Source organism: Bufo gargarizans, chromosome 4 (assembly GCF_014858855.1).
Source record: "Bufo gargarizans isolate SCDJY-AF-19 chromosome 4, ASM1485885v1, whole genome shotgun sequence".
Lineage (NCBI taxonomy): Eukaryota > Metazoa > Chordata > Amphibia > Anura > Bufonidae > Bufo > Bufo gargarizans.
In genome coordinates, this window is record NC_058083.1 from 414,155,015 (window position 1) to 414,299,193 (window position 144,179).

Consider the following 144,179-nt stretch of genomic DNA (forward strand, 5'->3'; position numbering starts at 1 on the left):
CCCATATGTCCATGTTTATGCTAATTAGTTTTTTACATGACAAAACTGTATAGAAAGGTTATTGAATATTATGTTAGGACAATCAGAAAACTTTTTGTCGCCTAATGATATTGATCTAGGTGTGCAGGTCCACCCAAGCCATGCAACAGATGCAAAATAGCTTTGAGGTTTAATGGTTCTCAGTCAGATGAGAGCTGGTTTGGAATATCTCATAGTTCACAAGGCTGCCATTGTAAGGTATGCTGGCTGTTATCTGTTTCAAGGATAGATGGGTGGCTTGTACATACCTGGCTTTTGTCATATAGCCTCTGTGTGGTTGTCTATTGTATGTTGTACATAATAGGAGTCTAAGAGCATCCAGCTATCCTCTTAATGCTGTTTCCAAACAATTTTGATGGGGTTTCCATCAATTTCTAATCTTTTTTTTATGAACCAGACACCCTTTTCTCTTCCGAGCAGGGGGTGCCTGGTTCTCCCCTTGACTTCCATTGTATTAAATTGTATTCGAACACCCAAATTATTTGGCCGAGCACTCGGATCTGCCGAGCATAGCGATTCTCGAGCCGAACAGCAGTTCGGCCAAGCATGCTCGCTCATCACTACCCATAATGAGTATAATACAATGGGAAACAAATTACCCCCAAATGTGTTGATATAGCCTTTAAACGTGAAGCAACATTTCATTTCAACTTCAACTTCATTTTACTATGATTTTCAATATAGGCCAAACCTTGAGTAATTTTTGAATGCACCTATTATGACATCTGTTCATGTGTTCCATTGTACGTGTGCCATGTGAGCTGATTGCCATATACTGGTTGTGTGTATCTAGGGCCATGTGTCAGTGTGGCAATGCACCCCTACCTCCTTCTTGTGTGTCCTGGCTGTGGATATGCCCCATTGTTTCCATGTGGGCTTGTTCTAGGTTTTATGTATCTGGGGCCATGTGTCGTGGCAGTGCATATTAACCTCTGTGTTGTGCGTACTGGCAGTGGATACTTTGTGCTGTGAACATGTCTATTGTGTAGGTATGTCTCTACTCTTAGTTCTGGTCAGCAGGACAGGGGTTAATTGCCCTTGCTTGCTGTGCGTTCTCTGTTTCATGTAGAGTTTAATCCCTCATTCTGTTCTTGTGCACCTGTGGGACTTTGGGTTAATGAGCTCAGCAATATGTTTTGTTTTTGTATCCCTGTCCTTTGCTGAACAACAGCAATAGTTTCTGTATCCGAGTCTGTCCAGTCTTTGCCAGTCTCACCTGTGCCCATTTTCATGTGTGCATTTCCCCGTTTGTTTGATCACAGTACAGTTCTGTTCATGTTTTGTCATCCAGTCTGGTGTTCTGTTATTGTTCCAATATGTTTGTTGTAAAGTTCCAGAGACCTTTGTTTTAGTCTTTGTTGATGTTCAAACTGTGCCTGTGGTTTTGTGCGATTCCTGATCCTGCCTGTGTTCCTGAGGCCTCCTGTACACGACCGTAGGTGTCCTGTTGCCGTATTGTGGACTGTATTTGCGGATCCACAGTACATGGGCACCGTTCCGTGTGCATTCCGCATCATGGATGGTGTGGAACAGAAGCACAGAACGGAACCCTACGGCGTGCTTCCATAGGGTTTTGTCCCGTACTATGTCCTTTCTTTTTGCAGAACGGGCAGATCGCGGACCCATTAAAGTGAATAGGTCCGTGATCTGCTGCGGCTGCCCCACGGTCGGTGTTTGTGCATTGTGGCCCACAATTTACGGGCCGCCGCATGGCCACGGGAATCACAAGTTTGTGGGCAGGAGGCCTGAGTCTGAGGGTCAGCTGCCAAGGACATACATCGGGACTATTCCAGTAGCTAGAGATCTGGTTGCTAAACCGCAGCAAAGTCCACATATCTCTATATAGGTTAAAGAGTGAACACCGAGGAATTTCCAGAATAACACCCTTGGGTTTGGCCCAATGTGAAACCAGTAACTTGGCACAGTGGTTCCGATGTGCTCTGCAATCAGTGGATCACCAGCACCTCTGTTTCTTGCCCAGCTTCACTAGTAATTATGCTCAGTGGGGCAGAAGTGCTAATCCTACAGTGTAAAACTAGTCTGTCTAGACATGCACCAAATGTATCACAGTCGCTCATGCAGGATACATGTGGTGCATTACTAGACACTTTTAACTATATATCAACTATTGCTTGGCTTAATTTTCAACATACTTTCATGCCACAATTTTGGTACAGTTTTGCACAAAACATCACATCTTAGGCTATGGCCCCAGATCCCTCTTTCAAGGAAGTCACCCCTCTTTTTGGGCTAGGTGCAGGTATTTTCTATAAAGCTAAATGCGCAAAATGATTCCACATTGCTCCACCTTTTGGCAAATTGATGGTTTACAATTGGATCATTTTAAATCTGTAGAACATTTTTATACAGTTCCCATATTTTTCATTTATTATACAGTTACCTAGAATGCACACTTTTTTTCCTCCAAAACTGTGGGGGGCTATGACAGTGGGTCCAAAAGTGCAAATACTAATGAGCGCTTCCATTATAGAAGCACTAGTTAGTACAGTAGGACCTGGGAGTGGTGAATTCAAAGCCTCTGTGCTGGCTGAGTTCTGACTGGGGCTCTGATTAACATTGGGGGTCTGATCTGAGGTCTTTTTGGGGGTCTGATCTAAGGCCTAATTAACATTGGGGGTCAGAGCTGAAGTCTAATTAACATTGAGGGTCTGAGATGGGGTCAGATTAACACTGGGGGTCTGAGTTGAGATCTGAGTAACCAATTCCTGACCGCCCAAAGACTATAAAAGTCAGCTGCATCCTGAGGGGTTAGGTCATGTGATATTTTTTATAGAGCAGGTAATTACAGAAGCGGCAATACCTAATATGTATACTTTTTAAAATTTACTTAAGTTTTACACAATAACAGCTTTTTTAAAACAAAAAACATGATGTTTTAGTGTTTCCATATTCTGAGCCATAGCTTTTTAATTTTGTGGGCGATTATCTTAGGTAGGGGCTCATTTTTTGCGGGATGAGGTGCCGGTTACATTGGTACTATTTTGGTGGGCATACGCCTTTTTGATCGCTTACTGTTGTACTTTTTGTAAAAAAAAAGGTTTATTTAGCACAGTTTTTATTTTTTATTTTTTACGGTATTCATCTGAGGGGTTAGGTCATGCGATATGTTTATAGATCCGGTTGATATGGACATGGCGATACCTAATATGTCTACTTATACTCATACAGCTTCCGGCCTGTGAGATCCAGGGGGCTGGATCTCACAGGCTCATCACAGGAAGGCAGTGCCGATGCCCCAGGAAGGCATCATGCTGCCTTCTATGCCATCGGGTCCCCTCTACAGCCCCACAGGGACGCGATGGCACCGCCGATCGCCGCTGCAACATTGAAAAGCCGCAAACCGCAGATCTGAAATGACCTGCGGTTTGCGGCGATCGCCGACATGGGGGGGGGGGGGGTCCCACACACATTTAGCCAAGGTGCCTGCTAAACGATTTGAGCAGGAACCGGGTTCCGATCACCGCCCGCTGAGCGGCGGTGATTGGAAATACACATGGCATACCGGTACATCATGTGTCCTTAAGTACCAGGACAACATGCCGTACCGGTACGTCACGTGTCCAGAAGAGGTCAAATGAGTGCTTATGAGCTATCAGGAGTTCAGAGATAAGTGCTACAGATATAGCAAATAATGGATCTGTGTGAAGATGGAATCAGTGTGAAGCAAGGAGCGTGCTAGTGAAAATGAATAGGGTTGCGTGAAAATTGCAAGCATCTGCAAGTGCGGATGAGGTGCGATTTTCACGCACGGTTGCTAGGAGACGATCGGGATGGAGACCCGATCATTATTATTTTCCTTTATAACATGGTTATAAGGGAAAATAATAGCATTCTGACTATAGAATGCATAGTAAAATAGTGCTGGAGGGGTTAAAAAATAATAATAATAATTTAACTCACCTTAATCCACTTGCTCGCGCAGCCCGGCATCTCCTTCTGTCTTGATCTTAGCTCTGTGTAGCAACAAGGACCTTTGGTGATGTCACAGTCATCACATGATCCATCACATGATCTTTTACCATGGTGATGGATCATGTGATGACTGGAGTGACGTCATCACAGGTCCTGTTGCTGCACAGAGCTAAGATGAAGACAGAAGGAGATGCCGGGCTACGCGAGCAAGTGGACTAAGCTGAGTTAAATTATTATTATTATTTTTTAACCCCTCCAGCACTATTTTACTATGCATTCTATAGTCAGAATGCTATTATTTTCCCTTATAACCATGTTATAAAGGAAAATAATAATGATCGGGTCTCCATCCCGATCGTCTCCTAGCAACCGTGTGTGAAAATCGCACCTCATCCGCACTTGCAGATGCTTGCGATTTTCACGCAACCCTATTCACTTCTATGGGGCCTACGTGAAAAACGCACAAAGAGGAGCAGACTATTTTTTTAGATAGGAAATTTGGGTTTTCATGAGCTGTATGCCAAAATCATCAATATTAAAACAATAAAAGACTTGAACAACTTCAGTTGGTGTGTAATGAATCTAAAATATATGAAAGTCTAATGTTTATCAGTACATTACAGAAAATAATGAACTTTATCACAATATGCTAATTTTTTTTGAAGGACCTGTATGTTATAAGGAAAAATAATACAATCTACAGAACACCGATCCCAAGCCTGAACTTCTGTGAAGAAGTTCGGGTTTGGGTACCAAACAGGCGCGATTTTTCTCACGCGAGTGCAAAACGCATTACAATGTTTTGCACTCGCGCTGAAAAATCGCGGGTGTTCCCGCAACGCACCCGCACATTTTCCCGCAACGCCCGTCTGAAAGAGGCCTTAGAATTGCGTCCCATCTCACTAGAGAAATGAAGTGGAATGTATTCCCTAGACAGAAAAATTGTGTAGATATAGAAGAAGCCTGCAACATGACTCCCCTCAGCTATACTTTATAGAGGACTACAATTAATAAATACTCATTTCGGGGGGGCGGAGCTAGCGCCGGACCGACATGGACGTCTGTGTCTGAGCTCTCCGAGAAAGACACCACTTTACTGCAGCTCACTTAAGCCTCCGGTCTAAATTATGGGCAAGATCGGTCAGCAAAGGACCGGGGATTCGTCCCAGCACCTGAAAACCCCGGCAACTAGCGGTGATATGGATCGCTTCGTCAAGAAAGCTGCCGCTGCATATGTGGCAAAGGAGCCTAAGATGGCGCCGGCTCCCTGCAAAGACCCGGCTGAGTTAGACCCGGACGCGCAAGAAGACACAAGCGATACCGACGGTGCCAGGAGCCGCAAACTCCTACCTATCTCTAGAAAGTACCTGGATCTGGCTCTCCAGAAGGCCATGAGCCCCCTGGTAGGTGAAATTTCATCACTAAGGGAGGACATTAAACACGTGGGCGGGAGAGTGGAAGCGCTTGAAGAGACGCAAGCCGCTATGCTAGATTTCCACGCCGCCTCTGCCTCAAGTCTACAGAAATGCCAGTCACATCTGAACGCGGTCTATAATGCCCTGGAAGACCAGGAAAACCGCGGCAGGAGAAACAACCTCAGGTTCAGAGGTGTCCCGGAATCAGACTCCGCAGGCGAAGCCCTAGACAGTGTCAGGTCTATTTGCGCGGACTTATTGGGCCCGGATTGCCCAGACCCTCTAATCATTGAAAGGGCCCACCGTGCCCTTCGTCCAAAACCGGACGCTAACAACCCTCCTAGGGACATCATTTGCCGCTTTTTATAATTTCCGGACAAGGAAGCAGTCTTAAGCAAGGCCCGTAGGCCTGAAGGGGTTAAGTTTAAGGATGCAACCGTTTCAGTCTTTCAAGACCTTGCGCCTGTCACCCTTCAGAAAAGAAAAGCATTAAAACCATTAACGGAATGGCTTAGACAACGCAAGATTCTGTATAGATGGAATTTCCCGTTCAGTCTCTCCTTTGCGGTCAATGGCAGAAGGATTACTATCAGGACCCATGCGGACTTAGAACCGATCTATGATCTCCTGGACATTTCTCCATTGGATATTGATGACTGGGACCTGGTTCGGGACTTAACCCTTTTGCCGGAGCTACCCAGGTACATCCCCTTTGAACCCAAAGACACTCCTAAATCGCGTCGCCAAAAGAAAAGGAATCAATCTCTCACCCCCAGACGCATCGCCTCAGAAGATCATTGAACTCTTTTCGCAACGTCTGGATTCCCTTTCAACGTCTGCTCTCAGCAGAATTGTTCTTACGTTCACGTGAAGCACCCACGAACACATCAATTATCCTCTGAATCACTCTCACCTACACCTCGGTTCTACTCCTGCTCCCGGGACTTCATTCCAGAGACTTGCGCAACTTCTCCTCAATAACTGCACACGCAGTTCAAAATTGCCTCCTTTGTTTCAATGAGACGGTTCTAGTGCTTTGTTATTACCCCTCCTTTGCTCCTTATTTCGATATTACTCTAGAAGGAATCTACCCATAGATTGATTATCCCCTACCCTCCCTGTCTTTCCCAATACCCCCTCCCTTTGCTTTCCTCTTTCCTCTCCTACTTCCCCCCCACCTTTCTCCTCTTCTCCCCCCCCCCTCATGTGTGCTATATCACCGCCCTTCCTTCTGTATATGTGCTCATTGACCCATCTTTTAGGTCCATGACCCTTAATTCCAACATTCCCCAATTATTATTTTTCTTAGATATGGGTCTAAGAATCTTCTACAAGTAAAGTGGTTGTCCATTAGTGGTAATTAACCCATTCCCCCCCACGAGACCTTGTTTGGCAACAAGATGCTGCCTTTTCACTCTTATTGTCATGTTATATCTGTTTTTACTGTTTATCTTATGTTTTCTTTTTTATGGTCATTCAACAGATTATTTGAGATCCATCTGAGGCGGAAACTCGCTTCCTTACGCGGACGCACTGAAAAAGATAAGTTCCTGCTAATTTTTTCCTTGCACACTCTTGTCATACAGAGGTGGATTCAGCTCCCCAGGTCCTTTACTTACCCTGACGATGGCAATTAAACTAGCTTCGTTTAATGTAAAGGGATGTAACTCTCCTTCTAAGAGGAGCCACATCTTTGGGATTTTGAAGAGGATACATGTAAACATGGTCTTTCTCCAAGAGACCCACTTTAAACTGGGACACTTCCCTAACCTTTCCTTCTCCATATTCCCCCTGTGGTTTCATTGTGGATCTCCCTCATCCAACTCAAAGGGGGTTAGCATAGGGTTCCACAAAAAAGTCCCTTTCCTTGTAAAGGATCAATTATGTGATCCTATTTACTTTTATTAATATATATGTACCCAACTCTAACCAAATTAATTGGCTTACTGATATCTTGAGGAGATCAGAAGAATTCAGGGAAGGTATCACATTTCTAGGGGGGGACTTTAATTTAGTTTTTAATCCGTTTTTGGACTCCTCATCTAATAAATTAGCTCAATCCCGAAAAGCCCTAAGATCTATCCAAAAATTTTTAGCTGGAAATCATCTTGTAGATGTCTGGCGCAATCTTCACCCGGATGTAAGGGACTATACCTTCTTTTCCCAGGTTCATGGTTCATACCAGCGGTTGGACCATCTATTTATTTCCAGAGAACACCTCCAGCACTGTTCTGAGGCAGAAATTGGTTCAATCACCATCTCTGACCACGCCCCTATCTCACTTACTTTTATGTCCCCACCAGACAGACATACCTTTAGTAACTGGCGCCTTAACGAAAAACTTCTAAGCCTTCCGGACACTAAAATACGCCTGCAGACCCTACTAAAGGACTACTTTATCACTAATTGCACCCCCGACGTAACACCACATACAATTTGGGATGCCCATAAAGCCTTCATTAGAGGGCACTGCATAAGCAAAGGAGCTCACATTAAAAAAGTCAGATCGAAACAGATAGACGACTTGCTTGAGAAAATTAGTGCTCTTGAAACCTCCCATAAAAATTCCCTACTTCAGGCCCATCTAGATGAGCTTTCAACTTGTAGAGCTTCTCTCAAAAATCTTTTGAACGAATCGTCTGCAAAATATTATCTGCATTCACAACAAAAGATCTTTGCTCATGGCAATAAAGCTTCTAGGTTTATGATGCAAAGACTTAAACGTAGGAGACTTAACAACTTTGTTCATAAGATGAAAACCCCAGATGGCCCAGATACTTTTGATCCAGGCAAGATAGCCTCTCTTTTCAGGAACTTTTATGAATCGCTCTATAACCTACACCCCTTGTCCCAGACTAAGAATCTCCCGGAGGCTGTTCCAGAGCATCTGACCTTCCTAAAAAGCCTCGGGCTTCCACAGCTCTCGGCCTCAGAAGGACTCCTTCTCTCTGCCCCTTTCACTCCAGAGGAACTATTGAAAGTCATCAGAGAAGCCCCTAAAGGGAAATGCCCTGGCCCAGACGGGCTACCCATCCCCTACTACAATGCTTTCCATGATATATTAATCCCTCACTTATTACCTATTTTCAATGCCTCTCTGCAGGGGGTTCCTTTAACCGGCGATATGTCCAGAGCAGTTATCACAGTGATCCCTAAAGAGGGTAAAGACCACACTGTTTGTCCCAATTTTAGGCCCATCTCCTTACTCAATATAGACATGAAGCTTTTGGCTAAACTCCTCGCCAACAGGTTAGCTAAACTCCTCCCAAACTTGATCCACAGAGATCAAGTTGGCTTTATCAAATACAGAGAAGGTAAGGACAACACAGCTAGGGTGCTCAACATCCTTCACCATGTCAAGAAACGGGCTCTGCCCCTGGTCCTTCTCAGCACAGACGCTGAGAAGGCCTTTGATAGGGTTAGTTGGCCATTTATGTATTCTGTTCTCCACTCCTTTAACTTCCCTCCTTACTTCATTAAAGCCGTACATGCCATGTACTTTAATGCGTCGGCCTCCGTTACCGTTAACGACACCTTGTCAACTCCCTTCCGGATAAGCAATGGCACACGCCAAGGGTGCCCCCTGTCACCCCTCCTATTTTTTTTGACTTTAGAGCCTTTATTGCAATCTATTAGGTTAGATGAAGACATCCGAGGAATAGCCCTTGGAGACCAGCAACATAAAATAGCCGCATTTGCGGATGACATGCTAATTATGATCCATAATCCCTCCAAGGCCCTTCCTAAGGTCTATAAGCACCTAGAATTCTTTGGCTCTTTATCTAACCTAAAGATCAACCACAACAAATCATTTATTATTTCTACAGGCATTTCCAGTGCCTTAAAGAAGGAGCTATCCCAATCTTCGCCATTTAACTGGTCCTCCCCTCACTTAACGTTTTTAGGAGTCAAACTTGGTACAGATCCTGGCCAATTTTTCAACCTAAACTATCTTCCCCTGCTCCAGAAAATTAAATCAGAATTGGGAACCTTGGATATTCCTATCCTCTCCTGGTTCGGGAGAAGGAATATACTAATGTCCCTAGTCATACCAAAACTGACTTACCTCCAACAGGCCCTACCGATACCTGTTCCATCTGCCTACTACGCGTCCCTCCGTTCTCTTTTTAGGTCCTTCATTTGGTCCGGTAAAAAGGCTAGGATAGCATATAAGGCTTTATCTTACTCTAAAGAGCGAGGGGGTATCGCACTACCGGATTCAGAACTATATGGTAGAGCTGTCCTGTTGGCGAGGATCGTGGATTGGGTGCGATGCCCTCCGCACAAATCGTGGGTTGCAATGGAGCAAGCCCTCCTTGGCCTAAATTTTTCAGCTTATCTGCTGGGCAAAATCTCCCCTACACCTCTCAGCTCGGGCATATCTCCGGTTATAAAAGCTACTCTTCAGGCTTGGAACGCTTTGCAGAGATCCCCCTATAGTATACCCCTTCCCTCTCCTATCCTGACAGTGGGAGATGTATTTAACTTAGCTCCTCCAGCACTAAGAGACAGTATACCACCCAAGATTAGACTTTCTAACATAAAAATTATTGATTTATATCACGAAGGTTCCCTAATCTCCACAAATGAGATGCTCAAACTACTGGACGTCTGCCCCTCACAATTTAACTTGATAGGTTATCTTAAATCTTATATGACCGTTCATGGGAGCTTGCAAAATCTCTTTAGACCTCTTACGTGGTTCGAGAGCTTCATTTCGCAGACAAGACCCCCACTTAAAATTATTTCCCAACTATATAAAAAATTAAGAGACCCCCCTGCCTCACTGGTCCTTGCCTATATCCGATTATGGGAGAAAGATCTACATAGGACATTTCAGGAGGATGAAATTCAGAAAATCTATATTTCTCCTCATACTGTTTCCAGATGCGTGAGGATACAAGAGAATAGTTTTAAAATTATCTCCAGGTGGTACAAAACCCCTGATAAAACGTGTTTGTTCTCTACCTCTGCTTTGGACATGTGCTGGAGGTGTTCGACAGAAAGGGGCACATACCTCCATATTTGGTGGTACTGCCCTAAAGTACTCTCTTGGTGGGAATATATCTTCAGGCAAAGCAATCTGATCTGCGGAACCAACTACCCTGCCTCTCCAGAAATTGCCCTTCTGAACCTCTTTCCCAAAGCCCCTCACACTCCCCAGATAAAGCTCTTTAGATACCTATTATGTGCGGCCAAGCTTCTTATCCCAACTATGTGGCTATCTCAGGATCTTCCTTCCTGGGAACAATGGCTTCTCAGGATTGACCAGATCTATAGATTCGAGGAAATATCTTCCTGGGAGGACCGTTCCCACCACAAGTTTGAGAAAGTGTGGAAGGACTGGAAACACTTCAGAGGTTATACCCCCTGATTCCTCTCATGTATCTCTCTTCCCACACGGGAAATCAGTGTTAGATCTGCTATGTCGATGCTGGATCAGCTTGTCTTCCTGCTCCAGGGTTGGATCTCATCCTCAATACTATACAGACTATCCGTATTGATATAGATTGTCCATTACTTGTCCATTACTTCTGTTCTCTGCCTCATATACAGACGTGGACAAAATTGTTGGTACCCTTTGGTCAATGAAAGAAAAAGTCACAATGGTCACAGAAATAACTTTAATCTGACAAAAGTAATAATAAATTAAAATTCTATAAATGTTAACCAATGAAAGTCAGACATTGTTTTTCAACCATGCTTCAACAGAATTATGTAAAAAAATAAACTCATGAAACAGGCATGGACAAAAATGATGGTACCCCTAGAAAACACAGAACATAATGTGACCAAAGGGACATGTTAATTCAAGGTGTGTCCACTAATTAGCATCACAGGTGTCTACAACCTTGTAATCAGCCATTGGGCCTATATATATGGCTCCAGGTAATCACTGTGTTGTTTGGTGATATGGTGTGTACCACACTCGACATGGACCAGAGGAAGCAAAGGAAAGAGCTGTCTCAAGAGATCAGAAAGAAAATTATAGACAAGCATGTTAAAGGTAAAGGCTATAAGACCATCTCCAAGCAACTAGATGTTCCTGTGAGTACAGTTGCACATATTATTCATAAGTTTAAGATCCATGGGACTGTAGCCAACCTCCCTGGACGTGGCCGCAGGAGGAAAATTGATGACAAATCTAAGAGACGGATAATCCGAATGGTAACAAAAGAGCCTAGAAAGACTTCTAAAGAGATTCAAGGTGAACTTCATGCTCAAGGAACATCAGTGTCAGATCGCACCATCCGTCGTTGTTTGAGCCAAAGTGGACTACATGGGAGACGACCAAGGAGGACACCATTGTTGAAAACGAATCATAAAAAAGCAAGACTGGAATATGCCAAACTACATGTTGACAAGCCACAAAGCTTCTGGGAGAATGTCCTGTGGACAGATGAGACAAAAATCGAAGTTTTTGCCAAGGCACATCAGCTGTATGTTCACAGACGAAAAAATGAAGCATATCAAGAAAAGAACACTGTCCCTACTGTGAAACATGGAGGAGGCTCTGTTATGTTCTGGGGCTGCTTTGCTGCGTCTGGCACAGGGTGTCTTGAATCTGTGCAGGGTACAATGAAATCTCAAGACTATCAAGGAATTCTAGAGAGAAATGTACTAGCCAGTGTCAGAAAGCTTGGTCTCAGTCGCAGGTCATGGGTCTTGCAACAGGACAATGACCCAAAACACACCGCTAAAAACACCCAAGAATGGCTAAGAGGAAAAAATTGGACTATTCTAAAGTGGCCTTCTATGAGCCCTGACCTCAATCCTATTGAGCATCTTTGGAAGGAGCTGAAACATGCAGTCTGGAAAAGGCACCCTTCAAACCGGACACAACTGGAGCAGTTTGCTCATGAGGAGTGGGCCAAAATACCTGCTGAGAGGTGCAGATGTCTCATTGACAGTTACAGGAAGCGTTTGATTGCAGTGATTGCCTCAAAAGGTTGCGCAACAAAATATTAAGTTAGGGGTACCATCATTTTTGTCCATGCCTGTTTCATGAGTTTATTTTTTTACATAATTCTGTTGAAGCATGGTTGAAAAACAATGTCTGACTTTCATTGGTTAACATTTATAGAATTTTAATTTATTATTACTTTTGTCAGATTAAAGTTATTTCTGTGACCATTGTGACTTTTTCTTTCATTGACCAAAGGGTACCAACAATTTTGTCCACGTCTGTAGCTGTCATAGCTGTCAAAAAAATGACCATACGTTATTTTGTTCTCCCTCCCCCAACTCCTCTCCTTTATTGATGTAAAGCCTTCTGATAATAGTATTGTACTATATCTGATGATCCTACTTTGAAGGCTACTGGTAGCTGTTGACTTTTCTTATTTGCTGATCGTATGTAACGATAATTTTACTCAATAAAGAGTTGAACTTTAAAAAAAAAAATAAAAAAAATACTAATTTCAAGGTATTCAAAATCCCTACACCAAACTTATACTCAAATTATGGATATAATTAGGGAACTTCCTCTATATATAATTATCCCTGATAAGTATAAGATTAGGGGGAAAAAATACATGGAGATTTTTCTTCACGCTTTATTACACTTAGGGATATTCTCATTGAAAATAAACTGCCCCTATAAGATAATTTTAAAGCGGAAGCTAAGACACCTAAACTTACTCAGGAAGAATATAATATCCTACAGACACATCTGAATACATTAGATATACCTACCACAACATACCGGATCCACAATTAATTACTTGGCATTGTTCTGAATAAAAGACCACTAGATCATGGGATATCAGACTATATTCAGAACTTAACAATCAATCCTCTTCTCCTCCTTATATAGAGAAATGGGCGATAGAACTAAATAAGACCCTTAACAACAATGAGATACTCACTATAGTCCAAATGTCTATTCCAAAGGTGACTTCTACAAGGCTGCAGAAGACGCATTATAAGTTAGTTGCACGCTGGTATAAGACACCTGTTATGTTGAGCAGAATAAATTCCGATATCGCCTCTAAATGCTGGCGATGTGATAAATTAGAGGGCACTTTTACTCATATTTGGGTGGAGTGCGAGAAAATAATTTGGAGTAAATTCGCTAAGATAATTTCCGAAATATACAATTTCAAAGTAGAGATTAATGAGTTGATTCTGTTCAACATCTATAAAATACACAATCTGGTCTTGAAAGGCAGATTATTCCCATTTCTGATATGTGCATTAAAGGCGATTATCCCTAAGTATTGGCTCAGTGTAGAAACCCCCACCATTAGAGAATGGCTTAATGATATGTGCCAAATAAATAAAATTGAAAAAAAACAAGTGGTCTACTCTCAGCAAATATAATTCTTACTTGAGAACGTGGCAAAAATGGATCAATTTCATTAGCACACACAATGGAAAAATATCTTGAATAGGTATATTCCTTCTCCTCCTTTCTCTAATCCTGTATGACTAAGATATCATCAAGACGTGACAATGTTATTACCTGATCAGTTTCATTTTTTTCTCTTTTCTTTTCTTCCCTTTTACTTTGCATTCCTTCCCCCCTTTTTTCTGTATTTATGCACCTCTTCTTTGATTGGTTGGAAGGTGGACCCCTATCTGATTTTCGATATATAAGTACTTATTTCAAAGATGGAGGGATCCATTTAATTATATAATAACAATTTCTTGTCTTATATAAAATAAAATGATTAAGAGATCTCTCACCTATATGGATGAGTGTATAATTCACCCTTGAAGAAGCGGATAAATAAAGATTAAAATCACATTTACGCAGAGAGGGGAATTCCCCGCTCTAATATTACCAATTTAATAAATACTCTTTTAATGAGAGTCTGGATAGAGAAATTCAACATTTTTCGAAATGCCCCGTGGGTTCCACTTTTCATATCTTTCAATTTATTGTTATTTTCAATATTGACATTTTTTTATCTTCACATACTCTAGCTTATCAATGTTATTATTATTTTTGATGGATGTAGCATACAGGGATTATTTTGTATGCTTTTATCCATAAAAACCCAATAAAACTAAATTTACAAGAAATCTAGGACAGCTAGGAGGCTACTATAGATTTTACACTGTCAAACCGAAGGATGAAATAAATCTTTAAGAGGTCTAGGCCTCGCCTCTACAAAATATTTGGCACATTCTTTGGATACGCAGGGGGAATCGAGACCTGTGTGGATAGTGATAGAGAATAGTGTTTTTTTTTTTTCTTTTCACTTCTAGGCAGTAAGGGGGGGGGGGGGGGAGACAGGTGGGGCAAGCAGGCGCACTTGCCGGGCAGTTTATTTAGATGATGAAACAAGGAGTAAAAAAATCTGGTGCAGCACACACCTTTTTATGTACACTTGGGTGGAAAAAGCGAAGGGTTTGGCACAATGCTAAATCCATGCCACGAGTGCTGGAAAGCCTAGCTACACGTCTACTTAAAGGGATTTTCTGAGTTTTTAATACTGATGATTGGTAGGGTCTGACACACAGGATGCCCGCTGATCAGCTGTTTGAGAAAGCACTGGTGCTCCTGTGCCTCTTCTCTCTGCTTTTCCGAGGCCAGTAACGACACATTCATTGGTCACATGTCCTAGATGCATCTGAGCCCCATTCAAGTGAATAGGGCTGAGCTTCGATACCAAGCACAGCCGCTATACAATGTACAATGCTGTACTTGGTGAACAGAGAAAAGGCAGTGGAGCTCACAGGAGCATTGGTGCCTCCTCAAAACATTTAATTGGCAGGGGTCCCAGGTGTCGGACTCCCATTGATCAGATACTGATGACCTATCCAGAGGAAAACCCTTTTAACCTTTAGGCTAATTCCTCAGAATTTGCTTGATAATAATTCAGTCCCTCTGGAGAAGGCCCCTATACAGTTTCTTGCCACTCAGTGACAAATGGGATTAGTCCAAACAGGGCTGGGCCCCCATACATCAAGGTCCCATAGCTACCATATGGTCTGGCACTATGGTACATACTGTATATCTTCACTGATAAATCCACTGACTAATGTGCTTCTTCATTGGTCAGGCCACCCAGTAGTCCCTGTTAGTTGCTTGACTAATTAACATACTTTATAAATGTATATTAAAAGGTCTAAAATGCACAAATAATGTCTGAAAATATCAGATCTAAGAGTAACACGGAAATCCATGAAATTTGTGATACTACTATATAACAATATTCCATTGCTGAGGAGAGGTCAGCGCTGAGTTTGTGTTTAACATGTGCTAAACTGACAGGATATGAGAAATCTATGGCATAATGATTAATGGGACCTGGTTACAAATCATTGCATATTGCAAATAAGTGAAGAAATGTAATTAGATTTATGGATATAAGGCACAATGCAAGTGGTAAAATGTGCACGAGAACCATAAATCCAATTATAATGTGAGCTTAAATTTATGAGGACACAGGATTAGTTTGTTTTATAAAATGTCTGATTCTGTTCCATCCTTAACCCTTCCGCTGCCAGGGGTGTTTTTGCACCTCTGGTAGCCAGAACGATTGTTCTCAATTTTTACATGTACAAATAAAATCTAAATTGCGAAAGAAAATAATCATAGTAGCACCCCCTCATACTCTTATGTTTTTCTGAAGTAGACACCCAGCACATTGCCAAAATGCCACTGAGCACTTTAAAAACACAGACACCTTTAGTGCATTTTGCATCAAAATGTAATTTTAAACAAAAAAATCATAGAAAAAACTTGCACGGTATCATCCTGCACGGTATGATATATATAGGTCCTTCTAAAAAATTACCATATTGTGATAAAGTTCATTATTTTCTGTAATTGAGAGACGCAAGACCCAACACTCTGGATGAGCTTAAGGCCGCTATCGAAGCATCCTGGGCCTCCATAACACCTCAGCAGTGCCACAGGCTGATTGCCTCCATGCCACGCCGCATTGAAGCAGTCATTTCTGCAAAAGGATTCCCGACCAAGTATTGAGTGCACAACTGAACATAATTATTTGAAGGTTGACTTTTTTTGTATTAAAAACACTTTTCTTTTATTGGTCGGATGAAATATGCTAATTTTTTTTTATAGGAATTTTGGGTTTTCATGAGCTGTATGCCAAAATCATCAATATTAAAACAATAAAAGGCTTGAACTACTTCAGTTGGTGTGTAATGAATCTAACATATATGAAAGTCTAATGTTTATCAGTACATTACAGAAAATAATGAACTTTATCACAATATGCTAATTTTTTGAGAAGGACCTGTAAATGTGCGACTGTCCCTGGCCATATTATTGAAGAAAATCACAGTAATAAGGTAATAATGCACTTAGTAAAGTAGATGCAAGCACTATATATGGACAAAGTCCTCACTCTGATATGATAAAATCTGAGACACTTAGCCAATATATTTTGATCAAAACACATCTGTGCCCGCCTACCAAGTGCCAAGGTGGTCTCAGGTCAGGCGGGTTCTAATCTAAAACTACCCAAGCCTTTGGGCTTCTATGTTCAGGAGCGCAGACGCCGCACATATGGTGTACTGCTCCTAGTCACCTCCATGTGCATCAAGCAACCAATGGGAGGAGGAGCAAGCACAGCTATATGTACCACCTAATCAAGGCGCTCTATTGGATAGGGGAGGGGGGCAAAAGTGCAAAGGAAAGCTACTCCCAAGATAAAGTAGGAGTGCATTCACACTTGAAGGTGCCACTCCCTCAAGCATATACTACGTAGACAAAAAAATCACTGAAAAAAACTAAGATAAAAACATTCTGCACGGTATGATATACAAATCTGCGGATGTCACTGGCCATATTATTGAAGAAAATCACAGAAATAAGGTAATAATGCACTTAGTAAAGTAGATGCAAGCATTATATATGGACAGAGTCCTCACTCTGATATGATAAAATCTGAGACACTTAGCCAATATATATATTTTTTATCTTAGTTTGAAGATCTGGGCTGAAATCCCATGTGTGGCGATGTATGACATCACCACTCCAGCCACCCTGATAAAGTCATCGCAGGACATGCAAGATTTTGCGCCAGACCTTCAAGCAAGATGGTGGCGGCTGGCCCGTAGCGAGCAAATTGATCCAGCAAGTTTTTTTAAATATTTTTTTTATTTTACACTCTTTTATGTATATCAGATGCCGCGATCATGTATGAATGTGGCATCTCAGGGGTACAATGATGGGGATCAGTGCAATCGCAGCTGCCTGTCATTGCACCTACTACTTACAAAGAAATTTGCTTTGTGACAAAGTAATTTGAATAGAAGTAATGACGAAATAAAACTCAGCAAAGCAGCCGAATAAAATTTTACCAAACTTCGCTCATCTCTAGTCATCATGCACTGCGCAAGATTTCACATGGGAATTTCAATCAAGATGGCCACGATGGCTTCTTCGCTCTCAAATGGAGTATTTTATTAATCGATTAACCACTGAAAGCCCTAATTTTTTTACCTCAAATGCCACAATCAGCGATGAACGTGGCATCTGAGGGTTCAATGAAGGGGATGGCGCAATCACAGTGCCCTGTCATAGTGCCCACTGCGCATCATAACTCAGATTTTTATAAAACTTGGGAGGTCTGAGTTTTGCATCCATAAAATGTTTTTTATGGGATTACACATCTGAAAAGCACCTGAATATTTTTTTAATTTTTTTTTTAAACCTAGCGTAATTGAAAATGGTTTATAGCATAAGGCTACTTTCACACTTGTGGAAGTGTGATCCGGCGGGCAGTTCCGTCGCCGGAACTGCCCGCCGGATCCGCCAATCTGCCGCTGACTTGAAAGCATTTGTGAGACGAATACGGATACAGATCCGTCTCACAAATGCATTGCAAGGACGGATCCATCTCTCCGCTTGTCATGCAGACAGACGGATCCGTCTTGTATATTTTTTCACATTTTTACCGGTATGCGCATGCGCAGGCCGGAATACATTCCTATGGGAAGTCTTCAGGCAAGTCTTCAGTATTTTTCGTCGGAGATAAAACCATAGCATGCTACGGTTTTATCTTTTGCCTGATCAGTCAAAACGACTGAACTGAAGACATCCTGATGCAAACTGAATGGATTACTCTCCATTCAGAATGCATGGGGATATGACGGATCAGTTCTTTTCCGATATAGAGCCCCTGTGAGGGAACTCTATGCCGGAAAAAAAAAAACGCAAGTGTGAAAGTACCCTCATTCAGTGAGCAAAAATGTCTTTCCTGACTGATGGAAATCTTTTCCATCTGTCAGAAGTATGTTAGAGTCCACTCTAGTGATAATCGTTATTGCTATTACTGCAGTATGTAATCAGTATCACTAGAGAAGTACTCTGTATACTTTATTCCACAGATTGGGTATGGACAGGGTAGGGACAGTGTAAAATGAAACTTTACTGATGTTTATGTGTTTGTGGTGTGTTTGATGGAACTTGTTTGGTGCTGTGAACTGGCCACTGAACTTAAGACATCCTGATGCATCCTGAACTGATTGTTCTACATTCAGAATGCATTAGGATAAAACTGATCAGTTCTTACCCTAAGGCCTCTTTCACACGGGTGTCATGTTTTTTGCCCGGATAAGAGGCGGGTGCGTTGCGGGAAAATGTGCGATTTTTCCGCGCGAGTGCAAAACATTGTCAGGCGTTTTGCACTCGCGTGAGAAAAATCGCGCATGTTTGGTACCCAAACTTCTTCACAGAAATTCGGGCTTGGGATTGATGTTCTGAAGATTGTATTATTTTCCCTTATAACATGGTTATAAGGGAAAATAATAGCATTCAGACTACAGAATGCATAGTATGATAGTGCTGGAAGGGTTAAAAATAAATAAATAATTAACTCACCTTATCCTCTTAATCGCGTAGTTCCCGGTCGGTCTCGTCTTTAGCTGTGGGCTAAAGGACCTGTGGTAATGTCAGATCACATGCTCCATCACCATGGTGATGGACCATGTGATTGGAGCATGTGATCTGACATCACCACAGGTCATTTAGCCCACAGCTAAAGAAGAGACCGACCCGGAACTACGCGATTAAGAGGAGAAGGTGAGTTAACTTTTTTTTTTTTAACCCTTCCAGCACTATTGTACTAAGCATTCTGTATTAAGAATGCTATTATTTTCCCTTATAACCATATTGGAAGGGAAAATAATACAGTGAATATACTGTCACCTAGAACCCATGCGTGAAAATCGCACCGAATCCGCACTTGCTTGCAGATGCATGCGATTTTCACGCAACCCCATTCATTTCTAGGGGGCCTGCGTTACGTGAAAAACGCACAAAGAGGAGCATGCTGCGATTTTCCCGCAACGCACAAGTGATGCGTGAAAATCACCGCTCGTGTGCACAGCCCCATAGAAATGAATGGGTCAGGATTCAGTGCGGGTGCAATGCGTTCACCGCACGCATCGCACCAGCACGGAAAACTCGCCCGTGTGAAAGGGGCCTAAGGCCTCATGCACACGACAGTATTTTTTCACGGTCCGCAAAAACGGGGTCCGTAGGTCCGTGATCCGTGACCGTTTTTTCGTCCGTGGGTCTTACTTGATTTTTGGAGGATCCACGGACATGAAAAAAAAGTTGTTACAATGCAAGTCAATGGGGACGGATCCGTTTGACGTTGACACAATATGGTGCCATTTCAAACGGATCCGTCCCCATTGACTTTCAATGTAAAGTCTGGAGTCCCTTTTATACCATCGGATCGGAGTTTTCTCCAATCCGATGGTATATTTTAACTTGAAGCGTCCCCATCACCATGGGAACGCCTCTATGTTAGAATATACTGTCGGATATGAGTTAGATCGTGCACACTGTGCCACCAACAAATTATTACAATAGAGGGAGGGAGGGGGGGGCCTCACTGGCCACCAATGATATTCAAACTGGGGAGGGGGGGTCTTCCCCCTGCTGCCTGGCAGCCCTGATCTCTTACAGGGGGATATGATAGTACAATTAACCCCTTCAGGTGCCGCACCTGAAGGGGTTAATTGTGCTGATCATGGCCCCCTGTAAGAGATCGGGTGCTGCCAGGCAGCAGGGGACAGTCTTGTACACAGTTTGTAGTGTATTCTAACTAGAAGCGTCCCCATCACCATGGGAATGCCTCTGTGTTAGAATATACTGTCGGATATGAGTTTTCACGAAGTGAAAACTTAGATCTAAAAAAGCTTTTATGCAGACGGATCTTCGGATCCGTCTGTATGAAAGTAACCTACGGACACGGATCACGGACACGGATGCCAATCTTGTGTGCATCCGTGTTCTTTCACGGACCCATTGACTTGAATGGGTCCGTGAACCATTGTCCATCCAAAAAATAGGACAGGTCATATTTTTTTGACGGACAGGATACACGGATCACTGTCTCGGCTGCAAAACGGTGCATTTTCCGATTTTTCCACGGACCCATTGAAAGTCAATGGGTCCGCGAAAAAAACCGGAAAATTGCACAACGGCCACGGATGCACACAACGGTCGTGTGCATGAGGCCTAACACTGTGAACGTACGCTCTGTATGCGCGATTGTACGGGCGTTTGCAATCGCGCATACAGAGACAAGCGAACGCCCATTGTCGCGCGTTCCCGCTGAAGTCTATGTACGGGAACGCGCGACAAGACACCCCAAAGAAGCTCATGTACTTCTTGGGGCGTCGGGCGTTTTACAGCGTGATCGTAAGCGCTGTAAAACGCTCAGGTGAGAACCATTCCCATAGGGAATCATTGGTTCTTGCCTGTTGAGCGTTTTATAGCGCGTAGGAACGTGCTGTAAAACGCTCAGGTCTGAACCCAGCCTTAGGCTACTTTCACACTAGCGTTATTTAAATCCGGCGTTCAATTCCGACCCGGGAACTGCCCGCCGGATCTGGAAAAACGTGTGAAAACGGATTACATTTGAATCTTGATCAGGATTTTGATCACAATGAAAAAATGCATTGGAAAAAACGGATCCGCCATTTATGGACTTTTTCGGGTTTAACATGCAAAAGCCGGATCCGGTTTGACTGAACACACGGCGCCGGATCAGGCGTTAATGCAAGTCAATGGGAAAAAAGCCTGATCAGGCGTTCAGTCAAAGTGTTCAGGATTTTTGGCCGGAGGTAAAAATACAACATGCTACGGTTTTCTGAAAAGCCAAATTAGTCAAAAAGACTGAACTGAAGACATCCTGATGCATCCTGAACGGATTACTCTCCATTCAGAATGCATGGGGATAAAACTGATCAGTTCTTTTCCGGATTTGAGCCCCTAGGACGGAACTCAGCGCCTGAAAAGAAAAACGCTTGTGTGAAGTACCCTTAGGGTACTTTCACACTAGCGTTATTCTTTTCCGGCATTGAGTTCTGTCCTAGGGGCTCAATACCGGAAAATAACTGATCGGTTTTATCCTAATGCACTCTGAATGGAGAGCAATCCGAGCAGTATGTATCAGGATGTCTTTAGTTCAGTCTTTTTGCCATTTCAGGATGGAGAAAATACTGCAGCATGCTGCAGTTTTCTCCCCAGCCAAAAAGACTGAACATATCATTGGTGGCACAGTGTGCCACCAATAAAACTAATACAATAGAGGGAGGAGAGGGGAGGCCGCACACTGGCCACCAATGATAGTACAATAAAGGGAGGGAGGGGGGGGGCCGGGGGGGCCACACACTGACTACCAATAATAATAATACAATAGAGGGAGGGAGGGGGCCGGGGGGGCCGCACACTGGCCACCAATGATAATACAATAGAGGGAGGGAGGGGAGGCCTGGTGGGGGGGCCGCACTGGCCATCAATGATATTAATACAATGGAGGGAGGGGGGGCCGGGGGGGCGCACTGGCCACCAATGAAATTAAAACTGGGGAGGGAGGGAGGTCTGCCCCCTGCTGCCTGGCAGCCCCTGATCTCTTACAGGGGGCTATGATATGCACAATTAACCCCTTCAGGTGCAGCACCTGAGGGGTTAATTGTGCGGATCACAGCCCCCTGTAAGAGATCGGGTGCTGTCAGGCAGCAGGGGGCAGTCATGTACACAGTTCGTAGTATATTCTAACTAGAAGCGTCCCCATCACCATGGGAACGCTTCTCTGTTACAATATACTGTCGGATCTGAGTTTTCACAAAGTGAAAACTCAGCTCTGAAAAAGCTTTTATGCAGACGGATCTTCGGATCCGTCTGTATGAAAGTAACCTACGGCCACGGATCACGGACGCGGATGCCAATCTTGTGTGCATCTGTGTTCTTTCACAGACCCATTTTAAATTATATTTAAAAAATTTCTGTGATATAATCACATTCGCAAGCCCGTGTGTATGCACGATTTAGTACCACTTCACATAAAAAAAAAAAAATGACAGGCAGAGGCAGGCCACCCCGCAGTGGCCGTCGTGGTTGTAGTGCTGTGATTTCCATTGGCCCTGGAATAATGCCCAGTGTTCAGAGGCCACGTACCCTGAACCCAAAAATTTGGAGAAAATAGTTGACTGGCTTACACAGGACACCCAATCTTCGACAGCTTTCGCTAAGAACCTTGACGCACCATCCTCCTCCAGCTCAGCTTTGGTCACCTGCTCTCAAGTTACCACTCTCCCACCCGCCGCCACCACCACTACAGCCACCACAGCTGCTTCACTTGATCCCTCAGAGGAGTTATTTACACATCAGTTGTATGAAATTAGTGATGCGCAACCATTATTGCCAGGGGATGTAGATAACAGGGATATGTCTCAGTCAGGCAGCATTACACACATGGACGTACAGTGTAAAGATGATGATGATGTTGTACCCGCTGCTGCTTCCTTTGCTGAGGTGTCAGATACAAGTGAAGTGGTTGATGATGACGATGTGTCTGTGGATGCCACGTGGGTGCCTGCTCGAAGAGAAGAAGAGGGGGAAAGTTCAGAAGGGGAGACAGAGAGAAGGGGGAGACGAGTTGGAAGCAGGGGGAGGTCGTCGCAAGGAGCTAGTGGCACAGTCAGACAGCATTTATCCGCACCCGAGGTCAGCCAGACAGCACGCCAATCAACGCATGCTGTTGCCACCACCAGAATGCCGTCATTGCAAAGCTCAGCAGTGTGGCATTTTTTTTGTGTGTCTGCCTCTGACAACAGCGATGCCATTTGGAACCTGTGCCAAAAGAAACTGAGTCGTGGGAAATCCAACACCCACCTAGGTACAACTGCTTTGCGAAGGCACATGATCGCACATCACAAACGCCTATGGGGGATCAACACATGATGACGAGTTGAAGCAGCACACAAGCTTAAAACCACCATCCTCCTCCTGGTCCAGCATCTTCAGACACGTCAACCACTGCTGTCCTCCTTGCCCCCTTTCTACCACCCGGCACTCTGCCTCTCACCTTCAGCAGTTCCATCTCATCTGCCCACAGTCAGGTGTCTGTAAAGGAAATGTTTGAGCGTAAGAAGCCAAAGTCACAGAGTCACCCCCTTGCCCGGCGTCTGACAGCTGGCTTGACTGAACTCTTAGCCTGCCAGCTTTTACTATACCAGCTGGTAGAGTCTGAGGCCTTCAAAAAATTTGTCGCTATTGGAACACCACAGTGGAAGGTAGCCGGACAAATTTTTTTTTCTAATAAGGCAATCCCAAACCTCTACTCAGTGATTGAAAAGGAAGTCATGGCATCTCTGGCATACAGTGTTGGGGCAAGGGTCCATCTGACCACTGAGACCTTGTCTGCAAAGCACGGTCAGGGCAGGTATATCACCTACACTGAGCATTGGGTCAACCTGCTGACGGCTGCCAAGCATGGAATGCGTGGCTCTGCAGCGGAGTTGGTGACACCGCCACGACTTGCAGGCAGGCCTACTGCCACCTCCTCTACTCCTCCTACTCCATCCTCTTCCATAACCTCCTCGGCTGAGTCCTGTTCTGCTGCGGCGTCTGGCTGCACATTAACTGAATCCCCCCAGCTCCCCAGGGGCTATTCCACATCCCGGATACAACAGCGTCACGCTGTCTTGGGGTTGACTTTCCTGAAAGCAGAGAGCCACACCGGACTAGCACTCCTGTCCGCCCTGAACGCACAGGTGGATCAGTGGCTGACCCCACACCAACTGGAGATCGGCAAAGCGGTGTGCGACAATGGAAGCAATTTGTTGGGGCAAGTTGTCACATGTGCCGTGCATGGCACATGTGTTGAATCTCATCGTACAGCGCTTTGTGTCTAAGTACCTAGGCTTACAGGACGTCCTTAAAGGGAACCTGTCACCAGGATTTTGTGTATAGAGCTGAGGACATGGGTTGCTAGATGGCCGCTAGCACATCCACAATACCCAGTCCCCATAGCTCTGTGTGCTTTTATTGTGCCAAAAAAACGATTTGATACATATGCAAATTAACTCGAGATGAGTCATGTCCCTGACTCATCTCACCTACAGGACTCATCTCAGGTAATTTGCATATGTATCAAATAGTTTTTTTTACACAATAAAAGCACATAGAGCTATGGGGACTGGGTATTGCGGATCTGCTAGCGGCCATCTAGCAGCCCATGTCCTCAGCGCTATACACAAAATCCAGGTGACAGGTTCCCTTTAAGCAGGCCAGGAAGGTGTGTGGCCATTTCAGGCGTTCCTACACGGCCATGGTGCACTATTCAGACATTCAGCGCTGAAACAACCTGCCAGTGAGGCCCTTGATTTGCGACAGCCCGACACGTTGGAATTCAACACTCCTAATGTTCGACCGCCTGCTCCAACAAGAAAAAGCCGTCAACGAGTATTTGTATGACTGGGGTGCTAGGACAGCCTCTGCGAAGCTGGGAATGCACAATGCCTGTAGGCTCATGCGTCCTTTTGAGGAGGTGACAAACCTAGTCAGTCGTACCGAAGGCACCATCAGCGACCGCATCCCATTTGTTTTCTTCCTGGAGAGTGTCCTGCGAAGAGTGCTGGATCAGGCTGTAGATGAGCGTGAAGAGGAAGAGGAAGAGTTGTGGTCACCATCACCACCAGAAACAGCCTTATCATCGCTTGCCGGACCTACGGCAATGCTGCAAGAGGAGTATGAGGAAGAGGAGTCAGAGGAGGAATGTGGCTTTGAGGAGGAGGAAGACCAACAACAGCAGGCATCCTAGGGTGCTCGTTGTTGTCACCTATCTGGGACCCGTGGTGTTGTACGTGGCTGGGGGGAAGAACAGACCGTCAATGACATCAGTGAGGAGGAGGAATGGGAAATGAGTAGCTCGGCATCCAACCTTGTGCAAATGGGGTCCTTCATGCTGTCGTGTCTGTTGAGGGACCCTCGTATAAAAAGGATGAAGGAGAACTGCCTGTACTGGGTGGCCTTGCTACTAGACCCCCGGTATAAGCAGAAAGTGGCGGAAATGTTACCAAATTACCGGAAGGATGCAGCAGTTCAAAACCAAACAAAGAAATATGCTTTACACAGCTTATAAGGGGGATGTCACAGCACAATGGGAATCTAACAGGGGAAGAGGTGAAAGTAATCCTCCTCCTACCACAACCACGGCGGCAAGGACAGGACGCTTTACAGATGTGTTGTTGATGGAGGACACGCAGAGCTTTTTCAGTCCTACACATCGCCACAGCCCTTCGGGATCCAGCCTTAGAGAACGACTCGACCGACAGGTAGCAGACTACCTCGCCTTAACTGCAGATATCGACACTCTGAGGAGCGATGAACCCCTTGACTACTTGGTGTGCAGGCTTGACCTGTGGCCTGAACTATCAACGTTTGCGATAGAACTTCTGGCCTGCCCCGCTTCAAGTGTCCTGTCAGAAAGGACCTTCAGTGCAGCAGGAGGCATTGTCACTGACAAAAGAAGTTGCCTCGGTCAAAAAAGTGTTGATTACCTCACCTTCATTAAGATGAATGAGGCATGGATCCCGAAGGTACTGACAGTAGGGGATACGTTTAACTAACAAAAGGCCTGATGACATGGCCTCAAAATGGTCCCCACGCTGCTGTATTTAATGTCTGCATACCGGTTGACTTTCGTGAATTCTCCGCCACCAACTAGGGTTCAAGTCTCAATGTTTTAGTCACCTTTCTGCCTTGAAAACATCAAATTTTCCGGCTGCTGCTACAACAGCGGCTGCAACAATAACATTATTTTTCAGGCATGTGTACATGCCTAATTTTTATGGTGCTGCGCTGTGGCTGCAAAAACAAAACAAAACAAAAAAAGGCACATACAAGTGTCAATTCCCCTTTCGTGATCGTTACCTTGTTGTGGTGAAGGGGCTTGCGTATCACAATGAAGCAAACATCACTTCTATGAGTGTGTTGGCAATGTTGCCACACCCCCGATGATAAGGCCGTTGCTTCAGTATGATGAGACCAAAAGCGATCAGCTGGATGTTTTTTCATATAAATAACTTTTTTTATTTTTTTTAGTTGTATGGGTGGGTTTTTAATACATAAAATAAAAAAAATCATAATAAAGTATCTTAATAGTTTATTAGAAATAATGCAGACAATTAAAAAAATCCCCATCAATTCCAATACAAAGCAAGTACAAAGCTCAGAACTAAATTATTCCAGGATGTTGTAATGGTTTGTTAATTCGACAATGGTTAATCAATTCGACACACGTCCCCGGATAGGGGACGTAACAGAGATTAAACTGATAGGAATAGTACTAGTTAAGACACTAGTTTAATCTCCCGGTTCCTAAAATCAATTCAGTTTGGTGTATCAGAGTTTGGTCTGTCACTGTGAAGGCAGTCAAAGGTACCCGGCCTAAATTTTTTTTCACAAAAGGCAATCCCACCCTGATATGGGACGTAACAGGGATTAAACTGATGAGAATAGTACTACAGAAAATACCACTCATATCGGGTGTGACAGTAAATTGCACGGCGCAGACGCAGTGACCGTGGCGTGGATTCAAACAAAGGGGAAGGAGCCAGCAATTTTTTAACCATCTCCCCGTTCGAAAAATCTATTTAATAAATGGACCCCAGATTGGGGATTTAACAGGGATTAAACTGATGAGAAGAGAGAACTATAGAAAATAGCACTCATATCGGGTGGGACAGTAAATTGCACGGCACAGACGCAGTGACCATGGATTCAAACAAAGGGGAGGGAGCCAGCGTTTTTTTAACCATCTCCCCGTTCGAAAAATCTATTCAATTCACCTTTCCGGGACCCTTTGTGTTGTACGTGGCTGGGTGGAGGAGGAAACCTTAAATGACATCAACGGGACATGGCTAGCTTGGTATCCAAGCTCGTACAAATGGGGAGTTTGCGGTTGGGCAAATAGACTGTTTGAGGTTGTTTGTGGTGCCTTAAAAGGGGAGTTTGGTCTGTCAATGTCTGTGAAGCGGGCGTAACCCTTACACTACCTGATCGATACAACATCATACCTGATCGTATACACACACTGGATGTTTTAAACCACATTGTTCAAAAAAAATATTGGATTGTTAGGTGATTTATGCCCTTTATGGATTCAAATCCAACTCTGCGTCAACTATGTAATTTTCCATGGGAGTTTTGCCATGGATCCCCCTCCGGCATGCCACAGTTCAGGTGTTAGTCCCCTTGAATCAACTTTTCCATCACTATTGTGGCCAGAAAAAGTCCCTGTGTGTTTTAAAATTCGCCTGCCTATAGAAGTCTATGGCGGTTCGCCCGGTTCGCCCGTTCGCGAACATTTGTAGAAATTTGCGTTCGCCGTTCGCGAGCAGAAAATTTTATGTTCGCGACATCTCTACCAATCAATACTGCAGCAGACAAAGAGATGCCTAGCATAGCAGGTAGAACCTCATTCTGCACTGGGCTATGAATGAGGGTGGTTGGGTCTTACATTGTCTACCATAAAAACAATCTTAGGGAGTCAGAGACAGTCAGAAATCAATCAAGCTTGTATCATAGTGCCAAGAAGAGTGAAGGGAAAGGCTAGGATTACAAAGAAGGATTAGAATTGTGTGTGTAGAATTGGTAGGCAGAGAGGATAAAAGCCAGAGCAGAAGGAGTGAGGAGCTGTTGCCACTATGCCTCCTAGCAGAACTGCAGCAGCTGTAGTGCAGACCTCAAAAGCAGCTACTTGCAAATAATTTCCTTTTTCTTCCCTCATTTTCGCAGACATCCCCTCTTTTTCTTTTTCTTTTTTTTGGTGGGGGTGGTCAGTTTAATTAAACAGCATATATACAGCAAGGCAGAAAGTAGAGCAACAATCTACTTGTAAGTGTTAACGTGGGATTGAGCGTCAAACCACAATAGTCCATTTATATTCAGTTTCCATGCATTTGCAATTGTCAGAACTAATGGATCTATTAGGAATCAATCTTATGAAGGCTTATACAGATTATAATAGGGACTGATATATGTGCTGTATGGGAGCCATCTTGTCTGGTTTTTAACCCCTTTGGGACCGGGCTCATTTTCACCTTAAGGACCAGGACATTTTTTGCAAATCTGACCAGTGTCACTTTAAGTGGTGATAACTTTAAAACGCTTTGACGTATCCAGACCATTCCGAGATCATTTTTTCATCACATATTGTACTTCATGACACTGGTAATATAGAGAAAAAAAAAAAAACATTTTTATTTATAAAAAAAATGCCAAATTTGGAAACATTTTGGAAAATTAGCAAATTTTTAAGTTTCAATTTCTCTACTTCTATCATAGATAGTAATACCTCCACAAATAGTTATTATTTTACATTCCCCATATATCTACTTGTTTGGATCATTTTATTTTTTGGGGATGTTACAAGGCTTTACAAATTTTCAAAAACCCACTTTTTAAGGACCAGTTCAGGTCTGAAGTCACTTTGTGAGGCTTACATAATAGAAACCACCCAAAAATGGTCCCATTCTAGAAACTACACACCTCAAGGTATTCAAAACTAATTTTACAAACGCTGTTAACCCTTTAGGTGTACTACAAGAGTTATTGGCAAATGGAGATGAAATTTAAGAATTTAAATTTTTTGGCAAATTTTCCATTTTCATCCATTTTTTCCAGTAACAAAGTAAGGATTAACAGCCCAACAAAACTCAATATTTATTTCGCAGATTCTGCAGTTTGCAGAAACACCCCATATGTGGCCATAAACTACTGTACGGTCATGGGGTATTTTTATAGAGCAGATTCTTAAGCATGCGGTGATACCTAATATGTCTACTTTTTTAAAATGTATTTAGGTTTTACACTATATTATCCTTTAATAAACAAAAAAGAGTCTCTGTGGAAATCTGTATTCCTTGTTGGCCTACAAAATCAGGAATCACAGGCTCAAAATGCTCTGGTGTACACCATGCAAGTTCACCGGTAGGGGGCTCCCGGGAATTAACTGGTGGGCTGGAAAACTAGTACAAGCCCCAGAGCTGCTCGTACTAGTGTGGGCCACATAGTCCCTAGTATGGCGGTTCCCTTGCTCCACCTGGCGGCATCTCCGCCACATTGGGGGCTCATCATCATTGCTAGATGATAAGGAGGACACGGATGACAAAAGGAAAGTGGGGTCATCCTCGTCCTCACTGGGGCTCTCGGTCTCGGAGGCAAGCTGGGCATATGCCTCCTCGGGCGAGAACATAGGGAAGTGTGTGTGTGTGCGTGGAAATCTGGGGTCACGGGTGTTTGCGAACTCACCCTAAACCTGACACTAGGACACTTACAAAAAAAAAAAGGCCCAAAAATTTGAATTAAAACTAAAATTCAAACTCGCTGATCAACCGTCCGAAGTTGATCAGCAGTGGGGTGTGAGATGCTCTAACAGTGACCGGACGCTAAGAGTGCCGGCCACAGTCAGCGTACGAAGAAAAAAAATAAAATGCTTTGAGCAGGCACCCAGTTCTGGTCATCGCCTGTGGCGGTGATCAGAACTACACATTAAGTATCAGGACGTCATGTGTCCCAAACAGGTAAAAAGGGCAAGATGAGTTCAAACTTTTTGAGACTAAAAATCACTAACTCCGAGATTAAGGATCTGTGCAGAATTGTTTGTATAAGTATTCTATTGAGAGAAGGGGGTTTAACACGTATCATGAAAGTTTTCATGCCTTTACAGAGACATATCATAAAATGTTGTCTGTAGATAGGTAACCAAGTAGAAATGTGCAGAGTTTTAGTTTATTCTCAGTGAATAGAAAGAGGATCAAATTTTACTATTCTTTGTAATTTCATATTAATCATGTTAATGAAATGGTGTAGAGTTAATTAGGTACACATTCTTAGAAGATCTCTTGAAGGGGGATTTTGGACATAGGTGTTATAAGCATATAAGGTATCTTCACAGAGACAATTAGTAAAATGTCACATAAATCAGTTTTTATCACAATGAATAGAGTAGGAGTTTTATGGTGTGTGTCTTGATTAAATAGGTTAGTTTTGTATTTAGAAATAGACTGAATGTCTGGTGGTGTTTATACATAAATTAGGATTAGGAGTCTAGTCATTGATACACATAGATGTTTGCGTTCCATTGTTAAGAATTGTTATTCAAGGTTTTGGTTAAAAACTATCTTGTTGGATAAATTAAAAGGATCAAGTCAAGGATCTTGACTGAATTGGGGTGATTGTACCTGCAGTGTCAATCTTTAGTCTAGGGAGATAGATATATACTGTTGATATATATTTACATATCACTGTATCATCTCCGAAGAACTGATTTTAGTTCTAGTCATTTATATGGTTGAACATATATATATATGGAAATGAAATATAGTGAAAACCTAACTCAGTTTTAATCTGAAACATCTGTTGGCTGGGAGAAATCAGGTGTAATTTTAGTTTTTTTTTATTCATGTATTAATTATTTTTATATTCTCTAGGTTATTGGTTTTTTCTTAATTGCATATCATTGTTTATTACCATTTTATTGTCACTGATTTAATATTTTATTCTATTTGCACTGAATTATTATTAAGTATATATATATATATATATATATATATATATATATATATAATTTTATTTTTTTGTATACCTGTTTCCTTTTGTCTTCAACTGCAGATAAAAGAGCTCTACTTAGCTCTTGTTTATGAAAATAAGTTAGAATCTCCTTGACTTGTTTACATAAATAAAATACAGTTTTTCAGAAGCAGTATAAATACCGACGCAATAAAAAAAAATTCTTTGAAGGTGTGGGTTTCAATTGAAATAACCAGCATATATGTGATTACTGCAGCAATTTACCTGTGAGTGTTAACGTTTTTAATGTGAAATTGAGCGCCAAGCCACAATTGTATGTTTACGTTTATTCAGTTTCCACACGGTTGAAATACATTTTTTGGTCAAAGGGTTAAGTTTAATTAAACAGTGTATATACATGATTAATGCTGAAAAACACATGGTATATCAGCAATCTACCTGTGAGTGATAATGGGAAATTGAGCTTAAGGTCTCAATTGTCGGTTTCCATGAATTTATTTTGTACACGGTTGCAATGTAAGTTTTTTTGAGGGGTTAAATTTAATTAACATCATACATATGTGATTACTACAGCAAAATACAAGGTATAGTATCAATCTACCTGAGTGTTAATGCAAAATTGAGCGCCAAGCCTCAATCGCCCATTTCCATGAATTCCATTTGCACATGGTTGCAATTAAGTTTTTTGGGGATGGGATTCAATTTAATTAACCAGTATATATATATATATATATATATATATATATAAATATATATATATATATATATATATATATATGCGATTACTGCAGCAAAACACATGGTATAGTGGCAATCTAACTGTGAATGTTAACATGATATTGAGCATCAAGCCTCAATTGTCCGTTTTCATGAATTCCATTTGCATATGGTTGCAATTTCATTTTTTATTTTTATTTTTATTTTGAGGGGGGTCAATTTAATTAACCAACATATATAAATAATTATTGCAGCAAAACATATGGTATAGCAGCAATCTACCTGTGAGTGTAGTGTAATTGAGCATCAAGCCTCAGTCATCTGTTTCTGTCCATTAGCACTTGGTTGCTATTTACCTGGGAGTGCTAACACAATATTAAGATTTAGGCCTCAATTGTCTGTTTCCGTATATTCAGCTTCCACATGGTTGGAATAGTTTATTTTTTGGGACTTGTTTAATTTAATTAAACCAGCATATACAGGTGAAACTCGAAAAATTACGATATTGTGCAAAAGTCCATTTACACTCACCTAAAGAATTATTAGGTACACCATACTAATAAGGTGTTGGACCCCCTTTTGCCTTCAGAACTGCCTTAATTCTACGTGGCATTGATTCAACAAGGTGCTGATAGCATTCTTTAGAAATGTTGGCCCATATTGATAGGATAGCATCTTGCAGTTAATGGAGATTTGAGGGATGCACATCCAGGGCACGAAGCTCCCGTTCCACCACATCCCAAAGATGCTCTATTGGGTTGAGATCTGGTGACTGTGGGGGCCATTTTAGTACAGTGAACTCATTGTCATGTTCAAGAAACCAATTTGAAATGATTCGAGCTTTGTGACATGGTGCATTATCCTGCAGGAAGTAGCCATCAGAGGATGGGTACATGGTGGTCATGAAGGGATGGACATGGTCAGAAACAATGCTCAGGTAGCCCGTGGTATTTAAACAATGGCCAATTGGCACTAAGGGGCCTAAAGTGTGCACAGAAAACATCCCCCACACCATTACACCACCACCACCAGCCTGCACAGTGGTAACAAGGCATGATGGATACATGTTCTCATTCTGTTTACGCCAAATTCAGACTCTACCATTTGAATGTCTCAACAGAAATCGAGACTCATCAGACCAGGCAACATTTTTCCAGTCTTCAACAGTCCAATTTTGGTGAGCTCGTGCAAATTGTAGCCTCTTTTTTCCTATTTGTAGTGGAGATGAGTGGTACCCGGTGGGGTCTTCTGCTGTTGTAGCCCATCCGCCTCAAGGTTGTGCGTGTTGTGGCTTCACAAATGCTTTGCTGCATACTTCGGTTGTAACGAGTGGTTATTTCAGTCAACGTTGCTCTTCTATCAGCTTGAATCAGTTGGCCCATTCTCCTCTGACCTCTAGCATCAACAAGGCATTTTCGCCCACAGGACTGCCGCATACTGGATGTTTTTCCCTTTTCACACCATTCTTTGTAAACCCTAGAAATGGTTGTGCTTGAAAATCCCAGTAACTGAGCAGATTGTGAAATACTCTGACCGGCCCGTCTGGCACCAACAACCATGCCACGCTCAAAATTGCTTAAATCACCTTTCTTTCCCATTCTGACATTCAGTTTGGAGTTCAGGAGATTGTCTTGACCAGGACCACAACCCTACATGCATTGAAACAACTGCCATGTGATTGGTTGACTAGACAATCGCATTAATGAGAAATAGAACAGATGTTCCTAATAATTCTTTAGGTGAGTGTATTTCAGTAATACAAATTAAAAGGAACTGCATAAATGCAGCTCAAAATTAGAATTTTGTGAAAAGGTTCAATATTCTAGTTTCAAAGTGTCACACTCTAGTCAGCTAATTAATCCATATCCCCTGAGCAAAGGGTACCTCAAAATTGTGACTTTGGGGTTTCATAAGCTGTAAGTCATAATCATCCAAATTATAACAAATGAAGGCTTGAAATATCTCGCTTTACATGTAATGAGTCTATCTTATATATTAGTTTCACCTTTTAAGTGATTATTGCAGCTAAACACAAGGTATAGCAGCAATCTACTTGAGAGTTATTAACGGGAAATTGAGTTGTGAGAGATCTCCATTAATAATCATTTATTTCTACACACAATTGAAATTTTATTTTTTGGGAACTTTCCCTTTATTTCTGTGTTCACAAACACATTTATATATATATATATGTATATATATATATATATATATATTTTTTTTTTTTTTATTGGGGTTGTTGATTATATTTAAACTAACTAGTAGCAAATACACGTGATTACTACACCAATACACAGGGTAGCACACAAAGGTAGGAGTGATACATTTAGGACTAAATCTTTTTCCCTTTTTTCATGTTTTAAAAAAAATATTTTGGGGGGGGGGATTAAATTCAAACTAGCAGCATATATATGTGATAACTACACAGGGTAGTGTATAACATTGTCTGTGCTCGCTCCCCAAATATTATATTTCTGAAAATTATGGCAACATACAGATAGTCCCCATAAAGTAATGTAAAAGTCAAACCAATAGAAATAGTTTTCTCTCAGAGTGACCTCATTAGTATTAATACTCCCTACAATGACCACAATATTGATAAAGCTCCCTAAGAGTCCTATTTTAGTAGTGGCTCCCTCCATATTTTACCAAATTAATGCCCACCATAGTGCACCAATAAGGTCTGTCTATGGTGCCCCTAGTATTAATAAGGTCTCCTTGTAGTGCCCCTTTATAGTACCACAGTAGTTATAATAACCCATACAGTTCCTCCAGTATTTTCTATATAATGCCTCTCTATAGTGCCCCAGTAGTTATAATGCCCCCTCTACTTCCCCACTATTTATAATGATACACTATAGTACAACAGTGGCTAAAACGCCCCCCAATAGTGACCCAGTAGTTTAAATTCCTCTTGTAGTGCCCCAGTGGTGATAATACCCATCGCATTGAAGTCATCACAAAGCCTGTGCCATTGATACATCCTCTAATAGGCATCTCGCCTATTAGAGTGCTTTTTCACCATCTTGAGGACAGAAATACAATTGAATATCAGGTTTGGAATATTTGGCTTTAGCCCCTAGCAACTCCTCTGCTGATGTGATATACAGAACTGCCTCATTGCCAGTGTGTATTCAGAGCATGCAGAAAGCAATAGAGATTGCTGGGAGATTGAGAGACAGCTGACTACTGCATAATGGGTAGCTAGCCCCAGTGGAGAGGGTATCCTGTTGCAAAAAAGTAGCCATTGTACTTCCTTGTTCCCATACTCTAGAGTAACAGAGGACCCGTGGAAGAGCCAGTTCAGATAGAAAGGCCATTCAGCTTATGACAATTAGCTTCTGTGTAAGTTGTGGCTTGTGGGCTGTGTGCACAAGGTACATCACAAGGAGAGAAATCACAACCCGAAGAAACACCGGTACAGATGTACATTAGTTTGTCACAAGGAGAGATACTGACACCCCGGTAGGCGTCTGTGTACAATGTGCAAAATGTAAAACACGATGAGAGTGCTGTGGTCATCAAAGCAGCAAAATTCCATCTTTATTGCTGTCAACCAGAAGGAGACTTCAAGTGTTTTCATCTAGGTAAGTTGGGTGCAATGCCTGCTGACAGAGAAGATATGTTGCATCTGTGTCCACTATGAGTAATCATTTTATCTTGTTGCCCCATGTAAGACTGCAGCCAATAAGCTTGTCAAAACTCTTTAAGCGTGAAGCTTGTTTCCCCATGTGAGTTCAATAAAGGCCCTTGTTCCACTTGATTCCTTCTGCCATCCTTTGGTCAGGAGACATGTATACTGCTCAGGAGCTAAAAATGTCCCCTGAAAGATTTGACCCCCTTACAAATATACAGTTTATAGATGACAGTTTGATACATACAGTTCAAACAGAGTTCAGTATATTTCATACAAGGAGGAACACAAGACATGGAAGAAAGCAGTACAAGACCATATACAACTGTTCAATATTAAAAGGCACCTGTCAGCAGATTTGTACCTATTAAACTGGCTGACCTGCTGCATGGGCGCTTGGCTGCTGAAGGCCTCTGTGTTGGTCCCATCTTAATATGTACCCACATTGCTAAGAAATATGATGTTTAAATATATGCAAATGAGCCTCTATGAGCAACGGGGGCATTGCCATTACACCTAGAGGCTCTGCTCTCTCTGCAACTGCTGTGCCCTCTCCACTTTGATTAACAGGGTCAGTTGTGAGGATATTTTCACTGCCTGGCCCTGTCAATCAATGTGGAGAGGTGAGCGTTGCAGAGAGAGAAGAGCCTCTAGGTGTAACAGCAACAGACCCCATTGCTCCTAGATGACCATTTGCATATATTAAAACATCATTTTTTTTCAGCAATGCGGTCGCATATGAACATTAGACCAACACAGATGTCTTCAGCTGCCAAGTGCACATGAAACAGGTCAGCCAATTTCATTTACAAATCTGCTGACAGATGCCCTTTAAAGAGGTTGTCCAAGTTATATGAAAACTTCCAAAGTGCCCCCAAATGTAATAAAACAACAAAAGAATGCTGCATATACTTGCCAATCATTCCCTGGCCTTTCTAGTGCTATAGCCCCAATCCTTTTTTGGTTTCAAACAGCAGTGGTGATTAGTGATGTCCCGAACTATTCGCCGGCAAAAATAGCTTGTTCGCGTTCGCCGCGGCGGGCGAACATATGCGATGTTCGGTCCGCCCCCTATACATCATCATTGAGTAAACTTTGACCCTGTACCTCACAGTCGGCAGACACATTCCAGCCAATCAGCAGCAGACCCTCCCTCCCAGACCCTCCCACCTCCTGGACAGCATCCATTTTAGATTAATTCGGAAGCTGCATTCTCAGTGAGAGGAGGGACAGTGCAGCAGCTGCTGATTCAATAGGGAAAGCGTTAGCTATGGCAGTGTTTTGTGTCCACAGACTCATCTGCTGTAAGGACAGCTTCCTGACAGCACCCCAAAAAGCTCTTTTCAGGGCTGGTACATCAGTCTGCTTTTTTTTATATATATATATATATATATATATATATATTGCAGTTGCCTGGCTGCCGGTGTGTGAGAGGCTGCAGGCTCAGTCACAGACAGCACTGTGTGCACACCATTCATACAGGGTGTGACAGAAAATACCTTGCAGACAAAAAAAATAATAATATATTTAATATTTTTCTGTGATATAATCGCATTTGCAAGCCTGTGTGTGTCAGGCCAACACAGACTGTATTGTGGCCACTGGCTAGTGGCTAGGCCTCCACTCATACCGTTACAGGGTGTCACTCACTCAAATACCTTGCAGATAAAAAAATATATATTTAATATTTTTCTGTGATATAATCATATTTGCAAGCCAGTGTGTGTCAGGCCCACACAGACTGTATTGTGGCCACTGGCTAGTGGCTAGGCCTCCACTCATACCGTTACAGGGTGTCACTCACTCAAATACTTTGCAGATAAAAAAAAAATTTATTTAATATTTTTCTGTGATATAATCACATTTGCAAGCCCATGTGTGTCAGGCCCACACAGACTGTATTGTGGCCACTGGCTAGTGGCTAGGCCTCCACTCATACCGTTACAGGGTGTCACTCACTCAAATACCTTGCAGATAAAAAAAAATATATTTAATATTTTTCTTTGATATAATCACAGTTGCAAGCCCGTGTGTGTCAGGCCCATAAAGACTGTACTGTGCCCACTGCCCACCACTTATATAGGGTGGCACAGTACCTTGCACGCAGGCAGGGGCAGGCCACCCCACAGGGGCCGTCATGGTCGTGGTGCTGTGATTTCCACTCGCCCTGGAATAATGCCCATTGTTCAGAGGCCACGTATCCTGAACCCAAAAAATTCTGAGAAAATAGTTGACTGGCTTACACAGGACACCCAATCTTCAACAGCTTCCTCTAAGAACCTTGACGCACCATCCTCCTCCAGCTCAGCTTTGGTCACCCGCTCTCAAGTTACCACTCTCCCGCCCGCCGCTAACACCACCACTACCACCACAGCCACCACAGCCGCTTCACTTGATCCCTCAGAGGAGTTATTTACACATCAGTTGGATGAAATTAGTGATGCGCAACCATTATTGCCAGAGGATGTAGATAACAGGGATATGTCTCAGTCAGGCAGTATTACACACATGGACGTACAGTGTGATGATGATGATGTTGTTGTACCCGCTGCTGCTTCCTTTGCTGAGGTGTCAGATACAAGTGAAGTGGTTGATGATGACGATGTGTCCGTGGATGCCATGTGGGTGCCTGCTCGAAGAGAAGAAGAGGGGGAAAGTTCAGAAGGGGATACAGAGAGAAGGAGGAGACGAGTTGGAAGCAGGGGGAGGTCGTCGCATTGAGCTAGTGGCACAGTCAGACAGCATGTATTGGCACCCGGGGTCAGCCAGACAGCACGCCAATCAATGCATGCTGTTGCCACCACCAGAATGCCGTCATTGCAAAGCTCAGCAGTGTGGCATTTTTTTATGTGCCTCTGATAACAGCGATGCCATTTGCAACCTGCACCAAAAGAAACTGAGTCGTGAGGAGTCCAACACCCACCTCGGTACAACTGCTTTGCGAAGGCACATGATCTCACATCACAAATGCCAATGGGCTCAACACATGAATACAAGCAGCACACAAACTCAAAGCCACCATCCTACTCCTGGTCCAGCATCTTCAGCCATGTCAACCACTGCTGTCCTCCTTGCCCCCTCAACCACCCACCACTCCGCCACTCACCTTCAGCAGTTCCATCTCATCTGCCCACAGTCAGGTGTCTGTCAAGGAAATGTTTGAGCGTAAGAAGCCAATGTCACAGAGTCACCCCCTTGCCCGGCGTCTGACAGCTGGCTTGACGGAACTCTTAGCCCACCAGCTTTTACCATACCAGCTGGTGGAGTCTGAGGCCTTCAAAAAAAAATTCACTATTGGGACACCACAGTGGAAGGTACCTGAACATTTTTTTTTTTTCAAAAAAGGCAATCCCAAACCTCTACTCAGTGATTGAAAAGGAAGTAATGGCATCTCTGGCATACAGTGTTGGGACAAGGGTCCATCTGACCACTGATACCTGGTCTGCAAAGCACGGTCAGGGCAGGTATATCACCTACACTTGCTGATGGCTGCCAAGCATGGAATGCGTGGCTCTGCAGCGGAGTTGGTGACACCGCCACGACTTGCAGGCAGGCCTACACCCACCTCCTCTACTCCTCCTACTCCATCCTCTTCCATAACCTCCTCGGCTGAGTCCTCTTCTGCTGCGGCGTCTGGCTGCACATCAACTAAATCCCCCCAGCTCCCCAGGGGCTATTCCACATCCCAGATACAACAGTGTCACGCTGTCTTGGGGTTGACTTGCCTGAAAGCAGAGAGTCACACCAGACCAGCACTCCTGTCCGCTCTGAACGCACAGGTGGATCAGTAGCTGACCCCGCACCAACTGGAGATCGGCAAAGTGGTGTGTGACAATGGAAGCAATTTGTAAGCGGCATTGAATTTGGGCAAGTTGTCACATGTGCCGTGCATGGCACATGTGTTGAATCTCATCGTACAATGCTTTGTGTCTAAGTACCCAGGCTTACAGGACGTCCTCAAGCAGGCCAGGAAGGTGTGTGGCCATTTCAGGCGTTCCTACATGGCCATGGCGCACTTTTCAGACATTCAGCGCCGAAACAACATGCCAGTGAGGCGCTTGATTTGCGACAGCCCGACACGTTGGAATTCAACACTCCTTATGTTCGACCGCCTGCTCCAACAAGAAAAAGCCGTCAACGAGTATTTGTATGACCGGGGTGCTAGGACAGCCTCTGCGGAGCTGGGAATTTTTTTGCCACGTTACTGGACGCTCATGCGCAATGCCTGTAGGCTCATGCGTCCTTTTGAGGAGGTGACAAACCTAGTCAGTCGCACCGAAGGCACCATCAGCGACCTCATCCCATTTGTTTTCTTCCTGGAGCGTGCCCTGCGAAGAGTGCTGGATCAGGCTGTAGATGAGCGTGAAGAGGAAGAGTTGTGGTCACCATCACCACCAGAAACAGCCTTGTCATCATCGCTTGCCGAGCCTGCGGCAACGCTGGAAGAGGAGTATGAGGAAGAGGAGTCAGAGGAGGAATGTGGCTTTGAGGAGGAGGAACACCAACCACAGCAGGCATCCCAGAGTGCTCGTTGTTGTCACCTATCTGGGACCCGTGGTGTTGTACGTGGCTGGGGGGTAGAACAGACCGTCAATGAAATCAGTGAGGACGAGGAACGGGAAATGAGTAACTCGGCATCCAACTTTGTGCAAATGGGGTCTTTCATGCTGTCATGTCTGTTGAGGGACCCTTGTACAAAAAGGATGAAGGAGAACGACCTAGAGCAGAAAGTGGCGGAAATGTTACCAAATCACTGGAAGTCAGAAAGGATGCAGCAGTTCAAAACCAAACTAAAAAATATGCTTTACACAGCTTATAAGGGGGATGTCACAGCACAACGGGAATCTAACAGGGGAAGAGGAGAAAGTAATCCTCCTCCTACCATGACCACGGCGGCAAGGACAGGACGCTTTACAGATGTGTTGTTGATGGAGGACATGCAGAGCTTTTTCAGTCCTACACATCGCCACAGCCCTTCGGGATCCAGCCTTAGAGAACGACTCGACTGACAGGTAGCAGACTACCTCGCCTTAACTGCAGATATCGACACTCTGAGGAGCGATGAACCCCTTGACTACTGGATGTGCAGGCTTGTCCTGTGGCCTGAACTATCTCAGTTTGCGATAGAACTTCTGGCCTGCCCTGCTTCAAGTGTCCTGTCAGAAAGGACCTTCAGTGCAGCAGGAAGCATTGTCACTGACAAAAGAAGTCGCCTCGGTCAAAAAAGTGTTGATTACCTCACCTTCATTAAGATGAATGAGGCATGGATCCTGAAGGGACTGACAGTAGGGGATACGTTTAACTAACAAAAGGCCTGATGACATGCTTTGGCCTCAAAATGTTCCCCACACTGCTGTATTTAATGTCTGCATACCGGATGACTTTTGTGAATTCTCCGCCACCAACTAGGGTTCAAGCCGCAATGTTTTAGTCACCTTTCTGCCTTGAAAACATCAATTTTTCCGGCCGCTGCTACAACAGCGGCTGCAACAATAACATTATTTTTCAGGCATGTGTACATGCCTAATTTTTCTGGCCTCTGGTGCTGCACTGTGGCTGCAAAACAAAACAACAAAAAAAGGCACATACAAGTGTCAATTCCCCTTCGTGATCGTTATCTTGTTGTGGTGAAGGGGCTTGCGTATCACAATGAAGCGATCATCACCTCTATTAATGTGTCGGCAATGTTGCTTCATTATGATGAGCCCAAAAGCGATCGGCTGGATGTTTTTTCATAGAAAAAAAATCATTTTTTTTAATTTATTTATTTTAAGTTGTATGGGTGGGTTTTAATACATAAAATAAAAAAAAATCATAATAAAGTATCTTAATAGTTTATTAGAAATAATGCAGACAATTTAAAAAATCCCCATCAATTCCAATACAAAGCAAGTACAAAGCTCAGAACTAAATTATTCCAGGATGTCATAATGGTTCGTTAATTCGACAATGGTTAATCAATTCGACACACGTCCCCGGATAGGGGACGTAACAGGGATTAAACTGATAAGAATAGTACTAGTTAAGACACCACTCATATAGGGTGTCACAGCACATTGCTTCGTGCACGCGCAGTGCCCCAACTTGGGAGTAAGAGGACCGACCAAGCTGCTTTTTCCATCTCCCGGTTCCTAAAATCAATTCAGTTTGGTGTATAAGAGTTTGGTCTGTCACTGTGAACGCAGTCGAAGGTACCCGGCCTAATTTTTTTTTCACAAAAGGCAATCCCACCCTGATATGGGACGTAACAGTGATTAAACTGATGAGAATAGTACTACAGAAAATACCACTCATATCGGGTGTGACAGTAAATTCCCCAGTGCAGACGCAGTGACCGTGGCGTGGATTCAAACAAAGGGGATGGAGCCAGCAATTTTTTAACCATCTCCCCATTCGAAAAATCTATTTAATAAATGGACCCCAGATTGGGGACATAACAGGGATTAAACTGATGAGAAGAGAGAACTATAGAAAATAGCACTCATATCGGGTGGGACAGTAAATTGCACGGCACAGACGCAGTGACCGTGGATTCAAACAAAGGGGAGGGAGCCAGCGTTTTTTTAACCATCTCCCCGTTCAAAAAATCAATTCAATTCCGGGACCCTTGCTGTTGTACGTGGCTGGGTGGAGGAAGAAACCTTAAATGACATCAACGGGACATGGCTAGCTTGGTATCCAACCTTGTACAAATGGGGAGTTTGCGGTTGGGCAAATAGACTGTTTATGGTGCATTAAAAGGGGAGTTTGGTCTGTCAATGTCTGTGAAGCAGGCGTAACCCTTACACTACCTGATCGATACAACATCATACCTGATATACACACACTGGATGCTTTAAACCACGTTGTTCCAAAAAAAATTGGTTTGTTAGGTGATTTATGCCCTTTAGGGATTAAAATCCAACTCTGCGTCAACTATGTAATTTTCCATGGGAGTTTTGCCATGGATCCCCCTCCGGCATGCCACAGTCCAGGTGTTAGTCCCCTTGAATCAACTTTTCCATCACTATTGTGAACAGAAAGAGTCCCTGTGGGTTTTAAAATTCGCCTGCCTATAGAAGTCTATGGTGGTTCGCCCAGTTCACCCGTTCGCGAACATTTGTATAAATTCGTGTTCGCCGTTCGCGAACAGAAAATTTTATGTTTGCGACATCTCTATTTATTTGTAATATCTCTACACTAAGAGGGTCATTCAAGAGAAGTGGTAAGGAATTAATTAACTTAGTGGCTAGTACTACGGAGCAGTTCATAATTCAAATAATGGAACAAAATAGAGAAAAAATGCAGAAAGCTAGTCAGGACCTTAAAAACTTTCTCTTGGAGGGGGCGGAGTCAAGCAGCCGAGTCGGATGCAGCACATGTGAAGAGCTCTGCTCCTGACCGTCCCTTCTGAGCCTTCCACAGCTAATATTGTTCGCTAAAAATGGGCAAAACGGGCAAGGATAAGCCAAAAGACACTCCAGGCAGACTTAATGCTTCTGCTAGCCAGAGTGACCTGGATAAATTTGTCAAAAGAGCCGATCCCAGAGGCAAATCCAAGATGGCGCCCGTGCGCCGCACCGGCCTCGTGGAGGACAGAGATCCCGACTCAGAGAGAGAAGGCGACAGTGATCAGGAGGAGATCGTGCAATCTGAGAACTTACCTCTCTCACAGGACTTCATGAGAGATCTCCTGCAAGACGCTCTAGAACCGCTGCACCGCGATCTGTCTGAAATAAAAAAAAGACATGCATCAGCTGAATTCCAAAATGGAGGCGCTAGAGTCGACGCAGCAAACCATCATCACCTTGAATGAACAAGTCTCCCATAGCCTGGATGACGCACAGGCACATGTCAACTATTTATATTCACTGGTGGAAGACCAGGATAACAGGGGACGAAGAAACAACATTCGTTTAAAAGTTGTCTCCGAATTGGTGTCACAAGAGATCCTGAAACAGGAGGTGGTTCAGCTGTTCGCCCGCCTGGTGCCAGATCGCCAACCAGAGGACTTTGAGTTAGATAGAGTCCACAGGGCCCTGCGTCCAGCACCAAGACCACAAGATCCCCCGAGGGATGTTATATGCCGGCTCAAAAAATTTGCTTTAAAAGATGACATTTTGACAGCAGCACGTAACAACAGAAATGTAGAGATTGAAGGATCCACAGTGTCTCTATACCACGATCTGTCGCCAATGACCCTCAGGAAAAGGTGACACTTTTCTGGACATTCTCCTTCAGAAAAAACTGTCATATCGCTGGCTCCATCCGTTTGGATTATTTATAAATACGTTGCTGCACAAACAAGTAATAAGAAGCCATGCTGATCTTTTACGAGTCTGTGAAGTCATGGACATACAGGGGCTAGACATACCTGACTGGTGCCCAGCGCAAAACCTGGCGAATTTACCTGAATCGCTGGTGCAGGAATCCTGGCAAACTGTTGTGCCGAAGAAACAACGTCCCCAGAGGTCCAGGAAATTTCCCACCTGAAGGAAAATATAAAAGTCAAGGACTCTGAAAAATCTGACTTAGATCAGAGTACTATGCGATATATATTTTTTTTTTGTATGTGTATAATGCTCACTATTTCTACTGCTTTTTTTTATTCTGATCTCGATTTTATTCTCTATTTCTACCCTCTTTTCAATCAGTTACTCTCACTATGCGCCATAACATACTATGTTTAAACAATGTATGCTTTTTTGTTCTCCAGGAAAATCTATACTAGCTAGTCTCTTTGTCTTACCCATTCAGGGTATTTCATAAGCTTATGGCATTAAGAGAGACACTGGTATGCTATATAGGGTTATGTGCTGTAATCTCTTTAGTAGGTTTGAGGTTGTAGTGCACTATCTAGTGGATATATATTTTACTGAGGCAGTTCTCACTAATTCCATAAGATTAGAATGCAATAATACACTGACTTCTTTGTGGCGCACAGTACAGTCCTGCTATGAAGTAAACTTCCTCTAATAAGGGTTTTCTCTCTACAGACATCTTTCTGGTCCCTATGCTGATATTTCCTTTCCATCCTTTCCTCTTCCTTCTTTATTTACCGTATTATCTTTTTGCTCCTTCTAATGATCTTACAGCCCAAGAAGCGGGCTCAGGGGGTTTGATGGTTGTATATGGTAGACCCTCCTCCTTTGGTCTATGCTTGTTAACTCTTTGGATTTTATCCACTGTATTTACATGGATACTTATCCTGAGATGGTGTTCAATTGCTTTCTATTTTTTTCCCCCTACAGTTTTCTATCCTACCCACCCCTCTTATCCTGATCTTTCCTTTCCCCATCCACGAGGAAAACAGCCTAACTCGTCGGGACAGGTACCTCCCTAGATGTAATGGTAAGTCTCATCTATTATGACTAATTTACAGCTGTGCTCATACAATGTAAGAGGCTTGAATGCTCCTAATAAGAGAAGTCAAATATGTCACTATCTGCACAAGTTGAAGGTACACATAGCGTTACTGCAAGAAACTCATTTCTGTAAACAGCATGTGCCAAGATTGACACGTATGCTGTTCAATCAATGGTTTCATGGTCCATCTATGTCCTCGGCATCTAGGGGGGTCAGTATAGCAGTACATAAAAGTATAACCTTTATTTGTCAGGATACCTTGGGAGATGATGACGACAGATATATTTTTATTAAGGGACTGATCTCAATCATTTACATTTGGGAACATTTGTGCTCCTAACTCAGCTCAAACAGATTGGTTGGTGGAGACCATTGCAAAATTTGGAAATTATGCAGATAGTATTTCTAGGAGGTGACTTCAACGTTGCATTAACTCCTACCTTGGATTCCTCCTCTGGTCTGTCTGCTCTCACTAGGACGTCTTTGGCCAAAATTAAATCAGCACTTTCCTCACTGGGATTGACTGATTCTTGGAGGATGATGCATGCTGTTGAAAAAGATTACACATATTACTCAGCAGCTCATAAATCTTATCAGCGTTTAGACTATATCTTCCTCGATATCCGATCATTGCAAAATTGTGTGTCATCAAAAATTTGAAGTATCCTTCTATCAGATCACTCACATCTCTTCCTCACTTACAGAATAACGACTCTCCCTAAAGGAGAGTTTAGGTGGAGATTGAATAAAACGCTGTTGAACAGCACTTATACTCCTAAAATAGTAGAAAAATTAGAGGAATACTTCAAATTGAACGATAAAGACAACATATCCCCAGTACTTCTATGGGATGCTCACAAGTCAGTGATACAGGGACAATTAATAGCGTTGGGTTCTCATGTTAAAAAACAAAAGCAGGCTAAGATTGAAGAACTCACAGCAGAAATCACCAAGCTTGAAAAACAACATAAGTCTCACCTAAGAGTCTTCGCACATCTGGACACCTTACGCTCAGAGTGGAGAAATATATTAAATGCCAATACGGCTAAACTATTTTTAAACACCCAATGCAAATACAGCGCCCATGGGAATAAAGCGTCAAAACTACTACTCTCTCAGGTGAAAAAGAGGAAAGCAGTTTATTTTATATCCCACATTAAATCCCCGAATGCACAGACTGTTAGTAAGACAGAACTGATTGCTGAATTTAAGAGAGGCACAATCCTCGGCACAATCCTCGGCACAATCCTCGGCACAATACACAGAACGAAATCGTCTGATTGACGAATGGTTAAAAACCATAAATTTACCGTCCCTCAGCTATGACCAAGTTGCAATTTTGAACTCCACTTTTACACTTGGCGAATTACAAAAGGCATTAAAGGACTGCCCTCTTCACAAAAGCCCTGGACCAGATGGTTACCAGTGGCCTACTAAATGACCTTTAAAGACACCCTGCTTCCATATTTATTGAAAGTTTGCAAGGGATATGCTATCAGCCCAGGTGACTATCATACCCAAACCTGGGAAAGATCACTCACTATGTGCCAAAAAAAAACGAACACCCCCCTAGCGATTCTCAGTATGGATGCGTAAAAGGCGTTCAATAGGGTGGACTGGTTTTTCATGACCAAAGCAATGGCAAAATATGGCATCCCGGATTCCTTTATCATCACTGTCTTGGCAATGTATAACTCACCTACTGAAAGGATCCTGGTGAATGGCATGCTGTCTCCCATGTTCAAAATATCAAATGGCACGAGACAGGGTTGCCCTCTCTCTCTCCATTGTTGTTTGTACTAGTGATTGAAACCCTTTTGCAATCATTTCCATAACATGAAGAGATAGCGGGACTATTAGTAGGATCCTCAGTATATCAGACAGCAGCATTCGCTGATGATGTTCTATTGTTGATCTCTAACCCTATAATTGCCTTTCCAGCCATCATGTTGACACTCAAAATTTTCTCCAACATGTCCAACTTTTCGGTGAATCTGACTAAATCTGTAGTGTTATGTATGTCTATAGAGTCAAGTGATCTAGAAGCTCTGAAAAAAAATTCACCCTTTCTATGGACTATAAACCATGTTACATTTTTAGGGATAAAACTTACCCCGGATTTCTCCCGCTTATACCAGGAAAACTTTGTACCCCTCCTAAAACGCTTAGAAGATACTATTAGCTCATGGGACTTCCCGTATGTCTCATGGTTTGGACGTAGGACTTTAATTAAAACCATCCATCTGCCTACTACCCTGTACTATATTCAGACTCTCCCGATACCCATTCCCAAAGCATTCTTTAAAAGAATACAGGATGTTATGTTGAGATTTCTTTGGGGTGGGAAGAGAGCGTGTCTACCTTTCAAACAAATAACTCAGCATCCCACTAATAGTGGATTGGGTATCCCAGATTTGCACCACTACCACAAGGCAGTGATGAGTCTCAGGTGTCTAGAGTGGCTAAGACCACATTCCGATCGATTAGATCTAATAGTAGAACAAGAAATGTCGACCATCCCATTACGCACATTCCTATTTATGGACAACTCTCAAACCTCTAAAAGTATCCAAACTCATAGTTCAATTACCAAATATACATTAGGTATGTGGGCGAAGTCTAACTGGAGATCTATCTTGATACCGAATTACCCTATTTTAATGCAAATTAGAGATGTCTTTTTTCAAAGGTGAAACAGTGTGTCTCTCCGTTGTTAGCCATTTGCCCAGACAATGATATTCCCTCAGCAGTAGACCTTTATAAACATCCATTGATGACGAACTGTTCCCCATTCCATATTAACTATTGTATTCAACATCTATGGAAATACTTGACCCATTTACCCACCACGGTAATTCATTCCCCATTTGAAAAACTAGCCATATAAATTAAAGACCCATAAGGGAAAATTTCCAAATTGTATGAGATTTTAATGTCTCTATCTATTATAACCAACCCAACCTTTTTACAGCAATGGGAGTCAGATGTACATATTACATTTTCCCCAATGGAGAGGAGACATGCTTTGTTTTCTCCAATTAAGGTGTCCAGATGCGTCAAGTTACAAGAGAACAGTCATAAAGTTCTGGCCAGGTGGTATTTTACTCCTCAAAGGCTCCACCGTATGTTCCCTACTACTACTAGCCCCTTGTGCTGGAGATGCAACAAGGAATTGGGCACTCATGCACATATTTGGTGGTACTGTGATAAAGTAACCCCCTTTTGGCAAGCATTATGTGGGGTTTTGTCGAAAGTGAGAGGAATACACATTCCTGCTACTCCAAAACTTTGCCTTTTTGGACTACACAATGATATACAAGGTTCCAAACACATACAAATCGTGTGTGCTGCTCTGCTGGCCTCAGCTAGACTCATCATTGCGACCCATTAGAAGCAACAAATAACCCCTACGATACAGAAATGGATTATCAAATGTGATCAGATATGTCGGCTTGAGCAGATAGTACATTGGGACTTTGGTTCCCTACTTCAATTTGAAGCCATATGGAACCCATGGAGATCCTATTGACGATTCATACTGACTTAGTTGTACTACATTCCGCAAAACATTTTAAGCAAGTGCTTAGAGTATTAGAGTAACAACCTCTTGTGTGGTAATGAGCGGGTCTGTGTATATATGGATGAGACTTGCAGACAGCAATTCCCTAGAACCTAACTGTCCTTAGAAACGTAGAAATGTTGATGGTATATGAATAGAAATTGGGAAATATGTGTCGTTTATTTGCCTTCCCCCTTTCTTATTTACCCTCAGACTCCCCCCCCCCCCTATTTTCATGTTTTGAGTTTAGTTTAAGGTTTAACACGTGGAGATTAGTGCTACATGACTGAATGTTTCCGTATAGATCTGCTTTATCTGGAATGTTTGACTATAAGAATGATTACACCGTCATATAGTTGATCCTGATGCTCACTCTGTCATCTCTTTTCTATCTCCTATTTGAATGGATTTGTATCCCTTGTATCAAACGGTCATTATATTTGTCTCATTGGCTGAAAAAATAATAAAAAGAGTTTTAAAACAAACAAAAACTTTCTCTTGGATAAGGCCCACCACAGTTTGTTTTTTAAGGGACAGAAATATTTTTCGGAGTCAGGACGACCAGGCAGGCTCTTAGCTAGGATAGTTAAGCAACAAGAGAACAGGAGGAAGGAAATAACTGGCATTCATGGGCCTGATGGTAGGATTGTACGAGACTTTGAGGGTATAGCTGAGGTTTTTCGGGAATACTTTGCAGCGGTCTAAAGGGCGGCTCCTCCTGTGCTGGACAGCCTCGTGGACGCCTATCTGAATAGTCTCTCTTTTCCAGTTCTTTCAGAAGGCCAGAGGGCCTCGCTGGAGAGGGAGATAACCGTCCAGGAGATCTATTTGGCCCTTGGGTCAATATCGGTTAGTTCGTCCCTGGGGCTGGATGGCCCTCTGTATGAATTCTATAGGAAATATGGGGATACAGTCCTCCCGTATCTTTAAGAAGTATTTACAAAGGGGCTGCAGGGAGAAGGCTTTCCGACCTCCATGTATGAGGCACTCATAGTTTAAATTCCAAAAAAAAGATAAGGATATTTTGGAGATGGGTGCTTATAGACCTATTTGTTTACTTAACACTGATATTAATTCCAAGGTCCCGGCTAACAGACTTTCCAAGGTGATCACATCACTAATTCACCCAGACTAAAATGGGTTTATGCCCGGGAGGGGTAACCACTATGATATACATCGCTTGTTTGCTAACATTCAATCCCCCGGGGGGACCATCCGCTCGATCCTGTCGTTAGATGCCACAAAGGCCTTCGACAGGGTTGAGTGGAGTTTCCTCTGGAGGGTGATGGGAAGAATGGGATTAGGTCCAAGGTTTATAGCCATGGTGCATTTGCTTTACAAATCCCCCTCCCGTTGATCCCAAACTTAGGATCAACGGGATCCTGACCAGGTCTTTGATGTTGGAGAGAGGCACCCGTCAAGGATGTCCCCTCTCGCCACTCCTATTTAATATTTATATTGAGCCTTTGGCCATAAAAATCAGACAAGATCCGGTGGTTCTTGGATTTGGGATCCCGGGAGATCATAATCGAATTTCTTTGTATGCAGACAATATTCTGTTCTTTATGCAACAGACCAATATTACCCTGCCAAAAGTCATGGAGATTGTAGAATCGTACTCCAGGTTCTCGGTCCTGGAGGTAAATTGGTCCAAAACTACCCTCCTCCCTATAGATAAGCCACAATTGTTTGTGGAGAATCTATCTCTGGATCTGGGGGTTGAGGATTCCATGAAGTACTTGGGGATAAACGTCTCTGCTAATATTTAGGAATACGTTCAACTTAATTTACTTCCGGCCATTATGAAGATTCAATCTAAAATTAAAATATGGCATCGGTTCACCCTTTCGAGAGGAGATAGGGTCTCCTTAGTGAAAATTATAGTTCTTCCCCAAACTGCTTTATGTTCTCTGAAACTCCCCGGTTTGGATAGAGGATAAATTCTTTAAATTGATAGAGAAGATGATTTGTCATGGAGGAGAAAGCGGGTAAGGCTGAAACTGGATTATTTTTCAATGCCACTGGAACGGGGGGGGTTTGAACCTTCCGAGCTTCAGGGGATACTTTATTGCGTCTCAGCAATGTTTTTCTTCATGAGTGGGAGGCCAGCCCCTTATGTAAAAAATTTGTGGATCAATTTGGTTTTCTTGACTTCTTTACTTTATTAGAGTCCGGATGCCTAATGAGTCGGAGTTTGGAGGTTTCGTTAAGCTTGTCACCAGGGCCTGGAAATTGATCAGGAGCTGGCTTTCTATCACATCCTCATTGATTTTCACCCCACTATGGCAAAATCAAAGACTTCCGGTGCCAGAAGTACTGGAGATCTAAGAATATTCACTACATAGTGCAAGTAGTTAGTGATGGACGGATCCTCTCTCTTGAGGAGATCCAGCAGAAGGAAAACACAGGAGAAATACTTTGGCTTAGATATTTTCAGTTACGAGTGGCACTTTGCAGTATCTTGTATAGAACTTCACTAACTATAGACATGTCAAGTTTTTTGCACAGCTTAATAAGGAGAAAGAATTATGTTAAGGCTAAGATAGCTTACTGTTTCAAACACTTAATTAGGACACGTTTTTTGGATTGTCTCTCGCCTGGACAAAAGTCCTGGAGACTCACTTACCCTAACCCATCTTTTGAGGCTTTGGAAAGTGTATTGAAAAATATGGGTTTGGTTTCTTTTAGCTTTAACCACATAGTTGTTCAGTTTAATATTATGCACAGGATATATGTAATGCCGCTCTGGCTTCAGAGGCGTGGATTACGTGATAGCTCCAACTGTATGCGTTGTGGGAGCCCGAATCCAGACTATCTTCATCTGTTTTGGAATTGCACCCTTTTAGATGGTTATTGGGGAGCAATACAAGAATTTATTGTGCGGCGCCTGAAGCTGGAGCTCCCTCACCAGCCTCAGCTATGGATCCTTGGGGATCTTTCTGCTTTAAATTTCCAGAAGCCAAAGCAGTGCCTTTTGATTAGGGTGATGTTTGTGGCCCGTCTCCTGATCTCCAGGTCCTGGTTTGCAGCTACCCCTCCTCATGTTAACCAGTGGCTGAAATTAGTCAATAAAATCGGAGTTTATGAGGCCATTCTGTATAGGCAGAGAGGTTTATATGACAAATGGCTCAGGATTGGGCAGCATGGAATGGGTGAGCACATATGTGTGTATGTATGTGTATGTATATATATATATATATATATATATATATATGTAGAAAACGGGACAGCACTCCAAGACTTGAAAAGGATAGAAATCTTTATTCACCCATGTGAAAAATAATTGCAACATTTCAGCTCACAACTGAGCCTTTCTCAAGCAAAGAAACACAAGCCTGTGCGTGTCTTATACAGCATTCTCAAAAATCAGGTAACCAATGAATTTTACAGATCAAGAACATGTGACTATTCGTCATGTGAAAATAATTAACCTCATTAGGTCATGTGAACAATTACATATGCAAAGTATCCTACTACTGAATACATGGAGCTGTGTCCAATGGTATTGCATCCAAACTCTTAACATTTGAATAGTGCATTTAACAAAGTGCATATGTGCATGAATAAAGTGCATAAAAGTACAGAAAAGATAAATCATATATTAATGTTTAAAATCATACACCACGGAGACTGAGGAAAACAGTAAAAGTTTGACCATGTCTGACAAAATCGCATGTCCATGTGAATACTGGCCAAGAACAGCACTGCTAACTAATACTGCCAATACCACACAATGTCAAAGACAGTCTTCTGCCTCCACTATGCGCCCGCAACTCAGCTCCATTATATCACCAGCAACCAGATTTCATGATGTTACTGTGTAGGGGCTATTGCACGCGCATAATGTGGCATTATTTCAAGAAATCGTCTCAGTTTGGAACCAGGCACTTATCATTGTGTCACCCTCACTGTCTGGGCCAATCGGAAAGGGATCCAACCTCCCGGGTGGATCAACCCCTCCAAAATTATGGTCAGGTAAGAGGGACACCACACGTGAGTGTAGTGTACCCCGAACCGACTCACTGTTTCGGTCCATAGACAGTGTAATGGGGATCTCCCATATAGACCACTTAGTAGCAGAGATTAATTTTGACACAGCGTGGATACAGTAACAGAGGAAAATCTATCCAGTTAATTTTATACACATAGAACATCGCGAGCTGTCACATGTGTCCAAACTTCTATGTTCACTATTTCCGCATCAGTCTGCATGGTGTCTAAAAGACAAAAAGAGAAAATTACTCGTATGCTTGTGAATCTTATCTAAATACCACCTTCACAACAGGGATCATGTCAGAGAACATAGGTTATGGAATATCAGGCAAACAGTCATCTAAATACATCCAGGATTATATTCCACATTTAACCCTTTAGGTTTTAAGCTATCAAGAGTGTAAATCCACTACATTTCTTTATTTTTCAATATTTTTAATCGATTACCCCCTCTCCTGGGGGGAGGTACATGGTCTACAATCCAGCATATTAATTCACGTTCTGTATGTTTCTGCTCAGAAAAATGCTTCGGTACTGGTAGATCACGCCGTTTTTGACGTATTGAGAATCTATGATTATTCAGCCTGGTTTTCAAATCAGTTGAGGTTTCTCCAACATATATAATATTACATGGGCAGGTTAACACATAAATTACAAAATTTGAATTACACGTCAAATGAAAGTTGATGGGGTAAGTTCTACCAGTGGCAGGATGTGTGAAGCTGCGTCCCTTGCCAATATATTTGCAATTTACGCAGCTTAAACACGGAAAGCTGCCCAATCCATATTTTGTCAATTTCATTTGACGAGTTCGCTGCTTTGTACCACAATCTGCTCTTACCAATTGATCCTTCAGACTGCTAGCTCTCCGGTATGAAAACAGGGGAGGCAGTCTGAATTCTTGAATATCACTAAAAGTATTTCCCAGTATACTCCAATGCTTTTTAATAATCTTACTGATAACCGCACTTTCCTCCGTGTGTATGGAAATAAAGGGAATCCGACGTTGGAGATTTTCCTTGTCTTTCCTCACTAAAGTCAACCCTCTATCCATCTCCGAGGCCTTCTGCTTATGTGTACGTAGCAACATTGGCGGATAGCCCCTATCTTCAAACTTCCTTGACATTTCTTCAAGGGCCTCCGTCAAATTGCTATCATCTGACGTTATCCTCCGTACCCGCAAAAATTGCGAGTACGGTAAATGCCTGACCATATTTTTCGGATGATTACTATCATATCTTAATATGGTGTTCTTATCAGTGGGCTTGGTGTATAATTTAGTAAGGAATTTTTCCCCAGACCACACGACCGTGGTATCAAGGAACTGTACCTCCGTATGTGAAAAAATCAGTGTGAATTGAAGATCACTATTTTTACTGTTTAAAAACATATGAAAGTCAACCAGTTCCCTCTCCGTGCCGGTCCAAATGAGGAAGACGTCATCGATATAACGCCACCACCTCAGCACATGTCTGAAGTGGTGCGAAACATAGACGACGTCTTCCTCAAATATAATGGAGATGAGTTGCGGGCGCATAGTGGAGGCAGAGGTCTGTCTTTGACATTGTGTGGTATTGGCAGTATTAGTTAGCAGTGCTGTTCTTGGCCAGTATTCACATGGACATGCGATTTTGTCAGACATGGTCAAACTTTTACTGTTTTCCTCAGTCTCCGTGGTGTATGATTTTAAACATTAATATATGATTTATCTTTTCTGTACTTTTATGCACTTTATTCATGCACATATGCACTTTGTTAAATGCACTATTCAAATGTTAAGAGTTTGGATGCAATACCATTGGACACAGCTCCATGTATTCAGTAGTAGGATACTTTGCATATGTAATTGTTCACATGACCTAATGAGGTTAATTATTTTCACATGACGAATAGTCACATGTTCTTGATCTGTAAAATTCATTGTTTACCTGATTTTTGAGAATGCTGTATAAGATAGGCACAGGCTTGTGTTTCTTTGCTTGAGAAAGGCTCAGTTGTGAGCTGAAACGTTGCAATTATTTTTCACATGGGTGAATAAAGATTTCTATCCTTTTCAAGTCTTGGAGTGCTGTCCCGTTTTCTACATATATAAGAAGGTTCAAGCTCATTCCTTTGGACATAATAGCACCTGAGCCAGCAGACTGGTGCCACCGAATCCTTTTTCTGTTATATATATATATATATATATATATATATATATGTATTTTTCCCTTTATTTATTTTTTTCTCTTCTCCCGGATATGGCGGCAATTTGGGGGGAGGGAAGTGGGTGGCTGGGAATGCATGTATTTTTTTGTTCTTTTGTTTTTAATTTTGTAAGTGTTGCTTAAGATGAATAAAGAAAAAATATTATAAAAAAGTACTGTATTGAATATATATATATATATATATATATATATAGAAGAAAGATGGCAGCACTGGCTTTAGTCAAGAAAAATGGGTGCACGTTCCTGGGGAATCGACTTCTTACCCCACCAATGTATCCAGAAAATGGACGGCACTCCGGTAAAATGAAATAGTGATTCCTTTATTCAACCATCCGGTGCAATGTTTCAGCTCTAGAATGAGCCTTTTTCAAGCAGGAAAAAGCCTCATTCTAGAGCCGAAACGTTGCACCGGATGGTTGAATAAAGGAATTACTATTTCATTTTACCGGAGTGCCGTCCATTTTCTGTATATATATATATATATATATATATATGAGATAATGCTAAGTGACTGTTCACAGGCTTGGTGAAACACGCTTGATGAAGTTTTTGAGAAAATTACTGTTGCATTTTGCATTGTAAGGGCTCTTTCACACCTGCGTTCTTTTCTTCCGGCATAGAGTTCCGTCGTCGGGGCTCTATGCCGGAAGAATCCTGATCAGTTTTATCCTAATGCATTCTGAATGGAGTGAAATCCATTCAGGATGCATCAGGATGTCTTCAGTTCCGGACCGGAATGTTTTTGGCCGGAGAAAATACAGCAGCATGCTGCGCTTTTTGCTCCGGCCAAAAATCCTAAAGAAATGCAGCAAGGCCGGATCCAGAATTAATGCCCATTGAAAGGCATTGATCCGGATCCGGCCTTAAGCTAAACGTCGTTTCGGCGCATTGCCGGATACAACGTTTAGCTTTTTCTGAATGGTTACCATGGCTGCCGGGATGCTAAAGTCCTGGCAGCCATGGTAAAGTGTAGTGGGGAGCGGTGGAGCAGCATACTTACCGTCCGTGCGGCTCCCGGGGCGCTCCAGAGTGACGTCAGGGCGCCCCAAGTGCATGGATCACGTGATCGCATGGCACGTCATCCATGCACATGGGGCGCTCTGACGTCATTCTGGAGCGCCCCGGGAGCCGCACGGACTGTAAGTATACCGCTCCCCCACTCCCCGCTCCTACTATGGCAACCAGGACTTTAATAGCGCCCTGGGTGCCATAGTAACAGTGAAAGCATTTTGAAGACGGATCCGTCTTCAAATGCTTTCAGTACACTTGCGTTTTTCCGGATCCGGCGTGTAATTCCGGCAAGTGGAGTACACGCCGGATCCGGTCAACGCAAGTGTGAAAGAGGCCTAAATTGTATGTGGTTTTAGGTACCAATGACCTTAGAGAGGCTGTTTTAAGTTAAAAGTATTGTAACTTGAAGTCACTTAAATTTGAGGGACGACTAAACTGTTTCTTAAATGCATAGTAATATGTATTCAGTAGTCTAATATGCATTGTCAAAACGGTGCAGTATTAAAATAAATAATGTTACATTCTGTATCAACACGCCATATAAAAATCATTATGTAATATTTTTTTTTAGTATTGTTCAATATGTTCTAATTAGTTTTTCTGTTTCTTTGGTTTAGTTTTGGCATTTAAAATTAAGTGGATGGCAGAAAAGCAAATAATTACATTTGAAACAAAGCTTGCTGCTTCTATTCTGGTTAAAACCCTGCCAAAAACATATCCCCGTGGAGTAAATATTTTATCAAAATGAATAGAACAAACAAGCATGTAACATTGAATATCAAAAGGAAAATGTGAAAGGGCTGTGAACAGCATAGTGATAAACAACCAGGGTATGCTGCTAGCAGGCCACCAGCACTGTGCCTGCATACTAATCTCAAAGTATTTTACAAGCATGGACAATTATAAAAAAAAATTATATATATATATATATATATATATATATATACAAATGGAAAAATCGGACAGCACTCCAGACGGTTTCTTCGGTAAAGCAAGTAAATTTAATCACCCATGTGGTGGCAGCAAAAAAGCAACGTTTCGGCTCTACATGAGCCTTTCTCAAGCAATGACAAAGAGTGCAGAGCAAACATATATAAGTGGACCAATTAAATCAATTATACAATTGTGTAATCAATACTTGATAAATAACAGTACAAAAAGTTATAAATAGTGTTACAGAATGAACATCATGGCAATCATTATTAAAGTGACAAGTGCTAGCAGTGTATAAAGTGCATGATATAGCTGGCAATCATATGTTACAGTCTAAAAACCATAGGTATTGACAGCTGTTCATGATTAGTCCATAATTATTCATGTAACATTAATTGTGCACAGGGGTGTGTTAATGAACAAATACCTAGAAAAGTGATGTAGCCCACGTATACTAACACGCCGTTCAGCGCGTCTCCTCTGTGTCAGTGCGCATGTCCCGGTCGCATATGTTGCGTCGGAGCGGCACCATATCAGCTGGAGATGACGCTCTGGAGTGGCGTCACAAGCGCATAGCAGTAACTTACATCGCGTCATGTGTTCCGCCGCTAGGGTGAGGGAGCGCATGCGCAGTGCCATCATATTGTCTCTAGCCACCATGTTACTTCAGGGAATGTGGCCAGTATCTCTCTTAATTACTATATTTAATGCTGGCCATACGCAGGGTTACATAGTTGGTCATAGTGGATATTTTCCACCTATAAGCAGCCAAGGGAGGGTCCCCACTTTTCCAAGATCCGGAACCAACCTCTATGTATGACCGCGATGCTGACAGCACGTTAATGCGATCAGCACCATCGGTCACAAACTTGCTGCACCGCGTGACCTAGAGGGTTCTCCTCTAATGATAACCCAGGGCAAAAACAGTTGACATTAGGGCAATCAGCACTCTATTTGCGCATTACAACTTGTTCCTTTTATTATGCAATCGGGACAACCGCACCACTCCACAGGGACAAAATTATAAGCTTGTACAAACAAACAGATACTTAGTGGGCTCTTCATCCACCTTCTAGGTTGATCATTATTCCTTCGTGTCTTCCGAAATTCCAGTGCATCTGAAATGATATACAGTATTAGTGATACAAGTGACTCCCAAAATGTTATAATAACCTTGTTTTACACATTTCTATTATATTTTTATTATTGGTTTTTATGAAATTTACATTTTTTATAGAATATTTTTGTCAATGAACATGTCCTCAGCAGGAGGAAATATTTGTGTACATCTCTGGCAGCACATAAGAGGGCACCCTTCCCACCTCAAACTCCCCCTCCATACCTGTAATCGATATTCAGGCCATTAGGTTGTAGACCCCCACATATGCCAACATCTATATGCGCCGATTTGAGGAAGATGTCGTCTATGGCTCCCACCACGCCCAATATATCAAGGGGTGGTGGAGATACATAGACGACATCTTCCTCATTTGGACTGGAACCATACAACAGTTACATGACTTCCATCGTCACCTTAACAGTGTAGATGATGAATTGCAATTTACCGTTACCTACTCGGATGTTTCTGTCCAATTCTTGGACACTAATGTTTTTGTGTCCAATGGCTCATTAAGCACACAATTGTATATAAAACCTACGGACAGAAACATGATGTTAAGGTACGAAAGTTGCCACCCTCGCAGTATGGTGAAGCACTTGCCATACTCCCAGTTTTTGAGGGCCAAAAGGATAGTCACAGACAGAACCTCCTTAGACAAAACCATCCAAGATATGACTCTAAAATTCAAACAACGGGGGTATCCCAGCAAATTACTTGAGATGCAGAAGGATAGGGTGTCAGCTCTAGATAGAGATTCCCTACTACAGACCAGTGGTAAAAACAAAAAGTCAGATAACAGGGTTACTTTTGTATCCACTTACTCGGAATACAGTAATGATATTAACAAAATTTTGAAACGACATTGGTCGGTGTTAAGTGGATGCAAAAAAGACGTACCTGAATTTAAGTCACTACCATTATGTGCGTACCGGAGATGTAAAAACATCAGAGACCAACTAGTGAGGGCAGATGTTGGACCCAAGAAGGTTACCAGACAAACTACATTGACACCATCTGGCACTGGGTGTTTCCCGTGCCTTCATTGTGTCAATTGTCGCTTCATTTGCAGATCCAGGGTCTTCACACATCCTACTACAGGTGTTACGTATCCCATTAAATTTCATCTATCTTGCGACTCTTCTTTTGTGGTGTATGTGCTTTCTTGCCCCTGCCATACATTGTATGTAGGTGAAACCTCCACTGATTTAAAAACTAGACTCAACAACCATAGGTTTACCATTAGGAAGGGTCGTACTGATCTTCCGGTGCCTAGGCATTTTTCACTTAAAAAACACAATGAAAAGGACTTGAGATGCTGGATCATTGATCAAGTACCAATGTCTCGTAGGGGCGGTGACCGTATTTCGTTACTTAAAAAGAGAGAATTGTTTTGGATTCGAACGCTAAATAGTTTACAACCTAATGGCCTGAATATCGATTACAGGTATGGAGGGGGAGTTTGAGGTGGGAAGGGTGCCCTCTTATGTGCTGCCAGAGATGTACACAAATATTTCCTCCTGCTGAGGACATGTTCATTGACAAAAATATTCTATAAAAAATGTAAATTTCATAAAAACCAATAATAAAAATATAATAGAAATGTGTAAAACAAGGTTATTATAACATTTTGGGAGTCACTTGTATCACTAATACTGTATATCATTTCAGATGCACTGGAATTTCGGAAGACACGAAGGAATAATGATCAACCTAGAAGGTGGATGAAGAGCCCACTAAGTATCTGTTTGTTTGTACAAGCTTATAATTTTGTCCCTGTGGAGTGGTGCGGTTGTCCCGATTGCATAATAAAAGGAACAAGTTGTAATGCGCAAATAGAGTGCTGATTGCCCTAATATCAACTGTTTTTGCCCTGGGTTATCATTAGAGGAGAACCCTCTAGGTCACGCGGTGCAGCAAGTTTGTGACCGATGGTGCTGATCGCATTAACGTGCTGTCAGCATCGCGGTCGCGGTTGGTTCCGGATCTTGGAAAAGTGGGGACCCTCCCTTGGCTGCTTATAGGTGGAAAATATCCACTATGACCAACTATGTAACCCTGCGTATGGCCAGCATTAAATATAGTAATTAAGAGAGATACTGGCCACATTCCCTGAAGTAACATGGTGGCTAGAGACAATATGATGGCACTGCGCATGCGCTCCCTCACCCTAGCGGCGGAACACATGACGCGATGTAAGGTACTGCTATGCGCTTGTGACGCCACTCCAGAGCGACATCTCCAGCTGATATGGTGCCGCTCCGACGCAACATATGCGACCGGGACATGCGCACTGACACAGAGGAGACGAGACAGAGGCATCAGAGTGGGAAAAACGGTAATTGAAGATAATGACAATGACACTGTACTTCATATGGATGCAGCCTAGCTACTGCAAAGGAGACCAGGACAAGGAGAACACTCTTGTTCCCATTGCTCGTGAGCAGTTCTATTTTCCCACTGATTCGGGTGATGCTGCTTCTTGTGCTGCAATAGAGCCATGGTGCCTACAGCTTTTTCAATCCTGCATATCTTACACACAGTAATGCTTTCTGGCACTGTAGAGAAAAACTGTCAGATGGGAGATTCTTGCACAGAGCTAGCGGCAGCCGAGTTTAACTTAGGTCTGGCACATTTTGAGCCTCCATCCACAGTATCAGTGGCATCACTGGTCGTGAGATGACCATAGGAGAAGCATATATGGCCCTGGCAGTTGTTTGGGAGGTTCTAGCCATACGTTGCCTTGGCTCTTTATTGCCGCTGCTGCCATGGCCACTCTCCTCTTCTAATGTCACCTCATCAGCACCCTGATCCAGCTCCCTGATCCAGCTCACAGGTCCTATCCAACACATAGTCATTGCCATCATGATCCTCACCCTCTCCACCACTTTTATCATACTGTGGTATGTAATTGTGGGCTCTTTGGCCCACTCTTGATTCGTTATTTTTAGGGATGAGCGAACTCGAACTGTATAGTTCGGGTTCGTACCGAATTTTGGGGTGTCCGTGACACGGACCCGAACCCGGACATTTTCGTAAAAGTCCGGGTTCGGTGTTCGTCGCTTTCTTGGCGCTTTTTGACGCTTTCTTGGCGCTTTTTGAAAGGCTGCAAAGCAGCCAATCAACAAGCGTCATACTACTTGCCCCAAGAGGCCGTCACAGCCATGCCTACTATTGGCATGGCTGTGATTGGCCAGAGCACCATGTGACCCAGCCTCTATTTAAGCTGGAGTCACATAGCGCCGCCCGTCACTCTGCTCTGATCAGCATAGGGAGAAGTTGCGGCTGCGACAGTAGGGCGAGATTAGGCAGATTAACTCCTCCAAAGGACTTGATTAATTGATCGATCTGCAGCTGTGGATCATTGAGCTGCTGATACTCAATTGCTCACTGTTTTTAGGCTGCCCAGACCGTTTGTCAGTCACTTTTTTCTGGGGTGATCGGCGGCCATTTTGTGTCTTGTGGTGCGCCAGCACAAGCTGCGACCAAGTGCATTTAACCCTCAATGGTGTGGTTGTTTTTTGGCTAAAGCCTACATCAGGGTGAAGCTGTCACACCAAGTGCATTTAACCAGCAATAGTCTGTTCATTTTTTGGCCATATACTACATCAGGGGCAAGCTGCGCCCGTCACCAAGTGCATTTAACCCTCAGTAGTGTGGTTGGTCAAGCTGTCACACCAAGTGCATTTAACCAGCAATAGTCTGTTCATTTTTTGGCCATATACTACATCAGGGGCAAGCTGCGCCTGTCACCAAGTGCATTTAACCCTCAGTAGTGTGGTTGGTCAAGCTGTCACACCAAGTGCATTTAACCAGCAATAGTGTGGTTATTTTTTGGCCATATCCCAGTCTAATTCTGTCAGTAAATCCATACCGGTCACCCAGCGCCTAAATACTAGGCCTCAAATTTATATCCCGCTAAATCTGTCGTTACCGCTGTACTGTTCTGGCTAGGCAAGTTATTTAGTGTCCGTCAAAGCACATTTTTTGTTCTGGGTTGAAATACAATTCCCAATTTAGCAATTTCATAATTAAGTGGTTTCTGCTATATCAGAGCTATTTGAAACCTATCCCTAAAAGGGTATATAATATTCAAGGTGCACATAGGGTCATTCAGAATAACTTCACACACACGCTACTGTGCATTTCCAAGTCTAATTCTGTCAGTAAATCCATACCGGTCACCCAGCGCCTAAATACTAGGCCTCAAATTTATATCCCGCTAAATCTGTCGTTACCGCTGTACTGTTCTGGCTAGGCAAGTTATTTAGTGTCCGTCAAAGCACATTTTTTGTTCTGGGTTGAAATACAATTCCCAATTTAGCAATTTCCTAATTTAGTGGTTTCTGCTATATCAGAGCTATTTGAAATCTATCCCTAAAAGGGTATATAATTGTCACGACCGCTATCCCAGCAGCAGTCGTGTCGTACCAGACGGAGGGGAAGGGGGACCCTTATCTATGGATGGGAGATAGAACGGCCACCCCTGACTAACCCTAAGCTGGCACCTGTCTGCCCTGATACCCTAGACGGGGTGTGAACCCGTGCGGCGAGCAGGATGCCTAAACCCTCAGTCACCCTAGCAAGACTAGACTGGGGAAAGGCAGATGGGAGCACTAGTCACCATCACTCATGTCTAGGAGAGCAACAGGGGAAGACAGCAACAAACAAACAATCTATAACAGAGAATAGACTTATCCAGTCACGAGCAGAGAAGGTGATCCCAATAACGACAGTCCACGCCAGACAAGAGCTCCACAGCAATATCATCAAACGATCTCCTTCAAAGGTCAGCATAACACTGGAAGTAAGGACTATATCTGGCAATGACTGCAAGTGAAACTGAAACTAATATAGTAGCTGGGAGTGGCAGACAGGACTCACCTGAGAAGGATGCCTACAAACTCCCAGTCAGGACAAAAAGGTTCACAAGGCAAAACCCTGATGACATACCCTGAACCACAGAGCAAACTCACAAGCTATTGTGAGTAGCAAGTCTCTGCGACCTTCTCCTCCCAGACCTGTCTGGATCAGTCACAGTCGTGACAGTACCCCCCTTTCTACGAGGGGCCACCGGACCCTCAAGACCAGGCCTCTCCGGATGGGACCTATGAAAAGCCCGAATGAGTCTGTCCGCCTTTATCTCTGATGCTGGCACCCACATTCTCTTTTCGGAACCATAACCTTTCCAGTGCACCAGGTACTGAAGAGAGCGGCGAACATATCGTGAATCAACAATCTTTTCTACCTGAAACTCCAGACTGCCATCAACAACCACCGGTGGAGGCGGTAATGGCAATGGTTCAGGAGGTTCTACATATCTTTTAAGCAGAGATCTGTGGAAGACATTATGGATCCTTAGAGTCTGAGGTAGCTCCAGACGAAAAGCCACCGGGTTAATGATCTTAATTACCCTATAAGGACCAATAAATCTCGGACCTAATTTCCACGAGGGAACCTTCAACTTGATATTTCTGGTAGACAACCATACCAAGTCATTCACCCCAAGGTCCGGACCTTCAGAGCGCTTCTTATCAGCCACACGTTTGTATCTACCACCAATTCTCTTCAAACTTTCTTGCACAGTCTGCCACACTGATGAAAGTGAAGACGCAAATCGTTCCTCCTCGGGAATCCCAGACGGCCCCCCCTCACTAAACGTACAAAACTGAGGATGGAAACCATACACACCAAAAAATGGTGACTTATCGGTGGATTCTTGACGACGATTATTAATGGCAAACTCGGCTAATGGTAAATAAGATGACCACTCCTCCTGATTTTCGGAAACAAAGCATCTCAAATATGTCTCTAGGTTTTGATTGGTACGTTCAGTCTGACCGTTGGACTGTGGATGGAAAGATGAAGAAAACGACAGATGAACCCCTAAACGAGAACAAAAAGCTTTCCAAAACTTAGAAACAAATTGGGTACCACGATCCGAAACAATATCGGAAGGGACCCCGTGAAGCTTCACGATGTGGTCAATAAAAACCTGAGCCAGTGTGTTAGCATTGGGCAATGCGGAAAGAGCAATAAAGTGCACCATTTTACTGAACCTGTCAACAACTACAAGAATAACAGTCTTCCCCGCTGATACTGGTAGATCCGTAATGAAATCCAAGGCCTGTTGGGAATGGCCAGAGGTAAAAGACGCCCTGCTGGATGAGTATGATGTACCTTAGAACGAGCACAGGTAGCACATGCAGACACAAAATTCAACACCTCCTGGCGCCACTTAGGCCACCAGAACCGACGAGACACTAATTCAGAGGTTGCCCTACTACCTGGGTGTCCTGCCAGTGTGGAGTTATGGTGTTCTTTTAGTATCTCCAGGTGTAAATTTTCTGGCACAAACAGTTTACCCGAGGGGCAGGAGGCCGGGGCGTCCCCCTGAGCTTCCAACACCCTCCCCTCTAAACCTGAGTGTAATGCAGAGACCACCACCCCCTTTTGCAAAATAGGCTCTGGTACATCAACATCACCCCCTCCAGGAAAACTTCGAGACAATGCATCCGCCTTAGTATTTTTTGCCCCCGGGCGATAGGTTATTACAAAATTAAACCTAGTAAAAAATAACGACCACCGAGCCTGTCTAGGGGTGAGACGTTTAGCAGACTCCAGATATAATAAGTTTTTGTGATCAGTAATCACCGTGACGGGATGAACCGCCCCCTCCAAAAAATGACGCCACTCCTCAAAAGCCAACTTAATAGCCAAAAGTTCCCTGTTGCCAATATCATAGTTCCTTTCTGCAGTAGACAATTTCTTCGAAAAGAAAGCACACGGACGCCATTCACCAGGGGACGGGCCCTGAGATAGTACCGCTCCCACCCCCACCTCTGATGCGTCAACCTCTACAATAAAAGGAAGCGAGACATCTGGCTGTACGAGAATAGGGGCTGAGGTGAATCTCTCCTTCAGAGATGTAAAGGCAGTTTTGGCTGCATGTGACCATTTGGAAAAATTGGATCCCTTTCGGGTCATGTCCGTCAGTGGTTTGACCACCAAAGAATAGTTCTTTATAAACTTTCTATAAAAATTGGCAAACCCCAGGAAGCGTTGCAATGCCTTCAGGTTCTCAGGCAGATCCCAGTCCATAATCGCCCGGACTTTCTCTGGATCCATGCGGAAACCTGAATCTGACAACACATACCCCAGAAATGGCGGTTCTTTTACGGCGAACACACATTTCTCTAATTTAGCAAACAATTTGTTGGCCCTTAATATCTGCAGCACTTGTCTCACATGGATCTTATGTGTATCCAGATCTGGAGAATAGACCAGGATGTCATCAAGATATATCACAACAAACCTCCCCATATGGTGACTAAAAATATCGTTGACAAAGTGTTGGAACACCGCAGGCGCATTAGTAAGACCAAAAGGCATAACCAGATTTTCATAATGCCCTTCTGGAGTATTAAAAGCCGTCTTCCACTCATCCCCCTCTTTGATGCGAACCAGGTTATAGGCTCCTCTGAGATCCATCTTGGAGAACCATTTAGCACCAGCAACCTGATTAAAGAGGTCGGGAATGAGAGGAAGAGGATAGGGATCTCGGATAGTTATCCGGTTTAACTCCCGGAAATCCAGGCAAGGACGCAGGGCCCCATCTTTCTTTTTAACGAAAAAGAACCCTGCAGCCACAGGTGAAGAAGAGGGTCTGATGTGTCCCTTAGCCAAACTCTCCGAGATATAATCTTGCATAGCCTTCCTCTCCGGGCCGGAAAGATTATATAACCAGGTTTTAGGTAATTTTGCCCCAGGTACTAGGTTAATTGGGCAATCATATGGACGATGAGGTGGTAACCCCTGACAACCCTTCTCAGAGAACACATCCATAAAATCTGACAGAAAGGCAGGCAGAGATGTTACAGAGAGTGTAGAGCACCTACTACTCAAGCAGTTGTCCTTACAATGATCACTCCACTCCACAATCTCCCCGGTCTGCCAATCTACCACTGGATTGTGAGTCACCAGCCAGGGAAGCCCCAATACCATAGGAGCCGGAAGACCATCCAGGACATAACAAGAGATATGCTCTTTATGGAGGTCCCCTACCTGCAGATGGATGTTATGGATGATCTGAGTTAACTCTCTCTGAGTAAGAGGGGAGGAGTCGATGGCAAAAACAGGAATAGTTCTGCGTACCGGTTCTGGAGTAAAACCCAGAGCCTGAGCAAACTGTGAATCCACCAAGTTGACCCCCGCCCCACTGTCCAAAAAGACGGAACAGATCTCAGTCTTATTGCCAGCCTTAACGGTAGCGGACAACAAAAACTGAGACATGCGTATGGAGGAAACGAATACGCCCAGACTGTTATCCTCCGCACAATCTGGGGACTCTAGTTTTCCCGCGGCTCCTTTGTTTGTTCCCTTGGGTTCTGAGGGACATACCTTTACAAAATGACCCCTCCTCCCACAACGAAAACAAACCTCTGACCTATGGCGGACCTTCGGAGGATTCACCCGTCTAGTGATGCCCCCTATTTGCATTGGTTCGACTGGATCATAACAAACCGATCCCTGCCCTATAGAGGCCTCTGTAGAGTTTAATAGTCTTTCTTTGAGTCGTCTGTCGACTCTTATAGACAGAGACATAGCAGCCCAAGAGACCCAGGGACCTCGTATACCGCCAGCGCGTCTTTTAATTTTTCAGACAACCCCTGGCAGAACTGACTCCTAAGGGCCGAGTCGTTCCATAATGTATCAGTAGCCCACCTACGGAATTCAGAACAATATAGTTCAGCAGACCGGTTCTCTTGCCGAAGTCCACGTAGCTTAGACTCAGCCAGTGAGACCCTGTCCGGGTCATCATATACGAGACCCAGGGCTTCAAAAAACTCCTCCACTGATCGTAAGGCTGGAGAGTCTGATGGTAGGGAGAAAGCCCAAGCCTGCGGATCTCCTTGCAGGAGAGAAATTACAATGCCCACCCATTGTTCCTCGCCGCCAGAGGATCTAGGGCGTAACCTGAAGAACAATTTACAAGCTTCTCTGAAGGTTACAAATTGGTCACTCCCTCCTGAGAACCTATCAGGTAAAACCACTTTTGGCTCAGGAGTACCTTGGTTTCCCGTAGCAATGGTGGAACCCAAGGATTGCTGCTGCTGCTGCAGCACTGTTGCTTTTAATCCTGCCACTTCAAGGGATAACCCCTGTAATTCTTTTGCCAAAACCGTAACCGGATCCATAGTGGAACAGAAAAATGTATTTTTTAAATGGCCAGATATACTGTCACGACCGCTATCCCAGCAGCAGTCGTGTCGTACCAGACGGAGGGGAAGGGGGACCCTTATCTATGGATGGGAGATAGAACGGCCACCCCTGACTAACCCTAAGCTGGCACCTGTCTGCCCTGATACCCTAGACGGGGTGTGAACCCGTGCGGCGAGCAGGATGCCTAAACCCTCAGTCACCCTAGCAAGACTAGACTGGGGAAAGGCAGATGGGAGCACTAGTCACCATCACTCATGTCTAGGAGAACAACAGGGGAAGACAGCAGCAAACAAACAATCTATAACAGAGAATAGACTTATCCAGTCACGAGCAGAGAAGGTGATCCCAATAACGACAGTCCACGCCAGACAAGAGCTCCACAGCAATACCATCAAACGATCTCCTTCAAAGGTCAGCATAACACTGGAAGTAAGGACTATATCTGGCAATGACTGCAAGTGAAACTGAAACTAATATAGTAGCTGGGAGTGGCAGACAGGACTCACCTGAGAAGGATGCCTACAAACTCCCAGTCAGGACAAAAAGGTTCACAAGGCAAAACCCTGATGACATACCCTGAACCACAGAGCAAACTCACAAGCTATCGCGAGTAGCAAGTCGCTGCGACCTTCTCCTCCCAGACCTGTCTGGATCAGTCACAGTCGTGACAATAATATTCAAGGTGCACATAGGGTCATTCAGAATAACTTCACACACACGCTACTGTGCATTTCCAAGTCTAATTCTGTCAGTAAATCCATACCGGTCACCCAGCGCCTAAATACTAGGCCCCAAATTTATATCCCGCTAAATCTGTCGTTACCGCTGTACTGTTCTGGCTGGGCAAGTTATTTAGTGTCCGTCAAAGCACATTTTTTGTTCTGGGTTGAAAAACAATTCCCAATTTAGCAATTTCCTAATTTAGTGGTTTCTGCTGTATCAGAGCTATTTGAAATCTATCCCTAAAAGGGTATATAATATTCAAGGTGCACATAGGGTCATTCAGAATAACTTCACACACACGCTACTGTGCATTTCCAAGTCTAATTCTGTCAGTAAATCCATACCGGTCACCCAGCGCCTAAATACTAGGCCTCAAATTTATATCCCGCTAAATCTGTCGTTACCGCTGTACTGTTCTGGCTGGGCAAGTTATTTAGTGTCCGTCAAAGCACATTTTTTGTTCTGGGTTGAAATACAATTCCCAATTTAGCAATTTCATAATTTAGTGGTTTCTGCTGTATCAGAGCTAATTGAAATCTATCCCTAAAAGGGTATATAATATTCAAGGTGCACATAGGGTCATTCAGAATAACTTCACACACACGCTACTGTGCATTTCCAAGTCTAATTCTGTCAGTAAATCTATACCGGTCACCCAGCGCCTAAATACTAGGCCTCAAATTTATATTCAGCTGAATTTGAATACAATACATTGGGCCAAATAATATTTTTGTTGTTGTGGTGAACGATAACAATGAGGAAAACATCTAGTAAGGGACGCGGACGTGGACATGGTCGTGGTGGTGTTAGTGGACCCTCTGGTGCTGGGAGAGGACGTGGCCGTTCTGCCACATCCACACGTCCTAGTGTACCAACTACCTCAGGTCCCAGTAGCCGCCAGAATTTACAGCGATATATGGTGGGGCCCAATGCCGTTCTAAGGATGGTAAGGCCTGAGCAGGTACAGGCATTAGTCAACTGGGTGGCCGACAGTGGATCCAGCACGTTCACATTATCTCCCACCAAGTCTTCTGCAGAAAGCGCATAGATGGCGCCTGAAAACCAACCCCATCAGTCTGTCACATCACCCCCATGCATACCAGGGAAACTGTCTGAGCCTCAAGTTATGCAGCAGTCTCTTATGCTGTTTGAAGACTCCGCTGGCAGGGTTTCCCAAGGGCATCCACCTAGCCCTTCCCCAGCGGTGAAAGACATAGAATGCACTGACGCACAACCACTTATGTTTCCTGATGATGAGGACATGGGAATACCACCTCAGCATGTCTCTGATGATGACGAAACACAGGTGCCAACTGCTGCGTCTTTCTGCAGTGTGCAGACTGAACAGGAGGTCAGGGATCAAGACTTGGTGGAAGACGATGCAGGGGACAATGAGGTCCTAGACCCCACATGGAATGAAGGTTGTGCCACTGACTTTCACAGTTCGGAGGAAGAGGCAGTGGTGAGACCGAGCCAACAGCGTAGCAAAAGAGGGAGCAGTGGGCAAAAGCAGAACACCCGCCGCCAAGAGACTCCGCCTGCTACTGACCGCCGCCATTTGGGACCGAGCACCCCAAAGGCAGCTTCAAGGAGTTCCCTGGCATGGCACTTCTTCAAACAATGTGCTGACGACAAGACCCGAGTGGTTTGCACGCTGTGCCATCAGAGCCTGAAGCGAGGCATTAACGTTCTGAACCTGAGCACAACCTGCATGACCAGGCACCTGCATGCAAAGCATGAACTGCAGTGGAGTAAACACCTTAAAACCAAGGAAGTCACTCAGGCTCCCCCTGCTACCTCTTCTGCTGCTGCCGCCTCGGCCTCTTCTGCTGCTGCCGCCTCGGCCTCTTCCTCCGCTTCTGGAGGAACGTTGGCACATGCCGCCCAGCAAACAGGGGATGTACCACCAACACCACCACCACCTCCGTCACCAAGCATCTCAACCATGTCACACGGCAGCGTTCAGCTCTCCATCTCACAAACATTTGAGAGAAAGCGTAAATTCCCACCTAGCCACCCTCGATCCCTGGCCCTGAATGCCAGCATTTCTAAACTACTGGCCTATGAAATGCTGTCATTTAGGCTGGTGGACACAGACAGCTTCAAACAGCTCATGTCGCTTGCTGTCCCACAGTATGTTGTTCCCAGCCGGCACTACTTCTCCAAGAGAGCCGTGCCTTCCCTGCACAACCAAGTATCCGATAAAATCAAGTGTGCACTGCGCAACGCCATCTGTGGCAAGGTCCACCTAACCACAGATACGTGGACCAGTAAGCACGGCCAGGGACGCTATATCTCCCTAACTGCACACTGGGTAAATGTAGTGGCAGCTGGGCCCCAGGCGGAGAGCTGTTTGGCGCACGTCCTTCCGCCGCCAAAGATCGCAGGGCAACATTCTTTGCCTCCTGTTGCCACCTCCTCCTACTCGACTTCCTCCTCCTCTTCTTCCACCTGCTCATCTAGTCAGCCACACACCTTCACCACCAACTTCAGCACAGCCCGGGGTAAACGTCAGCAGGCCATTCTGAAACTCATATGTTTGGGGGACAGGCCCCACACCGCACAGGAGTTGTGGCAGGGTATAGAACAACAGACCGACGAGTGATTGCTGCCGGTGAGCCTCAAGCCCGGCCTGGTGGTGTGTGATAATGGGCGAAATCTCGTTGTAGCTCTGGGACTAGCCAGTTTGACGCACATCCCTTGCTTGGCGCATGTGCTGAATTTGGTGGTGCAGAAGTTCATTCACAACTACCCCGACATGTCAGAGCTGCTGCATAAAGTGCGGGCCGTCTGTTCGCGCTTCCGGCGTTCACATCCTGCTGCTGCTCGCCTGTCTGCGCTACAGCGTAACTTCGGCCTTCCCGCTCACCGCCTCATATGCGACGTGCCCACCAGGTGGAACTCCACCTTGCACATGCTGGACAGACTGTACGAGCAGCAGCAGGCCATAGTGGAGTTTCAGCTGCAGCACGCACGGGTCAGTCGCACTACAGAACAGCACCACTTCACCACCAATGACTGGGCCTCCATGCGAGACCTGTGTGCCCTGTTGCGCTGTTTCGAGTACTTCACCAACATGGCCAGTGGCGATGACGCCGTTATCAGCGTTACAATACCACTTCTATGTCTCCTTGAGAAAACACTTAGGGCGATGATGGAAGAGGAGGTGGCCCAGGAGGAGGAGGAGGAGGAGGAAGAGGGGTCATTTTTAGCACTTTCAGGCCAGTCTCTTTGAAGTGACTCAGAGGGAGGTTTTTGGCAACAGCAGAGGCCAGGTACAAATGTGGCCAGCCAGGGCCCACTACTGGAGGACGAGGAGGACGAGGATGAGGAGGAGGTGGAGGAGGATGAGGATGAAGCATGGTCACAGCGGGGTGGCACCCAACGCAGCTCGGGTCCATCACTGGTGCGTGGCTGGGGGGAAAGGCAGGACGATGACGATACGCCTCCCACAGAGGACAGCTTGTCCTTACCCCTGGGCAGCCTGGCACACATGAGCGACTACATGCTGCAGTGCCTGCGCAACGACAGCAGAGTTGCCCACATTTTAACCTGTGCGGACTACTGGGTTGCCACCCTGCTGGATCCACGCTACAAAGACAATGTGCCCACCTTACTTCCTGCACTGGAGCGTGATAGGAAGATGCGCGAGTACAAGCGCATGTTGGTAGACGCGCTACAGAGAATTCCCAAATGTCACAGGGGAACAAGTGGAAGCCCAAGGCGAAGGCAGAGGAGGAGCAAGAGGTCGCCAAGGCAGCTGTGTCACGGCCTGCTCCTCTGAGGGCAGGGTTAGCATGGCAGAGATGTGGAAAAGTTTTGTCAACACGCCACAGCTAACTGCACCACCACCTGATACGCAACGTGTTAGCAGGAGGCAACATTTCACTAACATGGTGGAACAGTACGTGTGCACACCCCTCCACGTACTGACTGATGGTTTGGCCCCATTCAACTACTGGGTCTCTAAATTGTCCACGTGGCCAGAGCTAGCCTTATATGCCTTGGAGGTGCTGGCCTGCCCGGCGGCCCACGTTTTGTCTGAACGTGTATTCAGCATGGCAGGGGGTGTCATTACAGACAAACGCAGCCGTCTGTCTACAGCCAATGTGGACAAGCTGACGGTCATAAAAATGAACCAGGCATAGATCCCACGGGACCTGTCCGTCCCTTGTCCAGATTAGACATTAACTTCCTCCCCTTAACCATATATTATTGTACTCCAGGGCACTTCCTCATTCAATCCTATTTTTATTTTCATTTTACCATTATATTGCGAGGCTACCCAAATTTGAATGAACCTCTCCTCTGTCTGGGTGCCGGGGCCTAAATATATGCCAATGGACTGTTCCAATGTTGGGTGACGTGAAGCCTGATTCTCTGCTATGACATGCAGACTGATTCTCTGCTGACATGAAGCCAGATTCTCTGTTACGAGACCTCTCTCCTCTGCCTGGGTGCTGGGCCTAAATATATGCCAATGGACTGTTGCACTGGTGGCTGACGCGAAGCCTGATTGTCTGTTACGGGACCTCTCTCCTCTGCCTGGGTGCTGGGCCTAAATATCTGACAATGGACTGTTGCATTGGTGGCTGACATGAAGCCTGATTCTCTGCCATGATATGAAGACTGATTCTCTGCTGACATGAAGCCAGTTTGTCTGTTACGGGACCTCTCTCCTCTGCCTGGGTGCTGGGCCTAAATATCTGACAATGGAATGTTGCATTGGTGGCTGACATGAAGCCTGATTCTCTGCCATGATATGAAGACTGATTCTCTGCTGACATGAAGCCAGATTGTCTGTTACGGGACCTCTCTCCTCTGCCTGGGTGCTCGGCCTAAATTTATGACAATGGACTGTTGCAGTGGTGGCTGACGTGAAGCCTGATTCTCTGCTATGACATGCAGACTGATTCTCTGCTGACATGAAACCAGATTGTCTGTTACGGGACCTCTCTCCTCTGCCTGAGTGCTGGGCCTAAATTTATGAAAATGGACTCTTACAGATGTGGCTGACGTGAAGCCTGATTCTCTGCTATGACATGCAGACTGATTCTCTGCTGACATGAAGCCAGATTCTCTGTTACGGGACCTCTCTCCTCTGCCTGGGTGCTGGGCCTAAATTTATGAAAATGGACAGTTACAGTGGTGGGTGACGTGAAGCCTGATTCTCTGCTATGACATAAAGACTGATTCTTTGCTGACATGAAGCCAGATTGTCTGTTACGGGACCTCTCTCCTCTGCCTGGGTGCTGGGCCTAAATTTATGACAATGGACTGTTGCAGTGGTGGCTGACGTGAAGCCTGATTCTCTGCTATGACATGAAGACTGATTCTCTGCTGACATGAAGACAGATTCTCTGTTACGGTACCTCTCTCCTCTGCCTGGGTGCTGGGCCTAAATTTATGAAAATGGACTCTTACAGTGGTGGGTGACGTGAAGCCTGATTCTCTGCTATGATATGAAGACTGATTCTCTGATGACATGAAGCCAGATTGTCTGTTACGGGACCTCTCTCCTCTGCCTGGGTGCTTTGCCTAAATTTATGAAAATGGACTGTTGCAGTGGTGGCTGACGTGAAGCCTGATTCTCTGCTATGACATGCAGACTGATTCTCTGCTGACATGAAGCCAGATTGTCTGTTACGGGACCTCTCTCCTCTGCCTGGGTGCTGGGCCTAAATTTATGAAAATGGACTCTTACAGTGGTGGCTGACGTGAAGCCTGATTCTCTGCTATGACATGCAGACTGATTCTCTGCTGACATGAAGCCAGATTCTCTGTTAAGGGACCTCTCTCCTCTGCCTGGGTGCTGGGCCTAAATTTATGAAAATGGACTCTTACAGTGGTGGGTGACTTGAAGCCTGATTCTCTGCTATGACATGCAGACTGATTCTCTGCTGACATGAAGACAGATTCTCTGTTACGGGACCTCTCTCCTCTGCCTGGGTGCCGGGGCCTAAATATCTGAGAATGGACTGTTCCAGTGGTGGGTGACGTGAAGCCAGATTCTCTGCTATGGGACCTCTCTCCAATTGATTTTGGTTAATTTTTATTTATTTAATTTTAATTTTAATTCATTTCCCTATCCACATTTGTTTGCAGGGGATTTACCTACATGTTGCTGCCTTTTGCAGCCCTCTAGCCCTTTCCTGGGCTGTTTTACAGCCTTTTTAGTACCGAAAAGTTCGGGTCCCCATTGACTTTAATGGGGTTCGGGTTCGGGACGAAGTTCGGATCCCGAACCCGAACATTTCCGGGAAGTTCGGCCGAACTTCTCGAACCCGAACATCCAGGCGTTCGCTCAACTCTAGTTATTTTGCATTTGCCCTCTGAGCTACTCTCACTACCACTTTCCTTAAAAATAAAAGTAGACATATTTGGTATTCTCATGTCTGTAACAACCTGCTCTATAAAAATAGCACATGATGTCAGGTAACCTGTCATAAAAACTGTGCTAGAACAGCCAATTTTTGTTACCTTGCTTCATAAAAAGTGTTGTATAGATCAAAAATGATATCTACCCCAAAATAGTACCAAAAAACCTTTTCTTGTAATTTCCAAAATTATCCCAGTAAAATCTGCCCTCCAAAATCCATATGGTGCTCCTTTCCTTCTGCACCCTGGCATGTCCATACAGAAATTTACAACCACATATGGGTTGTTTCTTTAAACTGCAGTATCAGGGTAATAAACATACAATTTTCTTTTGCTGTTAACCCTTGATATGTTATAGGAAAAAAATGCATTCAAATGTAAAACTGCCCAAAAAAAAGTTAATTTAAAAATGTCATCTTCTTTTTCCTTTAATTCTTGTGGAACAACTATAGGCTTAACAAAGTTTGTAAAATCAGTTTTAAATAACTTGAAGGGTGTAGTTTCTTAAAACTCATTTATATATAGTTTCCACTATGTAAGCCCCACAAAGTGACTTTATATCTGAATCGGTTTAAAAAAAAAACCTAAATGTTCTTAAACATTTAAAAATTTGCTTCTAAAATTCTAAGCTTTATAACATCCTAAAAAAAACTAATTATAAATAGAGTTGAGCGTACACCTGGATGTTCGGGTTCGAGAAGTTCGGCCGAACTTCCCGGAAATGTTCGGGTTCGGGATCCGAACCCGACAAGAACTTTGTCCCGAACCCCATTGAAGTCAATAGGGATTCAAACTTTTCGGAACTAAAAAGGCTGTAAAACAGCCCAGGAAAGGGCTAGAGGGCTGCAAAAGGCAGCAAAATGTAGTTAAATCCCCTGCAAACAAATGTGGGTAGGGAAATTAATAAAAATAAAAATAAAATAAATAAAAATTAACCAATATCAATTGGAGAGAGGTCCCATAGCAGAGAATCAGGCTTCATATCACCCACCACTGGAACAGGCCACTGTAAGATATTTAGACCCCGACACCCAGACAGAGGAGAGAGGTCCCATTGCAGAGAATCAGGCTTCATGTCATAGCAGAGAATCAGGCTTCACGTCACCCAAAACTGGAACAGGCCATTGTCAGATATTTTGGCCCTGGCACCCAGACAGAGGAGAGAGGTCCCATAGCAGAGAATCAGGCTTCATGTCATAGCAGAGAATCAGGCTTCATGTCAACCACCACTGGAACAGGCCACTGTAAGATATTTAGACCCGACACCCAGACAGAGGAGAGAGGTTCCATTGCAAAGAATCAGGCTTCATGTCATAGCAAAGAATCAGGCTTCACGTCACCCAAAACTGGAACAGGCGATTGTCAGATATTTAGGCCCTGGCACCCAGACAGAGGAGAGAGGTCCCATTGCAGAGAATAAGGCTTCATGTCACCCAACACTGGAACAGGCCACTGTCAGATATTTTTAGGCCCCGCACCCAGACAGAGGAGAGAGGTCCCATAGCAGAGATTCAGGCTTCATATCATAGCAGAGAATCAGGCTTCACGTCACCCACCACTGGAACAGGCCATTGTCAGATATTTAGGCCCCGGCACTCAGACACAGGAGAGAGGTCCCATAGCAGAGATTCAGGCTTCATGTCATAGCAGAGAATCAGGCTTCATGTCATAGCAGAGAATCAAGCTTCATGTCATAGCAGAGAATCAGGCTTCATGTCATAGCAGAGAATCAGGCTTCACGTCACCCAAAACTGGAACAGTCCATTGTCAGATATTTAGGCACTGGCACCCAGAGAGAGGAGAGAGGTCCCATAGCAGAGATTCAGGCTTCATGTCAGCAGAGAATCAGGCTTCATGTCATAGCAGAGAATCAGGGTTCATAAAAAGCAAATAGGCCAGCACTACTTACTGTTATTACAATGATTCCAATACGTGGTGGTGCCTGTAGCGTTGAATCCTGGTCCTAGGATTCCCGCGGTAGCCAGAGAATGTGTAGAATAAGCCACGGCACTCCAAAAGGATCCAATTGATTTCTTTATTACACCTTGTGCTGCCATGTTTCAACCTAATGGTCTTTATCAAGCTCCCACTGGAACAGGCCATTGTCAGATATTTAGGCCCCGGCACCCAGACAGAGGAGAGAGGTCCCATAGCAGAGATTCAGGCTTCATGTCAGCAGAGAATCAGGCTTCATGTCATAGCAGAGAATCAGGCTATACGTCACCCAAAACTGGAACAGTCCATTGTCAGATATTTAGGCCCCGGCAGCCAGACAGAGGAGAGGTTCATTCAACTTTGGGTTGCCCCGCAATATAATGGTAAAATGAAAATAAAAATAGGATTGAATGAGGAAGTGCCCTGGAGTACAATAATATATGGTTAAGGGGAGGTAGTTATAAATGTCTAATCTGCACAAGGGATGGACAGGTCCTGTGGGATCCATGCTTGGTTCATTTTTATGAACGTCAGCTTGTCCACATTGGCTTTAGAAAGGCGGCTGCGTTTGTCTGTAATGACGCCCCCTGCCGTGCTGAATACACGTTCAGACAAAACGCTGGCCGCCGGGCAGGCCAGCATCTTCAAGGCATAAAAGGCTAGCTCTGGCCACGTGGACAATTTGGAGACCCAGAAGTTGAATGGGGCCAAACCATCAGTCAGTACGTGGAGGGGTGTGCACACGTACTGTTCCACCATGTTAGTGAAATGTTGCCTCCTGCTAACACGTTGCGTATCAGGTGGTGGTGCAGTTAACTGTGGCATGTTGACTAAACTTTTCCACAGCTCTGCCATGCTAACCCTGCCCTCAGTGGAGCTGGCCGTGACACAGCTGCGTTGGCGACCTCTTGCTCCTCCTCTGCCTTCGCCTTGGGCTTCCACTTGTTCCCCTGTGACATTTGGGAATGCTCTCAGTAGCGCGTCTACCAATGTGCGCTTGTACTCCCGCATCTTCCTATCACGCTCCAGTGCAGGAAGTAAGGTGGGCACATTGTCTTTGTACCGGGGATCCAGCAGGGTGGCAACCCAGTAGTCCGCACACGTTAAAATTTGGGCAACTCTGCTGTCATTGCGCAGGCACTGCAGCATGTAGTCGCTCATGTGTGCCAGGCTGCCCAGAGGTAAGGACAAGCTGTCCTCTGTGGGAGGTGTATCGTCATCGTCCTGCGTTTCCCCCCAGCCACACACCAGCGATGGGCCCGAGCTGCATTGGGTGCCACCCCGCTGTGAACATGCTTCATCCTCATCCTCCTCCACCTCCTCCTCATCCTCGTCCTCCTCGTCCTCCAGTAGTGGGCCCTGTCTGGCCACATTTGTACCTGGCCTCTGCTGTTGCAAAATAAACTCCCTCTGAGTCACTTTGAAGTGACTGGCCTGAAAGTGCTAAAAATGACCTCCTCCTCCTCCTGGGCCACCTCCTCTTCCATCATCGCCCTAAGTGTTTTCTCAAGGAGACATAGAAGTGGTATTGTAACGCTGATAACGGCGTCATTGCCACTGGCCATGTTGGTGGAGTACTCGAAACAGCGCAACAGGGCACACAGGTCTTGCATGGAGGCCCAGTCATTGGTGGTGAAGTGGTGCTGTTCCGCAGTGCGACTGACCCGTGCGTGCTGCAGCTGAAACTCCACTATGGCCTGCTGCTGCTCGCACAGTCTGTCCAGCATGTGCAAGGTGGAGTTCCACCTGGTGGGCACGTCGCATATGAGGCGGTGAGCTGGAAGGCCGAAGTTACGCTGTAGCGCAGACAGGTGAGCAGCGGCAGGATGTGAACGCCGGAAGCGCGAACAGACGGCCCGCACTTTATGCAGCAGCTCTGACATGTCGGGGTAGTTGTGAATAAACTTCTGCACCACCAAATTCAGCACATGCGCCAGGCAAGGGATTTGCGTCAAACCGGCTAGTCCCAGAGCTGAAACGAGATTTCACCCATTATCGCACACCACCAGGCCGGGCTTGAGGCCCATCGGCAGCAACCACTCGTCGGTCTGTTGTTCTATACCCCGCCACAACTCTTGTGCGGTGTGGGGCCTGTCCCCCAAACATATGAGTTTCAGAATGGCCTGCTGACGTTTACCCCGGGCTGTGCTGAAGTTGGTGGTGAAGGTGTGTGGCTGACTGGATAAGCAGGTGGAAGAAGAGGAGGAGGAAGCCGAGAAGGAGGAGGTGGCAACAGGAGGCAAAGAATGTTGCCCTGCGATTCTTGGAGGCTGAAGGACGTGCGCCAAACAGCTCTTCGCCTGGGTCCCAGCCGCCAGTACATTTACCCAGTGTGCAGTTAGGGAGATATAGCGTCCCTGGCCGTGCTTACTGGTCCACGTATCTGTGGTTAGGTGGACCTTGCCACAGATGCCGTTGCGCAGTGAACACTTGATTTTATCAGATACTTGGTTGTGCAGGGAAGGCATGGCTCTCTTGGAAAAGTAGTGGCGGCTGGGAACAACATACTGTGGGACAGCAAGTGACATGAACTGTTTGAAGCTGTCTGTGTCCACCAGCCTGAATGACAGCATTTCATAGGCCAGTAGTTTATGTAAATGTTGGCATTTAGTGCCAGGGATCGAGGGAATTTACGCTTTCTCTCAAATGTTTGTGAGATGGAGAGCTGAACGCTGGCGTGTGACATGGTTGAGAAGCTTGGTGACGGATGTGGTGGTGTTGGTGGTACATCCTCTGTTTGCTGGGCAGCAGGTGCCAACGTTCCTCCAGAGGCGGAGGGAGAGGCCGAGGCGGCAGCAGCAGAAGAGGCTGAGGCGGCAGTAGCAGAAGAGGTAGCAGGGGGAGTCTGAGTGAGTTCCTTGTTTTTAAGGTGTTTGCTCCACTGCAGTTCATGCTTTGCATGCAGGTGCCTGGTCATGCAGGTTGTGCTAAGGTTCAGAACGTTAATGCCTCGCTTCAGGCTCTGATGGCACAGCGTGCAAACCTCTCGGGTCTTGTCGTCAGCACATTGTTTGAAGAAGTGCCATGCAGGGAACTCCTTGAAGCTGCCTTTGGGGTGCTCGGTCCCAGATGGCGGCGGTCAGTAGAAGGCGGAGTCTCTTGGCGGCGGGTGTTCTGCTTTTGCCCACTGCTCCCTCTTTTGCTACGCTGTTGGCTTGGTCTCACCACTGCCTCTTCCTCCGAACTGTGAAAGTCAGTGGCACGACCTTCATTCCATGTGGGGTCTAGGACCTCATCGTCCCCTGCATCGTCTTCCACCCAGTATTCCTCCCTGACCTCCTGTTCAGTCTGCACACTGCAGAAAGACGCAGCAGTTAACACCTGTGTTTCGTCATCATCAGAGATATGCTGAGGTGATATTCCCATGTCCTTATCATCAGGAAACATAAGTGGTTGTGCGTCAGTGCATTCTATGTCTTCCACTGCTGGGGAAGGGCTAGGTGGATGCCCTTGGGAAACCCTGCCAGCAGAATCTTCAAACAGCGTAAGAGACTGCTGCATAACTTGAGGCTCAGACAGTTTCCCTGATGTGCATGGGGGTGATGTGACAGACTGATGGGCTTGGTTTTCAGGCGCCATCTGTGCGCTTTCTGCAGAAGACTGGGTGGGAGATAATGTGAACGTGCTGGATCCACTGTCGGCCACCCAATTGACTAATGCCTGTACCTGCTCAGGCCTTACCATCCTTAGAACGGCATTGGGCCCCACCAAATATCGCTGTAAATTCTGGCTGCTACTGGGACCTGAGGTAGTTGGTACACTAGGACGTGTGGCTGTAGCAGAACGGCCACGTCCTCTCCCAGCACCATAGGGTCCACTAACACCACCACGACCATGTCCCTTACTAGATGTTTTCCTCATTGTTACCGTTCACCACAATAAGAATTATAAAAAATTATTTGGCCCAATGTATTGAATTCAAATTCAGGCCTTTTTTTACAGACACCTAACACTATATGGCTATCAATTTAGGTACCGTATTACACTAATACAGGCACAGCAGTAACGACAGATTTAGCTGAATATAAATTGTAGGCCTAGTATTTAGGCGCTGGATGACAGGTATACGTTTACGGACAGAATTAGACTTGGAAATGCACGGTAGCGTGTGAAGTTATTGAGGAGGACCCTATATGCACCTTCAATCTAATATACCCTTTTATGGATAGATTTAAAGTTTGCCTGATACAGCAGAAACCACTGATTTAGGGAATTGCTAAGTTGGGAATTGTATTTCAACCCAGAACAAAAACTGTGTTTTGGCGGACACTAAATGAATTGACCAACCACAGCAATAAACACAGATTTAGCTGAATATAAATTTTAGGCCTATTATTTAGGCGCTGGGTGACAGGTATACGTTTACGGACAGAATTAGACTTGGAAATGCACTGTAGCGTGTGAAGTTAGTGAGGATGACCCTATCCGCACCTTCAATCTAATATACCCTTTTATGGATAGATTTAAAGTTGGCCTGATACAGCAGAAACCACTGATTTAGGGAATTGCTAAGTTGGGAATTGTATTTCAACCCAGAACAAAAACTGTGCTTTGGCGGACACTAAATGAATTGACCAGCCACAGCAATAAACACAGATTTAGCTGAATATAAATTTTAGGCCTATTATTTAGGCGCTGGGTGACAGGTATACGTTTACGGACAGAATTAGACTTGGAAATGCACGGTAACGTGTGAAGTTAGTGATGATGACCCTATCCGCACCTTCAATCTAATAAACCCCTTTATGGATAGATTTAAAGTTGGCCTGATACAGCAGAAACCACTGATTTAGGGAATTGCTAAGTTGGGAATTGTATTTCAACCCAGAACAAAAACTGTGCTTTGGCGGACACTAAATTAATTGACCAGCCACAGCAATAAACACAGATTGAGCTGAATATAAATTTTAGGCCTATTATTTTGGCGCTGGATGATAGGTATACGTTTACGGACAGAATTAAACTTTGAAATGCACGGTAGTGTGTGAAGTTATTGAGGATGACCCTATCAGCACCTTCAATCTAATATACCCTTTTATGGATCGATTTAAACTTGGCCTGATACAGCAGAAACCACTGATTTAGGGAATTGCTAAGTTGGGAATTGTATTTCAATCCAGAACAAAAATATATCCTTTGCCAGACAGCAGAAAGTATTACATTTGGCTAGCCACAGCTGAAACACCAGATTTAGGGTACTGCTATTTTGGCAATTGTATTTCACCCCTCAATAAAATAGCAAGCACAGTCAAGCCCCTGATGTAGGATATAGCACCAAAAAAAACACACTATTGATGGTTAAATGGACTTGGTGGCAGCTTGTGCTGGTGCACCACAAGACACAAAATGGCCGCTGATCACCCCAGAAAAAAGTGACTGAAAAATGCTATGGGCAGCCTAAAAACAGTGAGCAATTGAATAGCAGAAGATGAATGATTAACAGCTGTAGATCGATCACTTCATTAAGTGTTGTTGAGTAAATCCCTGCCTAGTGCCTAATCTCGCCCTAACAGCAGCAGCTGCATCCTCTCCCTACACTGATCAGAGCAGAGTGACGTGCGGCGCTACGTGACTCCAGCTTAAATAGAGGCTGGGTCACATGCTGCACTGGCCAATCACAGCCATGCCAATAGTAGGCATGACTGTGATGGCCTCTTGGGGCAAGTAGTATGACGCTTGTTGATTGGCTGCTTTGCAAATTTGGGATTTTTTATAAATAAAGTTGAAGTTTATCGACTCAAACTTTTCACTATTATGAAGTACAATGTATCGCAAAAAAACTATCTCAGAATGGTTTGGATAAGTAGAAGCCTTCCAAAGTTATTACCATATAAAGTGACACATGTCAAATTTCCTAAAATGTTTTTGTAGTAAAATGTCTTTGAATTACACAATATGATACAGTAATGCACTCACTAATACCTGTATAAGAAAGCAAGTTTTGTAATAAAATGTGTTTGTACTACAGGGTCTATAGCTGTAATGCATTTACTAAGGGCTAATGCACATGACCATATGCCCTTCGAGACATACGGTCCATATGTCCCGGAGCGGCATACATCATGCACACGGGAGCGCACAGCATCATAGGTTACTATGATACTGTGCACATCGGGCCGCCCGCCGGACTATTGTCCTGCACTCAGATGATCATATGAGTGCTGGACAGTAGTCTCACAGGCGGCCCAATGCGCACAGTATCATAGGAGCCTATGATGCTGTGCGCTCCTGTGCACGCGATTTATGCCGCTCCGGGACATATGGCCAGCTCATGGACTGTATGTCTCGGAGGGCATATGGTCGTGTGCATGAGCCCTAACTCAGGATTAAGAATGCAATTTTTGCAGCAAAATGTCTTTAAGCTACATGGTATGATGCAATAATGTGTTCACTAACATGGGAATAACAATACAATTTTTGCAGTAAAATGTACTTTAACTATGCGCTATGATGCAATAATGTGTTTACTAGTGTTGGTCACGCACCAAAGTGCTTGGGGGCTCGGGGGCTTGAGTATAACACCTCGGGATGCTTGGGTGGTCTACCGAGCACCCAAGCACAATGGAAGTAAATGGGAGAACCCGAGCAATAAACCAGACACCCCCTGCTCTGAAGAGGGGAGGGTGTCTGGTTCATAGGAAAAGGTCAGAAATTGATGGAAACACCACTGAATGTTTCCAAGTATTACGCCGCTTTTACAGATTGACAATAATACGCACCAAACTGAACATAAAATCGATTTTAGAGGAAAAATTGTTAGGAAAGATTCTTTCCTGTATATTTACTCGTATATAAAGTACAAGTGCTGCCAAAAACTACAAGGAAGAGGCACTCCGATACAACCTCACATAAAGCAGGGCCTCCTTCACATTGTGGTACCATTGTTCAGGTAGTGGGTACACTCATAAACCCTATGCACTAAGGGAAAGGGCTGCCAAAAATTAAAAGGAACCAGCACTCTAATACACCCTTTATTACACATAAAGGAGGGCATCATACACACCCTTGAAAAATTATCATTGATGGCCTGCTGGTGACCCTCTAAAACATTAGGTGTAATGGCCTGCTGCTGAGCTGACCATCTTAATAATTTTGTGGGCGAGGACCTCCTGCCGAGCTTACCATATAAAAAATGTTGTGGGCGAGGGCCTGCTGCCGAGCTGACCATCTAAAAAATGTTGTGGGCGAGGGCCTGCTGCCGAGCTGACCATCTAAAAAATTTTGTGGGTGAGAGCCTGCTGCTGAGCTGACCATATAAAACATTATGGGCAGGGGTCTGCTGCCGACATGACCATCAAAAAAAAATTGTGGGCGAGGGCCTGCTGCCGAGCTGCCATCTATAAAATTTTGTGGGTGAGGGCCTGCTGCCGAGCTGACCATTTAAAACATTATGGGCAAGGGCCTGCAGCCAAGATGACCATCTAAAAAAAATTGTGGGTGAGGGCCTGCTGCCGAGTTGACCATCTAAAAAATTTTGTGGCGAGGGCCTGCTGCTGTGCTGACCATCTTAATAATTTTGTGGGCGAGGACCTGCTGACGAGCTTACCATCTAGAAAATGTTGTGGGCAAGAGCCTGCTGCCGAGCTGACCATCTAAACAATTTTGTGGGTGAGGGCCTGCTGCCGAGCTTACAATCTAAAAAATGTTGTGGCGAGGGCCTGCTGCCGAGCTGACCATATAAAACATTATGGGCAGGGGCCTGCTACCGAGCTGCCATCTAAAAAATTTAGTGGGTGAGGGCCTGCTGCTGAGCTGACCATTTAAAACATTATGGGCGAGGGCCTGCAGCCAAGATGACCATCTAAAATAATTTGTGGGTGAGAGCCTGATGCCGAGCTGACCATCAAAAAATTTAGGGGTGAGGGTCTGCTGCTGAGCTGACCCTTTAACACATTATGGTTGAGGGAGTGCTGGTGACCCTCAAAAACAATATGGATGAGGGCCTGCTGGTGACCCTCTAAAACATTATGGGTGAGAGACGGCTGCTGAGCTGACCCTCTAAAAAATTTGGAGCAAGGGCAGCCTAAAAAGCATGTTGATATGATGGAGGAGGAGAACGAGAAAAGGGATATTGAACCATATACCATTTTTAGTGGTGGAAGGGGTGCATGGGAATACAGTGTATTCAATACACCATAAAAGCCACATTTAGAGTGCCTTTATGTTCAGCCGCTTTCCTCTGGTGGAGTAGAGAAGTCAGGGGCAATCCAGGCCTTGTTCATTTTTAGAAAACAGAAGAAAAGAGCTTAAAGTACCATAACTTAGAAAAATATACGTTTTTATTGAATTCATGATAAAAAACACACATATAGTGAATGCCAAGGACAGGGTAAGGGAGCAGGGGAAAAGAGAACGAGCGCCATCCTGGATGGACACACTGGTCACAACATATAATGATCTATCAGTAGGGTAACTGCAGATATGGGAAAAACAACTAGAAATGTATGGTACAATGACCAACCCATGGGTGCAGACCTTTAAGAATAATTGGTTGTAGAGGGTGAGTGGAGATCAAAAAATGGTCAAACCGCCATGGCTATAGTGCATAGTATATGGTACAAGAAACATAGGTAATACTATGTATAAACAGTGTACCAAATGGATCAGCAGTAATGAACCAGGCGAAATAGCTCAACGTTAGCAACACATAGCCATGGCTGGGAACCTGTGATCAAGGACTCACCGATATGGGACCAGATGTGAACAGAAAAACCAGGATGGCGCTACCCCAACGCGCGTTTCGGCGTGCCTTCGTTTTTATAAGAGTCAACTGGTCAGCATTTTCAGTTGACAGGCGGATGCACTTATAAGTTATTATGCCCCCAGCAGCACTAAATTCACGCTCTGACAAAAGGCTGGTGGCAGGGCAGGCCAGCACGTCCAAGGCGTGTAGAGTGCCAGTTCATGCCACGTGTCCAGCTTGGACACCCAATAGTTGTAAGGCACACAGGGATCATTGAGTATGCTAACAGGGTCTGCTATGAACTCCTTCACCATCTTCCAAAATGTTTCCCTCCTTGTGACACTAGGCCACGCATCAGATTGAGGGTGCTGGCAGGGTGTCAAAAAACTATCCCAGGCCTTGGAGAGTGTTTCCCTGCCACTGTTGTAACTGCTGTGTGTTCCCCTCATCTCCCCTCCTCGGTTGGCGAAGGAACTACGTACTCTGCAGCCAGCTTTGTCAGCTGGAGATTTTTGGAGCAATTTTTCCAAAAGGACCTTCTGGTATTTCACCATTTTGCTCGTCCTCTCCACCACAGGAATGAGATAGGAGAAGTTCTCTTTGTAGCGGGGGTCAAGAAGGGTGAACAACCAGTAATCGGTGTGGCCAAAATGAGTAACAAGGCAAAGGTCACGGGAAAGGCAGCCTAACATAAAGTCAGCCATGTGTGCCAGAATCACAACAGACAAGACTTTGCTTTTCCTCATTAGGAGGATGACTCTTAATCTCCTGATCGTCTTCTTCCTCTTCTACCCATCCACGCTGGACAGATATACTAAAACTTCCATGGGTACTACCCTCTGTAGCGGAGGCAACCGTCTCCTTCTCCTCCTCCTCCTCATCATCATCCAATTCGCGCTGAGAAGATGAACTGAGGGTGGTCACCTTGTTTAATTTCTTCCCCCATTTCCACCTCTTGCACATGCAAAGCGTCGTCCTTAAGTGTTTGAGTAGACACAAAAGTTTGATGGTTATGCTGATAATAACGTTATTGCTGCTCACCACCTGTGTTGATTCCTCAAAGTTGCATAAAACTTCACAGAGGTCAGACATCAATGCCCACTCGTTGCTTGTGAAGAGCAGAAGCTGACTAGAAAGGTGACAACCATGTTGCAGATGTTATTACACTACTGCCCTCTGCTGCTCACAAAGCCAGGCCAACATGTGAAACGTTGTGTTTCAGCGCATGCTCACGTCACACAACAGTCTATGAGCTGGCAATGGCAAGCGCTGCTGCAGCGTTGTCAGACCTGCGGAAGCTGTCGATGACTTGCGGAAATGGGCATACACAGGACGCACCTTCACCAGTAGCTCAGGCAAATTGGGGTAGGTTTTGAGAAACCACTAGGTTGAACACGTGGGCTAGGCATGGTATGTGTGTGAGCTTGCCGAGCTCCAAAGCTGCCACCAAGTTACGGGCATTTTCAGACACAACCATGCCTGGTTCTAAGTTGAGTGGCGAGAGACACAGCTCAGTCTGATCCCTTATCACCTGCTGCCAAAGCTCTGCAGCGGTGTGCTGTTTGTCACCTAAGCAGATCAGTTTTAAGCATGGCCTGTTGCCGGTTATCCACTGCAGTGCTTCCAGCTGCTGACTGATGGCTGACTGGTGCTGCAAGAGCTTAATTCTGAGGTGGAAGTGGAGGAGGAGGCGGAGGAGGAGAAGGGGGGGTTGCAGCCACTAACGTAGGTGGCAGCAGAAACCCTGATGGAAGTAGGGCCCGCAATCCTTGGCGTCGGTAGCACCTATGCCACCCCAGGGTACTCTTTCCTGGCCTTCTTAACGTTTACCCAGTGTGCCGTCAGGGAAATGTAGCATCCCTGGCCAAAAGAACTTGTCCATGTATCAGTCATTAAGTGGACCTTCCCAATAACTGCATTGGTCAGGGCACAGGTGATGTTACGGGACACATGCTGGTGTAAGGCTGGGACTGCACACCATGAAAAACATTGAGGCTGTGGAAAGCCTTAGTGTCCGCAAGTCTAAATGGCAACATTTCCAGGGCCAGCAATTTGGAAAGGTACGCATTTAGTGCTATGGTCTGTGGATGGGTGGGTGGGTGGCTGGGTATTTGCCCTTTCGTTCAAAGGCCTGGGGTATAGACATTTGTACACTGTGCTGGACACAGAAGTGAATGTGCTAGCTAATGGTGCTTACGAAGGTTCAGGTGCATGGCGGGAGGCAGCTGGGCCTGTGTCTTGGACAGGGGACTGGCCAGCGCGTAACACAGGGAAAGAGGAGGCAGTGGTGTGAGCTACAGACACTGGTTGGGGACCCTGGCGTTCGGCCCACCTATTAGGGTGCTTTGATGCCATATGGCGTCACTTATTGACAACTGTGTCTCATCCTCATCATCAGCCTCTTTAGACACTAATTGGGGTTGACTTATTGGCAACTATGTTTCATCATCATCAGCTACCTCGTGAAACACTAATTGCCATTCCGCACCATCATCTTCTTCTGACTGTGGATGCTCCAGAGTTTGGGAATCAGGGCACAATATCTCCTCATGTCTCTCTTCAAGTGGGCTTGGTGAGAGGCCCAAATTATGGAATGGCGATGAAAACCGCTCCTTGGAATATCCGAGTGTGGAATAACTTGTTTGCCATGACTCTCCATGAGGGGTGGAAGGAGTATCAGGGTGAGAATTCTGTTGACCAGACTCTTGGCTACTGAGACTGTACTTTATGGAAGACAGGGTGGTGCTTAACTGACTGGAAGCATTATCTGCTGCAATCCAACCGACCACCTGGTTGCACTGGTCGGACTTCGAGAGTGGTGTTCTGCGCCACCCTGCAAACTGGGACATGAAGCTAGGTATCATGGATCAGTGTGTTTCTTTTGCTCTAGCAGCAGGCACTGTTTTTACAGCATCCAGAGGCCCGGCCTCTGCGTGCACCATCAGCAGCAGAGCCACTTCCCCATACATTACTGCACGCTTTGCATATGTTAAATGGTATATTTGCTTGCAAGTATGTCACATGTACAGTAGGGCAGGTTTTGTAAGTGTATGCGCAAATAAAGTACACAGAATGTCACTGATATTTAGGATGCACAAACATTATACAGCAGGTATAGCGCAAGTAATGTCGCTGTCACCACCGCCTAATAAAAAACTTACACTGAATTAATGTCACTGATATTTAGGTTGCACAAACGTAATAGAGGAGGTATAATGCAAGTAATGTCGCTGTCACCACCGCCTAAAAAAAATTACACTGAATAAATGTCACTGATATTTAGGATGCGCAGATGTTAAACAGGAGGTATAGCGCAAGTAATGTCGCTGTCACCACCGCCTAATAAAAAATTACACTGAATAAATGTCACTGATAATTAGGATGCAAAAACGTTATACAGGAGGTATAGCGCAAGTAATGTCGCTGTCACCACCCCCTAATAAAAAATAACACTGAAGGAATGTCACTGATATTTAGGATACAAACTCATTAAACAGGAGGTATAGTGCAAGTAATGTCGCTGTCACCACTGCCTAATAAAAGATTACACTGAATGAATGTCACTGATATTTAGGATGCACAAACATTATACAGGAGGTATAGCGCAAGTAATGTCGCTGTCACCACCGCCTAATAAAAAATTACACTGAATGAATGTCACTGATATTTAGGATGCACAAACATTATACAGGAGGTATAGCGCAAGTAATGTCGCTGTCACCACCACCTAATAAAAAATTACACTAAATGAATGTCACTGATATTTAGGATGCACAAACGTTATACATGAGGTATAGTGCAAGTAATGTCGCTATCACCACCGCCTAATAAAAAATTACACTGAATGAATGTCACTGATATTTAGGATGCACAAACGTTAAACAGGAGGTATAATGTAAGTAATGTCGCTGCCACCACCCCTAATAAAAAAATAACACAGAATGAATGTCACTGAGGATTTAGGTTGCATAAACGTTATAAAGGAGATATAGGGCAAGTAATGTTGCTTTCACCACCGCCTAATAAAAAATTACACTGAATGAATGTCACTGATATTTAGGATGCCCACACGTTATACAGCAGGTATAGCGCAAGCTACGCAGTGGACACCGTCTACAGAAAAAGTACACTGGATGTCACTGATATTTTTAGGGTGCACACACGTTACACAGGAAATGGCAGTACTTTACTACGCGTTTATTGGCTGCGTAGCTGCCAACAAACGTGCAGGAAAGAGAATTGAGCATCGTGCTCCAGCACACGCAGTTTTCGGCTGAACACCACGAAGTGCCAAACATTGAGATGCTCAAGTAAAATTAGTGTTCGGCCAAGCATGCTCGCCCAACACTAGTGTTTGCTAACATAGGTATAACAATGCAATAATAGAATGTCTTTGAACTACACGGGTAATGTGTTCACTAACACGGGTATGACTACAATTTTTGCTGTAAAATATATTTGAACTAACTAGTCTGTTGTAGTAATTATTTCACTGATATGTTAAAAGAATGCAATTTTTGCAGGGAAATGTGTGATGATGTATGATGCAGCAAGGTGTTCGCTTACATGGGTACAACAATGCAATTTTTGCATTAAAATGTTTTTGAAGTATACGGTATGAGAAAGTGAAAGTGTTTAATAGCATGGGTATTTCAATGTAATTTTTGCATTAACTTCTTAAGGACCGGGCTCATTTTCACCTTAAGGACCAGGCCATTTTTTGCAAATCTGACCAGTGTCACTTTATGTGGTGATAACTTTAAAACGCTTTGACTTATCCAAGGTATTCTGAGATAGTTTTTTCATCAAATATTGTACTTCATGACACTTGTAAAATGGAGTCCAAAAAATTCATTTTTTAATACAAAAATACCAAATTTACCAACAATTTTCAAATTTCCAAGTTTCAATTTCTCCACTTCTATAATACATAGTAATACCTACAAAAATAGTAAAAACTTTACATTCCCCATGAGGCTCACATAATAGAAAACATTCAAAAATTACCCCATTCTAGAAACTACACCCCTCAAGGTATTCAAAACTGATTTTACAAACATTGTTAACCCTTTAGGTGTTCCACAAGAGTTAATGGAAAAAAGAGATAACATTTCCGAATTTTGGCAAATTTTCAATTTTAATCAATTTTTTCCAGTAATAAAGAAAGGGTTAACAGCCAAACAAAACTCAATATTTATTGCCAGGATTCTTTATTTTGCAGAAACACCCCATATGTGGTTGTAAACTGTTGTATGGGCACACGGTAGGGCGTAGAGCGAAATGTGCGCCGTGTGGTTTTTGGAAGGCAGATTTTGCTGGACTGGTTTATTTACACCATGTCCCATTTAAAGCCCCCCTGATGCACCCCAGGAGTAGAAACTCCATAAAAGTGACCCCATTTTGAAATCTACTGGATAAGGTGGCAGTTTTGTTGAGACTATTTTTAGGGTACATATGATTTTTGGTTGCTCTATATTACATTTTTGTGAGGCAAGGTTACCAAAAATGGAAATTCTTAAATTTCATCTCCATTTGCCTAGGGGTGCATCAGGAGTTCTTCAAATGGGACATGGTGCCCAAATAAAGGCCATCAAAATCTGCCTTTTGAAACCATACGGGATTCCTTTCCTTCTGCTCCCTGCCGTTTGGTCATGCAGCAGTTTACAACCACATATGGGGTGTTTCTATTAACTGCAGAATCAGGGTAATACATATTAAGTTTTGTTTGGCTGTTACCCTTGCTTTGTTACTGGAATACATTTTTTTTTTTTTTTACCGTGTTCATCTGAGGGGTTCGGTCATGGGGTAGTTTAATAGAGCAGATTCTTACGGACGTGGCGATACCTCATATGTCTACTTTTTTGTTTTAGTTTTACAAAATAATTTTTTTTTATTTTTTTTAGTTTTAGTGTTTTAAGTCTGAGAACCATCATTTTTTTCTAATTGTCACTGGCTAAATAGAATTAAAATTGGGGAAGGGGAATATAAATTTAGTACTCCATGGAAGTGTGGTACTCCCTGAAGCAACCAATAATGCAGAGGCCCGGATGATCGGGGCACGTGTCACACTAAGTGGTGGTGTCCTTCCGTATCCCCCTCCTGTGACACACTCTGCACCTTTTTTGGGTCCGTCCCTTCTTTCCAGTATGGGGGACCACACCTGAAAAGTGTTGGCCAGGGAAGATCCGGGCGCTTCCAGTTCCCGAGGTACTCTGGCCTGTTCTTTCCTGGTCAGAAAAGATCAGGGCCTTGAGGACTGCCACATAGAACTGCAGGAAATTTCCCTGTGTTGCAGGCGCTCCAGGACAGCACAAAAGAGTTGTACAAGGTGACCTCTACCAAGTAGACCGCAACTTTTTTGTACCATGCCCCAGTTTTGTGCATGGCATTATATGGCTTGAGGATTTGATCAGAGAGATCAACTCCTCCCATATATCGATTGTAGTCGACGATACAATCGGGCTTGAGGACCATTGCCGCGGTACCTCGCACAGGAAAAGGGCGGTAATGCCGTTACCATGAATTGTGGACAGTACAAGGACATCGCTCTTGTCCTTATATCTGACCAGGAACAGGTTCCCACTGGTAAGGGCACAGGTCTCACCCCTGGGGATAGGTACCTGGAGGAGGTGGGTAGGGAGACGGCGTTGATTTTTCTGCACGGTCCCACAAGTGGACGTGGATCTGGCGGCGAGGGAATGGAATAAGGAGATACTCGTATAAAAGTTATCCACGTACAGGTGGTAACCTTTATCTAGCAGTGGGTGCAAAAGGTCCCACACAAGTATCCCGCTAACACCCAGAGTGGGGGATTAATTCTGGGGGTTAAATGCGGGACTCTTGCCTGATGGCACAAAAAAAAAACACACAGCACAGCTGGGATCCTCTCTCTGCCGCTCCACAAATGGGTATGGGTAGGGAGAGGAGCTCCAGCAATTCAAAACTGCCGCTCCGTCCGCCCACGTGCCTAGCAGACCAATCAGAAGCGATCCTGAGAGGTGGCGTGACGGCCACCTCTCAGGATCGCAGGACGGTGATTTGTGGTGTATTATCACACTACCGATCACCGTCCTATTCCGGGTTATCGGGTCACCGGAGACCCGAATAACTAGGAAACGCAGCAAACCGCAGGTCTGAATTGATCTGCGGTGTGCTGCGATCGCCAACAAGGGGGGGTTACAGGACCCCCCTGGGCATTGACCCAAGGTGCTTGCTCAATGATTTGAGCAGGTACCTTTTTCCGATCATCGCCTGCCGCACGGCAGTGATCGGAAATACACAGGGCGTACAGGTAAGCCCTGTGTCCTTAAGTACCAGGAGATCAGGGCGTACCTGTATGCCCTGTGTCCGTAACAGGTTAAAATATCTTCGAACTTCAGACTCTTGCAATAATGAATTCATTAGCACCTGTATAATAAGGCAATTTTTCTGTAAAATGTCTTTAAACTACTATTTGCTAACATGCATATAGAAATGAAATTTTTGCAGTAACATATCTTTGAACTACATGGTATGATGCTGTAATGCACTTACTAATATGAGTATAGTAACATAGTAACATATTATATAAGGCTGAAAAAAGTGTCCATCCAGTTTGGCCTGTTATCCAGCAAGTTGGTCCACAGTAAGGCAAAGGTAGAAGCCAATTTTCCCCACTTCAGGGGAAAAGAAATCCCTTCCCGACTCCAATCAGGCAATCAGAATAACTCCCTGGATCAACGACCTCTCTCTAGTAGCTATAGCCTGTAATATTATTACACTCCAGAAATACATCCAGGCCCCTCTTGAATTCCTTTATTGTACTCACCATCACCACCTCCTCAGGCAGAGAGTTCCATAGTCTCACTGCTCTTACCATAAAGAATCCTCTTCTATGTTTGTGTACAAACCTTCTTTTCTCCAGACGCAGAGGATGTCCCCTTGTTACAGTCACAGTCCTGGGGATAAATAGATGATGGGAGAGATCTCTGTACTGACCTCTGATATATTTATGCATAGTAATTAGATCTCCCCTCAGTCGTCTTTTTTTCTAAAGTGAATAACCCTAATGTTGATAATCTATCAGGGTACTGTAGTCCCTCATTCCAGTTATTACTTTAGTTGCCCCACTCTGTACCCTCTCCAGCGCTGCTATGTCTGCCTTGTTCACAGGAGCCCAGAACTGTACACAGTACTCCATGTGTGGTCTGACTAGTAATTTGTAAAGTGGTAGGAATATGTTCTCATCACGGGCATCTATGCCCCTTTTGATGCAATAAGAAATAGTGACTGGACTAGTCAGAAAGGTTACACCCCTATGAGAAGCTCCAAAACCCCAAAGTGTCCAGAAAAAAACAACAAGGTGGTCAAGAGAGTATTAGCTAATAAATAATGAGAGTAGGGTGTCCACCCTATACAAGGTGACCCAAGAAAAAGGGGGGAGTCAGTATACAATAAACTCACTACTAGAATACACCTATAAAAATAGTAGGTGAAATATATTTACATATAATAACCATATATATGTATATAGAAATAGCCAAAGGTAGTAATAAACTCACTTCACGGGGGGTGGCAAGCTGGATAAACTCAAGACACCAGCGAGGAACAACAACCCCCCCAGCCAGGAGCGCCTGTAGAGTCTTCGATGCTCATAGTTGCCCAATGTTGAAAAAACAGGCTTCACCTCAATAGTATTATTGAAGACCTTGGCTTCTTTAATGTAGACAAATAGCTCACAGAAGGCACAAATAGTCATGTGCATATATAAAGTAACAATAGTCTTTACCTCGTGGCCCTTATATAGGGCTGTAAAACGGCAATTGGAAATTTAGGGAGTAGTCTTTTGGGGCCCAGGGTGAACACCTGGGACGCTGAAAAGAATGAAATGCCCCCTACACTTGTTTTTCTTATCCTCTATCCACTGGCACCTCTAGTTATAGTCTATCTCTTGGAGTCCTCCACGAGATTGGATTAACCCTTGTTTTTTTTTTCTTTTTCTATGCCCTTTTGATGCAACTCATTATCTTATTGGCCTTGGCAGCAGCTGCCTGACACTGTTTTTTACAGCTTAGTTTGCTGTTCACTAAAATTCCTAGGTCCTTTTCCATGTCAGTGTTACCCAGTGTTTTACCATTTAGTAGGTACGGCTGACTTGCATTATTCCTTCCCATGTGTATAACCTTACATTTGTCAGTGTTAAACCTCATCTGCCACTTCTCTGCCCAAGTCTCCAATCTATCCAGATACCTCTGTAGCATTATACTGTCCTCTTCCGTGTCACCTACTTTACACAGTTTAGTGTCATCTGCAAAAAATGATATTTTACTGTGCAAGCCTTCTACAAGAGTATTAATAAATATATTGAAGAAAATAGGGCCCCTCATGTACTCCACTAGTGACAGTGCCCCAATCTGTGTGTGTACTGTTAATAACCACCCTCTGTGTTCTATCACTGAGCCATTTACTTACCCACATACAGACATTTTCTCACAGTCCAAGCATTCTTATTTTATATATTAACCTTTTATGTGGTACAGTGTAAAATGCTTTGGAGAAGTCCAGATATATGACATCCATTGATTTGCCGTTGTCAAGTCTAGAACTTACCTCCTCATAGAAACTGATTAAATTAGTTTGACATGACCGATCCCTCATAAAGCGATGCTGATATGGCATTATTTGCTTATTTTCCTTGAGGTACTCCAAGATAGAATCTCTTAGAAAACATTCAAACAGTTTACCCACGACAGATGTTAAATAGTGATGAGTGAGCACAAAAGAATTTGGGTGTTCGGCACGAACACATTGCTAAATTTGTGTGCTCGACCGAGTATAATGGAAGTCAATGGGAGACAATCAGGCACCCTTTGCTCAGTAGAAAAGAGGGTGTTGGGTTCATGAAAAAAGGTTAGAAATTGATGTAAACCCCATTAAAATGGTTTGGAAACAGCATTAAGTGGATAACTGGATGCATCTTAGACTCCTATTATGTATGACATACAATAGACAACCACACAAAGATTGCATGCCAAAAGCCAGGTTTGTGTAAGCCATCAATCTATCCATGAGACCGATGGCTTAGTCAGCATACCTTACATTGGCAGCCTTGTGCACTAGGAGATATTCCAAAGCAGCTCTCATATGACTGAGTACCAGTAAACCTCAAAGTTATTTTGCATCTGTTGGATGACTTGGGTGGACCTGCACACCTAGATCAATATAATTAACAATAACAAAAGGTTTTATGATTGTCCAAACATAATATTCAATAACCTTTCTATACCGTTTTGTCATGTAAAAACTCATTTGCATAAACATGGGCATATGGGAAAGACATGCAATTGAGCAGAATCTGCCTTGTTTTTCTGCTGTCATAAGACTATGAAAACCAATAGATGGCACTATTGAGTTATGAACAGCGCCATCTATTGGTTTTATAGTCTTCTGACAAGAATATTAGACTCTTAGGACAAGCTTATTAGTGTAGCCTTTTGCATGGAAAATTTGTGATACAAATTCACGATTAGAATATTTGCGATCTACACTAGGATGATATCTGACACTGGGAAAGCATTTAATAATTTTACTATGAGGGTTCATTCACACGTCCGTAAGTGTTTTGCGGATTCGCAAAACACGGACACCGGCAATGTGCATTCCGCAATTTGTGGACCGCACATGGCCGGCGCTATAATAGAAAATGCCTAATCTTGTCTGCAATTGCAAACAAGAATAGGACATGTTCTATTTTTTTTCGGAAAAGGAAGCACAGATGCGGAAGTGCGGATCCGCAAATGCGGATGCGGACAGCACATTCCGGCCCCATTGAACATGAATGGGTCTGCACCCGTTCCGCAAAATTGTGGAACAGATGCGGACCCATTTTGCGGACGTGTGAATGGAAAAGATATCCTTCAAAATGAAAATAAATTTAATTATTAAAGTTAAAGGGGTTCTGCACTTTGTTTTAACTGATGATCTATCCTCTGGAAGGATCATCAGCATCTGATCGGTGGGGGTCCGACACCGAGGACCCCCGCCGATCAGCTGTTTGAGAAGACAGCGGCGCTCCAGCAGCGGCGCAGCCTTCTCACTGTTTTCCGCTGGCCCAGTGATGTCACGACTAGTATCAACTAGCGTGGGCGGGGCTAAGCTCCATTCAAGTGAACAGAGCTTAGCCCCGCCCATGCTAGTTGATACTAGTCGTGACGTCACTGGGCCAGTGGTAAACAGCGAGAAGGCTGCGGCTCTGCTGTAGTGCCGCTGCCTTCTCAAACAGTTGTCTGTGAAGGTTCTCATTTATCCAGGTCATGGTATATCTGTAAAGAATAAATCAAGGTAACTGGACGTACTGTAGATTTCTTGAAAACGTTTCACTCGTTCTTCCAACAAGCTTTCTCAAATCTGAGTGACTGTACAATAATTCTCTGGGAATAAATATGTAACTGAATCAACATCTGGTATTTTATACCCAGCATGGGGTCAGAGGTCATTATACCCAGCATGGGGTCAAAGGTGTTGATTCCATTATCCTAATTGGAGTCAGTAGGTGATAAAGACTTCCCAGAAAAAGGTGCCAAGACAGCATTGTATATGGCAGACAATCCCATATGTAGCTGGGGTGTCTGAGAAACTCAAAAGGATTTTTAATAAACATCACATCCATGTCTGCTTTAAACCCAGCAACACACTGAGGCAACAACTGGTTCACCCCAAAGACCCAACGCCTAAACACAAGATGGACAACATTGTGTACGCAGTGCAGTGCAATGAGGAATGCTCAGAACTGTATATCGGCGAAACAAAACAACAACTACATCAGCGTATGGCCCAGCATAGAAGAGCCAAAACCTCTGGTCAAGATTCAGCCGTGTACTTACATCTAAAAGGAACAGGTCACACCTTTGAAGACAGTCAAGTACGTGTTTTGGATAAGGACACCGATTGGTACAAACGAGGTGTGAAGGAGTCCATCTATGTAAAAATGTAGAAGCCAAGCTTGAATAGAGGCGGGGGGGTTAGACATCTATTGTCTGCCACATACAATGCTGTCTTGACACCTTTTTCTGGGAGGTCTTTATCACCTACTGACTCCAATTAGAATAATGGAATCAATACCTTTGACCCAATGCTGGGTATAATGACCTCTGACCCCATGCTGGATATATCTACCAGATGTTGATTCAGTTACATATTTATTCCCAGAGAATTCTTGTACAGTCACTCAGAATTGAGAAACCTCGTTGGAAGAACGAGTGAAACATTTTCAAGAAATTTAAAGTACGTCCAGTTGACTTGATTTATTCTTTGCAGATTTCTCAAACAGCTAATCGGCGGGGGTCCTGGGTGTCGGACCCCCGCCGATCAGATGCTGATGATCTACCCAGAGGATAGATCATCAGTTTAAACAAAGTGCAGAACCCCTTTAAGCAAAAAGCATAGATGTGGTAGGCAATAACAAGTGCTCGGTGTAACTATATCAGATGCTCGGCGGCACCAAATCAGAAACCAACTGGGGGTTCCAGTGCACATCCGTGGGCTAGATGATGATGTGGTATTTGAAATTCTGGCCTTGATAGCCTAACCACAGACCACCTGCCCTGATAAGAGCGACCCTATCTGGAACCTTACCCTATATAAAAATGGCCCTAGTAAGCCCCTAGCCCCTAGGCCCCTGACTTCCAGGTGATCACTATATAGATCTATGTGTTTTTGACTCATTATAAAATTATAAGTATATCGCACCCCTCTGAGTATCACACATATAAATAGCACACCTATACTAGTCCTTAAAATTACTTTTGTTGCCCTATTAGCTAGCGTTTTATGTCCCTAACAGCCTGTCCCTGCTCCACACAGCAACCTCTCCCTACACTGGCAAAACACTGAATGTAAAATGGTGGCCAGATCAGGTTTATTTATAAGGTAGGGGGTATGTCCATATGCTGAAATGTCTCAATTGGCTACCCTGTACCACCTGATGGATGTGCCATGGGTCAAAGTTCTTCATAATGTAAAAGAATATGGCGGGCGCAAATTTCTCCATATGTTCGCATTTTCGGCAAATTGCGAACACGCAAAGTTCGCCGCGAAATGACCGCCGGGCGAACCGCAAGGCCATCTTTATTCTTCAATAATTTTCTGGCTTTGAGAAAACACTAGTTTTTGGCAATAACCTTAATTTAGGCCTCTGCTGCATTAGTCAGTGTGCAATTTAAGCTAGAAATACAGCTATAATTTTCTGTTTTAAAAAAACACCCTTTTTGGGCAAAATACACAATTTTACAGCCCTTGCTGCATCTGCACGTGTGAAATTCAAGCGTTATATATAGCTGACATGCTGTTAGTAAAAAAAACACCCTTTTTGGACAAAATACACAATTTTACAACCCTTGCTGCATCTGCACGTGTGAAATTCAAGCGTTATATATAGCATGTCAGCTGTTAGTAAAAAAAACACCCTTTTTAGGCAAAAAATTTAATTTTGTAGCCTTTTCTGCATATGTCATTGTGAGATACACCCTTTAGATACTGTGGTTCTATTCTGCTATTACAAAAACACCCATTTTGGGAAAAAATCTTTAATTGCAGCCTAGTTTGTATCTGTACATGTGAGATACACCCTTTACAAACTATGGTTATATTCTTCTATTAATAAAACACCCATTTTGCGCAAAAAACTAAATTTTGCAGTCTTTGCTGCATGTCATTGTGAGTTACACCCTTTAGATACTGTGCTTCTATATGCTATTAGAAAAACCCATTTTAGGTAGAGTTGAGCGAACACCTGGATGTTCGGGTTCGAGAAGTTCGGCCGAACATCCCGGAAATGTTCGGGTTCGGGATCCGAACCCGATCCGAACTTCGTCCCGAACCCGAACCCCATTGAAGTCAATGGGGACCCGAACTTTTCGGCACTAAAACGGCTGTAAAACAGCCCAGGAAAGGGCTAGAGGGCTGCAAAAGGCAGCAACATGTAGGTAAATCCCCTGCAAACAAATGTGGATAGGGAAATTAATTAAAATAAAAATTAAATAAATAAAAATTAACCAAAATCAATTGGAGAGAGGTTCCATAGCAGAGAATCTGGCTTCCCGTCACCCACCACTGGAACAGTCCATTCTCAGATATTTAGGCCCCGGCACCCAGGCAGAGGAGAGAGGTCCCGTAACAGACAATCTGGCTTCATGTCAGCAGAGAATCAGTCTTCATGTCATAGCAGAGAATCAGGCTTCACGTCACCCACCACTGTAATAGTCCATTTTCATAAATTTAGGCCCAGCACCCAGGCAGAGGAGAGAGGTCCCGTAACAGACAATCTGGCTTCATGTCAGCAGAGAATCAGTCTTCATATCATAGCAGAGAATCTGGCTTCCCGTTACCCACCACTGGAACAGTCCATTCTCAGATATTTAGGCCCCGGCACCCAGGCAGAGGAGAGAGGTCCCGTAACAGACAATCTGGCTTCATGTCAGCAGAGAATCAGTCTTCATATCATAGCAGAGAATCAGGCTTCACGTCAGCCACCACTGCAACAGTCCATTGTCATAAATTCAGGCCCAGCACCCAGGCAGAGGAGAGAGGTCCCGTAACAGACAATCTGGCTTCATGTCAGCAGAGAATCAGTCTGCATGTCATAGCAGAGAATGAGGCTTCACGTCACCCACCACTGCAACAGTCCATTTTCATAAATTTAGGCCCAGCACCCAGGCAGAGGAGAGAGGTCCCGTAACAGAGGATCTGGCTTCATGTCACCAGAGAATCAGTCTGCATGTCATAGCAGAGAATCAGGCTTCACGTCACCCACCACTGCAACAGTCCATTTTCATAAATTTAGGCCCAGCACCCAGGCAGAGGAGAGAGGTCCCGTAACAGAGGATCTGGCTTCATGTCACCAGAGAATCAGTCTGCATGTCATAGCAGAGAATCAGGCTTCACGTCAGCCACCACTGCAACAATCCATTGGCATATATTTAGGCCTAGCACACAGGCAGAGGAGAGAGGTCCCGTAACAGACAATCTGGCTTCATGTCAGCAGAGAATCAGTCTTCATATCATAGCAGAGAATCAGGCTTCACGTCAGCCACCAATGCAACAGTCCATTGTCAGATATTTAGGCCCAGCACCCAGGCAGAGGAGAGAGGTCCCGTAACAGAGGATCTGGCTTCATGTCAGCAGAGAATCAGTCTTCATGTCATAGCAGAGAATCAGGCTTCACGTCACCCACCACTGTAAGAGTCCATTTTCATAAATTTAGGCCCAGCACCCAGGCAGAGGAGAGAGGTCCCGTAACAGACGATCTGGCTTCATGTCAGCAGAGAATCAGTCTGCATGTCATAGCAGAGAATGAGGCTTCACGTCACCCACCACTGCAACAGTCCATTTTCATAAATTTAGGCCCAGCACCCAGGCAGAGGAGAGAGGTCCCGTAACAGAGGATCTGGCTTCATGTCACCAGAGAATCAGTCTGCATGTCATAGCAGAGAATCAGGCTTCACGTCACCCACCACTGCAACAGTCCATTGTCATAAATTCAGGCCCAGCACCCAGGCAGAGGAGAGAGGTCCCGTAACAGACAATCTGGCTTCATGTCACCAGAGAATCAGTCTGCATGTCATAGCAGAGAATGAGGCTTCACGTCAGCCACCACTGCAACAATCCATTGGCATATATTTAGGCCTAGCACACAGGCAGAGGAGAGGTTCATTCAACTTTGGGTAGCCTTGCAATATAATGGTAAAATGAAAATAAAAATAGGATTGAATGAGGAAGTGCCCTGGAGTCCAATAATATATGGTTATGGGGAGGTAGTTAATGTCTAATCTGGACAAGGGACGGACAGGTCCTGTGGGATCCATGCCTGGTTCATTTTTATGAACGTCAGCTTGTCCACATTGGCTGTAGACAGGCGGCTGCGTTTGTCTGTAATGACGCCCCCTGCCGTGCTGAATACACGTTCAGACAAAACGCTGGCTGCCGGGCAGGCCAGCACCTCCAAGGCATAAAAGGCTAGCTCTGGCCACGTGGACAATTTAGAGACCCAGAAGTTGAATGGGGCCGAACCATCAGTCAGTACGTGGAGGGGTGTGCACACGTACTGTTCCACCATGTTAGTGAAATGTTGCCTCCTGCTAACACGTTGCGTATCAGGTGGTGGTGCAGTTAGCTGTGGCGTGTTGACAAAAGTTTTCCACATCTCTGCCATGCTAACCCTGCCCTCAGAGGAGCTGGCCGTGACACAGCTGCCTTGGCGACCTCTTGCTCCTCCTCTGCCTTGGCCTTGGGCTTCCACTTGTTCCCCTGTGACATTTGGGAATGCTCTCAGTAGCGCGTCTACCAACGTGCGCTTGTACTCGCGCATCTTCCTATCACGCTCCAGTGCAGGAAGTAAGGTGGGCACATTGTCTTTGTAGCGTGGATCCAGCAGGGTGGCAACCCAGTAGTCCGCACAGGTTAAAATGTGGGCAACTCTGCTGTCGTTGCGCAGGCACTGCAGCATGTAGTCGCTCATGTGTGCCAGGCTGCCCAGGGGTAAGGACAAGCTGTCCTCTGTGGGAGGCGTATCGTCATCGTCCTGCCTTTCCCCCCAGCCACGCACCAGTGATGGACCCGAGCTGCGTTGGGTGCCACCCCGCTGTGACCATGCTTCATCCTCATCCTCCTCCACCTCCTCCTCATCCTCGTCCTCCTCGTCCTCCAGTAGTGGGCCCTGGCTGGCCACATTTGTACCTGGCCTCTGCTGTTGCCAAAAACCTCCCTCTGAGTCACTTCGAAGAGACTGGCCTGAAAGTGCTAAAAATGACCCCTCTTCCTCCTCCTCCTCCTCCTCCTCCTGGGCCACCTCCTCTTCCATCATCGCCCTAAGTGTTTTCTCAAGGAGACATAGAAGTGGTATTGTAACGCTGATAACGGTGTCATCGCCACTGGCCATGTTGGTGGAGTACTCGAAACAGCGCAACAGGGCACACAGGTCTCGCATGGAGGCCCAGTCATTGGTGGTGAAGTGGTGCTGTTCTGTAGTGCGACTGACCCGTGCGTGCTGCAGCTGAAACTCCACTATGGCCTGCTGCTGCTCGCACAGTCTGTCCAGCATGTGCAAGGTGGAGTTCCACCTGGTGGGCACGTCGCATATGAGGCGGTGAGCGGGAAGGCCGAAGTTACGCTGTAGCGCAGACAGGCGAGCAGCGGCAGGATGTGAACGCCGGAAGCGCGAACAGACGGCCCGCACTTTATGCAGCAGCTCTGACATGTCGGGGTAGTTGTGAATGAACTTCTGCACCACCAAATTCAGCACATGCGCCAAGCAAGGGATGTGCGTCAAATTGGCTAGTCCCAGAGCTGCAACGAGATTTCGCCCATTATCACACACCACCAGGCCGGGCTTGAGGCTCACCGGCAGCAACCACTCGTCGGTCTGTTGTTCAATACCCCGCCACAACTCCTGTGCGGTGTGGGGCCTGTCCCCCAAACATATGAGTTTCAGAATGGCCTGCTGACGTTTACCCCGGGCTGTGCTGAAGTTGGTGGTGAAGGTGTGTGGCTGACTGGATAAGCAGGTGGAAGAAGAGGAGGAGGAAGCCGAGAAGGAGGAGGTGGCAACAGGAGGCAAAGAATGTTGCCCTGCGATCCTTGGCGGCGGAAGGACGTGCGCCAAACAGCTCTCCGCCTGGGGCCCAGCTGCCACTACATTTACCCAGTGTGCAGTTAGGGAGATATAGCGTCCCTGGCCGTGCTTACTGGTCCACGTATCTGTGGTTAGGTGGACCTTGCTACAGATGGCGTTGCGCAGTGCACACTTGATTTTATCGGATACTTGGTTGTGCAGGGAAGGCACGGCTCTCTTGGAGAAGTAGTGCCGGCTGGGAACAACATACTGTGGGACAGCAAGCGACATGAGCTGTTTGAAGCTGTCTGTGTCCACCAGCCTAAATGACAGCATTTCATAGGCCAGTAGTTTAGAAATGCTGGCATTCAGGGCCAGGGATCGAGGGTGGCTAGGTGGGAATTTACGCTTTCTATCAAATGTTTGTGAGATGGAGAGCTGAACGCTGGCGTGTGACATGGTTGAGACGCTTGGTGACGGAGGTGGTGGTGGTGGTGTTGGTGGTACATCCCCTGTTTGCTGGGCGGCAGGTGCCAACGTTCCTCCAGAGGCGGAGGAAGAGGCCGAGGCGGCAGCAGCAGAATAGGCCTAGGCGGCAGCAGCAGAAGAGGTAGCAGGGGGAGCCTGAGTGACTTCCTTGGTTTTAAGGTGTTTACTCCACTGCAGTTCATGCTTTGCATGCAGGTGCCTGGTCATGCAGGTTGTGCTCAGGTTCAGAACGTTAATGCCTCGCTTCAGGCTCTGATGGCACAGCGTGCAAACCACTCGGGTCTTGTCGTCAGCACATTGTTTGAAGAAGTGCCATGCCAGGGAACTCCTTGAAGCTGCCTTTGGGGTGCTCGGTCCCAGATGGCGGCGGTCAGTAGCAGGCGGAGTCTCTTGGCGGCGGGTGTTCTGCTTTTGCCCACTGCTCCCTCTTTTGCTACGCTGTTGGCTCGGTCTCACCACTGCCTCTTCCTCCGAACTGTGAAAGTCAGTGGCACGACCTTCATTCCATGTGGGGTCTAGGACCTCATCGTCCCCTGCATCGTCTTCCACCCAGTCTTGATCCCTGACCTCCTGTTCAGTCTGCACACTGCAGAAAGACGCAGCAGTTGGCACCTGTGTTTCGTCATCATCAGAGACATGCTGAGGTGGTATTCCCATGTCCTCATCATCAGGAAACATAAGTGGTTGTGCGTCAGTGCATTCTATGTCTTTCACCGCTGGGGAAGGGCTAGGTGGATGCCCTTGGGAAACCCTGCCAGCGGAGTCTTCAAACAGCATAAGAGACTGCTGCATAACTTGAGGCTGAGACAGTTTCCCTGGTATGCATGGGGGTGATGTGACAGACTGATGGGGTTGGTTTTCAGGCGCCATCTGTGCGCTTTCTGCAGAAGACTGGGTGGGAGATAATGTGAACGTGCTGGATCCACTGTCGGCCACCCAATTGACTAATGCCTGTACCTGCTCAGGCCTTACCATCCTTAGAACGGCATTGGGCCCCACCATATATCGCTGTAAATTCTGGCGGCTACTGGGACCTGAGGTAGTTGGTACACTAGGACGTGTGGATGTGGCAGAACGGCCACGTCCTCTCCCAGCACCAGAGGGTCCACTAACACCACCACGACCATGTCCACGTCCGCGTCCCTTACTAGATGTTTTTCTCATTGTTATGGTTCACCACAACAACAAATATATTATTTGGCCCAATGTATTGTATTCAAATTCAGCGGGATATAAATTTGAGGCCTAGTATTTAGGCGCTGGGTGACCGGTATGGATTTAGTGACAGAATTAGACTTGGAAATGCACAGAAGCGTGTGTGTGAAGTTATTCTGAATGACCCTATGTGCACCTTGAATATTATATACCCTTTTTGGGATAGATTTCAAATAGCTCTGATATAGCAGGAACCACTAAATTATGAAATTGCTAAATTGGGAATTGTATTTCAACCCAGAACAAAAAATGTGCTTTGACGGACACTAAATATCTTGCCCAGCAACAACAGTACAGCGGTAACGAGAGATTTAGCAGGATATAAATTTGAGGCCTAGTATTTAGGCGCTGGGTGACAGGTATGGGTTTAGTGACAGAATTAGACTTGAAAATACACAGTAGCGGGTGTGTGTGAAGTTATTCTGAATGACCCAATGTGCACCTTGAATATTATATACCCTTTTAGGGATAGATTTCAAATAGCTCTGATATAGCAGAAACCACTAAATTATGAAATTGCTAAATTGGGAATTGTACTTCAACCCAGAACAAAAAATGTGCTTTGACGGACACTAAATAACTTTCCCAGCTACAACAGGACAGCGGTAACGAGAGATTTAGCGGGATATAAATTTGAGGCCTAGTATTTAGGCGCTGGGTGACAGGTATGGGTTTAGTGACAGAATTAGACTTGGAAATACACAGTAGCGGGTGTGTGTGAAGTTATTCTGAATGACCCTATGTGCACCTTCAATATGATCTACCCTTTTAGGGATAGATTTCAAATAGCTCTGATATAGCAGAAACCACTAAATTATGAAATTGCTAAATTGGGAATTGTATTTCAACCCAGAAGAAAAAATGTGCTTTGACGGACACTAAATAACTTTCCCAGCTACAACAGGACAGCGGTAACGAGAGATTTAGCAGGATATAAATTTGAGGCCTAGTATTTAGGCGCTGGGTGACAGGTATGGGTTTAGTGACAGAATTAGACTTGAAAATACACAGTAGCGGGTGTGTGTGAAGTTATTCTGAATGACCCAATGTGCACCTTGAATATTATATACCCTTTTAGGGATAGATTTCAAATAGCTCTGATATAGCAGAAACCACTAAATTATGAAATTGCTAAATTGGGAATTGTACTTCAACCCAGAACAAAAAATGTGCTTTGACGGACACTAAATATCTTTCCAAGCAACAACAGTACAGCGGTAACGAGAGATTTAGCAGGATATAAATTTGAGGCCTAGTATTTAGGCGCTGGGTGACAGGTATGGGTTTAGTGACAGAATTAGACTTGGAAATACACAGTAGCGGGTGTGTGTGAAGTTATTCTGAATGACCCAATGTGCACCTTGAATATTATATACCCTTTTAGGGATAGATTTCAAATAGCTCTGATATAGCAGAAACCACTAAATTATGAAATTGCTAAATTGGGAATTGTACTTCAACCCAGAACAAAAAATGTGCTTTGACGGACACTAAATAACTTTCCCAGCTACAACAGGACAGCGGTAACGAGAGATTTAGCGGGATATAAATTTGAGGCCTAGTATTTAGGCGCTGGGTGACAGGTATGGGTTTAGTGACAGAATTAGACTTGGAAATACACAGTAGCGGGTGTGTGTGAAGTTATTCTGAATGACCCTATGTGCACCTTCAATATGATCTACCCTTTTAGGGATAGATTTCAAATAGCTCTGATATAGCAGAAACCACTAAATTATGAAATTGCTAAATTGGGAATTGTATTTCAACCCAGAACAAAAAATGTGCTTTGACGGACACTAAATAACTTTCCCAGCTACAACAGGACAGCGGTAACGAGAGATTTAGCAGGATATAAATTTGAGGCCTAGTATTTAGGCGCTGGGTGACAGGTATGGGTTTAGTGACAGAATTAGACTTGAAAATACACAGTAGCGGGTGTGTGTGAAGTTATTCTGAATGACCCAATGTGCACCTTGAATATTATATACCCTTTTAGGGATAGATTTCAAATAGCTCTGATATAGCAGAAACCACTAAATTATGAAATTGCTAAATTGGGAATTGTACTTCAACCCAGAACAAAAAATGTGCTTTGACGGACACTAAATAACTTTCCCAGCTACAACAGGACAGCGGTAACGAGAGATTTAGCAGGATATAAATTTGAGGCCTAGTATTTAGGCGCTGGGTGACAGGTATGGGTTTAGTGACAGAATTAGACTTGAAAATACACAGTAGCGGGTGTGTGTGAAGTTATTCTGAATGACCCAATGTGCACCTTGAATATTATATACCCTTTTAGGGATAGATTTCAAATAGCTCTGATATAGCAGAAACCACTAAATTATGAAATTGCTAAATTGGGAATTGTACTTCAACCCAGAACAAAAAATGTGCTTTGACGGACACTAAATAACTTTCCCAGCTACAACAGGACAGCGGTAACGAGAGATTTAGCGGGATATAAATTTGAGGCCTAGTATTTAGGCGCTGGGTGACCGGTATGGATTTAGTGACAGAATTAGACTGGGATATGGCCAAAAAATAACCACACTATTGCTGGTTAAATGCACTTGGTGACGGGCGCAGCTTGCCCCTGATGTAGTATATGGCCAAAAAATGAACAGACTATTGCTGGTTAAATGCACTTGGTGTCACAGCTTGACCAACCACACTACTGAGGGTTAAATGCACTTGGTGACGGGCGCAGCTTGCCCCTGATGTAGTATATGGCCAAAAAATAAACAGACTATTGCTGGTTAAATGCACTTGGTGTGACAGCTTCACCCTGATGTAGGCTTTAGCCAGAAAACAACCACACCATTGAGGGTTAAATGCACTTGGTGACAGGCGCAGCTTGCCCCTGATTTTGTATATGGCCAAAAAATGAACAGACTATTGCTGGTTAAATGCACTTGGTGTGACAGCTTCACCCTGATGTAGGCTTTAGCCAAAAAACAACCACACCATTGAGGGTTAAATGCACTTGGTGACAGGCGCAGCTTGCCCCTGATTTTGTATATGGCCAAAAAATGAACAGACTATTGCTGGTTAAATGCACTTGGTGTGACAGCTTCACCCTGATGTAGGCTTTAGCCAAAAAACAACCACACCATTGAGGGTTAAATGCACTTGGTGACAGGCGCAGCTTGCCCCTGATTTTGTATATGGCCAAAAAATGAACAGACTATTGCTGGTTAAATGCACTTGGTGTGACAGCTTCACCCTGATGTAGGCTTTAGCCAAAAAACAACCACACCATTGAGGGTTAAATGCACTTGGTGACAGGCGCAGCTTGCCCCTGATTTTGTATATGGCCAAAAAATGAACAGACTATTGCTGGTTAAATGCACTTGGTGTGACAGCTTCACCCTGATGTAGGCTTTAGCCAAAAAACAACCACACCATTGAGGGTTAAATGCACTTGGTCGCAGCTTGTGCTGGCGCACCACAAGACACAAAATGGCCGCCGATCACCCCAGAAAAATGTGACTGACAAACGGTCTGGGCAGCCTAAAAACAGTGAGCAATTGAGGATCAGCAGCTCAATGATCCACAGCTGCAGATCGATCAGTTAATCAAGTCCTTTGGAGGAGTTAATCTGCCTAATCTCGCCCTACTGTCGCAGCCGCAACCTCTCCCTACGCTAATCAGAGCAGAGTGACGGGCGGCGCTATGTGACTCCAGCTTAAATAGAGGCTGGGTCACATGGTGCTCTGGCCAATCACAGCCATGCCAATAGTAGGCATGGCTGTGATGGCCTCTTGGGGCAAGTAGTATGACGCTTGTTGATTGGCTGCTTTGCAGCCTTTCAAAAAGCGCCAAGAAAGCGTCACAAAAGCGCCAAGAAAGCGACGAACACCGAACCCGAACCCGGACTTTTACGAAAATGTCCGGGTTCGGGTCCGTGTCACGGACACCCCAAAATTCGGTACGAACCCGAACTATACAGTTCGAGTTCGCTCATCCCTAATTTTAGGCAAAAATCATTAATTGAGGCCTAGTTTGGATCTGTACGTGTGAGATACACCCTTTGCATACTGTGGTTCTATTCTGCTATTTATAAAACACCCATTTTGGGCAAAAATATTTAATTGCGGCCTAGTCTGCATCTGTACATGTGAGATACACCATTTACATACTGTCGTTCTATTCGGCTACTAATAAAACACCCATTTAGGGCAAGATCCTAAATTTGAGAAATATGAGGAGAGCGTTCAAATAAGGGACGTGGCCAAGGTCGTGGTGCTGCTGGTGGAGCTCCTGTTGCAGGGAGAGGACGAGGTCGATCTGTGCCAGCTACATGCACAAGTGAAACCCCTTCCTCAGGTGCGAGTAGGCAACAGAACCTGCAGCTGTATTTGGTTGGGCCTAATGTGCCTCTACAAATGGTGAGGCCAGAACAAGTACAGGCGATAGTAGATTGGGTTGCTTACAGTGCCTCCAGTTACTTCAAATTGTCCCCCACCCAGTCTCCTGCTGAAATATCAGAGTTGGCACCTGCAGCTGATGTCCATCTGTCTTTCACCTCACATCCTTGCAAATCAGCCAAGCAGCCTGAGCCCCAAGTCATGCAGCAGCCTCGGAGGAAGAGGCGGGGGTCGCACAGAGCCACCAGCACAGCAGAAGAGGGAGCAGGGTGCAAAAGCGGAGCGGCCGTCCCCTAAAAGCGGAGCGGCCGTCCCCACCGCAGCAAGGGACCGAGCACACCAAAGCCAGCTCCAAGGAGTTCCTTGGCGTGGCAGTTCTTCAGACAATGTGCTGACGACAAGACACGAGTGGTTTGCACGCTGTTCAATCAGAGCCTGAAGCGAGGCATAAACGTTCTCAACCTGAGCACAACCTGCATGACCAGGCATCAATGTGCAAAGCACGAGCTGCAGTGGAGTAGACACCTCAAAAACAAAGAAAGATCTCTGGCTCCTCCTGCTTCCTCTTCTGCTGCAGTCTCGGCCTCTTTATCCACCTCTGGAGTGAAAGTGCCACTTTCCACCCCACAAATAGAGGATCTGCCAGTAACACCACCATCTGGGTCACCAAGCATCTCCACAATGTCCCACTGAAGCGTTCAGCTCATCATCTCCCAAACACTGGAGTGGAAGAGGAAGTACCTCCCTCCCCACCCGCGATCCCTGGCCGTGAATGCCAGCATTTCAAAATTACTGGCCTTTGAAATGCTGTCATTCTGTCATCTGTGGCAAGGTGCAACTCACTACCGATACGTGGACCAGTAAGCACGGTCAGGGTTGTTACATCTCCATAACAGCACACTGGGTAAATGCAGTGGTGGCTGGGCCTGAGGCGGATAGCAGTTTGCTGCATGTTCTTCCACCACGAGGATTGCAGGGCGCTTCAGTTTGCCTCCTGTTGCTTCCCCCTCCTATTCCACTTCCTCATCCTCTACCGGCTCCTCATCCGTCCAGCGTAACACCTTCACCACCAACTTCAGCACAGCCAGGGGTAAACGAAAGCAGGCAGTTTTAAAACTTAGCTGTTTGGAAGACACACCCCACACCGCGCAGGAGCTGTGGACGGGCCTTGAACAACAGACCGATAAGTGGTTGGTGCCAGTGAGCCTCAAGCCTGGCCTGGTGGTGTGTGATAATGGGCAAAATCTCGCAGCAGCTCTGGGAGTAGCCGGTTTGACGCACATCCCTTGCCTGGCGCATGTCCTGAATTAGGTGGTGCAGAAATTCCTTAAAAATTCTCCCAATATGCCAGAGCTGCTGCAGAAAGTGCGGGCCGTCTGTGCGCACTTTTGGCGTTCTCACCCTGCTGCTGCTCGCCTGTCAGCGCAGCGTAACTTCGGCCCTCCCGATCACCGCCTCATATGCGACATGCCCACAAGGTGGAACTCCACCTTGCACATGCTGGCCAGACTGTGCGAGCAGGAGCAGACGATAGGGAAGTTTCAGCTGCAGCACACACCGGTGTGTCGCTCTGCAGAACAGCACCACTACACCACCAATGACTGGGCCTCCATGCAAGACCTGTGTTCCTTGTTGCACTGTTTAGAGTACTCCACCAACATGGCCAGTGCCGATAACACAGTTCTTAGCGTTACTATCCCACTTCTATGCTTCCTTGACAAAACGCTGCTGGCGATGAAGGAAGATGAGGCACAGGAGGAGGAGGAGGAAGAGGGATCATTTCCTAGAGTTTCAGGCAAGTCATTCACAAGTGGTTCCGAGGGTGGGTTACTGCACTATCATACGTCGGGTACACAATTGTCCAGCCAGGGCACAGTTCTGGAGGATGACAAGGTGGAGGAGGAGGAGATGAAGGAGGAGGAACCGTGTTCACAGCAGTGCGGCACCCAAACCAGCTTATGGCCATCACTGATGCGTGGCTGGGGGGATACAGAGGACTTAGACGATACACCTCCCACAGAAGACAGTTTTTTGTTGCCTTTGGGCAGCCTGGCACACATGTGCAACGACCGCTGAGTTGCCCACATTCTAACTTGAGCTGATTAATGGGTGGCCACGCTGCTGGATCCCCGTTACAAGGACAACGAACCGTCCTTAATTCCCTCACTGGAGCTTTATTGTAAGATGCGTGAGTACAAGCGAATGCTGGTAGACGCGCTGCTGGTGGCATTCCCACCTGACAGTGGGGGCACAGTGGAAGCACAAGGCGAAGGCAGAGGAGGAGGAAGAGTTCACCAATGCAGCTGGGGCACCGCCAGCACCTCTGAAGGTAGGGTTAGCATGGCTGAAATGTGGAAAAGCTTTGTCAGCACGCCACAACAACCAGTACCACCAGCTGATATGGAACATCTTAGCAGGAGGCAGCATTTCACCAACATGGTGGAGCAGTATGTGTGCATACGCCTAAACATACTGAATTACGGGTCTACCCCCTTCCACTTCTGGGTCTCCAAATTGGGCACATGGCCTGAGCTTGCCCTTTACGCCTTGGAGGTGCTGGCCTGCCCTGCAGCCAGTGTATTATCTGAACGTGTGTTTAGCACAGCAGGGGGCGTTATCACAGACAAGCACAGCTGCCTGTACACAGCCAAAATGGACAAGCTTACATTCATTAAAATGAACCAGGCATGGATCCCACAGGACTTGTCCGTAACCTTGTGCATAATAGACATGCATACCGGCCTTAACCAGTCATTGTTATACTACAGCGCAATTAATCATTCTCATATTTTCTTCTTTACCCTAATTAAAAAAATTAAAATTAAAACCAAAAACCAGTGTTGGCTACCTCGTCCTCCTCCACCGCTGCTTCCACCTACACAGCTACATCCACCTCAACCTCTCATCCAATTGGACCTCCAGCTCATAAATCAATTCAATTTTTTTTATTTGTCCGTATTTTATTTTATTTCATTTCACTAATTTGTTTGTTAAATTTTTGGAGAAATTCACCAATTTTTTTGGAGTGATATACCACTTCTATACCTAGTAAACATGTTAAAAAAAATCACTAATTTATATGTAAAATTTTAGGGTAAAATTCACCAATTTTTGGGTGTGATATACCACTGCTATGACTAGTAGACATGTAAAAAAATAAAATCACTAATTTGTCTGTTACATTTTCGGGTGAAATTCACCAATTTTTGGGTGTAATATACCCATGCTCTACCTAGTAGACAGGTAAAAAAATGTTACTAATTTGTCTGTTACATTTTCAGGTGAAATTCACCAATGTTTGGGTGTGATATACCACTGCTCTACCTAGTAGACAGGTTAATACATTTCACAAATTTTTCTGTCACATTCTTGGGTGACATTTTACAATTTTTGCCTTGAATAAACCCCTGCTCTGCATAGATGACAGGGACCGAAACTTTTTTAAATAATCTGTTCCATGGTGGGTGACATTAACCTATTTCTGGCGATGAAAAACCCCTGCGCTGCATAGGTGATAGGGACTTAAATTTCGAAAATTCATCTTTAATTGGCCCTTTCATTCGATCCTTCTGCTTTAATAACTTGTCCCACATTTCTGCTTCATCCAATTGCAGCCATTGACCTCCCTTGGATGAGGTCTCCCTTTCTCACGCTTCCTCTCCGGCGTGGAACCCTGATTCACTGCTAACCGTGATAAATATGGTAGGCTCAGAAAAGAACATCGAAAGTAGATAGAGAAGATATCCAAATGGATGGTCGAGGTCACAGGGATGTGCAATTAGGCAGAAGATATCTAGATTCAACAAAGCGTCAGCAGTGCCTCTCCTGTCTAATGTTTCCGAATCCAAAATACTGCAGTGGCATTCCCTGTAATTTTTAATTAATCATTCTAATAACAGGGCATCTTAAGAGTCCTGTATTGTTATTTATCGTCACTACCTCCCTGAGACTGGAGTGGGTAATTGCTGCGCGCCTGCTGCCTTCCTTGCATATTTCCGCTTCAATAACTTGTCCCACATTTCCACCCGATCAGATTTCATCTATTGACCTCCCTTGGATGTGGTATCCCTTTCTCAAGCTGCCTCTCCAGCCTGGAACCCTCATTCCCTGTTACCCGTGATCACCATGGTATGCACATAAAAGAACAATGAAAGTTGATAGAGCAGATATCCAATTGGATCGTGAACATCACGGGGACATGAGACATGGTGGGGCAATATGTTTGCACACAGCTACACGAACTGACTGATGGTTCTTCCCCCTGCAACTTCTGGGTCTCCAAATTGGGCACATGGCCTGATCTTGCCCTTTACGCCTTGGAGGTGCTGGCCTGCCCTGCAGCCAGTGTATTGTCTGAACGTGTGTTTAGCACGACTGGAAGGGGGTTATCACAGGTTATATTTCTCAATGTTTTGGGTTGTACCCTAATTTAAAAAAATAAAAATAAATTTAAAACCAAAAAGCAGTGTAGGCTACCTCCTCCACCGCCGCTTCCACCTACACCGCCACATCCACCGCCTCCTCAACCTCCTACTCCATATGGACCTTGTCCTCCTAGATCAATATTATAATTTTTTATTTTTACGTATTTTATGTTATTTAACCGCCTCCGGACCGCGCGCGTTCACAGGAACAGCAGGCTGTAGAGGCGATTTTTTTAACCCCTAACAGGTATATTAGACGCTGTTTTGATAACAGCGTCTAATATACCTGCTACCTGGTCCTCGGTAGTCCCTTTTGCTTGGATCGACCACCAGAGGACACAGGCAGCTCTGTAATAAGTAGCACCAAGCACCACACTACACTACACATCCCCTGTCTCTTATTAACCCCTTATTAACCCCTGATCACCCCATATAGACTCCCTGATCACCACCCTGTCATTGATCACCCCCCTGTCATTGATCACCCCCCTGTAAGTGGATCGGATCCGCAAAACACATACGGACGTCTGAATGGAGCCTTACAGGGGGGTGATCAATGACAGGGGGGTGATCAGGGAGTCTATATGGGGTGATCACCCCCCTGTCATTGATCACCCCCGTGTAAGGCTCCATTCAGATGTCCGTATGTGTTTTGCGGATCCCATATACCCATGCTGGGTGAGAGAAATATCTCGGCAAAAGACAACTTTTCCCATTTTTTTATACAAAGTTGGCATTTGACCGAGATATTTATCTCACCCAGCATGGGTATAGGTAAAATGACAGCACAAAACACATTGCCCAACTTCTCCTGAGTACGGTGAAAGGGGCCCACATTCCAAAGAGCACCTTTAGGATTTCACAGGGCATTTTTTACACATTTTGATTTCAAACTACTTCTCACACATAAGGGACCCTAAAATGCCAGGGCAGTATAACTTTTCACAAGTTAGTGGAATATGAGACTTTGTAAAATGACATTTTTCACTTTCAGTTGTAAATTTCAAAAAAAAAAAAAAACATCTATATATACATTTTTCTCTAAATTTATTGTTTTACATGTCTTTGATAAAAAAAAATGTTTGGGTAAAAAAAAAATGGTTAAAGTTATCCTCTCTGACAGAGGAGCTCTGGCAATTGCTTGATTGGGATCTGAGCTGTGTGCTTGGCTGGAGGCCTGAGTTTGGGAAGTCTGCTCTGTCCTGGGCAATGCCGATTGGGTGTGAACTAACATCTAGCATAACAGGTGACTCTTTTGCTGTATGAACTGTCTAGGTGTGAACGAACATCAAAACTTCAAATGAACTATTGTATTGTTTTTGAGTTACAAACTGGTCTTTGCCTCTATATTGTGTCTGCTTGTTCTGTCTACCAGAGCAAATCCCCACAATACATTTGTGGACATTTGCCCCTGTTTCCCTATGCAAACTCATCAACTCCTTACTTTATTTCACTTTAAATTGTTAACTTCTATTGACTTATACTGTTTAATACTGTGTAACTGCAATATATATATACAGTAGCAAGAAAAAGTATGTGAACCCTTTGGAATGATATGGATTCCAGCACAAATTGGTCATAAAATGTGATCTGATCTTCATCTAAGTCGCAACAATAGACAATCACAGTCTGCTTAAACTAATAACACACAAATAATTAAATGTTACCATGTTTTTATTGAACACACTATGTAAACATTCACAGTGCAGGTGGAAAAAGTATGTGAACCCCTATACTAATGACATCTCCAAGAGCTAATTGGAGTAAGGTGTCAGCCAACTGGAGTCCAATCAATGAGATGAGATTGGAGGTGTTGGTTACAGCTGCCCTGCCCTATAAAAAACACACACCAGTTCTGGGTTTGCTTTTCACAAGAAGCATTGCCTGATGTGAATGATGCCTCCCACAAAAGAGCTCTCAAAAGACCTACGATTAAGAATTGTTGACTTGCATAAAGCTGGAAAGGGTTATAAAAGTATTTTCAAAAGCCTTGCTTTTCATCAGTCCATGGTAAGACAAATTGTCTATAAATGGAGAAAGTTCAGCACTGCTGCTACTCTCCCTAGGAGTGGCCATCCTGTAAAGATGACTGCAAGAGCACAGCACAGACTGCTCAATGAGGTGAAGAAGTATCCTAGAGTGTCAGCTAAAGACTTACAAAAGTCTCTGGCATATGCTAACATCCCTGTTAGCGAATCTGCGATATGTAAAACACTAAACAAGAATGGATTTCATGGGAGGATACCACAGAGGAAGCCACTGCTGTCAAAAAAAAAATAATTGCTGCACGTTTACAGTTTGCACAAGAGCACCTGGATGTTCCACAGCAGTACTGGCAAAATATTCTGTGGGCAGATAAAACCAAAGTTGAGTTGTTTGGAATAAACACACAACACTATATGTGGAGAAAAAGAGGCACAGCACACCAACATCAAAACCTCATCCCAACTGTGAAGTATGGTGGTGGGGGCATCATGGTTTGGGGCTGCTTTGCTGCGTCAGGGCCTGGACAGATTGCTATCATTGAAGGAAAAATGAATTCCCAAGTTTATCAAGACATTTTGCAGGAGAACTTAAGGCCATCTGTCCACCAGCTAAAGCTCAACAGAAGATGGGTGTTGCAACAGGACAACGACCCAAAGCATATAAGTAAATCAACAACAGAATGGCTTAAGCCGAAGAAAATATGCCTTCTGGAGTGGCCCAGTTAGAGTCCTGACCTCAACCCGATTGAGATGCTGTGGCATGACCTCAAGAAAGCGATTCACACCAGACATCCCAAGAATATTGCTGAACTGAACCAGTTCTGTAAAGAGGAATGGTCAAGAATTACTCCTGACCGGGGGCGGAGCCGGCGCCTGACTGTGATGGCAGCATAGACGTGTGAGCTCCGTACAAGAATCCTCACAGCGCCAGCTAAAATAAGCTAACTGTCGGAGAGATGGTCAAAATAGGACAGCCAAGGTCGGGTGAGTCCTCTAACCCCAACAAAACGGGCAATACAAGTGGCGATATGGATAAATTTATCCGGAAAGCAGCCGCAACGGTCGCAGCGAGGGAGCCCAAGATGGCGCCGACTCCCGCGCCTAAAGCCGCCGAGCGCTCCACTGGCCTCTCGGAAGGGGACTCAGACGCCGAGGAAACACTCAGCAAATCGGCCCTCCCGATCACACGCCGTTTCTTGAAGCAAACCCTCAGCAGGGCCATGGAGCCGATCCTGAGCGAACTTTTGGCACTCCGCCATGATATTCTTCATGTGGGAGATAGAGTGGTCTCATTAGAAACGCATCAGAATGCGATCATTGCCCATCAAAATGCTACTGCATCCTCCTTGCAGAAATGTCATTCCCATCTTAATGACCTGCAAAACGCTCTTGAAGATCAGGAGAATCGAGGGTGAAGGAATAACCTCAGGTTCAGAGGTCTTCCTGAATCAATCCAAGCTATGGACATATCTACCACTATACAAGAAATATGCAAATCCCTACTGGGCCCAGACAGACAGTCTGAAATTGTCATAGAACGCGCCCACAGGGCTCTGAGACCGAAACCTAAACCCTCAGAACCACCGAGAGATATAATATGTCGCTTCCTCAATTTTCAAGACAAAGCAGCTATCTTGGAGGCTGCTAGGAACCAGGACAACCTGATATATGAAGAATCACCTATTTCGGTCTTCCAGGACCTGGCTCCATCCACACTCAGAAAACGTCGCGCCCTGAAGCCTCTAACCGACTGGCTTAGGCTGAACAAGATTCTGTACCGGTGGTCTTTTCCCTTTGGGATTTCCTTCACCCAGGCAGGACGTCGCCTATCTGTCTCCACTTACGCTGATCTGACCGACGTCTTCACCCATCTGCAGATCCCGCCTATGGAGATAGAAAACTGGGAACTTTACCATGATATCCTGGAACTCCCAGAACTACCAGTAATCGTCCCATTTGAACAGCAGCGTATCCCCAAGTCGCAGAAGGCAAAAAGAAGGAACATTCAATTCACCCCATAGGTTTTGTAATACCACTGTCTCCTGACATCCTTTCAGTGGAAAATCTTGGAATTAATCCTCTTCTAGTCCCGTTCCCAATGCTTTACTCATTATCTATCACCCCTCTCTTCAACCACCTACTTGATGCACACTCTCACCCACCTGTCTATTTCTTAGGCAAATCTAAAACGCTGTCTACTGTATCTTCCTTTTCAAGATTTCTATGTCCTATCTCCTCCTTATGATAGCCTCTCCACAGAGGCCCAGGCTGGTTCTGTGGGGATCGTAACTGGGTTGATCAACCATTTCCCCCCTTACGATCCTCTCTATTAACATTGTTCTGATCCTCCTCGGCGGGTCTTTTTTCTTGTTTGACTTCATTATTGTTTTATTTGTTTTTATTTATGTTTTTGATACTGTTCTTACTATGTTTAAGGTACATGATCCATACTTATCCAGGATACAGAGAAAAATGGGGACTCCTCTGACATCCAATCTGCCTCACCTGATAGGCCAGAGTCCACATGGAAGCGAGATGCTTCTTTGGGAGAGAGACAAGCTCCAGCTAAGTAATTGTTACTACTTTAAAAGACATGGCTGACCTATCCTTTGCGTCTTATAATGTGAGAGGCTTCAACTCTCCCTCTAAGAGGAGCCAGATTTTTACATTGTTACGCAAAGCGGGGGCCAGTGTCCTTCTCCTACAAGAGACACACTTCAAAGTTAACAAATACCCCAATCTCTCCTTTGCTCACTTTTCCCAATGGTATCATTGTGGAGGAAATTCATCTGCATCTGGGGGAGTGAGCATTGGATTTCGGAGGAATGTCCCATTCAAATTTATATCACAAATGTTAGACGTAGATGGGAGATACATCATGATCAAGGGCAGTATAGGTCCTCATGTATACACTATTATTAATCTTTATGCTCCTAACTCTGGACAATCCAGGTGGTTCTCTGCAATTTTCCCAATTATTGAGAGATTTGCGGAGGGCCTAGTGGTATTGGGAGGTGATTTAAACTCTACACTGAACCCAAAACTGGATTCATCCACTCAAAGATCCGCTTTATCCAGCAATACCCTTCGTGGAATAAGGGAAGGTCTATGGAGCCTGCACCTTATTGATGTATGGCGCACGTTCCATCCTGATCTAAGAGACTATAGTTTCTTTTCCAATGTCCATGGTTCATATCAAAGACTGGATTATTTATTTATTTCTAAGTCGCATCTACAGCTTTGTCAGGCAACATCAATAGGCTCCATACACCTTTCTGATCACGCCCCTATCTTCCTGAAGGTTTTAGCTCCAACTCCGACCACAAACAAATTTAGGCGCCTGAATGAATCCCTTTTAGGAGACAAATCATCCAGTGACAAAATTTCGGAAATGCTAAAAGAATACTTCACCCTCAATGATAACCCTGAAACATCTGCCCAATCCCTCTGGGATGCACACAAACCATTTATTAGAGGGCATTTTATCAGTTTGGGATCTTTTCTTAAAAAAGAGAGGGGTAGAAAATTAGAGGCCCTTTGCCAAAAGATTAAAACATTGGAATCCCTACACAAACGCTCTCTCTCAGACGCCCACTTGCAGGAACTCTCCAACCATAGAGCAGAAATAAAGTCACTACTCCATCACACTTCCACAAAATATTTCCTAAACTCCCAACACAAATTCTTCGCCCATGGGGACAAAGCCTCAAAATTTATGATGAGCAGAATTAAAAAAAGGAAAGCTGCAAACTATATACACCAGATAGACTCCCCTCAGGGTACTCCACTCTACTCCGCCAAGTTAATTGCTTCCCGCTTTAAGGACTTCTACGAATCCTTATATAATATTCCCCCTTCTCTAAGTCCAGAAACTCACTCCTCGCTAACCTCATCTTTTTTAGACACGCTGGATCTCCCCTCTCTCTCCTCAGACTCTCAACAAAAGTTATCCACCCCCTTTACTACGACAGAAATCTTAGCAGCGCTAAAGCAAGCACCACCTAGCAAAAGTCCGGGACCAGACGGACTAACTGTGTCATATTATAAAACTTACCAACAAATCTTAATCCCTCACTTACTTTCAGTCTGTAACTTGACCCTGCAAGGGAACCAGCTTTCAAAAGATATGACATTAGCTCACATAACAATAATCCCAAAAGAAGGTAAAAACCCAAATCAATGTGCTAGCTATAGACCCATTTCACTCCTCAATATTGATCTCAAGTTTCTGGCGAAGATGCTGGCGAATCGTCTGGCCGCAGCTCTCCCATCGTTGGTGCAGGGGGACCAGGTAGGCTTTGTCCGGGGAAGGGAGGGGAGGGACAACACCTCCAGAGTCCTGAATATCACATATTATGCGGCCTTACGTTCCAAGCCACTCCTTTTACTGAGCACAGATGCGGAAAAAGCATTTGATAGAATCAATTGGTCCTATTTGGAACTGGTCTTGAGGGGATTTGGCCTACCTGGTCCCTTTGTACAAGCCACATTTGCCATGTATCACCAGGCTTCAGCCTCGATTTTAGTAAACGGAGATTTATCGGATCCCTTCACCATAAGGAACGGCACACGCCAGGGCTGTCCCTTATCTCCCTTGCTTTTCGTATTAGCCCTTGAACCCCTTCTGACTTGCTTGAGAGTAGACCCACTAATAAAAGGAATTACCCTGGGGGGCCGGGAGCATAAGCTTGCTGCTTTTGCAGATGACATCATGATTATGACCACAAACCCAGAAACATCCTTACAGGCAATCCAAAGCCACTTAGACAGTTATAGTTCCCTCTCCAATTTCAAAATCAATAAACAAAAGTCGCTTATCATTTGCTTCAGCATCTCCCAAACTACACAGACTCGCTTAAAAGTAAACTCATCCTTTGATTGGTCATCCCCATTCCTCACCTACCTAGGGATTAAGATTAGCCCCAAAATAGCCGACCTCTTTGATCTTAATTACTTGCCTTTCCTACAATCCATCTCCTCAAGCTTAAATAATTTGAACAACTACATCATATCATGGTTTGGCAGAAAAAACCTCCTAATGCTAATGTCTTTAATCCTTCCACGCCTTACCTACCTACAACAGGTCCTCCCCATTCCAGTACCTAAGTCATACTACAACTCCCTTAAGAAATTGTTCCGCAAATTCTTGTGGCATGATAAAAAACCCAGAATCTCTTACGATACTCTTTCTCGTCCCAAAAGGGATGGGGGTATGGCTCTCCCTGACCCCAAACTTTATGGAAAAGCAGTTCTGGTATCTAGAGTGGTGGACTGGCTGAGGACCACAAATCCTAAACCATGGGTAGCTATAGAACAGGAACTTTTGGGGAAACCACTTCGTTCCACACTGTTGGGCAACTCCAGCTATATAAACATACCTTCCTCTCCATACCCAATTATCCAGGCCACGCTGAAGGCATGGAAATGGTTCCAAAACACCCACTGCTCAATACCTTACCCATCCCCTATCCTGTCCTTAAGCGACGTATTGGGCACTGCTCTTTCCACGGTATACGAGAGTACACCTAGATCGTTGAGAGACTCAGAATTACCAGTCTCCTCCCTTTTTAACTCGGAGGGCCAGGTACTATCCATCGCAGAGTTTCGAAATTTACTGTCTCCCAGCCATCTATGCCTCTCTCCAATATCGTATCTTCACTCATACTTATCACAACATATCTCTGAAGGTGACCGCCTCCGTCCCTTAGTCTGGATTGAGGCACTCATCAATAACAAAAACCCAATAAAAAAACTAATTTCCCAACTTTTTCACAGACTAAACTCGCCCCCCTTTACTTGTAAAACCTGCCTCCTTCCGCCATTGGGAGAAAGACCTGGGACAAACCTTTTCCCCGTATAAGATACCAGACCTCTTACTAACTCCACATACCGCATCTAGGTGCGTTCGTATTCAGGAAAATGGGTATAAAATATTGACCAGATGGTATAAGACACCAGAAATTACTTGCCTTTTCTCTGACTCCGCCTCAGATAGGTGCTGGAGGTGCTTGAGCGTTAGAGGCACCTTTTTTCATATTTGGTGGGAGTGGCCCCCTTTGAAGGAATGGTGGAAAGAAATTTTCCGATTAAGCGATCTCATCTGTCGTTCTTCAATAGCAATGTCTCCTCTTGGAGCATTGCTCAATTACTATGAATCAAAGGAGGCAAACGACTATCGCCCCCCCTCCTTCTTATTTAGACAGCTACTCAAAGCATCCCGCCTCTTGATCCCAAAATATTGGTTGCTAACCACCCTCCCATCCATAGAGCAGTGGAAAAATAAGATTGACCAGCTCTACCGTTTTGAGGAACGGGGATGGAAAGAATTTAGATTTACTAGTGACCATTCTCCCGTTCTAAGGCCTTAGAGTGGACCTCCGTAGACTCATCGGGTACAACAACTTTTATTTATTTAATTTGACTTTTGCCTAGAATAATATAACCCATGCCCAATATTTCATTAAAAAGGTTGGATGTTGGGAAGTAAAATTAACCCCAGGTTTTCATATTTGTATACTTCATATCCTCACTGCTTTGTATACTTTCTATCCTCAAAGCCTAGTACTTGGAATACCATTGTATGGATAACATAATGCATGCGCTGTATCTATTCCTGTAAATGCGCCATGTTTCGGCGTCTTGCTTATATCATGTACCATGTTTTGTTTTGTTTCTTTCTTTTTCTTTCTCTTTGAAAATAAAATTTTTTATAAACAAAAAATAAATAAAATAAGAATTACTCCTGACCATTGTGAACGTCTGATCTGCGACTAAATAGAAAAATTTGATTAAAGTTATTGCTGGCAATGGAGGTTCAACCAGTTATTAAATCCAATGGTTCACATACTTTTTCCACCTGCACTGTGAATGTCTATTGTTGTGACTTAGATGAAGATCAGATCACATTTTATGACCAATTTGTGCAGAAATCCATGTCATTGCAAAGGGTTCACATACTTTTTCTTGCAACTGTATATATATATATATATATATATATATATATATACAGTGGGATGCGAAAGTTTGGGCAACCTTGTTAATCGTCATGATTTTCCTGTATAAATCGTTGGTTGTTACGATAAAAAATGTCAGTTAAATATATCATACAGGAGACACACACAGTGATATTTGAGAAGTGAAATGAAGTTTATTGGATTTACAGAAAGTGTGCTATAATTGTTTAAACAAAATTAGGCAGGTGCATAAATTTGGGCACTGTTGTCATTTTATCGATTCCAAAACCTTTAGAACTAATTATTGGAACTCAAATTGGCTTGGTAAGCTCAGTGACCCCTGACCTACATACACAGGTGAATCCAATTATGAGAAAGAGTTTTTAAGGGGGTCAATTGTAAGTTTCAATTTCAAAACAACTCTCAAATGACCTGAAGACAAAGATTGTTCACCATCATGGTTTAGGGGAAGGATACAGAAAGCTGTCTCAGAGATTTCAGCTGTCTGTTTCCACAGTTAGGAACATATTGAGGAAATGGAAGACCACAGACTCAGTTCAGGTTAAGGCTCGAAGTGGCAGACCAAGAAAAATCTCTGATAGACAGAAGCGACGAATGGTTAGAACAGTCAGAGTCAACCCACAGACCAGCACCAAAGACCTACAACATCATCTTGCTGCAGATGGAGTCACTGTGCATCGTTCAACCATTCGGCGCACTTTACACAAGAAGATGCTGTATGCGAGAGTGATGCAGAGGAAGCCTTTTCTCCACCCACAGCACAAAAAATTGCCGCTTGAGGTGGTCTAAAGCACATTTGGACAAGCCAGCTTCATTTTGGAATAAGGTGCTGTGGACTGAGGAAGCTAAAATTTAGTTATTTGGCCATAACAAGGGGCATTATGCATGGTGGAAAAAGAACACAGCATTCCAAGAAAAACAGCTGCTACCTACAGTAAAATATGGTGGTGGTTCCATCATGCTGTGGGGCTGTGTGGCCAGTGCAGGGACTGGGAACCTTGTCAAAGATGAGGGACACATGGATCCCACTCAGTATCAGCAGATTCTGGAGACCAATGTCCAGGAATCAGTGACAAAGCTGAAGCTGCGCCGGGGCTGAATCTTTCAACAAGACAACAACCCTAAACACTGCTCAAAATCCACTAAGGCATTTATGCAGAGGAACAAGTACAATGTTCTGGAATGGCCATCTCAGTCGCCAGACCTGAATATAATTGAAAATCTGTGGTGTGACTTAAAGAGAGCTGTCGATGCTCGGAAGCCATCAAACCTGAATGAACTAAAGATGTTTTGTAAAGAGGAATGGTCCAAAATACCTTCAACCAGAATCCAGACTCTCATTGGAACCTACAGGAAGTGTTTAGAGGCTGTAATTTCTGTAAAAGGAGGATCTACTAAATATTGATTTCATTTCTTTTTTGTGGTGCCCAAATTTATGCACCTGCCTAATTTTGTTTAAACAATTATAGCACACTTTCTGTAAATCCAATAAACTTAATTTCACTTCTCAAATATCACTGTGTGTATCTCCTATATGATATATTTAACTAACATTTTTTATCGTAACAACCAACGATTTATACAGGAAAATCATGACGAATAATAAGGTTGCCCAAACTTTCACATCCCACTGTATATATGCACTCACCTAAAGAATTATTAGGAACACAATACTAATACGGTGTTGGACCCCCTTTTGCCTTCAGAACTGCCCTAATTCTACGTGGCATTGATTCAACAAGGTGCTGATAGCATTCTTTAGAAATGTTGGCCCATATTGATAGGATAGCATCTTGCAGTTGATGGAGATTTGAGGGATGCATATCCAGGGCACGAAGGGAAAAAAATAAATAAAAATCATCATTTTTCGCTAACTTGTGACAAAAAATAAAAAGTTCTATGAACTCACTATGCCCATCAGCGAATACCTTAGGGTGTCTACTTTCCGAAATGGGGTCATTTGTGGGGTTTTTCTACTGTCTGGGCATTGTAGAACCGCAGGAAACATGACAGGTGCTCAGAAAGTCAGAGCTGCTTCAAAAAGCGGAAATTCACATTTTTGTACCATAGTTTGTAAACACTATAACTTTTACCCAAACCATTTTTTTTTTACCCAAACATTTTTTTTTTATAAAAGACATGTAGAACAATAAATTTAGAGAAAAATTTATATATAGATGTCATTTTTTTAAAAACATTTTACAACTGAAAGTGAAAAATGTAATTTTTTTCCAAAAATTTCAGTAAATTTCAATTAATAACAAAAAAGTAAAAATGTCAGCAGCAATGAAATACCACCAAATGAAAGCTCTATTAGTGAGAAGAAAAGGAGTTAAAATTCATTTGGGTGGTAAGTTGCATGACCGAGCAATAAACGGTGAAAGTAGTGTAGTGTAGAATTGTAAAAAGTGGTCTGGTCATTAAGGGTGTTTAACCACCTCCGGACCGCCTAACGCAGATGTGCGGTCCGGAGGTGGCAGCGCTGCGCAGAGTCACGCATATACGCGTCATCTCGCGAGACGCGAGATGACGCGAATATGCGCGCGCGCATGCGCAGTTCGCGCCGGCATTTCGCACAGGAGTATTTCGTCAGCAACCTGCCAGCCGTGATCATTGGCTGGCAGGTTGCTGATTTTTAAAAAATCCAATCAAAGTGCCAGATAGCAGATCATATTTGTAAATATGATCTGTTATATGGCTGCCTGCTCCTCTGCTGGTTCTTTTCGTCGGTTGGATCCAGCAGAGGAGCAGGCTTCACAGTGAGTACACCAAACATCACACTTTAGCCCCAGATCACCCCCCTGCACCCCAATTAACCCTTTGATCACCCCTTTGATCGCCCCTGTCAATCACAAGTGAAAAGAAAAAAGTGATCAGTGCAAACTGTCACTTTTTTTTTTCACTGGTATTGACCGTTAGGTTTCAGTATAGTTTAGGCCCCTTGGTTAGGTAGTTTAGGGATCGGTTAGCGCCCAGCCCACCGCACCGCAGTCCGTTATTCGCTGATTAGCGTATCGCTAATCAGCATTTGTACTTTTATAGTATCTGGAAGTGATCAAAACTGATCACGGTCAGATCTATAATAGTACTAGTGTCACTTTAGTTCTCCCTCCACCCAAAACGCAGTGTTTGCCCGATCAGGCCTGATCGCTCGCCCACACGTGCGTTCGCCCACACCCGCCCCACCGCAGTGACCAAAAAAAATTTTTTTTTTGATCGCTGCACATTCAATTTACACGCACTGCGGCGATAAAAAAATCAGTTTTGATATTTTTTATCAACCGCAGTGGCCTCCGGTACTTCGCTAGGCTTCCCTTTGTAAGACAGGCTTGCTTTTTTTTTCTTGGGTAGTCTCAGGGAATACCCCTAAATTTAGTTGCCCACATGTCTAACAGGGGGTATTCTTCTGAAGAGGCCTACAGGCTTCTGACCCAGTCGGATGAGGAGTGGGAACCCTCATCTGATGAATCCAGCGGGTCAGAATACGAACCTGTAGAAAGCAGTGGCTCTCTGACCCAAAGTTCGGACGAGGAGGCTGAGGTCCCTGATAGAACCAGGCGTACCCGGCCCCGTGTCGCTAGACCGCAGGTTGCGCAGGATCCGCTTCAAGAGCAGCAGAGTGGGGCTGGTGCTGTCGGATTACGTGGTGAGGCATACACCAGCAGCCCAGCCCTTCCTGGACCTAGTACCAGCACTGCCGTACAACCTGGTGAAGTAGCGAGCACCAGAAGGGCAGTTGAAGCTGGTACGGTGGCACGTGCAGTAGTGACCCCGTCGCAGCCACCGCAAAGATGTGCCCGTAGAGCCCCTAGAATCCCAGAGGTGCTGGCAAACCCTGATTGGCAGTCCCCAACTTCAGCCGCACCTGTAGTTTTCCCTTTCACCGCCCAGTCTGGAGTTCGGGTTGAGACAGCTCAGATCGGTTCGGCCCTGGGATTTTTTGAGCTGTTCTTGACTGCGGAGCTTTTAGACTTAGTTGTGGCAGAAACAAACAGGTATGCCACACAATTTATAACCGCTAACCCGGGAAGCTATTATGCCCAGCCTTTCCGGTGGAAACCAGTCCAAGTTTCCGAAATTAAAACTTTTCTGGGCCTCCTCCTCAACATGGGCCTGACAAAAAAGCATGAATTGCGGTCATATTGGTCCACGAACCCGATTCATCACATGCCCATGTTCTCTGCTGCTATGTCCAGGACACGATTTGAGGTCATCCTGCGTTTCCTGCACTTTAGTGACAACACCGCCTCCCGTCCCAGGGGCCACCCTGCTTTTGACCGGCTCCACAAAATTCGGCCCCTCATAGACCATTTCAACCTGAAATTTGCAGATATTTATACCCCAGAGCAAAACATCTGCATAGACGAGTCCCTAATACATTTTACCGGGCGCCTTGGCTTCAAACAATACATCCCAAGCAAGCGCGCCCGGTATGGGGTCAAATTGTATAAGCTCTGTGAAAGGGCCACAGGCTATACCCACAAATTTCGTGTCTATGAGGGAAAAGATCAGACCCTGGAGCCGGTCGGTTGCCCTGACTACCTGGGGAGCAGTGGGAAGACAGTTTGGGACTTGGTGTCACCCTTATTCGGCAAGGGGTACCATCTTTATGTGGACAATTTCTACACAAGTGTGGCCCTCTTTAGGCATTTGTTTCTAGAACGGATTGGCTGCTGTGGTACCGCGCGAACTAGTCGCGCGGGCTTCCCCCAACGGCTCGTTAGCACCCGTCTTGCAAGGGGGCAGAGGGCCGCACTGTGTAACGAAGAACTGCTCGCGGTGAAATGGAGAGACAAGCGTGACGTTTACATGCTCTCCTCCATTCACGCAGACACGACAATACAAATTGAGCGAGCAACCCGTGTCATTGAAAAGCCCCTCTCAGTCCACGACTATAACCTCCACATGGGAGGGGTGGACTTCAATGACCAGATGTTGTCTCCGTATTTAGTTTCCTGCAGAACCAGACGCTGGTATAAGAAGGTGTCTGTATATTTAATTCAATTGGCTCTGTACAATAGTTTTGTTCTCTACAGTAAGGCTGGGAGAGCTGGATCCTTCCTCAAATTTCAGGAAGAGATCATCGAGAACCTCCTGTACCCAGGAGGTTCCGTGGCCCCATCCACCAGTGTAGTTAGCCGTCTACACGAGCGACATTTCCCCAATGTCGTTCCTGGTACCTCAACCCAACCGTCACCCCGAAAAAGATGTTGTGTCTGTAGCAGGAGTGGAATAAGGCGTGACACCCGCTATTTCTGTCCTGACTGTCCTGACCACCCTGCCCTATGCTTTGGAGAGTGTTTCCGGAAGTACCACTCACAGGTACACTATTAGCATAGGGATCATCTCACCAGGATAGGCACACAGGGCTATTAGGGCCCATTCACTCACTTCTGCTGCAAACGTCTCCTTTCACATGGGACAAAGTGCATAACGCACTTCGCCACATCTTTGGGCGATTTGCGCTTTGCACATTGACCCATGGGGAAGGAGAGGTTTGTTCTATAAAAGTAAAAAAACAAACAAAAAAAAAAAACACACCAGTAAGCAAACACGTTAATGTTCAGTTCAAAAAGTTAAAGTTACATGTTCTGTTGCAAAGTTAATAAAATTATTGCGTTGCGGCCTGGTTTTTTCTTTTTTGTCTTTTTACCTTCCAGGTGGACCAACCGATCGACCAGCTGCAGCACCGATGTGCATTCTGACAGAAGCATTGCGCTGCTGTCAGATTACACGCAAGTCGGTGTATGCGGCGCTGCAAGACGGGATTTTCTCCTCTGCAGTGACAAATACGTTTGCCGAGGCATACGAGCTGAGGAGGAGGCGGCGTTCCTATGCTTTGGCAAACACTTTGTATATATATATATAAAAAAAATAAAAAAAAAATCCCGGCAATGATTTATTCATCCACATCGATTGATGAGAATGGAGAAATCTGGTTTGCCAGGGCATACGAGCTAAGTGGGTATGGATGTAGGGCGGAGCTCCTATGTCCTGGCAGACGCCTTTCCCCTCCATTTTTTTTTTTTGGCAGAGATTTTTTCATCCACATTGATCAATGCGAATGAAGAAATCTGTGCCGTTCATTTTTTTCTTTCAGCCCAGAGGCTGAACGGAAAAAAAAATCTCATTACCTGTATGCTCAATATAAGGAGAATAGCAGAAACTCCTAATGCTGGCCATACATGTAATGATTGCGGAGACCCTCAAATGCCAGGGCAGTACAAACACCCCACAACTGACCCCATTTTGGAAAGAAGACACCCCAAGGTATTTTCTGAGGGGCATATTGAGTCCATGAAAGATTGAAATTTTTGTCCTAAGTTAGCGGAAAGTGAGACTTTGTGAGAAAAAAAAATAATAATCAATTTCCGCTAACTTTTGCGAAAAAAAATAAAAATTTCTATGAACTTGCCAGGCCCCTCATTGGATACCTTGGGGTGTCTTCTTTCCAAAGTGGGGTCACATGTGGGGTATTAATACTGCCCTGGCTTTTTAGGGGCCCTAAAGTGTGAGAAGAAGTCTGGGATCCAAATGTCTAAAAATGCCCTCCTAAAAGGAATTTGGGCACCTTTGCGCATCTAGGCTGCAAAAAAGTGTGACACATCTGGTATCGCCGTACTCAGGAGAAGTTGGGGAATGTGTTTTGGGGTGTCATTTTACATATACCCATGCTGGGTGAGAAAAATATCTTGTTCAAATGCCAACTTTGTATAAAAAAATGGGAAAAGTTGTCTTTTGCCAAGATATTTCTCTCACCCAGCATAGGTATATGTAAAATGGCACCCCAAAACACATTCCCCAACTTCTCCTGAGTACGGCGATACCAGATGTGTGACACTTTTTTGCTGCCAAGGTGGGCAAAGGGGCACATATTCCAAAGTGCACCTTTCGGATTTCACCGGTAATTTTTTACACATTTTGATTGCAAAGTTCTTCTCACACATTTGGGCCCCTAAATTGCCAGGGCAGTATAACTACGCCACAAGTGACCCCATTTTGGAAAGAAGACACCCCAAGGTATTCTGTGAGGGGCATGGTGAGTTCCTAGAATTTTTTATTTTTTGTCGCAAGTTAGTGGAATATGAGACTTTGTAAGAAAAAAATAAAATAAAATAAATCATCATCATTTTCCGCTAACTTGTGACAAAAAATAAAAAGTTCTATGAACTCACTATGCCCATCAGCGAATACCTTAGGGTGTCTACTTTCCGAAATGGGGTCATTTGTGGGGTTTTTCTACTGTTTGGGCATTGTAGAACCTCAGGAAACATGACAGGTGCTCAGAAAATCAGAGCTGTTTCAAAAAGCGGAAATTCACATTTTTGTACCATAGTTTGTAAACGCTATAACTTTTACCCAAACCATTTTTTTTTGCCCAAACATTATTTTTTTTATCAAAGACATGTAGAACAATAAATTTGGCGAAAAATTTATATATGGATGTCGTTTTTTTGCAAAATTTTACAGCTGAAAGTGAAAAATGTATTTTTTTGCAAAAAAATCGTTACATTTTGATTAATAACAAAAAAAGTAAAAATGTCAGCAGCAATAAAATACCACCAAATGAAAGCTCCATTAGTGAGAAGAAAAGGAGGTAAAATTCATTTGGGTGGTAAGTTGCATGACCGAGCGATAAACGGTGAAAGTAGTGTAGTGCCGAAGTGTAAAAAGTGGCCTGGTCATTAAGGGTGTTTCAGCTAGCGGGGCTGAAGTGGTTAAGCTAGGGGGGCTGAGGTGGTTAAAGTCATTTCCCTATCCACATTTGTTTGCAGAGCACTTGCCATGCTCTCAACCATATTTTTATGCCATTTTCAATGGGCTTCGGGGGCAAGTTCGGGTCAAGTTCGGGTCTTGAACTCAAACTTTTTTGTGAAGTTCGGCCGAACCTTTTCGAACCCAAACATCCAGTTGTCTGCTCAACTCTAATGGGAAGGACTGGGATCTTCTACTGCCCTCTCTCATGTTCGCTGTGCGAGAGGTACACCAGACCTCTACTGGGTTCTCGCCTTTCGAATTGCTATATGGCAGACATCTTCGTGGTTTGTTGGACGTAGCCAAAGAGGCATGGGCACAGCAACCGACTCCACATAAAAGTGTCCTTGGGTATGTTACCAAGATGCAACAACAGATAGAGACCGTTTTGCCTTTTGTCAGGGAGCATATGGAGGCCGCTCAACGAGCCCAGAGTCGGATCGGCAGGCTTGGGTCCGGATCTTTAATCCGGGTGATCAGGTTTTGGTTCTGGTGCCAACCGTGGACAGTAAGTTCCTGGCCATGTGGCAGGGGCCCTACAAGGTACTTGAAAAAATTGGATAGGTAAATTACAAGGTACATCAGCCACAGAGGCGAAAGCTGGAGCAGGTGTACCATGTGAATCTACTCAAACCGTGGAAAGATAGGGAAACCTGTACTGAACACAGCCCGCGGCCCCGTTTTCTAGGGGAAGCGGTCTTGTCTCCTTACTGCCACAGTAAGAATTGCTGACAGCCTCTTCTCTAAGTAGGCTCAGGAGGCCAGGGAGTTTATTAGCTGGAACACGGATGTGTTTTCAAATTTCCCTGGATGCACTTCCATAATTTGGGATGACATTGTCACTGAGCCTCAGGCGAAAGTCCTGCTAAAACCCTACAGGTTACCTGAGGCAAGGCGACAAGCCATCTCAGATAAAGTGCAGACTAGACATCACCTAATAGTCTAAAAGTAAGTGGAATAGTCCTATAGTGCTAATACCCAAGCTGGACAGGACACTCCGGTTTTGTAACAATTTCCGAAAACTAAACAAGATCTCTAAGTTTGATGCATATCCCATGCCTCGGGTGGATAAGCTTATTTCGAGGTTATGCCAAGCCCGGTATTCTTCTGTTTTGGACCTCACCAAAGGGTACTGGCAGGTACCATTGACGGAGGCCGCCAAAGAAAAAACTGCCTTCACACCAGAGGGGCTGCACCAATATAAGGTGTTACCCTTTGATCTCCATGGCACCCCGGCCACATTTTTTTCAATGGACATTGTGCTGCTTCCACATCGTCGGTACGCTTCGGCTTACCTGAACAATATTGTCATCCACAGTACCGACTGGGAAAGTCATCTACACAAAGTGCAGGCTGTAGTGGACTCCCTTAGGAAGGTTGGACTGACCTCTAACCCAAAGAAATGTGCGATAGGGTTAGAGGAGACTAAATACCTGGGGTGCGTCATTGGACGTGGAGTTATCAAACCCTAAGTGAATACAATAAAGGCGATTCGGAATTGGCTGCGACCTGTCGCCACGAGGCAAGTAAAGTCGTTCCTGGGAATGGTGGGCTATTATATGAAGTTAGTTCCCCATTTTGACACTTTAGCAGCTCCTTTGACAGGGCTCTTGAAGGGACGGAAGTCCGTGATGGTCCGCTGGAATGACCAGGCGGAAGAGGCTTTTTCCGCATTGAGGTTGGTCCTATGCGGATTACCAGTTTTCATGTGTCAGCAGCAATTGCTGTTTGACACCTTGGGAATAGTCAAAGTGCTGGGTGGGTGGTAATTTCCTCTCTCTCTGACAGAGGAGCTCTGGCAATTGCTTGATTGGGATCTGAGCCGTGTGCTTTGCTGGAGGCCTGGGTTTGGGAAGTCTGCTCTGTCCTGAGCAATGCCGATTGGGTGTGAACTAACACCTAGCATAACAGGTGACTCTTTTGCTGTATGAACTGTCTAGGTGTGAACGAACATCAAAACTTCAAATTAACTATCGTATTGTTTTTGAGTTACAAACTGGTCTTTGCCTCTATATTGTGTCTGCTTGTCCTGTCTACCAGAGCAAATCCCCACAATACATTTGTGGACATTTGCCCCTGTTTCCCTATGCAAACTCATCAACTCCTTACTTTATTTCACTTTAAATGGTTAACTTCTATTGACTTATACTGTTTAATACTGTGTAACTGCAATATATATACATATATATATATATATATATATATATATATATAAATATATATATATACACTCACCTAAAGAATTATTAGGAACACAATACTAATACGGTGTTGGACCCCCTTTTGCCTTCAGAACTGCCTTAATTCTACGTGGCATTGATTCAACAAGGTGTTGATAGCATTCTTTAGAAATGTTGGCCCATATTGATAGGAAAGCATCTTGCAGTTGATGGAGATTTGAGGGATGCATATCCAGGGCACGAAGCTCTCGTTCCACCACATCCCAAAGATGCTCTATTGGGTTGAGATCTGGTGACTGTGGGGGCCATTTTAGTACAGTGAACTCATTGTCATGTTCAAGAAACCAATTTGAAATGATTCGAGCTTTGTGACATGGTGCATTATCCTGCAGGAAGTAGCCATCAGAGAATGGGTACATGGTGGTCATGAAGGGATGGACATGGTCAGAAACAATGCTCAGGTAGCCCGTGGCATTAAAACGATGTCCAATTGGCACTAAGGGGCCTAAAGTGTGCCCAGAAAACATCCCCCACACCATTACACCACCACCACCAGCCTGCACAGTGGTAACAAGGCATGATGGATACATGTTCTCATTCTGCTTACGCCAAATTCGGACTCTACCATTTGAATGTCTCAACAGAAATCGAGACTCATCAGACCAGTCAACATTTTTCCAGTCTTCAACAATCCAATTTTGGTGAGCTTGTGCAAATTGTAGCCTCTTTTTCCTATTTGTAGTGGAGATGAGTGGTACCCGGTGGGGTCTTCTGCTGTTGTAGCCCTTCCGCCTCAAGGTTGTGCGTGTTGTGGCTTCACAAATGCTTTGCTTCATACCTCGGTTGTAACGAGTGGTTATTTCAGTCAACATTGCTCTTCTATCAGCTTGAATCAGTCGGCCCATTCTCCTCTGACCTCTAGCATCAACAAGGCATTTTAGCCCACAGGACTGCCGCATACTGGATGTTTTTCCATTTTCACACCATTCTTTGTAAACCCTAGAAATGGTTGTGCCTGAAAATCCCAGTAACTGAGCAGATTGTGAAATACTCAGACCGGCCCGTCTGGCACCAACAACCATGCCACGCTCAAAATTGCTTAAATCACCATGCTTTCCCATTCTGACATTTAGTTTGTAGTTCAGGAGATTGTCTTGACCAGGACCACAACCCTACATGCATTAAAGCAACTGCCATGTGATTGGTTGACTAGATGATCACATTAATGAGAAATAGAACAGGTGTTTCTAATAATTCTTTAGGTGAGTATATATATATATATATATACACTCACCTAATTGTAAAAAAAGTCCAGCGGGAGCACCATCCAAAAAGTGGGTGCAATGTCCAAAAGGGCAGCGGCAATACCCCAATAATACAAAAATAGAAAAAATAGGACTGCACTCCTGAATAAAAGTGAAATATGTGAACTTTTATTCACCCATAATACGGCAAGTTTGCCATATTATGGGTGAATAAAAGTTCACATATTTCACTTTTATTCAGGAGTACAGTCCTATTTATATATATATATATATATATATATATATATATATGTATATATATATATATATATATCTCCTGTTCATTTGTAGTGTTTTGTATGGCAGTGTTGAAAGGGTTTATGAATACTGAAAGACTTTTCAGGCTTTCTAGCTAATAATGAGAAGCTGGTAATTTTCTACATCTGCCATAAGATTTAAATAAGTAAGGGGAAAAGTCAGACTTGTTTATCACCAAAACCAGACTGACTGACCTTTTGAATGCCAGATGCCGCTATGTTATTATATCTGAAGACTTCTTTTTTTCTGGGAAATTGCTGTCTTATTGCCATTGACTATCACTAAAGCTCTAATGCAAGTCTATGAGAGACGGAAAGTTTAACAATGTATTTGTTTGTGCTGAGTTTCTTCACTCCACCCCTCCCACTAGAAAGTTCTAGTTCAGAGCCCCTAGTGTTCTGCAGTAAGGGATCAGTGCTTAGAAGAGGAGACTCTGCCAGACTACTTGAGTTATTAGAAGAAGACACTGGGACAGGGATACTACAGACATTTGGCCAGGGTACCAGCCTTCTGAGAGAGAGGGAAAGCTAGCTAAGGCTTTTCCTCAGCATCAAACCCTTCATCTACCAGGGAGGAGACTGGAGAAGCCATCCCTATTCCTCGTCTGTATTGTTTTACACCTGAATTCCTCCAGTAAATAAGCACACTGATTTACTGCAGACCCTGACTCTTTGGACTTAATTCCCATTGGGGTGCACTATACCTTACAATACAGTACCTTTCAGAGAGCAGCAGCACGTGGTAACACCTCAATGGTGACCAGGGAACCCAGCGTAGCTTTGGGGCTTCCTCAAACCCAGCACTGCAGATGAATATGGGACCAACACAGATATGGGACCACCTTCAGCTGCCTACTAGTGTTGAGCGTGAATATTCGAATTGTGAATTTGAATCGCTAATATTGCCACTTTGAGAATTTGCAAATATTTAGAATAGAGTGCTATGTATTCGTATTTGTGAATAGTGTTGATTACGAATATTCTAATAGCAAATTTATTGTGAATATCGGCCCTTAGCACCATCCCTAGCAACTAATACAAACCGGATTCCAAAAAAGTTGGGACACTATACAAATCATGAATAAAAACTGAATGCAATGATGTGGAGGTGCCAACTTCTAATATTTTATTCAGAATAGAACATAAATCACAGAACAAAAGTTTAAACTGAGAAAATGTACCATTTTAAGGGAAAAATATGTTGAATCAGAATTTCATGGTGTCAACAAATCCCCAAAAAGTTGGGACAAGGCCATTTTCACCACTGTGTGGCATCTCCCCTTCTTCTTACAACACTCAACAGACGTCTGGGGACCGAGGAGACCAGTTTCTCAAGTTTAGAAATAGAAATGCTCTCCCATTCTTGTCTAATACAGGCCTCTAACTGTTCAATCGTCTTGGGCCTTCTTTGTTGCACCTTCCTCTTTATGATGCGCCAAATGTTCTCTATAGGTAAAAGATCTGGACTTTCAGTACCCAGATCCTTCTCCTACGCAGCCATGATGTTGTGATTGATGCAGAATGTGGTCTGGCATTATCTTGTTGAAAAATGCAGGGTCTTCCCTGAAAGAGATGACGTCTGGATGGGAGCATATGTTGTTCTAGAACCTGAATATATTTTTCTGCATTGATGGTGCCTTTCCAGACATGCAAGCTGCCCATGCCACACGCACTCATGCAACCCCATACCATCAGAGATGCAGGCTTCTGAACTGAGCGTTGATAACAACTTGGGTTGTCCTTGTCCTCTTTGGTCCGGGTGACATGGCATCCCAGATTTCCAAAAAGAACTTCGAATCGTGACTCGTCTGACCACAGAACAGTCTTCCATTTTGCCACACTCCATTTTAAATGATCCCTGGCCCAGTGAAAACGCCTGAGCTTGTGGATCTTGCTTAGAAATGTCTTCTTCTTTGCACTGTAGAGTTTCAGCTGGCAACAACGGATGGCACGGTGGATTGTGTTCACTGACAATGGTTTCTGGAAGTATTCCTGAGCCCATTCTGTGATTTCCTTTAAAGTAGCATTCCTGTTTGTGGTGCAGTGTCATTTAAGGGCCCGGAGATCACGGGCATCCAGTATGGTTTTACGGCCTTGACCCTTACGCACAGAGATTGTTCCAGATTCTCTGAATCTTCGGATGATGTTATGCACAGTTGATGATGATAGATGCAAAGTCTTTGCAATTTTTCGCTGGGTAACACCTTTCTGATATTGCTTCACTATCTTTCTGCGCAACATTGTGGGAATTGGTGATCCTCTACCCATCTTAGCTTCTGAGAGACACTGCCACTCTGAGAAGCTCTTTTTATACCCAATCATGTTGCCAATTGACCAAATTAGTGTTAATTGGTCTTCCAGCTCTTTGTTATGCTCAAATTTACTTTTTCCAGCCTCTTATTGGTACTTGACCCAACTTTTTTGGGATTTGTTGACACTGTGAGAATTTGAATCAACGTGTTTTTCCTTTAAAATGATACATTTACTCGGATTAAACGTTTGATCTGTCATCTGTGTTCTATTACAAATAAAATATTGACATTTGCCATCTCCACATCATTGCATTCAGTTTTTATTCACAATTTGTTTAGTGTCCCAACTTTTTGGGAATCCGGTTTGTAGTTGCCTACTAGGGATGAGCGAACTCGAACTGTATAGTTCGGGTTCGTACCGAATTTTGGGGTGTCCGTGACACGGACCCGAACCCGGACATTTTCGTAAAAGTCCGGGTTCGGTGTTCGTCGCTTTCTTCGCGCTTTTGTGACGCTTTCTTGGCGCTTTTTGAAAGGCTGCAAAGCAGCCAATCAACAAGCGTCATACTACTTGCCCCAAGAGGCTATCACAGCCATGCCTACTATTGGCATGGCTGTGATTGGCCAGAGCACCATGTGACCCAGCCTCTATTTAAGCTGGAGTCACATAGCGCCGCCCGTCACTCTGCTCTGATTAGCGTAGGGAGAGGTTGCGGCTGCGACAGTAGGGCGAGATTAGGCAGATTAACTCCTCCAAAGGACTTGATTAACTGATCGATCTGCAGCTGTGGATCATTGAGCTGCTGATCCTCAATTGCTCACTGTTTTTAGGCTGCCCAGACCGTTTGTCAGTCACATTTTTCTGGGGTGATCGGCGGCCATTTTGTGTCTTGTGGTGCGCCAGCACAAGCTGCGACCAAGTGCATTTAACCCTCAATGGTGTGGTTGTTTTTTGGCTAAAGCCTACATCAGGGTGAAGCTGTCACACCAAGTGCATTTAACCAGCAATAGTCTGTTCATTTTTTGGCCATATACAAAATCAGGGGCAAGCTGCGCCTGTCACCAAGTGCATTTAACCCTCAATGGTGTGGTTGTTTTTTGGCTAAAGCCTACATCAGGGTGAAGCTGTCACACCAAGTGCATTTAACCAGCAATAGTCTGTTCATTTTTTGGCCATATACTAAATCAGGGGCAAGCTGCGCCTGTCACCAAGTGCATTTAACCCTCAATGGTGTGGTTGTTTTTTGGCTAAAGCCTACATCAGGGTGAAGCTGTCACACCAAGTGCATTTAACCAGCAATAGTCTGTTTATTTTTTGGCCATATCCCAGTCTAATTCTGTCACTAAATCCATACCGGTCACCCAGCGCCTAAATACTAGGCCTCAAATTTATATCCCGCTAAATCTGTCCTTAGTGCTGTAGCTGGGCGAGTTATTTAGTGTCCGTTCAAGCACATTTCTTGTTCTGGGTTGAAATACAATTCCCAATTTAGCAATTTCATAATTTAGTGGTTTCTGCTATATCAGAGCTATTTGAAATCTATCCCTAAAAGGGTATATAATATTCAAGGTGCACATTGGGTCATTCAGAATAACTTCACACACACCCGCTACTGTGTATTTCCAAGTCTAATTCTGGCACTAAACCCATACCTGTCACCCAGCGCCTAAATACTAGGCCTCAAATTTATATCCCGCTAAATCTGTCCCTAGTGCTGTAGCTGGGCGAGTTATTTAGTGTCCGTTCAAGCACATTTCTTGTTCTGGGTTGAAATACAATTCCCAATTTAGCAATTTCATAATTTAGTGGTTTCTGCTATATCAGAGCTATTTGAAATCTATCCCTAAAAGGGTATATAATATTCAAGGTGCACATTGGGTCATTCAGAATAACTTCACACACACCCGCTACTGTGTATTTCCAAGTCTAATTCTGGCACTAAACCCATACCTGTCACCCAGCGCCTAAATACTAGGCCTCAAATTTATATCCCGCTAAATCTGTCCTTAGTGCTGTAGCTGGGCGAGTTATTTAGTGTCCGTTCAAGCACATTTCTTGTTCTGGGTTGAAATACAATTCCCAATTTAGCAATTTCATAATTTAGTGGTTTCTGCTATATCAGAGCTATTTGAAATCTATCCCTAAAAGGGTATATAATATTCAAGGTGCACATTGGGTCATTCAGAATAACTTCACACACACCCGCTACTGTGTATTTCCAAGTCTAATTCTGGCACTAAACCCATACCTGTCACCCAGCGCCTAAATACTAGGCCTCAAATTTATATCCCGCTAAATCTGTCCCTAGTGCTGTAGCTGGGCGAGTTATTTAGTGTCCGTTCAAGCACATTTCTTGTTCTGGGTTGAAATACAATTCCCAATTTAGCAATTTCATAATTTAGTGGTTTCTGCTATATCAGAGCTATTTGAAATCTATCCCTAAAAGGGTATATAATATTCAAGGTGCACATTGGGTCATTCAGAATAACTTCACACACACCCACTACTGTGTATTTCCAAGTCTAATTCTGGCACTAAACCCATACCTGTCACCCAGCGCCTAAATACTAGGCCTCAAATTTATATCCCGCTAAATCTGTCCCTAGTGCTGTAGCTGGGCGAGTTATTTAGTGTCCGTTCAAGCACATTTCTTGTTCTGGGTTGAAATACAATTCCCAATTTAGCAATTTCATAATTTAGTGGTTTCTGCTATATCAGAGCTATTTGAAATCTATCCCTAAAAGGGTATATAATATTCAAGGTGCACATTGGGTCATTCAGAATAACTTCACACACACCCGCTACTGTGTATTTCCAAGTCTAATTCTGGCACTAAACCCATACCTGTCACCCAGCGCCTAAATACTAGGCCTCAAATTTATATCCCGCTAAATCTGTCCCTAGTGCTGTAGCTGGGCGAGTTATTTAGTGTCCGTTCAAGCACATTTCTTGTTCTGGGTTGAAATACAATTCCCAATTTAGCAATTTCATAATTTAGTGGTTTCTGCTATATCAGAGCTATTTGAAATCTATCCCTAAAAGGGTATATAATATTCAAGGTGCACATTGGGTCATTCAGAATAACTTCACACACACCCGCTACTGTGTATTTCCAAGTCTAATTCTGGCACTAAACCCATACCTGTCACCCAGCGCCTAAATACTAGGCCTCAAATTTATATCCCGCTAAATCTGTCCCTAGTGCTGTAGCTGGGCGAGTTATTTAGTGTCCGTTCAAGCACATTTCTTGTTCTGGGTTGAAATACAATTCCCAATTTAGCAATTTCATAATTTAGTGGTTTCTGCTATATCAGAGCTATTTGAAATCTATCCCTAAAAGGGTATATAATATTCAAGGTGCACATTAGGTCATTCAGAATAACTTCACACACACCCGCTACTGTGTATTTCCAAGTCTAATTCTGGCACTAAACCCATACCTGTCACCCAGCGCCTAAATACTAGGCCTCAAATTTATATCCCGCTAAATCTGTCCCTAGTGCTGTAGCTGGGCGAGTTATTTAGTGTCCGTTCAAGCACATTTCTTGTTCTGGGTTGAAATACAATTCCCAATTTAGCAATTTCATAATTTAGTGGTTTCTGCTATATCAGAGCTATTTGAAATCTATCCCTAAAAGGGTATATAATATTCAAGGTGCACATTGGGTCATTCAGAATAACTTCACACACACCCGCTACTGTGTATTTCCAAGTCTAATTCTGGCACTAAACCCATACCTGTCACCCAGCGCCTAAATACTAGGCCTCAAATTTATATCCCGCTAAATCTGTCCTTAGTGCTGTAGCTGGGCGAGTTATTTAGTGTCCGTTCAAGCACATTTCTTGTTCTGGGTTGAAATACAATTCCCAATTTAGCAATTTCATAATTTAGTGGTTTCTGCTATATCAGAGCTATTTGAAATCTATCCCTAAAAGGGTATATAATATTCAAGGTGCACATTGGGTCATTCAGAATAACTTCACACACACCCGCTACTGTGTATTTCCAAGTCTAATTCTGGCACTAAACCCATACCTGTCACCCAGCGCCTAAATACTAGGCCTCAAATTTATATCCCGCTAAATCTGTCCCTAGTGCTGTAGCTGGGCGAGTTATTTAGTGTCCGTTCAAGCACATTTCTTGTTCTGGGTTGAAATACAATTCCCAATTTAGCAATTTCATAATTTAGTGGTTTCTGCTATATCAGAGCTATTTGAAATCTATCCCTAAAAGGGTATATAATATTCAAGGTGCACATAGGGTCATTCAGAATAACTTCACACACCCGCTACTGTGCATTTCCAAATCTAATTCTGTCACTAAACCCATACCTGTCACCCAGCGCCTAAATACTAGGCCTCAAATTTATATCCCGCTAAATCTCTCGTTACCGCTGTCCTGTTGTGGCTGGGAAAGTTATTTAGTGTCCGTCAAAGCACATTTTTTGTTCTGGGTTGAAATACAATTCCCAATTTAGCAATTTCATAATTTAGTCGTTTCTGCTATATCAGAGCTATTTGAAATCTATCCCTAAAAGGGTAGATCATATTGAAGGTGCACATAGGGTCATTCAGAATAACTTCACACACACGCTTCTGTGCATTTCCAAGTCTAATTCTGTCACTAAATCCATACCGGTCACCCAGCGCCTAAATACTAGGCCTCAAATTTATATCCCGCTGAATTTGAATACAATACATTGGGCCAAATAATATATTTGTTGTTGTGGTGAACCATAACAATGAGAAAAACATCTAGTAAGGGACGCGGACGTGGACATGGTCGTGGTGGTGTTAGTGGACCCTCTGGTGCTGGGAGAGGACGTGGCCGTTCTGCCACATCCACACGTCCTAGTGTACCAACTACCTCAGGTCCCAGTAGCCGCCAGAATTTACAGCGATATATGGTGGGGCCCAATGCCGTTCTAAGGATGGTAAGGCCTGAGCAGGTACAGGCATTAGTCAATTGGGTGGCCGACAGTGGATCCAGCACGTTCACATTATCTCCCACCCAGTCTTCTGCAGAAAGCGCACAGATGGCGCCTGAAAACCAACCCCATCAGTCTGTCACATCACCCCCATGCATACCAGGGAAACTGTCTCAGCCTCAAGTTATGCAGCAGTCTCTTATGCTGTTTGAAGACTCCGCTGGCAGGGTTTCCCAAGGGCATCCACCTAGCCCTTCCCCAGCGGTGAAAGACATAGAATGCACTGACGCACAACCACTTATGTTTCCTGATGATGAGGACATGGGAATACCACCTCAGCATGTCTCTGATGATGACGAAACACAGGTGCCAACTGCTGCGTCTTTCTGCAGTGTGCAGACTGAACAGGAGGTCAGGGATCAAGACTGGGTGGAAGACGATGCAGGGGACGATGAGGTCCTAGACCCCACATGGAATGAAGGTCGTGCCACTGACTTTCACAGTTCGGAGGAAGAGGCAGTGGTGAGACCGAGCCAACAGCGTAGCAAAAGAGGGAGCAGTGGGCAAAAGCAGAACACCCGCCGCCAAGAGACTCCGCCTGCTACTGACCGCCGCCATCTGGGACCGAGCACCCCAAAGGCAGCTTCAAGGAGTTCCCTGGCATGGCACTTCTTCAAACAATGTGCTGACGACAAGACCCGAGTGGTTTGCACGCTGTGCCATCAGAGCCTGAAGCGAGGCATTAACGTTCTGAACCTGAGCACAACCTGCATGACCAGGCACCTGCATGCAAAGCATGAACTGCAGTGGAGTAAACACCTTAAAACCAAGGAAGTCACTCAGGCTCCCCCTGCTACCTCTTCTGCTGCTGCCGCCTCGGCCTATTCTGCTGCTGCCGCCTCGGCCTCTTCCTCCGCCTCTGGAGGAACGTTGGCACCTGCCGCCCAGCAAACAGGGGATGTACCACCAACACCACCACCACCACCTCCGTCACCAAGCGTCTCAACCATGTCACACGCCAGCGTTCAGCTCTCCATCTCACAAACATTTGATAGAAAGCGTAAATTCCCACCTAGCCACCCTCGATCCCTGGCCCTGAATGCCAGCATTTCTAAACTACTGGCCTATGAAATGCTGTCATTTAGGCTGGTGGACACAGACAGCTTCAAACAGCTCATGTCGCTTGCTGTCCCACAGTATGTTGTTCCCAGCCGGCACTACTTCTCCAAGAGAGCCGTGCCTTCCCTGCACAACCAAGTATCCGATAAAATCAAGTGTGCACTGCGCAACGCCATCTGTGGCAAGGTCCACCTAACCACAGATACGTGGACCAGTAAGCACGGCCAGGGACGCTATATCTCCCTAACTGCACACTGGGTAAATGTAGTGGCAGCTGGGCCCCAGGCGGAGAGCTGTTTGGCGCACGTCCTTCCGCCGCCAAGGATCGCAGGGCAACATTCTTTGCCTCCTGTTGCCACCTCCTCCTTCTCGGCTTCCTCCTCCTCTTCTTCCACCTGCTCATCCAGTCAGCCACACACCTTCACCACCAACTTCAGCACAGCCCGGGGTAAACGTCAGCAGGCCATTCTGAAACTCATATGTTTGGGGGACAGGCCCCACACCGCACAGGAGTTGTGGCGGGGTATAGAACAACAGACCGACGAGTGGTTGCTGCCGGTGAGCCTCAAGCCCGGCCTGGTGGTGTGTGATAATGGGCGAAATCTCGTTGCAGCTCTGGGACTAGCCAATTTGACGCACATCCCTTGCTTGGCGCATGTGCTGAATTTGGTGGTGCAGAAGTTCATTCACAACTACCCCGACATGTCAGAGCTGCTGCATAAAGTGCGGGCCGTCTGTTCGCGCTTCCGGCGTTCACATCCTGCTGCTGCTCGCCTGTCTGCGCTACAGCGTAACTTCGGCCTTCCTGCTCACCGCCTCATATGCGACGTGCCCACCAGGTGGAACTCCACCTTGCACATGCTGGACAGACTGTGCGAGCAGCAGCAGGCCATAGTGGAGTTTCAGCTGCAGCACGCACGGGTCAGTCGCACTACAGAACAGCACCACTTCACCACCAATGACTGGGCCTCCATGCGAGACCTGTGTGCCCTGTTGCGCTGTTTCGAGTACTCCACCAACATGGCCAGTGGCGATGACACCGTTATCAGCGTTACAATACCACTTCTATGTCTCCTTGAGAAAACACTTAGGGCGATGATGGAAGAGGAGGTGGCCCAGGAGGAGGAGGAGGAGGAGGAGGAAGAGGGGTCATTTTTAGCACTTTCAGGCCAGTCTCTTCGAAGTGACTCAGAGGGAGGTTTTTGGCAACAGCAGAGGCCAGGTACAAATGTGGCCAGCCAGGGCCCACTACTGGAGGACGAGGAGGACGAGGATGAGGAGGAGGTGGAGGAGGATGAGGATGAAGCATGGTCACAGCGGGGTGGCACCCAACGCAGCTCGGGTCCATCACTGGTGCGTGGCTGGGGGGAAAGGCAGGACGATGACGATACGCCTCCCACAGAGGACAGCTTGTCCTTACCCCTGGGCAGCCTGGCACACATGAGCGACTACATGCTGCAGTGCCTGCGCAACGACAGCAGAGTTGCCCACATTTTAACCTGTGCGGACTACTGGGTTGCCACCCTGCTGGATCCACGCTACAAAGACAATGTGCCCACCTTACTTCCTGCACTGGAGCGTGATAGGAAGATGCGCGAGTACAAGCGCACGTTGGTAGACGCGCTACTGAGAGCATTCCCAAATGTCACAGGGGAACAAGTGGAAGCCCAAGGCCAAGGCAGAGGAGGAGCAAGAGGTCGCCAAGGCAGCTGTGTCACGGCCAGCTCCTCTGAGGGCAGGGTTAGCATGGCAGAGATGTGGAAAACTTTTGTCAACACGCCACAGCTAACTGCACCACCACCTGATACGCAACGTGTTAGCAGGAGGCAACATTTCACTAACATGGTGGAACAGTACGTGTGCACACCCCTCCACGTACTGACTGATGGTTCGGCCCCATTCAACTTCTGGGTCTCTAAATTGTCCACGTGGCCAGAGCTAGCCTTTTATGCCTTGGAGGTGCTGGCCTGCCCGGCAGCCAGCGTTTTGTCTGAACGTGTATTCAGCACGGCAGGGGGCGTCATTACAGACAAACGCAGCCGCCTGTCTACAGCCAATGTGGACAAGCTGACGTTCATAAAAATGAACCAGGCATGGATCCCACAGGACCTGTCCGTCCCTTGTCCAGATTAGACATTAACTACCTCCCCATAACCATATATTATTGGACTCCAGGGCACTTCCTCATTCAATCCTATTTTTATTTTCATTTTACCATTATATTGCGAGGCTACCCAAAGTTGAATGAACCTCTCCTCTGCCTGTGTGCTAGGCCTAAATATATGCCAATGGACTGTTGCAGTGGTGGGTGACGTGAAGCCTCATTCTCTGCTATGACATGCAGACTAATTCTCTGCTGACATGAAGACAGATTCTCTGTTACGGGACCTCCCTCCTCTGCCTGGGTGCTGGGCCTAAATATATGCCAATGGACTGTTGCAGTGGTGGGTGACGTGAAGCCTGATTCTCTGCTATGACATGCAGACTAATTCTCTGCTGACATGAAGACAGATTCTCTGTTACGGGACCTCTCTCCTCTGCCTGTGTGTGTGCTGGGCCTAAATATATGCCAATGGACTGTTGCAGTGGTGGCTGACGTGAAGCCTCATTCTCTGCTATGACATGCAGACTAATTCTCTGCTGACATGAAGACAGATTCTCTGTTACGGGACCTCCCTC